A 144,179-nucleotide genomic window follows, 5' to 3' on the forward strand; every position below is an offset into this window, starting at 1 on the left:
CGCTGGGAAGGCGAGCCAGTATCCAATTCCTTCCTCCCCATTCCCTCTCTCCTTACGGCTACGAGGAAAGGGGAGGGATCCTACAGAGATTTCTCTGTAAGATCCACGTTAGGGGCTGCGCTACCGGGTGGGGGGACCTTCGGGTCCTACCTGACGTAAGCCCCGGTCGTTGAGGAGGGATCCTGCCCCTTTCTCGATTTCTACGGAATCGAGAGGACCACCAGCCGATATCGTTTGACGAATTCGGTGGGGGTTTCGCAGAGTGCTTAGCAATTCTACGGAATGTCTAGCGCACTCAGAGTGTTCGAGTTTTTATACGATCTCCAAACACTTAGGCGAGACCACGGTCCAAAGTGAGCGAATCCCCGATAATTGTTACACGATAATCGGGAACCTCGCTTTATGCTCGAATTCCTGTAATTTCTAGCATTTGGAAGAGCTGCTGCTGAAAGAAGAGTATCTCACAGTAGGCGATAACCTGGAATAGAGAAGAACGACGGAACGGGATTCCAGTTTGGCTTGAACTATCGTCTTCGGTATTCTGTTCACCATTGAAGCTTTCCTTTCCTTTGGGAAAGACTTCTCCTTCACTCTCTTGACTAGAGAACGAAGGCGGTCGATCTCCAATCCTTATTCTCATTCCTCGAGAGGAAAGAATTTAGGATGGAGGTCGTGGTACAGAACCTACAAATATACTACTATATTACCCTCGCGACATGATCTTTTAACAGTTGAATTGTCCGGGGTAGCGCATACCGTAGGTAACTCTACGGTTGTGACTGAGACGAATTGTATCTTAACTGAACTGCAACTCGGGGTTGCCTGCAACCTCCCAGCAGTTATCAGTTTCGATTTTAGAGATACTTGGTATTGTCATGACAACACCAAATCAGCTTTTGTATTTACCGAAATCCGTTTCGTTTAAATATAATTGCTCGAGCGTATTCTTTATGCTCGATGGTTTCTAGCCGAACGCATTCCTTCGTGGAATAATGGATTACCTGGCAACTCAGGATGACGAGTCACTGAGAGCTACTGCGTATTGAACTGCCTGATAGCAGCTCAGTATCAGCTAGGTCTCGGAGATGCACGGTCGGTTACGTCTCTCTCTCCCCTGGTTTGATTGACTACCGAACCGTATCTCTGCCCAACAATCATGGACTTAGGTCTCTGATTAACGGGGATTCTCGCAATAATGAAGACCATATACTGCTGTGACGCTCGATTTCATCGCCTTCGACATTGCGAGAATTTTCAACAGAGATATCTCTTGGACTCTTTCATCTTTTCTGTTTACCGCACGGTAACAGAAGTCTGTACTAGTCTCCCGCTGCATCGCACCCCGCGATAATGCGAATGATTTTTGCAGACATCTGAGTTTGTCTTCAAAATATCTCGTATTCGTAGGTGTGCAATTATTCATTGCTCGCCCCGAATTAACAGATGTGTCAGAAGACATCGCCTACTCTCCGACCTGACAGCTCTACTTCCAAATGTTCAGCCCACGAGAAGCAGTTCTTCAGGCAGTATTTCCCTGTCTCTTCATTACTGAAAAGCGCTCCGCTTTTATTGCAACTACGATCCTCACCGGACAGCAATGAATAGCGGTTAGCGTTCTCAGTCTTTGTAGCACAGGTTCAGAATCTTGAGAATCCTTCTCTCGGTTCAGCTGTGAAGACGTAGGTTGCTTTTTCTGTACACCTTCGTCTTCAACGACACATAGTGTTGTTTCTCCTTAGCTGAGAATCAACTATACTATGAGATATCTTGCCATCAGGGACCTCGGTCTCTAGAAGGCAATTGACTTTCGCCTGTTGGGCACATGCCTTAAGAGAATCATCACCTCGCCTTCTGGCATCGGTGACGAACAAATTATTGTTTAGTCTCTTGGCATAACCCTTTTAAGGCGAAGGTCACGTGACTTACTCGGGCGCTTGGACAACTTGCCTCCTACCGAACGCAGTCAGTCGGCAGCTGTCAGAGCGCCCAAGTCAGTTACGAACTTCGCTGTGGACTTAGTTCGGTTGTTCCATAACAGTCTTTTCTTCGTCCTAACGGCTTGTCACAGTACCCATACCATTGACACCCACCATTGAGTGTCGGTGTCCTATCCACTACGAGAAGAAACTTCACTGCATGGGGATAGGAGAATGTGGACACCTTCGCTGCAGACGGATAGACGTATGGGTACAAGGACATCACCGAAGTCGAGAAGAGGGATAGGTCATACGACCATTCCCTTCTTTTCCTCTGAGGTAATTGCATGACTTTTCCTGCGAAGTCAAGCATCCAGGGGTATGGGTGGGGATTCGTGACGCTCGATTTCGTACCGACTTCGTAGCGAAGACTCAGAACCCTTCTTGTTCCTTGACGATCGGTTAGAGTCCTTCACAATCCCCTCCCTAATGGACTTCACTGCCTTCGATGCGAAGGAGATGCTGCTTTGTCCTGTGAAAGCGCGACCGCGCTTTCTGAACAAACTCGACATCCCAGGCTGAGTGTTGAAGACTCTTCGTCAGCACCAAGATGACCTAGAAGTACACTCCCTCGAGTTACACAAGAACTTCTCCGTGGCGCAGGTACTGAAGGCAGGGGTCTGGTACAACCACCACTGGCACCTCCTTCTACCTTTTGGATATTGCCCACAGGTCCTTGTTATCGTTTTCCTTGACCCGTTGGTGGCTGCTCAACACGTGTAGCTAACCCAGACCCTAGCAGCTGAACAGCATCGAGTCCTGGTGTGACTGTAAGAATAGATAAGTGAATGAGAGTGACTGGCTTCTCTTCCTATCTTTTTCTCCCCCTATACCTGTGGTAGAGGGATACGGTCATCACCTTGCTGGATAGGACGATGCCGGTGAGCTACTCGACAGAGCCCCATCCTATCCCTTTCACTAGGGATGGGAGCGAATATCCACCACTTCCTCCTACAAGGAGGGGGAAGTGGATGCCAACAAGAGACAAACCATAACTTTATGTTGCCTCTTGCAAATAGGAACTTGTTCTTGTTTGCTGGTACGAAGAGATACGCTTGCCTCTCTCTTAGTACTTGGTCCAGAGGTCTGACCATTGATCCTGCGGTGCACACCCCGATCAATCGGACAGAGGCTTGGATCCCTCCCTCGCTCTTATGACCAGGGAGGCATTCCAAGGTTGGGCGAACACCAGTCTGTTACACAAAAGACTCAGATTCCTCCCACCAAGAAGTGAGTCTTCCTATTGTAAATAAAAGGACCAAAGGTTTGTATGCCGTGTCGGAACAAATGACAATTTGTCCAAAATTGCATTTTTCCTAACTATACAAACCTGAGGTCCTTTTACACATAGTCCCACCTCATGCCACCCCTCACTCTGCAGTTTTTTGTTGCTTGGCCAAAAGCAAAAGTGATTTGTTTTACCTCCCAGTCGCGCGCGCGCGCCTGTCGGACAAGCAGTTAACTACCGAACCCTTGTTCGAAAGCTTACGACCTATCCAGCTGCCTAGTATAGTTCCTATTGTAAAAGGACCTCAGGTTTGTATAGTTAGGAAAAATGCAATTTTGGACAAATTGTCATTTTTAGTCTCATTTTGCTTAATTGAAGGATTTTTTTGTTTTTTCAAATGAAAGATGAGTGTTGGAAAAGGTGAAGTTAGACAGTTAGATGAGAAGATTCCAGCAGCTCTTGAGGTCTGACTCAGGCATCAATTGTATTGTTTTGTGGCTTAATTTCCATCCTTTCCTTTTAGCTATAAATTGCTGGTAAAAAAATGAAAACTCAAAAGCAGAAAGCAGTGCAACTGAGAGGATGTTGTAAAAGGAACTTGAGTGCCGTCTACAGTGCACCACACAAGGCATACAATAAGGAATATCTCCTTTCAGTGCCTTATAGACAATAAGATTATTGTATGAATAAAAAATTTTTTTAACTAATGCGAATGATTTTTGCAGACATCTGAGTTTGTCTTGAAAATATCTCGTATTCGTAGGTGTGCAATTATTCATTGCTCGCCCCGAATTAACAGATGTGTCAGAAGACATCGCCTACTCTCCGACCTGACAGCTCTACTTCCAAATGTTCAGCCCATGAGAAGCAGTTCTTCAGGCAGTATTTCCCTGTCTCTTCATTACTGAAAAGCGCTCCGCTTTTATTGCAACTACGATCCTCACCGGACAGCAATGAATAGCGGTTAGCGTTCTCAGTCTTTGTAGCACAGGTTCAGAATCTTGAGAATCCTTCTCTCGGTTCAGCTGTGAAGACGTAGGTTGCTTTTTCTGTACACCTTCGTCTTCAACGACACATAGTGTTGTTTCTCCTTAGCTGAGAATCAACTATACTATGAGATATCTTGCCATCAGGGACCTCGGTCTCTAGAAGGCAATTGACTTTCGCCTTGTTGGGCACATGCCTTAAGAGAATTCATCACCTCGCCTTCTGGCATCGGTGACGAACAAATTATTTGTTTAGTTTCTTGGCATAACCCTTTTAAAGGCGAAGGTCACGTGACTTACTCGGGCGCGTTGGACAAAACTTGCCTCCATACCGAAGAACGCAGTCAGTCGGCAGCTGCAAGGAGCGCCCAAGTCAGTTACGAACTTCGCTGTGGACTTAGTTCGGTTGTTCCATAACAGTCTTTTCTTCGTCCTAACGGCTTGTCACAGTACCCATACCATTGACACCCACCATTGAGTGTCGGTGTCCTATCCACTACCGAGAAGAACTTCACTGCATGGGGATAGGAGAATGTGAGACACTTCGCTGCAGACGGATAGACCAGTATGGGTACAGGACATCACCGAAGTCGAGAAGAGGGATAGGTCATACGACCATTCCCTTCTTTTCCTCTGAGGTAAGTTGCATGACTTTTCCTGCGAAGTCAAGCATCAGGGGATGGGGATTCGTGACGCTCGATTTCGTACCGACTTCGTAGCGAAGACTCAGAACCCTTCGGTTCCTGACGATCGGTTAGAGTCCTTCACAATCCCCTCCCTAATGGACTTCACTGCCTTCGATGCGAAGGAGATGCTGCTTTGTCCTGTGAAAGCGCGACCGCGCTTTCTGAACAAACTCGACATCCCAGGCTGAGTGTTGAAGACTCTTCGTCAGCACCAAGATGACCTAGAAGTACACTCCCTCGAGTTACACAAGAACTTCTCCGTGGCGCAGGTACTGAAGGCAGGTGGGGTCTGGTACAACCAGACCACTGGCGGCCACCTCCTTCTACCTTTTGGATATTGCCCACAGGTCCTTGGATCGTTTTCCTTGGGACCCGTGGTGGCTGCTCAACACGTGTAGCTAACCCAGACCCTAGCAGGCTGAACAGCATCGAGTCCTGGTGTGACTGTAAGAATAGATAAGTGAATGAGAGAGTGACTGGCTTCTCTTCCTATCTTTTTCTCCCCCCTCTACCTGTGGGTAGAGGGATACGGTCATCACCTTTGCTGGATAGGACGAGATGCGCCCGGTGAGCCTACTCGACAGAGCCCCATCCTATCCCTTTCACTAGGGATGGGAGCAAATATCCACCACTTCCTCCTACAAGGAGGGGTGGGGAAGTGGATGCCAACAAGAGACAAACCATAACTTTATGTTTGGCCTCTTGCAAATAGGAACTTGTTCTTGTTTGCTGGTACGAAGAGATACGCTTGCCTCTCTCTTAGTACTTGGTCCAGAGGTCTGACCATTGATCCTGCGGTGCACACCCCGATCAATCGGACAGAGGCTTGGATCCCTCCCTCGCTCTTATGACCAGGGAGGCATTCCAAGGTTGGGCGAACACCAGTCTGTTCACAAAAGACTCAGATTCCTCCCACCAAGAAGTGAGTCTTCCTATTGTAAAAGGACCGAAGGTTTTGTATGCCGTGTCGGAACAAATGACAATTTGTCCAAAATTGCATTTTTCCTAACTATACAAACCTGAGGTCCTTTTACACATAGTCCCAACCTCATGCCACCCCTCACTCTGCAGTTTTTGCTTGGGCCAAAAGCAAAAGTGATTTGTTTACCTCCCAGTCGCGCGCAGCGCGCCTGTCGGACAAGCAGTTAACTACCGAACCCCTTGTTCGAAAGCTTACGACCTATCCAGCTGCCGCTAGTACCTTCCTATTGTAAAAGGACCTCAGGTTTGTATAGTTAGGAAAAATGCAATTTTGGACAAATTGTCATTTTCCTGGTGCCGAAGTAGTCGTCTGGTTGGCGCCCAGTCCTGGATGTGAGCAGGCTCAATCTTTTTGTAGAAAAGATCAAGTTCAAAATGGAGACGCCTCAGTCGGTGCTGGAGCCTTGAGACCTGGCGACTGGATGGTGTCTCTGGACCTGCAGGACGGCGTACCTTCCACGTCCCCGTCCACCCTCTTTCAAGGAAGTACCTGAGATTCGTCTTAGACAACAGGGTTTGGCAATTCAGAGCCCTTTGTTTCGGTCTCAGCACGGCCCGATGGTTTTCACAATGATAATGAGGAATGTAGCGAAGTGGCTCCATTCGTCAGGGATCAGGATATCCCTCTACCTCGACGATTGGCTGATCAGAGCGTCGTCGAGGCGGAAATGTCTGAAGGACCTTCAATTAACGTTAGCCCTAGCAAAGTCTCTGGGTCTTTTGGTCAACTCCGAAAAGTCGCATCTGACCCCGACACAGTCCATCGTGTATCTGGGGATTCAGATGGATTCAGTGGCTTTTCGGGCGTTTCCATCCAGGAACGTCAGCGACTGGGTTAGAGAAAGTCGCAGCCTTCCTAGAGAGAGAAGCTTGTTCGGTGAGGGAGTGGATGAGTCTGCTGGGCACCATTTCCTCGCTAGAAAAGTTTGTCTCGCTGGGAAGACTGCACCTCAGGCCTCTTCAATTTTTCCTTGCGGAAGAATGGAAGTCGAAGGAGGACCTGAATGCGATCCTAAGGATCTCAAACAAAGTAAAAGGCCACTTAAGATTTTGGCTCGACCCTCAGAAGTTACGAGAGGGCTTCTCCTTAAATCTTCTGAGCCCCGACCTAGTGTTGTTCTCAGACGCTTCCATTTCCGGTTGGGGAGCAACACTGTGGGGGGAGGAAGTGTCAGGCTCCTGGAGAGGGGAATAGGTAGCCTGGCACATCAATGTAAAGGAACTGGCAGCGATATTCCTGTCGCTGCAGTTCTTCGAAGACAAACTGTCAAGCAAGGTCGTTCAAGTGAACTCAGACAGCACCACAGCCCTTGCATATCTAAAGAATCAGGGAGGAACTCACTCCAGATCCCTTTTTCTCCTTGCGAAAGAAGTTCTGCTATGGGCAGACGCAAGGCGCATCAAGATCCTGACGAGATTCGTGGCAGGGGTTCAGAATGTCAGGGCGGACCTTCTCAGTCGATGAAATCAGATTCTGCCAACAGAATGGACCTTGCCCACCGGAAGTCTGTCAACAATTATGGACATTGTGGGGACGTCCTCTAGTCGACCTGTTTGCTACATCGAGGACGAAGAGGCTTCCTCTGTATTGCTCCCTGGTTCTGGATCCAGGGGCAATTGCAGTGGACGCGTTGCTCTGGAACTGGACAGACCTGGATCTTTACGCCTTTCCCCCATTCAAGATCATGGGGGAGGTAATGAGGAAGTTCGCAGCTTCAGAAGGGACAAGGTTGACTCTGATTGCCCCAATGTGGCCAGCAAGAGAGTGGTTCACAGAGGTCATGACATTCCTTGTGGACTTCCCAAGAACGTTGCCCTGGAGGAGGAAGATCTACTCAGACAGCCTCACTTCAAAAGGTTTCACCAAAACCCTCTCCGCTCTGGCTCTGACTGCGTTCAAACTATCGAAAAGTTGGCCAGAGCGAGAGGCTTTTCAAAGGCAGCTGCGAGAGCAATCGCTAATGCTCGAAGAGCCTCTTCAAGAGCTGTCTACCAGTCTAAGTGGTCCTCCTTCAGGGCATGGTGCAAAAAGGAAGGAATTTCCTCTTCCACGACCTCTGTGAATCAGATAGCAGATTTCTTACTCTATCTAAGAAATGTGACAGAAATTGGCAGTTCCTACAATCAAAGGTTATAGGAGTATGTTGTCTGCCGTTTTTCGCCACAGAGGACTGGACCTCTCCAGACAATAAGGATCTTACACGATCTTCTTGAAGGGTCGTTCGAAACCACCAAGATTCCACAAGCAAGACTGCCCTCATGGAATCTCGATGTGGTTTTGAAACATCTTATGCTAAGTGTCCCTTTGAGCCTCTCCATGAAGCTTCTCTAAGGGACTTGACGAGAAAAACGCTTTTCCTAGCTTCTCTGTCGACGGCGAAGAGAGTTAGTGAAATCCAAGCGTTCAGTAGCCTAGTGGGCTTCAAGGGGGACAACGCTGTCTGCTCGTTGAGCCCGTCTTTCTTGGCTAAGAACGAGAACCCGTCTAATCCTTGGCCGAAGAGCTTTGAAATCAAAGGAATGTCGAGTCTCGTGGGTCAAGAACCAGAGAGAGCCCTGTGCCCTGTCAGGGCTCTCAAGTTCTATGTGAATAGAACTAAAGAGATAAGAGGTCCCTCAGGTAATCTCTGGTGCTCGGTGAAGAGACCAGATTTGCCGTTGTCGAAGAATGCTGTTGCTTTCTTCTTGAGGGACGTCATTAAAGAGGCTCATTCATCTTGCCAGAAGACTGATTTGAGCCTCTTTAAAGTGAAAGCTCACGAAGTCAGAGCCGTAGCTACTTCTCTTGCCTTCCAAAGGAATATGTCTATCAAAGATATACTTGATAGCACCTTTTGGAGGAGCAATTCCGTATTCGCCTCACATTACCTCCGGGATGTGAGAACGATTTACGAGAACTGTAGTTCTTTGGGGCCTTACATTTCGGCAGACACAGTTTTGGGGGCTGAAGGTAGCTCTCTCCCTATCCCTTAGCTTAGTTAGGTTAGTTTTTATTGTGTTTTTGGTTGATGGTGAGATCTTCTGTGGAAATCTCCCATTCCTTAGTGTTAATGTCAGGGGTGTTTTGGTTAGTTGGTCAGGTGGTGGTCGGTTGCTGTGTTACTGCCATATGTTTGGCAACTCTGATGAAAGCATAAGCAGGCTTAAGTGACAGTAATCACAGAGTCTACTTTGCTATCAGGTAAGGAACCAAGAAGTAAATCTTTTACTTAATTTAAGTTTCCTAAAAATCCTATTCTGTCTCTACCCACCATCCGAAGGTGGGATTCAGCTATATATATATCTGACAGGTAAGTTTCATGAACAAAATGTTATTGTTATAATACAATTAAGTTTGTTCATACTTACCTGGCAGATATATATAATTAGAGTGCCCACCCTCCTCCCCTCAGGAGACAAGGGTCATGAATAAATATGAACAGAAAATGGGAATGGTTCCTGATATCCGCCTCCCAGCGGCGGGAATGGGTACTACCACCTGGCCGCCCACTACGTGTGCCGCGAGTTTTGAAATTCTGTCGGACGTCAGAAATACAGCTATATATATATCTGCCAGGTAAGTATGAACAAACTTAATTGTATTATAACAATAACATTTTTAAATAACAAAGTAAAAATGAACTAAATAATGAGTAAAGTAAAAAAATTAAGGGAATAAAACTTTGCAGTTTCGTCGTCTGCTGCTCGTAACTGTGTTTGTGGAGTGAGCTCTTAGGAACCAGGAACAGCAACATGGTTCAAGTGCAATGTGGAGTGAATTAAGACCAAAATGTGTATAAGAACAATCAAGTAAGCACTGTGGAGTTTCAGTTGTGATGGCAGTAAGGATAAAACCACCGATTACAAGGTAAAAACGAATTCAGTTCAAACCATGACCCCGGGAATAAAAAGTTTCATACTTTCATTAATATAGGTAACAAAATGTTGTTTTATTGTGCCGATTACAAGTGCAATCTTGAGTAAGATCAATAAACTTTACATATATACGCTAACATTGTTCTAATGAGTGCTGGGAAGGCTGGGAAAGATGGTGTCCATCCATGACTAGACCCGTCCAGCCACACAATCGCCGCCATATTGGATTTCAAAACTGCCTTGAAAACATATTTTACGAAGAGCGTTACATGCTTATTTTAGTTCGTATGGGGCTTTCATATATCACATTATGCTGACAAAACTTCAATCTTGAATGGTTGTAATTGTATTCTTGTTTCACCAATTAAATATCGAGTGAATAAGACCCGTCCAGCATGATGATGGTGGATCGTCCGTGATTGTTTACCTTAGGTAGTATAGGCTGACACCTGCCATTCATCCTAGCATACCTACTATTTATTTCCCCATCCCATGCCACTACATAAGGTCGAGACTAATTTACCTAGCTAGGTACTAGACAGGATCATTTACTTTATTGTAGGCTAAGATGGGCAGAGTCTGCAAGGCCATGACAATTCTGGGAATTTTAAGCATTCACTGCCTACCTACTACGTAAAGGCTCACCCAGTGAAGGTAGGGGAAACAACTGACTGGCAGTCAAGAAAAACAACTGGTAAACTATTGATGAGCATAAGATCAATTAAGAGCCAACTAGCCAGGAAAGGCAAACAACTGGTAGACTTTTGACAAGCGTAAGCAATAACAAGCCACTTTTGAGTTAATTCTTTTGTTTGAATCTAAATGACAAAGAAAAAGCAGTACATATATATATATATATATATATATATATATATATATATATATAATATATATATATATGGGAATAAAATAACATTATTAATTTTAAATTGCAAATAAAGAGTACGCAATTTATTATAGAGTGTCCAATTCAAACAGTTTCACAGTTGCTTTTAAGCATTGGAAAATATCCGTTGCCATGATGTCCGGTAGGCATATTGTCCATAGGTGTAATGTCCAGTAGGCATACTGTCCGTAGGCAAAATGTCCGGTAGGCAAACTGTCCTTAGGCAAACTGTCCGGTTACGGTTCTCACAGACTATATAGTAAACATTGGATATACTGTGGCTTTAGTGCACAAAGAATACCACTGTAAAGATGTAATTTTGAAATTGGATTTAATTTGAAATCTTAAAACTTATAGTCTGCATTTCTTGATTGGTTGTTACTTAAATGTAAGTGAGGGGCTTATGTGTTTGCCATTGCATTTACACAGTATACTATATGACTCAGTGGATTAAATAATTGTAGTGTCCATTTGTTAGCTATTGGTTATAGATTAATTGGGTAATTGTAGTGCAGTCCTTGAATCAAGGTTTGTTTTTGATGATTTTCTTAATTTTCACTCAGTTCCAGGGCCCTCAACAATGTCAAAGGTACAAACACTTCGGCGTTTGTTGCACGAATTACGTTATGCACTCCCAGGCCATGAGAAAGTACAGCATTCACCAGCCTTTGCATACATAATGGAGTATTACAGGCGAAATGCTGTTACTGATCAGCAGTATTGTCGTGAACAGGAAGAATTGGCCCATCTAGCACAGACTTGTGCCACCTACCTAGAGTCCAGTAGAAGGTATGTAAACAAAAGATTTCTTATATCTTTACATTGTGTTTTATAGTAGTTAGAAAGATGATTGTTTTTATCTGAAAATGCATTCATAGTTGTAAGAAAATGTGACGTTCGTAACTTTTTATTCAGCACTGTGCTTGTCATTATAGAGCTGTTTGTTCCTACAAGATATACAAACTATTGGTCCTTTACATTAGGAATTGCCTTCAGTGAAGCTGGAAACGGCTGCTAGACTTTTATAGTAAAGTAGTTTGGTAATTGAACTACTGCTCGGCAGGGGAATCTCCACCCTCCCGATGGAGGGGAAATTCCCGTCCTCCCAAGGGAGGGGAAATCCCCACCTTCTTGAGCATATGTATTCACTTTTCCTTCAGCCACTATCGAGTGGTGATGCTTGTTTACACTGCTCTCAGCTTGACTGTTGCTAGCTCTTTTAATTGCTTTCACGTTGAGATCTTTCCTTACTTTTGTGATTAGTGTATTGTTGTTTTTGGTTTGCTGTTGATTTCGGTATATTTCAACCATGCTAACCCATGTTTTTACTGTGCCGGCTTCTAGCCTACCCCTCCCTAGCATGTTTACCTGGGTCTGGGTAGCAAGAAGTGTAATAATTAGAGATACAGTGTTGATATCGATCCTCATATCCTCTCAGGAGGATAGGTTGTAGAGGATAGAGTTACAATTCTGCATTAACTTGTGATTAGTGTTGTTCTTGAAACCCTGTGCAATGGTTGATATTCCGGGGAGAGAACGTTCTTAGGGGAGTGGTGCCAAGTGGTTACGCCCCCGACAACTCTCTCAGTGCTAGGCCTTTTGTCCTCGTTTGTGACCCCCAGCGAGTTCCCCCACTTTGCTCCCTCTTCTCTGAGGGAGGCCTCTTTGTCGTCCTTTTGCTTGATTCGTCAGTCAGAGAGGATGGAGTGGAGGCTGTGGTTCATGGAGACATCAGCACGGGGCCCTCAGGTCGCTCCAAGGGAGTCTGTCCCTTGGGGCGACAAGGAGCCTCCTCTTTTAACCTGTCTGTTCCTTCTTCACATATGATAGAAGAGCATCCGGTCAGTCTTGTAGCAGCTTGGCGCTCTCTAGACCAAGCGGGTTGCTGTTGCTGCAAGTCTTGCTTTCACACCAGGCTGCCCATGTGACGACTTGGGTATGTAAGACCCCACTGCCGCTTCTGTCACTATTCCTGTGTTTGCCAGCTTCTTGCATTGCTGTTGTGACCACCTTCTGATGCCACTCCATTGGTGGTGACAGGGGTTGCTGTGCTTCTCCTGATGCATCGAGTCGTAGCAGCTTCTTTTGTATTCGCAACACCTCCGGAGGTCATCACTGTGTCGGCTGTTCCTGAGGGCGTCCTTACTTTTGCCGAAGTACCTGCAGTGATGGGGCAACCTGCCCTGCTTCGCACCCTCACGACTGGATGAAGGACTTTGCTGCCATCCCGATGAAGGCAACGAAGGGGAAGTTGTGGAGGAGATAATGCAGAGTGCCATTATCATCATCTTCTTCCTTGTTATTGTCATCTTCTGCTGCCTCCTACCCTCCTTCATCCATGACCTCAGTCTGGGAAGAAGTTTGCCTCTCCGTCTTCCTACAAAATCTCGTCATGAAATTTCTAGGCTCTCCTTCACCTGAAGGTGCAAGTAATGGTCCACAGGCCCGCATTAGGCCCTCGAAATCAAGGGCCAAGGGAGTTGGTACCTTGGTAACTGCTCTCTCCACTGGTTCAAAGAAGCATGCTTCCAAAACTAGTGCTGCATCAGGTCCTTGGTCTGATGCCATGAACGTACGAGCCTCTACGAGACTTGCACATCCCTATCTGCGAACGGAGGTGCCTCTCTCCGTACCAGCCAGTGAGGGCACCGGGTGAGAGAAAGAGAAGAGACACTTGGGTGCCTCAACTCTCCCTGCCGGTACCTCTACTGGTACTCGGCCAGAGGCCGAAACAAGTGCTTTGTTGTTTAACCGAGCACCTGAAAAGGCGAAGAGGAGGTCCCCTGCATCTCTTGTCGGTGGGCTGTTCCTTTGATTCCTTCCAGTCCTCCAGAGTTCGGCTTTAGGCAGGGCCACAGTATGGCTAAGCTGAGCCAAGGCCTCTGCCTGCCAGATCTGGTTTTCCCCTAGACCCGTATTGCAATCATCACCACGTTAAGACAGACCCACTGCTTGTATTTGCCTTACTGTCAGATTCATCCAAGCTTGTTTTTTCCTATGATATGCCTTGTCCATCATAGGAAGAAAGCCCAGAAGTCTGATGATTGGTCTCGCAGTTCCTATATTCTGATCAATTCATTAGAGGCCTGATTCAAACCCTCACTCATATGACCGGGCACGAATCAAGGTGAGCTTTCCCGAATTATATCAGAATCCTCCCACCAATTATAAGTATTTCTAATGTAAAGGACTGCTGGTTTGTATTTTGTGTAGGAACAAATCACAATTTTTAAAAGTAAATTGTATTTTTCATAACTAGTATACAAACCTGAGGTCCTTTACACATTAGGCCCACCTCATGCCACCCCTCATTCTGTTATTCTTGGACCAAAAGGGAAGTAAATACATAGGCTCGGGAGGCTGAGATACCCCCTCCAGAATGGTAGTTCAACTACCAAACTTGCTATAGAAGTCTTGTTACGGACCAATTCTTAAATACTTAAAAGTTTATTGCCGCCAGATTCAGGCACATAACATATTTAATTTATTGTCCTTTTATCACATTATATTTATATAGCTTGAGCTTTAATAATAATGATCTTCAGCAGAAACATTAGAGTGGAATAATAAAACATACAAAAACATTTTAAATAATTATTAACAAAAGAAAACCCCATAAACATATAAACTTAGTAATGGAAAACGTTACAAAACAATCTAAGTTAAAGTTACAATAGTTAACTAGGCAATGAAATTCTGAAAGTTACAGTTTCTTAAACGGAGGTGAGGCAAGTATTATATAATTAATAATACTGATCCAAATGATCAGGGGGACACTCCACGGGAACATCTGCAAGAGGGACAAATCACATGGTTGCTACCCACAATCAACAACAGGGCTAACTTCCTCGTTGAGACGAATCCTCATCAACTACATCGTCCGGGAATATATACCGTGCAAGTTCATTGAAGCATTCAGCTTCCACAATGCGCGCTTTCACCATAAATTCGCTACCCTCGTAGCCAACGATGCACGATTCCCAGGACGACCACTGAAGTATAGCCAAAATCACACTTGCAACGCACAACTATTAGAACGTCCACCCTCTTCTACTGCAGAGTTCCGTGTCCCGCCTGAAGTATACCTCACGCCTCCAACGTCACCTGCTGTAACAGTAATATTGACATATAATTAGGGAACTATGGTACTTGTAGAATAGGTAATAACCCAAAGCATTAGTTTTAGAAAGAACTATTTCCTACAAACTATCACGGGATCGTAACACCCCCACCCTTAACAAAAAATCACATTGATTTTATGTAAAGTGAATGCTAGCAAGCAAAATAACCTTAGTAGTACTATAACTTGCAGATTTCTTTCCAAACCTTATCTCCGCAAAGAAAAACAAAGTTGTACACAATAATTCCTTTACAATAGTCAAGTATACAATCTACAGACTAAACAAAACATAGGGAACCTTACAAAATTTCCAATAGAAAAGAAAGCAAATTAATTACATATACAAAGCAAATAAGTGGAATAACAACATTACACTCTAGACAGGGCATCTGGTATATCGTTATCTTTCCCAGGAATGTGAATAACTTCCAAATTATAATCCTGCAAAAACATTGCCCAGCGGGTAAGTCTACGATTTTTATTATTGAACTGCTGGATGTATTTCAGAGGATTGTGATCTGTATATACTATAACTTTACCACTCTGAGCACTAATATATGCCTCGAAATGCAGAAGAGCTAATATAAGAGCAAGAGCCTCTTTTTCTATCACTGAATACTTAACCTGATGCTTGTTTAACTTTTTAGAAAAATATGAAATCTGATGATTTACTCCATCCTCACACACCTGCAGCAGAATAGCACCTACCCCTTGATCCGAGGCATCTACCGCAAGGCTAAAAGGAAGTTCAAAGTTTAGTGCCCTGAGAACGGGACAAGAAGTCAATACACATTTAACTATTTCAAATGACTCTTTACATTTGTCACCCCACACAAATTTGGAATGCTTTCTCAACAAGTTGGTTAAAGGTGCAACAACATCTGAATTTCTGGGCTCAGCCGTGTCGCTCCCGTGAAATGTGTCTGCTTTAGCACTATTTCAAGGGTAAGCCGTAAAGGCGACTCGCCGCCAGCCCGCTACTTAAAAGTGACGCCTAACAAAACCCTAAATAAAGGCAAAACGAAAGGCAAATTCACTCCCTAAATATTGAAAAAGGGCGGAACCAGTACTTAACTTGGGTGAAGAGGTAGATTGACGATCCATAACCAAGAATAAAAATAAAAGAACAGATAGCTATATTTAAGCGTGCGAACACGATATGGCTATTGAAAAGTATGACGTCACAGACGCCTTCAACGGGGTAGCTAGGTGTGACCTATGGGTCGGCCCCCCCTATTTAGGGTCTTTTGATGAGGAAAAGGCTAATTGGAGGGGTTGCTGTGGTAGTGTTTAACACTCGCCCCAGTTTTATACCGACACCTTTTATATAGGTGAGCGAGTCAGAGGTTTCTGACATGTCCAATTTAGCAGTTCTCTGGTATTATAGCAATATTTTACTAGAAATAGTGCTAAAACAGACACATTTCACTGGGCGACACGGCTTCCTTGCCCAGAAATAGATTTTTCCTACGTCAAAATCCCTTAATTAGCAACGAAACGGCTGTAGTAACCAGCCATTCCCAAAAATCTTTGCAATTCCTTCTTTGATGAAGGTACAGGGAATTCTTTGATCTTTGCAACATTAACCTCTTTAGGAAGTACTTCACCTTTCCCAACTACATGACCCAAAAATGTTACAGTAGCTTCACAAAAGACAGATTTACTGAGATTAATCACCAAACCAGCATTGGACAGAGCAGTTAACAATTCCTCCAAAATCAACAGATGGGTTTCAAAGTCATTAGAATAAACTATTATATCATCAATATAAACAATACAATTTTTTATTCCCCGAGTCACCATGGCCATTAATCGTTGAAAAGTGGCAGCGGCGTTCCGCATGCCAAAGGGCATCACTTCGAATTGATACAAACCATCAGCTGTCACAAATGCCGATACCTCTTTTGCTCGATTAGTCAAAGGGACCTGGTAATATCCTTTTAGGAGATCAGTTTTCGTAATGAACTTTGAATTTCCTACCTTATCAATGCAATCGTCAACACGCTGAATAGGAAAAGAATCTGCCTTTGTTGCTTTGTTGACCTTGCGATAATCAATGCATAATCGACTTTGTCCATTCTCCTTTGCAACAACTACAATTGGTGAGCTCCACAAACTGCTGCTGGGTGTAATTAAATTATTAGTTAGCAAATAGTTTATTTCCTTTTCAACAAATTCTTTCTTAACAGGATTTAAGCGATAAGGGGGCTTGCTTAATTGGCGTTTCACTCTCTAATTCGACATCATGCTGTAATAAAGTGGTCCTACCTGGTGTATCTCTGACAGTCTCGGGAAACTTCATTAACACTTTCAGTAATCCATTAATTTGGTTAGTACTCAGGATAGGACTTCTACACACATTAGGTAACAAAACAGAATTATTACCCGGCCAAGCAAATTCTTTCTCTGAAGTTACACATTTCGAATTATATAACCTCTTCTGAAACAGACAAAACCACTGCTTTCTCTCGCTCAAAGTACTTTTTTAACATGTTAATATGACATTGCAAATTACGATCAGGAGGCTTAATAATGTATTGCAAATTACGATCAGGAGGCTTAATAATGTAATTCAAGTCATTCACTTTGCTTAGAGCTTCAAAGGGTCCCAAAAACTTATTCTGTAACGAACCTCTTACACCCTGTGACAAAACCAGTACTTTATCTCCAGGAACAAAGACTCTTTCCTTAGATTTTAAATCATACAAAGACTTCATCTTACTTTGACTCTTCAGTAAATTACTCTTTGCTATTTCCCACATTTCGTAAAGCTTGTCCTTACCATCATTAATGAAATCAGCAATATTCACTTCGCTCAGCCCATTACCTTCCCAAACTTCTCTTAACAAGTCTAATGGACCTCTTACTTTACGAGCAAACACCAAGTTGAATGGAGCAAAACTTGTTGACTCATTTGGCATAGAGCGTACTGCAAACAACAAATAAGGAAGATATTCTTCCCACAAACCAACCTTTTCATTGCACATCTTCCAAATCATTGCCTTCAAAGTTTGGTGGAACCTTTCCACAACTCACTGTGACTCTGGATGGTATGGAGTAGAAGGTTTATGCTCAATTCCAAAATTCTTAAACTGCTGCAGCAGTAGTTTTGATAAAAAATTAGTTCCATGATCAGACTGGATGGTTTTAGGAAGACCAAACATAGAAAAATAAGTGATCAAATGTTTGGCAATGACCCTAGCTTTCTGGGACTTTAGAGGGATAGCCTCAGGATATCTAGTTAACCTGTCTATGATAGTTAGTAGTACATACTCAGACCCTACTTTCGAACAAGGTAAGGGACCCACTACATCAATGATTACATGCTCGAATGGTTCTCCTAAAGAAGGAATGGGAGAAAGGGGAGCCTTAGGAATTACCATATTAGGTTTACCAGAAATTTGGCATTGGTGACACATCTTACAATATTTCTTGACATCTCTTTTCAGACCTTTCCAATAGAAATTTTTCCTAACCCTATCAAAGGTTTTAGTAATACCTAAGTGACCAGCAAACAAATCATCATGAGCTTTTCTTAATATACCATTTCTGAATTTAGAAGGTACAACAATTAACCTATGCTTCAACAAATTTCCCTCTCGTTTCCGAATAGGAACAATTACTTTATAAAGAACTTCATTATCCACTTCATAATCCACTCCTTTACCCTCTTCCAACTTAATTTTAATATTTTTAATCTCCATGTCCTCATTTTGAACCTTTACTAAGTCATCTCTATTCCAATTCATTACTTCTTCAGAGCAAATAGATTTATTGTTACTTACGTGAACCAATGAATCTGCATTAAACAAACTTTCCAAATCAGGATGCTCAACTTCAAAATCGGTACTTTTACCTGATCTAGTTGTCACAAGCACCGTTTCTGGTTTAGGTACTAACTCCTGTGGATTGACAAAAACTGTCGGATTACAACTTACTTTACCTTGAGCAAGATCATTTGCCAAAACAACATCAACCTCAGGTATGGGGAGAGTATCAACAACTGCAAACTTAGACTCGCTGGCAACAATGTCTGAAAAAAAATACAGTTCAACTACCGGGCAAGATATCCACTCGTTTCCAACACCATTAATAAGCTTATGCTCATTCAACCACTTACTGCCCACTGGAATGGCTTTCCTTAGAATTAAAGATTGAGAAGACCCTGTATCTCTAAGTACATTGACATTATGACACTCTTGCCAATTTTCAAGTGTGCTGATTTTACCTTGAGATTTAAACCACTTAAAGGCATCATCCACTACCTGTTTATCATTAACGAGCATGGCAGAATCCTTTTTAGGACACTTAGCAACTATATGCCCATTTTTCCACACAACGAAAGCAAGTTACCCTGCCCTGGTACTTAGATTTAAAATGCTTTTGGGGAGAAGCAGGACCACTCTTAAATTGATTACGTACCATCATTAGCAGTTACGTCAACCCCTGTAGGCAATTTACCAGTTTCACAAGCATTATATTTACCTTTAGCAGCAGGCTTAGAATAAATACTGTGTGTTAACACATACTCATCAGCTAACCGAGCAGCACTCGCTAAATTGTCAATTTTCTTTTCATCTAAGAAAATGCAAAGGTCTTTAGGTAAATTATGCTTAAAATTTCCCAATAAGATTAACTGACACAATTTAGCATACTCACTCTTGACATCGCTGGATCTCAACCAATTTTCAAAATGCTTCTCCATTTCACGAATAAACTCAACAAAAGTTTGATTGGAGGATTTTCGACTGTCACGAAACTTTACTCTGTAGGCTTCAGGAACCATCTCATAAATCCTTAAAATGGCTTCTTTCACTTTAGCATAATCTTGACTATCTTCCAATGACAGAGAAGCTCAAGCCTTTAGAGCCTTCCCGGAAAAAGCAGTCTGAGCCATGAATGCCCACCTATCCTCACTCCACTTGAAATTTGCCGCTACCTTCTCAAAAGCTATGAAAAATTTTATGACGTCACTCTCGTCAAACTTTGGTACGTACTTCAACATACGGGAATCTTCATTACCAGAAATAGGAGATCGGGAACCCGTCAGCCTGGCCAATTCCAGCTCATGATCACGTTTTTGCTGTTCATTTTCTAACTGCTTCATAATAAGTTCATGTTCACGCCGCTTCTGTTCATCTTCAAACTCGAGTTTTTTCAAATCCAGTTTCAGTCGAAGTTTCACTACCTCACAGTCTTCGTCGATTTCTTCCTCTAAAAGCTTGAAGTCAACGTCCACTCCATCCGGAACAAAATGCGCTATGATACTTTTCCTTATGTCATCATTAGTATGTACTACTAACCGTAAACTCCAACTGTAAATAATCCGACACAACCAGCAGTTCCGACTTTTTAATAGTAAACAATTTACTACACCAATCGTCTCTACTAAGAAAACGAGCGGCATCGTCATTAGTTTCAATTTCCATGTTTTTACCATTAATTACACCATCCAACCCAATGACACTGCTGAAGATCCCGCTGGGGATGCCAAAAATATGTTACGGACCAATTCTTAAATACTTAAAAGTTTATTGCCGCCAGATTCAGGCGCATAACATACTTAATTTATTGTCCTTTTATCACATTATATTTATATAGCTTGAGCTTTAATAATAATGATCTTCAGTAGAAACATTAGAGTGGAATAATAAAACATACGAAAACATTTTAAATAATTATTAACAAAAGAAAACCCCATAAACATATAAACTTAGTAATGGAAAACGTTACAAAACAATCCAAGTGAAAGTTACAATAGTTAACTAGGCAATGAAATTCTGAAAGTTACAGTTTCTTAAACGGAGGTGAGGCAAGTTATTATAATTAATAATACTGATCCAAATGATCAGGGGGACACCCCACGGGAACATCTGCAAGAGGGACAAATCACATGGTTGCTACCAACAATCAACAACAGGGCTAACTTCCTCGTTGAGACGAATCCTCATCAACTACATCGTCCGCGGATATATACCGTGCAAGTTCATTGAAGCATTCAGCTTCCACAAAGCGCGCTTTCACCATAAATTCGCTACCCTCGTAGCCAACGATGCACGATTCCCAGGACGACCACCGAAATATAGCCAAAATCACACTTGCAACGCACATCTATTAGAACGTCCACCCTCTTCTACTGCAGAGTTCCATGTCCCGCCTGAAGTATTCCTCACGCCTCCAACGTCACCTGCTGTAACAGTAATATTGACATATAATTAGGGAACTATGGTATTTGTAGAATAGGTAATAACCCAAAGCATTAGTTTTAGAAAGAACTATTTCTTACAAACTATCACGGGATCGTAACAAGTCTAGTGGCCATTTCCAGCTTTGCTAGGTTTGTATAATTAAGAAAAATACACTTCACTTTAAAAAAAACTGTGATTTAGAGGAGTGTAAATTGTAGGTATGACTATAACCATTAATGGTTTTGTAAAGCTGAAAGAACATTTATGGAAGATTTTTTGCTCCACATTTAAGTACCTGACTTGTGATATTTATCATGGATTTATGCTGTAGCTCTTGATAAAACTCCTTTAATTTTTTCCCTAATTTTTCTATTATTTTTATTCATCGGGACTGATAGTTTCCTGATATATGGCAATAACATAAATCTCAACTTTGTTTTGGGAAAAGGAGGAGGGTGAAGTATTGAACATGTCCAACTAATGAGTTTTTCAAGTTCCATACATGGCCCTGATTTTGATGACCTTTCATTCATAAGATAGTGAGAGACAAGTGTACAGTAATCCCTCGTTTATCTGGATTAATACTTTGAATTTTAGCCTAGCCTAACCCCTTTTATTTACACAAATGAATAATCTACCCACCTGTACGCTTTCTCCAACTCTAGTATACTCCAGAAATCACCTTAGAACAACAGCACAACAAGACTTACGACCCAAAAACTCCTACCAGACAGAGAGCTCTCCCCTACCAACCACACACCACCAGCACGTGCTTTCTACTCCCCCGTGTTATTGTTTATATTTCCCCAGACGCCGCCGCCATCTTGTCTATGACGTCACAACACAACTTCAATACATCAACAGACACCTTCTAGAATCAACCAGATGCTGTCCATATATAGGACACCCACCATATTTCAACAATGCATAAAATACCAATAACAATTATACAATATATAATCACACTTATCTCTTTCTCCCTCCCCTCCGACTGTTTCCTAACCTAGTCCCCTCTTAATTTCCTTTATCCTCCAACTCTTTACCCTCTACATAATTTCTAATACATTCCCCTGAAACTCCTGCTTTAGTTAATACATCAGCCGCTAGCTCCTTTCCTTTTATCCATCTCTCCTTTATTTCTCCGTATTCAGTGGTTTCCCTTATTGCTGCAATATCTATTTTTAATCTCTTACTACTTACACCAGTGCTAGATTTGATGGCGGTCATTATTTGTTTTACTATCAGTGTTAACCAAGGCTTCTAAATTTCTCCCTCCTACTACCTCTTCCCACAAATGCTTGAAATATATCAATCCTTCTACAGCTTCCCCAACACTCAGGGCTTCGGCCTCAATGATGGATTTTACCACTCTCCTGGATTTCGTAGACTTCCACCATATGGGACTTCTCCTCTTCCCATCTGTCAAGGAAATAATATAACCCAGTTGAGTTTGGCCATCTTCTATGATTCCAAATGAAGCGTCTGCATAGGCTTCTCAATAAATCCTTTCTTCTTCCATCTCATGTGTTGTAACTTCGCCCATCATGCTCTTAGTTTTTCTCATAATTTTAATAAGCTTCTCCATATCCTGAGTTGTTCCTTCTTTAAATGCTTTACTTAATTCTCTAACATCATATGACATTTCTGGCATCGTGTGTAGTGATACCCAATTCAGCTGTCCTACCACTGATCTATACTCATTAACTCCTTTTGTTCTAGCACTCTATTACCCGTATATCTTCTAGCCTCTGGATCTCTTATGGAATTTATATACTCTTCTTCCTAGCTTAAACCCATTTTTATATGGGGTCGCCGTTGCGAATGAGTCGTCTCCATCGATGTCTGTCTTGTGCCTCGTTCTCATTTATACCTTTCAATTCCATATCTTCCCCTACACAATCACGCCATCTCTTTCTTGGTCTTCCCTTCTTCCTTCTACCCCGCACTTCCATTTCCATCGTATGTCTTCCAACATGACGTTCCTCCCTTTGTAACACTGATTAATGGAAAATCTATTCTCCTTCTGCTCTATTACTACTCCTTTATACTTGAACCTTTTACTCTCTTGTTCTCCTACTTGCAATTTCCCTTTCAATTTCCCAATCGTTTCCTTTAAGAATCCTTCAGTTCCTCCGTAGCAAAAATCATCTACGTGTACACAAAATGCCATTCAATTTATTGTCCTTTTTCCAAAAGAATATATTAGGTTCTAGTTTACTTTTCTCACCTTGAAGCTCCTTTACTACTTTCACCACTTTACAATACCATGCTTTTGCTGCATCCTTGAGCCCATAGACGGTTTTCTTCAACTTCCATAATCCCCTCCAACCGTCTTCCCTTGGTGGCTCCAAATACACTTCTCTTTGTATCTCGTCACCTTGTAAATATGCAGTTTTGACATCCAATGTATAACAATTCCAATTTTTCACCTTTATTATGGTTAGACAGAATTTTAAAATTTCAGCATTGCATGTGGGAGCGTCCTTTTCCCACTGCCATCTCTTCTTCAAACCCTCTAGCTACCAATCTTGCTTTACATATACTTTCAGTTACTATCCATCTTGTAGATATAGCTTTTTGTCCAACATCATTTACCTCCTCATATACCTGGTTATCTCTCCAACTTTGAAGATCTGTTTCTTTAGCTTCCATTATGCTTCTATTTTCAAATCCCAGCAACACCTCCTCTTCATCTTCAATGTTTTCTACCTGACTATAATCCCTCAAGTTAACCCACCCTTTGTCACCTGACTGTGAGTCTTGTACATTGTACGAATCAGCCCATGCTTGGCTTGATCTTTTTCCTGCAAAACCTAATATTGTCCATTCTTCTACTTGTCCTGTATCATTGTTTATAGCTCTAACTCTATTTCCCTTTTTGAATTTTGGTATCTCTTCCATTAACTCACCTTCTATTAACCCACTTTCTCCGGTATCTTCCACTTTCCTCTATCACCTCTCTTTCTATAGTCTCTTCTGTGTCTGCATTCCTTCTCCCACCTACTATTATCTCCTCTCCTTCTTGCCAATCTACTTTCCCTTCATTTGGGCCATCTGATCTACCTTTCACACCATGGGATTTATCTATTCTAGCAGATATCTCTTTTGTATCTGGTGATCGTTGTTGAATCCTTGTCACGTGTATCCTAGCTACTTCTCTTAAAGAATCCCCATGTTTGACTATTATTGTTTTCCCCAATACTCCCACTACCTGAGCAGGTCCTCTCCATTCATTTTCATTTTCCCTCTTATAGAATACCTCATCTACCACTGCTTCTTCAAATTTATGTTCTCTGATGTTTTTGTTTAACGCTATTCTTATTTTATTACAAGACTCATTTTTTATAAATGCTTCTCTGGCCTTGTGCATTGCATTCAGTGTGTCCCTTACCATACCCTCTTCCATCCATTTTTCTCTGCTTGCAGGACTTGAACTTTCTTCTCCCATTAGGTTAGGCAGTGAAGGGTTTTTTCCAATGGAGAGAAACCTCCATTATTCATTAAGCAGTTCCTAGCACTCACTACCCATTTCAATGCTATGGACCAATCTACTTCCTCTTCCTCCATCATCTTTCTTACACTTTCCTTGATCATGCCTACGGTCTTTTCACATAATCCATTGCTCCACGGAGATTCTGATGCTGTGGCTAATACTTTAATATTCCATCTTTCTGCCATCCTCCTTACTTTTTCATTTTGAAATTCTCCCCCATTATCTGACAATATTTTGGAGGGCGCTCCAAATATAGCAAACTAGCACTCAAAAAGTGTCTTTATTATAGTCTCTGGTTTCTTATCTTTTATCCAACAGGCCTGACAATACCTCGTTGCCATATCCACTATTACCAAGAACTTTTTCTCTTCTGTCTCTCCCACATCCATCGCTACAACTTCATTAAACGTTTTACTCCAAGAGAAGCCTACTACTGGTTTGGCAGGGTTTCTTTTGTATCTTTTACAAACCTCACAATTTTCAATCAGTTCCGTTAGTAACTTTCTTATTTCCTCTTTTTCTTTTTCGATTAACCCATTACTCCATTGTGCTTCCTCTGTTAGCTTCCATATTTTATCTCCACTTCCATGACCAAACTGTAAATGTAATTTCTTCATTGTGTTCTTAATTTCCCTCAGATTCTTTCCCTTCCAACCCTCCAGTAATAATTCTTCTACCTTCCTCCTCCTTACAGGTACTCGTAAATGACCCTGTTCATCTTCTTTTAACTCTACTTTCATTCCTCCTAAAAAATACTTCTAGTATGACACAATTTTCTTTCAAATTTAGGGTCATACCCATTTTACTCATGGTTTGCTTACCTATCAGCCAGGGTATATCACCCTGCAGAATTTCTGTCTTCAAATAAAACTTTCCGTTTTTTAGTATCACAGGTATTTCTATTATTCTTTTGGACTAATAAGATGTCTCACCAAAATTAAACACTTTATTAGACTCTGTCCTAGTGTCTCATTCTCCTCAACTCTTCTTGACTCAAATCCATGACAATACGTGCTAGTCACAATTCCCCGCAAACTGTTGATTTACACCCTGTGTCCAAAATTGCATCAGCCACCTCCCATGATGCTTCCACTATTTTATTAACTTCTCCTACATAAACCTCTTCTTCTATCCCAGTTTCTGTTTTCTGCTTATTTTCTTCTAGTCTTGTTTCAGTTTTCTTCTTATTATGAAAATTCTGAGGACAATCCCTAGCCCAATGCCATTCTGAACTGCATATTGCACATACTGTTACCTTCCCTTCTTTGTTTATAGGATTTCTACCACCCCTACCTCGGTTCCATCTTCCCCAATATCTCTGGTTTTCCCTCCCTCTCCCAGAACTGGCATTGCCTTCTGACGACTCCCCCCATTCCCGTTCCTCTTTAGTCCTTAATCCCACAAATAGTCTTTTCATTGTTTGCGACACTGTTCCATACTCTAACTTTTCATGCCCACAAGCCAATAATACCATTTGTGTTTTATTTTCCGTGAGATTTGCTTACTCTATTACATGATAACCCTTGACTTCCCCTTCAAGCGCGCCTTTCCCCATTGCTCTTTCACACTCAGATGCTGCCTTCTCGTATCTAATTAAATAGTCCGCCATCTTTTCACTAGATTCTCTTCTTATTAGAAGGTATCTTTTTATTCTGCCGTAATTCTCCATTACTGAGTCTTTTAGATAGGCTTTATCTAGTTTCTCTAGGATTAACTTTGGACCCTCTGTACCAGTAAGTTTATCTCTATCTAATGCGTCCAATAGCTCTCGGGCTTTCCCTTTTAAGCTCTTTCTCATTTCTATCGCCGGGTATTTTGTATCTTCTCCATACAACAATAGCCAATCTTCGGCTTGACCTTTCCATTCTTTGTATTCTTCTTGTATCCCGCTAAACCTAGGACATTCCCTTCTCCGTCTAGTAGTCTCCCGTTGTTCACTGTCGGATCCAGGCATCTTTGATCAGCCCCGCTCTGCTACCAGTTTGAATTTTAGCCTAGCCTAACCCCTTTTATTTACACAAATGAATAATCTACCCACCTGTACGATTTCTCCAACTCCAGTATACTCCAGAAATCACCTAGAACAACAGCACAACAAGACTTACGACTCAAAAACTCCTACCAGACAGAGAGCTCTCCCCTACCAACCACACACCACCAGCACATGCTTTCTACTCCCCCGTGTTACTGTTTACATCCCCCGACGCCGCCGCCATTTTGTCTATGACGTCATAACACAACTTAAATACATCAACAGACACCTAGAATCAACCATATGCTGTCCATATATAGGACACCCACCATATTTCAACAATGCATAAAATACCAATAACAATTATACAATATATAATCAAATACCTCCAAAGCCCTGGAATTTTCTGGATATGATGACTATCACTACAGATTTAAAACAAAAACTTCATACCCTTACTGTATGGTAGTAAAGTAAAATAGAGGTTACACATTTTTTTTGCTTATTTTTTCTCTCTCTGTCTCTCTTTTACCTTTGTGCAATGCTGAAACTATATACTGTACATAGTTTACAAGTTGTCGTCCTCCTCCAAAACCACTGTATCATCAAGAGCTTGTTTCTCATTGAGGTCATGAACTGGTGAACTGGTTGGAGGATGTATTTGCATTTAACAAAGCAGAAACACATTGCTTTGAAAGCTTTTCACTGAGTAAATTCTTTTACTTCATGGCGAAGGTGTTATTGGGCTATATCATAGACCAGTTTTGTCAGCATTGTAGATTTGACTTAAAACAAGTCCTTCCTTTTGCATCAGTCTTTTAACGTCTACCTGAATTTGTCTATTCCTCCTCAGAAGTATCCAAAGCTTTGCCATGAATCTTGTTGGAAAGGCCATGTCAAATTTTGAAATGAAGCACCCAACCCTCAGATACCTTAAAGTGTATGACCCTATGCAGTACGTACTGCAAACTTTGGAGCAGCTGCCTCCAATTCAGCAGCATGGATATACACCCTGGCTGACCTCTGCTAGTGGAACCAGATCAAGGTCAACTGTTCAATGTCCTTATGGTTGGGCTTTGACATGACCATGCTGGCCTTGCTCCTGGATGTCTTCTTCCAAAGTCCGTCATGTACTTCTTTACCTTGTCCTGAGCTGCCCTGATGTCCTCCTAAGTAGACATGGCAATAACATATTCAGCCATGATATACTAGGATATCAGCCAGCCACTTCAGTTCTCTCAAGTATTTCCTTTGTTCATATGCAGAACAAACCTTTGGTCTTAACAATAGGATAATCTTCTAGCACCAGCTGGAAACCAGTTAAAAAGCAATAAAAGATTGTAAAGCAAGGAGTCTGTGGCATCTGGCAACTCATGCATATATGAGGTGGAACCTCGTGACATTGTGGGGCCTTTTCAGGTTACACAAATGGAGCAGGATACTAATGGGAACAGATTTGAAGGATTATTGAATTAAACTAAGATTTTCCTTAACTTAATTTATTCCTTGAAGTTACAGTTCACAACTTAATCTTATCTTATCCTCTAACTAAGCCTAACTTAATATTACCTGATCACCTACAAAACTAAATTTAATTCCTTAATCCTAATATTGCAACAATACTGCATGGACTTTTGATTTTCCTCGTGTCAGCAGCTCCTTCGGCAGAGAGCCTCTGGTTGTTCTTTTCCAATTCCTGAATCATTATTTCCAGCTGCTCGTAGGTATGTAGCCTGGAATCGTTGACCTCCCTCGGCAGCGGTGAGGAACCACAACCAACTGGCAAAACTGTCTCTCTCAGCTACCACCATGGAGCACAGGTGAAGGGAAGCCTCAGCTTTTACTCATTCCCATCTTACTTCAAAATATGTGAAACGGAATGGTACTCGTCATTAATACACCAATCCCTCACCCACAAGTACAACAATGATAAAAAACAAATTCTAAAACTAGAGTTTAAAAATTGCCTAACCAAATCAACCTAACAACAAAATAATATAAAAAAAACCAAACCAATTTCTTCTATACTACCACTCTCCCCCTGACTAAAACAAAGGGAAATCTCATTTCCTTTTTTATTTTATTTTTTATCTAAACTCCTTTTCTAACTACCCCACTGTACTCTGGAATTGGACCTTGGCTTCAGGTCCATGGTCTCATACACAACCTCTTGTTCATTGACCTCTAGTCCAACCACATTGGATTTACCTAGCCTTGGTTCCGAATTACTTACACCAAGCTCATTTAAACTCTGGAGACTTACGTCGGTTTCAACTTCGCCAACACCTGACATGGTTACTACCATCACTTCCTCAAGCTATCCAAAATTTCCTCATTTATACTTTCCAGTACTCCTAACTCCTTCTCACTCACACTCACTTCCACATTCACTCTTTCAATACTCAGTCAAAGGGAACTCGCACACACTATACATACCGTCTTCTTCACAACTTGGTGTTGCTTCCAATTCACCCAGCTCTTGCCTATCCTTATACACATTTCTGGTACTCGCCAAGTTCACTCCTTCCACATGCCACTCAAAAATCCTTCAAAATCAGTTACATCCTCATTCCCACTACTACCAAACAACATCGCAAGGGTATTTCCACTTCTCACACCTACTGGCTTCTCAAACCCCTCAAAATTAAACAACCCATCTTGTGTACTCTGCATACAACTGTAAACATACCCTTACTCTTTCCACTCCTCTTTTAAGGCGTTCCCTTATGTTCTACTAACACTAATTGTTTATCTCCCCAATTAATGTCTTCTATTTCTTCATTTTCCTTTTCCTCCCTTAGTAACTTCCTAATGGAATGCTCTAATATGTACAGTAGTACCTCGAGATACGAAATTAATCCGTTCCGAGGCGCCTTTCGTATCATGAGGTTTTCGTATCTTGGACCACATTTTACATGTAAAATGGCTAATCCGTTCCAAGCCCTCCAAAAACACCCCAGTAAATTTCATAATAAAGCTAAATTGACCTATAAACAATGAAATACTATTACAATTTGGACCATTCAATACCTAAATTAATAAAAAATGCAAAATATAACCTGTAAATAAAGTGTATATTAGTGTACATGGTAACAAGAAATATACTGTACGTAAAATGTGGAAGCTTACCATTCGAGTGAGGCTACGTACATATTATGTAACTATCCAAGGAAGATTGCTTCTGCCTACTTTTCACAATGTTCCTGTGTGAGCCTTTTCGGGGGGTGTCTTCTACAAATGATTGCACTTTATGAAAAGCGGCTTTAATTTCTGCCGGTTTTTTTTTCTTTTGTACATATGTACGTATGTACACTTTAAAAAATATATACGTACGTACTACATACGTAACTATCCAAGGAAGATTGCTTCTGCCTACTTTTCACAATGTTCCTCTGTGAGCCTTTTCAGGGGGTGTCTTCTACAAATGATTGCACTTTATGAAAAGCGCCTTTAATTTCTGCCATTTTTTTCTCTCGTTTTTATTTTTAACTTTTTTTTTTTTTTTTTTTTTTTTTTTTTTTTTTTTTTTTTTTTTTTTTTTTTTGTTTTTTTTTTTTTTTTTTTTTTTTTACAGAATTTCAACTTTCTGTTTGTTATCACTTGGTTCTTTTTTTATACCTCATGACTCTGTTGGCCCTGGTGTCCATCAAAACCCTCATGAACCAAATGCTCTCTCTGCAACTGATTTGGGTACTGAATGTTCGGCTGCTGACGTTCAACATAAACTGAAGTGCCTTGATTATACGTATACATACTGGTATGCATGTTGTAAATGATTGGTCTACACCCTCTGTTCAGCAGGGAGTGGAGATTCTACCAACCTTGCAAAGTTTCCAGTTATCCCATGAGAGAGACCTTGATCACTTATCCCATGTGAGAGATCTTGGTCACTTTTCTTTTTTTTAAATATTACGTACACATTGACGATCCCGAAAACGAATACCGCGTGCGTACTATAACAATGCTGGTACCGAGTGGCCGAGCCACGCCACCACGTGTACATAGCAGATGCATGATGGGAGGGACGCTGGCCAATAGGAGAGAAGGATTTCATGGCTGCGACCAGCATCAGGAACCAATGGGAGAGTAGGAGGATGGTGGCGAGTCTACTAGTACTAAGATGGCGGCGCGCGGCGCGATTTTCAAAATTGTTATCCAGGCGAATCTCAGACTTTCAGAAACCTTTCGTATCTTGAAAAATTTTCATATGTAGAGCCGTTAAATTTTACGTATTGGCTTTCGTATCTCGAGTTTTTGTACATGCAACTTCCCCGGCAGATATATACTTAGCTTATGTCTCTGACGTACGACAGAAATTCGAATTTCGCGGCACACGCTGCAGGTAGGTCAGGTGATCTACCCCCCTGCCGCTGGGTGGCAGGAATAGGAACCGTTCCCGTTCTAGAACCAGATTTTCTCTGTCGCGGTAGTGTCAACATATGTTGTTGCTACCTCCTGACTTGATTTTTGTTTTTCATCGCCATCGATCTTCTGGGCTGTCTTTTGCAGGGAAGTACTGGGTCTTTGGTTCGGCATACGCTTTTATTAACTTTTTAATGAATTTGGCTTCGAAAATTTCGAAGAATATATGACGTGTAACTACCGAAATTTTCGGTAGACACTCACATAGTTTGCAAGAAAGGGAAATATTAATATTTATTCATTAATACGTGTAATAAGTGTTAGAATTGATTGAGGAAATATACTGACTTCCTACTTTAGGGAGTCAGTAAAGCATGTAACTAGATACGTTTCTTTTAAAAGTTTTTTGGAAACTCGTACTAACGAGCAATTAGAGTATTAACAGTACTAGTAGTGTTGCATCCTCATCACCTTCTTACTTCGCAGAAACTTCAAATTCATAATTGCAATTTGAAGACAAGGATTGTGGCTCAAAATGCGAGCTATTGAAAGGTAAGAAGTGATTACTAGTGTTCCCCATTGCAGTGGAGGGTGCGTCTGATCGGCTCTGTCTCGCTCCCAGGCCTAGACCTCTTTCAAGCTCCCAAGCCCAGGGGAGAAGGAATGTCGAAAGCCGTAAAGGAGGTTTCAGAGAATCCCCACCGGTCAGGCGTCCCCTCGGCAGGTTCTGTAGAGCGTCCCAGACTGCCAAGGATAGCCATTGAAAAGGCATCCTTAAAAAAGTGCGTCTCTTCATCTTACATCCGAAAAGACGAAGAATGTATATGTTTTGATGATCTCCGCGTTCCAGCAAGCTAGCGTGAGCCACGTTCCAACAGCCAGCAGCGAGCCGCGTTCCAGAAAACAGACTAGCGCGAGCCGCGTTCCTACAACCAAACGCGAGCCGCGTTCTAGCAACTGAGCGCGAGCCGCGTTCTAGAAAATTTTTCTTGGCGCAAGGCGCCTTCAAAGAGACGAAGCGCCAGCCTGGCGCAAATTGCGCCAGAAAAACAGACGGCTAGAGCAAGGAGCCTTATAGTACAGTGGCAATCAGAACGATCTTCCATTGAACGTTTCGGGCAAGAGGCTCTTTCTAAAAGGGGTCTAGTAGGCGCTCGGAACTATCAGGGCGCACGGGACCTTCCACGCAAGCGAACGTTCCAGGAGCGGGTCTCCTTTCTAGCGTGCGGAACATTCCAGGCGCGCGGAACTATCCAGGCGCTAGGCGCAAGGAGCCAGGCGCCAGAATATTCCAAATCTTCTTATAAGAGAGAGGTCAGTCGCGAGGCTCCTCTTTGAGTTTTTAACTTGAGCAACTTTCCCCTGGCAAAGGTGCAAGATGTCGCACAGGCGGCCGTCGCGTTTGTCAGAAGGATTCTGATACCAAGAGAAGCCATTTTTTCATTATTCAGAAGACTCCTGTGTTTGGCAGTTCCTCTCAATGCGGACTCTCTCCTTCATTCATGCTCTTCCCTCGTTATGAAGAGGCAAGAGCTTTGGGAGTTTTTCTTATAAGAATCTCATCGACGTTTGGGTATGATGGCGGATAGGAAATATCTACTTCCTTCCGTAAACCCTACAGATGAACAGGAATTCTGTCTCTTCCGCGATTTATGAGGAAATCACGAAGATTTAAAGAGTTCCTGGATTAACTTCCTTCCTTAAGGAGATATATATACTCTTTCTATCATTCTATTAACGAAAAGAACGAAGACAGTAAAAATTTTTCCTTTCTCTATCTGCCTCGGCAGGGAAAGAAGGTAGTAGAGTATCTGCTGTATGAGAATACGATACGGCAAATCACACATACCGTAGTTACTTCTTTGCAGAGCAACTCAATTAACAGTATCCTTCCAGGAATTTCCTAGGAAGGACTACGCTGAAAGGGATTGTTAAGACAACACCTACTTAGCTTCTAGATTTATCGAAGTCTTGTTTCGCTTAAATATGCATGAATAAGAACTTCCTGAAGTTCGATTATAATTTTATAAGATTCCTTTATTTAATGGAGTAGCTGGCAACTCTGGAAGAGTAAGGCCAGACGGCTAACGGAGACTGCTATGCTATCGCGCCTTAGAGTAGAGACCAACGCAGTAACATGTAGGTGTCGGTCATGAGTGGTTGGTTACATGTCTCTCTCCTGCGGGATGGAATAACTAACCGTGTCTCTCCCCTACAATCGCGGTTTTAGCCTCGGATTGAGGGGATAGTTAAGCAAACATAAATAAAATATTGTCTGCCTTTTGCTAAGAAGCTTTCAATAAGAAAGATATTACAACATTTCAATGCTGTTTACCGTAGGTAACATTATTAAAGGATTCTAACGCAGCGGAACTCTATATTATATGATGCTCTCATGCTTACGAAAGCATGGCTTATTAGAGTACATACTTAGTGAGAAGATGAATGTAGTAGAAGAGAATTCACTTTAAGACTACGGTATGGTCAAGTCTTATGCACATACCGAGGTTAACTACAGAATTCCTAGTATCCTTACAAAGGTTTCCTAGATTAATGCTGTTTACCACAATGTGACAGTAATATAAAGGATTCTAATACGGCAGAGCACGTATAATATAATTCTCTCATCCTTTCGAGAAACGCACACAACCTTTTTAGAATCGGATATTGCTCAAGAGAAGATGGGTGAGTCGGATGGGAAACATTCTCTTAGTGGCAGAAGTTGTTTCCCTGAATGGACTATACTACGTATATAAAAGTTTTTTCCTACTAAGAACGGAATTAACACGTGAAGGATGTCGGGTACCATAAGGGCACAGATGTTCTGGCACATAACCTTAAAAGAACTAGAAGGAAGCGCCAGCCTGGCGCAAAGCGTCAGAAGCGCCAGCCTGGCGCAAAGCGTCAGAAGCGCCAGCCTGGCGCAATGCGCCAGAAGCACCATCCAAGATATTTTCTCGTTTTAGCGAGTTATTAACCTAAGAGTCCAGTAGTGGTTGGTTTGGTGTTTGCTTCTCACCTCGGTGGTCGCGGGTTCGATTCTCGGCCATTCCATTGAGGAGTGAGAGATGTGGATTTCTGGTGATAGAAGTTCACTCTCGACGGGGTTCGGAAGTCACGTAAAAACACCATACAAACAAACAAACAAACCAGTAGCCTCTCGGAGGCTCGGTAACGGCAAGATTCGTTCCTGATTTCGTTACCCATTTAATCGGAAAGGGGTCGCTTACAAGGAATGATGAAATGATTTATTTTAATCACTTAGGCCAATTCCACGACTCTCTCATATCGCAAAGAGCATCGAGAATCTCTTTTTTCGCCCCTGTTCGCTTTAACAAAAGAGAACCTATTTGGGAACAGACACGGAACGTAACGATCCTTAAAGGTTCGATGCAAGATTTTGCATGTCCGTGAGAACCTTCTCGATCGAAGATAATAACTGTTAACGTATGTCTAACATTTATTGAAAAGAGTTTTGAGAACCTGCGGAAAGTCTTCTTCATAGATCTCTTCGCAAGGTAGAAGACGAACAGGCTTCCTATAGACTGCTTCCTTTTCCTCGAACCAAGAGAGGTAGCAATATACGACATCTTTAATTTAAAGAAGGGGAATAAACTTTAGTCTTTTTTCCTCTTTTTTCCCCTAGTTATAAATTCTTAACAGATATTAAGATAAATGGGCGTCAAAGGAAGAGAGGATGAATGCCTCATTTTGGCCTTAGAGAGGTTGGATTCACAGAAGTCACGTTCTTCTCACAGCATGTTTCGTAAGGCTTTTCCAAAAGTATCTGGCTATTCTATCAGAATCTATTATAAATAGACCTGAAAAACCTCTCCACTCTGAGTCTTTCCGCGTGCAGACTGACCAGAAGTGGACATGAATGAGAGGATTTTTCAAGGTAAATGACAATAGTCATGGCTAAGACATAGAATTGCTGCAGATCGTGCTAGATGGAATGAGGAAACTGTCCTCTTCCGATACCTCTGTGAACCACATAGCGAGGTTCTTTCTTCACTTTCAGAGGGAAGAATCACCTAGGTATATATCTGCTATCAAAGAACGCAGTAAAAGGCTATACTCTGTCTCTACAAGGGGAATTAGAGATAACAGAAGATTAAGATCTTCGGGATCTTATACGATACTGCAATACGACAAAGAGTAGGATATCATGTACTTCGAATGGGATCTTTTTATGGCCACAGATTCCGTGTTCCGACAAAATGGAACTGCTCCTCATCAAACTTCTTTGAGAAAGTTTATGAAGGAATTCTTTGTTTCTCTTAGCCCTAAACGACCAAGAAGACAAGTGAATTTTTTGTGCATTGGAATCTCGCATCAGATTCAATGGAGACTCGGCAATGGGTTCTTGCCAGCATAGTATGTCTGGCAAAAGAACTAAAACCCTCTATTCCTGACGCAACGCTTTCAGATAGAAGTTTCGTTGCCCAGGCAGGGTACTTACTTTTTCATCTACAGAAGAAGAGATGGTTTAAACGTTTGCCTACAGAGTCTTCGGGGTGCGATGAGGGCTCGAAATGCTTCCCAGAAGGTATTCAGAAGGATACAATAAGAGCTAGAAATCAGGGTGCCGCCCAATTTCAGCTCGGAGTCTCCTTCGACTTCCAGACTCCTTCCCTTCCTTTGGGCAAGGATAGGGAAGATTCTGCAACGAGGAACCTCATCAACAGTAAGAAGGGATCTCGTTAGCAAAGGAATATTCACGAAGGATCCTCCTCGGAGGAAGACTCTTCTCTCTTGTATTGTTAGATATCCTGTCGTCTACTGGATGTAGCTGACTACAATCACCTCCCCTTGCCAGGGGCCAAAGATCAAATGGGAAGAATTTCTTCCACCCTTCTCCAGTCTCCTGATAGACTATGTGGTTGTTCAGGACCTCGGACAATGTAGCGCCAGCCAGGCGCCAAATGCCAATACAGGCGAAAAACGCCAGAGGCGGACAGTTCCAAGGAACTCTGTCATGGTCGGATACTGAGAAGGAGCGGGCCTCCAACCTGGCGCAAATGCGCCAGAGGCGAACAAATCGGACAGATATAAGAGTGTCTGATGTGGACATCACCAGACAGCCTAGAGACTCTTCCAAGCTCGAAGCTCCAGCAAGTGTGGAGGAGCCAAGCCAGGCGCGAGGCGCCAGCCAGGCTCTAGGAGCCAGCCAGGCTCTAGAAGCCAGCCAGGCGCCATCCAGGTGCCAGGCTCCTTCAAGGCTAGGCTCCAGTCAGGATTGAGGATCCATCCAGGCGCAAGGCTCCTTCCAGTAAAGAGAAACCTAAAGCTCTGTCATGTAAGAGGGCTAGTCCCCATTGATATGATACAGGTAAGGCTCTGCCATGTAAGTGGGTCAGCCCCCATTGGCACGATCCGAGAAGGCTCTGTCGTGTAAGCGGGCTAGCCCCCATTGACATGATCCAGAAGGGTTTGTCAGTCATAGGTCCCTACCTCGCTGAAACTCTTGAGGCATGCAGACTCATAGACAGTAATCATGAAGTCTTCTGCCAAGCTCCAGGCGCAAGGCGCCAGCCAGACGCAAGGCTCCAGCCAGGCGCGAGGCGCTAGCCAGGAGGGAGGAGCCAATCAGGCGCCAGCCAGGCGCGAGGCGCCATCCAGGCGCGAGGCTCCAGCCAGGCTCTAGGCGCCATTCAGGCGCAAGGCTCCAGCCAGGCGCGAGGCGCTAGACAGGCGCTAGGCGCCTGCCAGGCACGAAGCGCTAGCCAGGCTCCAGGCTTCACCCAGAAGAGATCTATATCAAAGAATGCCTGGCCTTCTTTGAGACAATGTGATCTCCTAAGCACTTGACAAGTGCATTGATGATTCCTTCAAACAGCTGAGAATTAAAAGCGCATGAAGTGCGAGCTTTTCTGAATTCTTGTTCTTTCCTTAACAATATGTCATAAGGACATATTAGCTGTCACATACGGGAGATGCAACTCTGTGTTGACTTCCCATATCCGAAGGATGTCAAGATAACCTACGAGAGATCCTTCTCTCTTGGTTGATACGTGTCTGCGGATACATTGCTGGGATAGGGAGCCGATACTGATCCTTAACTAGTGAGTTAAATTTTATTTAACGTCGTGTTTTTTCTTTGGGTTGTTTGAAAGGAGTTTGGGGATAACTCTTTTCAACTTAAGCACTAACCCTCGTGTTAGGATCAGGTGATCGGGATCGGTGTTGTGCTCCTTAATTATGCCACTAGGCATAGGCATATTGTCATGTAAGAGGCTCTGTCGAGTAAATGGATAAGACCCCATCGACAGACCCACAAGAACTCCTAGCCATAGGTCACATCCTCGCTGAGGCTCTTGAGGCGAAGCAGATTCCTAGGCATTAGCCATGGAATCTTCCGCCTGAACAAGTAGGAACCAAGGTTTTATTTTTTTTTTATTACCTACAACGTATGTTGTTTACCTGTCTATTCAGTAAATAGTTGTCTCTTACCCACCACCAAGGGTGTCAATCAGCTAAGTATATATCTGCCGGGGAAGTTGCATGTACAAAAATGATATTGTTAGAATACAATAAAGTTTTGTACATACTTACCCGGCAGATATATACGTTGAATGGCCCACCCAGCCTCCCCTCAGGAGACAGGTGGAAGAGAAAATCTGGTTCTAGAACGGGAACGGTTCCTATTCCTGCCACCCAGCGGCAGGGGGGTAGATCACCTGACCTACCTGCAGCGTGTGCCGCGAAATTCGAATTTCTGTCGGACGTCAGAGACATAAGCTAAGTATATATCTGCCGGGTAAGTATGTACAAAACTTTATTGTATTCTAACAATATCATTTTTCGTAAGTTGAGCCTTTCGTATGTCGAGGTACCACTGTATTTTGGTGGTTCTCTTCATCTTCTCAACTGATTTATGATGTGCTCGTATTATCCTTACATTTCCTTCTTCATGCCTGTCTTCTAGCACATAACTCAATCCATTGGACCAAACTGTTTTCACTACATATAGACCTTCATACTTTTCATGCATCTTACTCACTTCCTTCAATACCTTATCACCTACTCTGAAACTCTCAAACCTTTCATTCGCTGGTCTCCACACATCCTGCTCATGCTCATTCAAATCCAACCGTGCTCTCACATACTTCTTATAGTTCATCACATACTCACTTGGAGGAACTATACCTGTGCTTTTATGTACTGACCCATTATACATCGCTACCACTCGTCTTAACAACAAATTCCATTCATTCTCTCTATCGGTCGACATTCGTAACATCTCACTCAGAGCCCTTATGGTTCGTTCTGCCAGTCTGTTTATGCTTGCATATATGGAGTTGTTACTTCATGCTTGATATCCCAGTCTCTCAACATTTTCTTGAAAGGTCTACCAACAAACTCTGGTCCATTATCACTCAACATTCTTACCAGCTTCCTCACACATGCAGGCAACAAGACCATACTGATTACTCTTGCAGCATTCTCACCTAGTGAACACCACGTTAGCAATCACTGGCAAGGTGTGAGTCACCCAAGCGACACTCCTTTCTTCTGCTCTGTGCTCGAGTCGTTACAGTTAATGGACTCAACGTCATTGAGTTTAGATGCATGTGAATCTGTAGATTTGCATGCCCTTGGGGAATCTAGTAAATGAGCGCCCGTCTAAGATAGCAGCAAAAGTGTGAACCGAATATTGTGCTTCTATGGCTCTCGACACACTAGACCCCGGGGACAGCATGACGGTTCCTGTTCCTGAAGGAACAGGTGAGTCAATGGAAGATCCAACTACCTCCTCAGTTCAAGGAGGCAGACCATTAAGAAGTCCCGTGACAAGACTTGGGGCTGGGGAGGGGTGTGACCACCTTCTTCTTCGGCAGGGAGCCTTAGAAGTCAAAGGGGAGGAGGTTGAAGAAAAATTTGATGATTACGAAGAGGAAGATGACGACACTTGATGAGTTCTCTTCCACCTGGACTTCTCCAATTTCTGCAAGGCTTCTTCTACAGGATGAGGCACATTTACCAGCAGAAGTAGAGTTAATAATCACGGCAGCTGCGAAGGCGTTGTCCAGTGACAAAACTCCAGGATAACAGCAGCAAATTAATATGATTTCAGCAGGGGAACAATACACACACTCGTGGACCAATGTCACAGCATGCTAGTGAATTACAGGTACTACAATTCCGAGGTTAGGATAACCAACGCAAAGAGATGTCCAACTATCTACTGCTGGAATCAACTATCACCACTGTTAGCCTGTAAAAGAAAGAAAATATGATTAAAAAAGGATACTCCTCTTCCATCCAAGGGCACTGCCCTCCGAAATGAGAGGAGATCCCTCAAACACCAACACCACACAGCCCCCCTCTCTCTTCATCCAATAAGCTAGTGAAAGGATGAAGGAGAACGGGAAATACTGGAAGAAAATCGAAGGACAAATCCTCTGAAATTCACCTCAGTAAGTTCCAAAGTGGAAGCGTAAATTTCCAAAGAATAAACCGTCTCGCCCTGAAGTTAAAGGGCAAAAATAGGAAATAAGGAAGTAGGCGCACCCTTGCTGCTGATCCTTACCACATAAAGGAGAAAGGCAGCTAGCAAGGCTATCATGAAAAATTGGTTTGTATATTGATTTTTAAAGTCAATTAATTATTAACATCAAACACTATAGTATATATATATTATTCAAAATAATGAAAGAAAGATCCCACTGGAAAATCATGATGAATGGCTAGTCAGCAAAAGCTCACAAACATAAGTCTTCATTGGAAGACAGCCAAAAGCAGAGTGGAGTGTTTACATCCAGGCAGGTGGGTCTTTTCGCCTACCAGATGGTAGTTACTGCCGAACTAACTTGTTCAAGAATTTAACGGCAGTGTTCCTGCTTCGCTGTAAAGTATTTTTTAATGCAAAGGACCAAGGGTTTGTATATCGTGTAGGAACAATACTCATTCATCAACTCCTCGGAATAATTGTCAAACAGCTTGAAAGTCCTCTTCCCGTATGGCAATGTTTGACTTTTCACTTATGTCAGCAAGACTTAACGATTCCCTTTACCTCCTCTTCTTGATTACCTAAACCCTCTGAAGTAATTTACAAACTGTGGGTATAAGGCCTCCCATACAATTGTAAATGTTTTAACCCTTCCAGAAGTCACGCAAGGTCACACTGTGTCATTTACCCTCTTTAACCCCTGCCTATATGTACGACATTTAGTATTTATAAAATTTGCTATTATGCCCTGATCCATTCGCTGAATGAGTGTGGTTGGTGACCAGGGGAATTGTGCAAAATTAAGAGAATCTTAAATGGAATGTTATTCTCAGTGCAGTACAGCTTGACTTCGGGAATAAAGTGATTGAAAAACCATTCCTCAAATACAGCAAGAGTCACCCAGGTTTTCTTATTGGCCATCCAGATTACAGGTAGAAAACATTTTGTGGTATTTTTCAATGCCCTTGGATTTGCTGCTCGATATGCGAGAAGAGGTTTTGGCTTCATACCTCCTGAACAATTGCCACCCAGCAGTAACGTTAACCTATCTTTCACTGCCTTAAATCCTGGAATCGTCTTCTCTTCATGGCTTATGTACATTATGACTTTAAAGGCCTGTTTTGTCTAGATTGAAAATTTGTTGGGGGAGGAGTATAACCTCCCTTATGTATGATTTCCTTGAGCGTCTCTGGGAAATGTTTTGGCTGCTGCTTTGTTGGCACTCGCTGCTTCACCGCTTAATGACATGTGATGGAAGTTGGCGTGTTTTTGAGGCGATGAAACCATCCATGACTTATAGCAAATATTTCATCTTTAGCACTTTTGCCAGCTTTAGCCTTCAAGTCATTGAAAAGACCTGAATCAGCATGAGGCTAAGCAGTACAGACCTTTGTCTCTGGTGTTCCATCCAGAAACCCAGAAGTTTTTGCATTTTTTCTACCACCCTCCCCTTCTCTTACTTGTACATAATTGTTGGCTGCATTGGCACAGCACTTTTCACGTACTCCATAATTTTGCCTTTGTTCTTCAAAATTGTGTCAATGGTCGAGCTATTCATCTTTTAATGGTGCGTTATGTCAACCATTTTTTCATTGCTTTCTAATTTCTTTATTATAGCAACTTCAGTTTCCACTGAGATGGCTTGCTGCTTTTTAACACTACCACTTTTATCAGTGGCCTTGTGCAAGCCATTAGCATGATATATTGATGGTTGCAGTCTGGAGCGCTCCAAACAAAAATTTTTTTCAGGAGCACAGATGTTCATATCTTTGAAAGTTCATGGATAGAAGAGTGTCAGTATATCTTATATGCAGTAGGCTATGTTTATTGTGGCTGCAGATATTCCAGATGATGTTGATTGCTAATTATCTATCTAGATTAAACCAGCCTTGTGCTGGCACAGGCTCTTGATCCCAAGCAGCCTGTAAATTATTGATGGACAGATGTGGAGAATGTAGATAAACAAGGGACTGCTTTATTGTTTGCCCATCTTATGATGACTGTCAAATACTAGCATAGTAAAAATGATTGTATCCTTATTAGCCATGTTTGAATGATTGGATATTGTGGAGTAGCATATGAAGATGCATAATTGCCTACAGCAAGAAATATTGTCATAAATTCCCTACAAAGGCAATTGCTTAACTTTTTTTTAACTCTTGAACCTTATAAACTCAGCAGTAGGAAACAAACATTCAGCATTACTGCATTTCCACAGCCTATTTGGAACCTGATTGATCAGGATTTTTATTCTTGAAATAAAAAAGATATCTTTAGATTTTAAATACGTATAGACCTGCCATATGAATACCTTACTGAATATTGTAAGGATTCTAAACCCCAACAAACTCATCTTTTACATTGCTCAAGTCAGTTTAACTGCAACAGAAGCAACTATAAGACATGAAAATATGCGCTGTCATTAATTAATTTGATACTTGAAGGGCAGACAAAAACTAGACACAAATCACCATCAGCTTGAGATGGTGAGACTGCCCTTTTCAATTGTAGCATGACCCATGTGACATTTCTCCCATTTAGTTGTTTGGGATAGGGGCAGGGAAGTGGGGTCTCACTGCAACTTAGTATTATAGTTTATATCTGTGTAACATGAAATTCATGTTGCCTTAGAAAGAACAAACCATTGTCTTGCTTTACCCAGATATTTACTTTGATGAAACTGAATTTCACTTAGCCTGTCCTTTAAGCTAGCATAAATGCAAAGTTAAGATGTCTATTAATTAAGGTGTGCTGAGTAATGGATACCCACCCAGAAAGACCATAGTGTGTATGTGTCAAATTAAAATTAGTGAAATTAGAGGAAAATGGCTATGGGATAGGCCATCCTTTGACTAAAACAAGGCTAAATGAGAGTTAATAATGGCTCTGAACTTGTAAAGAGGATGGGAGCCAGGGAGTGCTTATCCTTAAACCTCCTAACTACTGGTGCTAAATACAGTTAGCATAGCTGTAATGGATAGTAGTTTTACTAAAAACTCTTGCATGATAGTTTGCCACAGTGAACAGGTGTTTTGATATAGAATAGGCAGATGGTAATGAGTTTAATGAAAGTCAAAGTGGAATATGTACAAGGAACAAAGGAACAAAGAAATAAAAATCCCACAGAATTATAGCATACTGTATACAGTAGTAGTGCTTAGTTGTTTATGTTGCCGAGGTTGCTTATGGAGAAAAACTAGCTTCTAGTGTTTCGGATGAAAGATATATCAAAGTAAAAAAATTTATATCTTTAATTATCAAGAGGTTCCTGTGAAGCAGAATCCTCAGTAAATTGGCTAATACTGTATTTTGTTGAGGTGCATCAGCATGACCATGCATAGTTGATGAGTGACTCATAATGACTTAATTATTACCCAACATTAATTGCATCTCAGTTCTGAACAACTTATAATTTAATTAGTAATTTGTATACTATTGAGTACTGTATCAAAATAACTTAAGCTAAAATTTGGTCTATATTTTGCTGTCCCTAATTGTAGTGAAGTAAATGAAGACATGAATTTCATAAACATTTGTCTAAATACAGCACTATGACTTTAATTTACCAGATTACTGCATAGTGTTGATTACATAGATGTGCATTAGTTTTCCATATAAACAAGTCATATAAAAATATTCCTCTAGATAATTTATAAAATTTAATGTGTTACATTTCCATTTGTTCATGAAACTTACCTGTCAGATATATATATAGCTGTATTCTCTCTGAAGTCCGACAGAATTTCTAAAAACTTACGACACACGTAGTGGGAGTAGGGTGGTTAGTACCCATTCCCGCCGCTGGGAGGCGGGTAACAGGAACCATTCCCATTTTCTATCAGATTTTCTCTGTCGCCGGTGTTGTAAACAACTATTTACAGCACCTCCGCCTCAGGATTTTGGAAAACTGCTAGTGCTTTGAGTATCCCCTTGACTTTTTGGTTTTTTGACATTGGATCAATAGCTAGGCACACGTTGACTGTGGATTGTTTTTGATTTTGGCTTGGTTTTTTTCCTTTAATAAGATGTCTGGGTCTAGTTCGGCTAGCGCCAGGGTGTGTATGAAGGATGAATGTAAGGTGAGGCTGCCAAAAGCTTTGGTTGACCCTCACACAGTATGCAAGAGTTGTAGGGGACAAGTGTGTACGTATGATTTTCGCTGTACTGAATGCGAAATTTGTTCATGAATCTTACCTGCCAGATATATATATAGCTGTATTCTCCGAAGTCCGACAGAATTTCAAAACTCCCGGCACACGCAGTGGTCGGCCAGGTGGTAGTACCCATTCCCGCCGCTGGGAGGCGGGCGTAAGGAACCATTCCCATTTTCTGTCAGATATTTTCTGTCGCCGGTGCAGACAACAAGTGTTTTCTGCACCTCCGTCATTGGATTTTGGAACTCTTTTGGTCACTTGAGTATCCCGATTGATTTTTGGTTATTTGATTAGGATCGGTGGTTAGGCATACGCTAATTGTGGATTGTTTTTATTTTGGCTTGGTTTTTCCTTAAACTTACGATGTCTGGATTTAGTTCGACTAGGCCAGAGTATGTTGTGTGGAAGAATGCAAGGTTAGGCTACCGAAAACTTCGGTAGACCCTCATACAGTGTGCGCGAATTGTAGGAAACATGTTTGTATGTTTGATGACCGCTGCAACGAGTGTGAAAATATGTCTGATTCTGCGTGGAAGGCTTATGAATCATAGGTACGTAAACTAGAACGTGATAGTGTAAGGAGGTCTTCCTCCAGGCGTGTAACACAAGTTACCCGTCCAGTAGAATTTATCCCTCCAAAGACCTGTGATGCCTTCGGGCCCTACAATAGTGTCTTTGGAGGGTAATACCCTATCTGTGATTCTTAAATCTTTGCGTAGCCTGGAATCATGTTTGCATTGGAAAGTTTTAGTAGTGTAGTGAAGTATAGTGAGAATGCCATGAGTGTTCATTCTATTGCGTACGCGTATGATTTCTCATTGACAAAACACTACCGCGTGATGGCTCTCCCTACCTCGGTGAGGCAGAATGTAGTAGGGAGGTAGCTGTCCAAGTGTCTAAAATACTCTACGTTTGTTCATAAAACTTACCAGTCAGATATATGTATATATATATCTGCCGGGTAAAGGTGAACAAGCAATGTGTTGTATCATAGTAACATTGATTTTTACCCTTACGTCATATTACTATCAAGCGGTTGTATGGTTCAAGTTATATACTCATACCATAGTTACTCCTACGGAGGACAACCGAGAGTACGATTATTCTTATTACATTTAATCGGTTCTCCCTGCAACTATTCAGGGGTTGCCGGTTTCCCTATTTTTAAACATTTAAGGTATTGTTATGACAATACCAAGTTAGCCTTTTATATTTAGCAAATTCAGTTTCGCTTAAATATACCAGTTTGATGGATTTTGGTTTCTGCTCTATAATGATAGTAAACCTATTCATTCGTAGAATGGTGTAGGTGGCAACTCAGGCAGAGCAGTGCGAGAACGACGAACGTTCTCTGAGTCTGCTGTCACTAATGCGTAATGCCAGTGCTCAGTTCCATCTGATTGTCTGCCATGCGCTATAGGTTACGTCTCTCTCTCTCCTGCGGGATTGACGGACTAACCGTATTTCTACCCTACAATCACGGCCTTAGCCTCGGGTTGAGGGGAATTCTAGCATACATGGCTGAACATCTTCACTTTGCGAGCATGAATAAAAAAAAAATAAATAAATAAATAAATAAATAAATAAATAAATAAATATATATATGTGTATGTAGTATGTGTATATATATATGTATGTGTATATGTATATATATATATATATATATATGTATAGATATATATGTGTAAATGTATGTGTGTGTATGTATATATATATATATATATATGTATTAGACCTTTTTCGGTTCTGTTTACCGCATGGTAACAGAATTCTGTCCGAGTCTACAGCAGCATAGCACACATGATTTCCCTCGAAACAAGAATGATGTGCAAGAGATGCAGTCAATTAGCTCGCCGAGACGTCCCTTGCTCGATTATGAAGGGGACTCCTTCCGCTGCCAAATACGACAGCGCCGAGCGTGACGCTCGGCAGGATGCTCGGCTGGACGCTTGGATGGACGCACAACGTAATGCTTCTTCAGACATTCGCCGAGAATCAGAGAATAGTAATGGATCTCAGGAAGGAGACTTTTAGGAAGAAACAAATGAACAATCTTCTACAGTGTCTTCAAATTACTCCTGTTTAAGTGAAACGCAGCCTTATTAGGGAAGGAAACATGCTCGGTGAGGAAATGAATGAATTGCAGGGGACCTTTTCCTTGCTGGAGAAGTTTGTTTTCCCTGAATAGACTGAAATTCACACCTCTCCAGTTTTTCCTGCAGAAAAACTGGAATAGCATAGATGATCTAGAAATGATTCTGAACATCTCTCATAGTCGAGATTCGTCTATAGGTGATGTCATGGCTCATAATCTTATAGAATTTGAATCTTGAAAGATTACTTTTGTCTTCAGAGACGTCCTCCCCGCGCAGGAGTTGGAACTCTCGGAGGGTCTCGCTCCCTCTGAGGAGAACGAAGACGCTATATGTCGCACAGGCGGCCGTCGTCTTTGGTTCCTCGGAGGGGGACGCTTCTCGTCCGTTAGCTCCTTCTGCTTTGCAGTCGTCTCCTGGGCAATTGGAAAACTTTCCGCAGTAAAAGAGAGCTAAGATGTATGATGTATGGTCTCAGGGAGGGGGACGCTTCACGTCCTCTCTCTTTTCTACTGTGTTGCGATCTTCACCGGAGAGGACGTCTTCCGATGAGTATGCTTTTGAGCGCTTCGGTCGCTCCAAAGATATATCCTTGGCGGTCCATGGGAGAAGGAGGAGGGCTTCCCCTCGCCCATCGTCTTCTCAAAGGATCAGCCTTTTGCCTGAGAAGGAATGTTCTCCATCGAAAAGGATGATTGTGTCTTTGCAACAACAACTTGTTTCGTTGATTGCAGTGAGAAAGGCAAAGCCACATCACAAGAGGAAGGATGATAGGCTGCCAATCAAGAGTCCAGGCAGTCCCTTCTCCTTCTCCTCATTCCGCTCTTTCGCCAGTTGCCTTGCTCTCTAGTTTTCATGCAGCTCTCCAGAGGTTGTCTAGAGAGCACGGTTACCATCTTCCCGAACGTGTGTCAGTTGAGAAGAAGAAGAGGTCTTGGTTCGATGGCTTCGAGCCTCTTTTGAAGAATAGTTTCAGCCTGCGGCCCCTCAGTCTCCTCCTTCGCAATTGTTATCTTCGAAGGACGACTGGCTCATTCATGCCTCCACTCAAACGCGGTGTCTGAAGGATTTTCAAACAACTTAATCGTTGGTGAAGTCCCTGGAACTACTGGTGAATTTCGAAGTCACATCTGATCCCAACCCAATCCATCGTGTAACTGGGGATTCAGTTGGATTCAGTGGCTTTTCGAGCTTTTTCGTCCCAGGGACGTCAGCAGCAAGGCTTAGACAAAGTGTTAGCCTTCCTAAGGAAAGATTCGTGCTCGGTGAGGGAATGGATGAGTCTAACTGGGGACCATTTCCTCGCTGGAGAAGTTTGTTTCCTTGGGGAGACTGCACCTCAGACAGTTACAATTTTTTCTTAAGTACAATTAGAAAGAAAACAAGAATCTACACATGATCTTGGAAATTTCAGGAGAGGTAAAACATCACTTGAAATGTTGGCTAGATCCAGTGTAGCTGTCGGAGGGCGTGTCTCTCAAGCTTCAGAGCCATGACCTAGTGTTGTTCTCCGACGCGTCCACCACGGGATGGGGAGCATCATTAGGGGGAAAGAAGTGGCAGGCACCTGGAGAGGGGAACAGGTTTCCTGGCACATAAACCTAAAGGAAATGGCAGCCATCTTTTTAGCTCTCCAGTTTTTCCAAGAAAAAGTCTCTCATCGAATAGTCCAAGTCAACTCAGACAACACCACAGCTCTGGCGTACTTTGAAGAAGTAGGGAAGGGAGGAACACAGTCTCAGTCCCTTTTTGCTCTGGCAAAGGAGATCTTGCTGTGGGCAAGGGCACTGGACGTCATGATCCTTACGAAGTTTGTAGCATGAGTAGAGAATGTCTGGGCAGATCTCCTCAGCAGACGAGGTCAACTTCTGCCAACCGAGTAGACTCTGCATCAGGAGGTATGCCAAGAGCTGTGGGGGTTATGGGGACGTCCGCTCGTGGATATCTTTGCGACGTCCAGAACGAAGAGGCTTCCACTGTACTGCTCCCCAGTACTCAACCCAGCTGCAGTGACGATAGACACACTTCTCTGGGACTGGACGGGGATGGACCTGTACGCCTTTCCCCGTTCAAGATCTTAGGGGAAGTCATGAGAAAGTTTGCGGTGTCGGAAGGGACAAGAATGACTTTGTTCGCCCCGTTCTGGCCTGCGAGAGAGTGGTTCACAGAGGTCATGGCCTTTGCAGTAGACTTCCCGAGGACGCTTCCAGTAAGGACAGATCTACTCAGACAGCCCCACTTCGAGAGGTACCACAGAAGCCTCTTCGCTCTGAGTCTGACTGCATTCAGACTATCCAAAAGTTGGCCAGAGCGAGAGGCTTTTATACGTCAATGGCGAAAGCTATCGCCAGTGCAAGAAGAGCGTTTTCCAACGCAGTGTACAATCAAAGTGGATAGTCTTCAGGAGTTGGTGCAAGAAGAAAGGCATTTCCTCCACCAAGACCTCTGTGAGCCAGATTGCTGACTTCCTTTTCTGAGAAGGGATCTAAAACTTGCAGTCTCTACAATCAAGGGTTATAAGAGTGTGCTTTTAGTTGTCTTTAGGCACAGAGGCCTGGACTTGGCGGACAACAGAGACCTTCACGATCTCTTGAGATCTTTCGAAACAATGAAGGTTCAACAACCCAAGTTGCCGTCTTGGAACTTGGATGTAGTTCTGAAGTTCCTCATGTCCAGTCCATTCGAACCTATGCATGAAGTGCGAGCTTTTATGAATTCTTCTTGGTTCCATAACAATATGTCATAAAGGACATATGAGCTGTCACTTACGGGAGATGCAATTCTGTGTTGACCTCCCGTTACACGAAGGATGTCAATTCAACCTACAAGAGATCCTTTTCTCTTGGTTATTCGTGTCTGCGGATACGTTGCTGGGATAGGGAGCCGACACTGATCCTTAACTAGTGAGTTAATTTTTAGTTTAACTCTTCAAATTAAGCGCTAACCCTCGTGTTAGGATCAGGTGATCGGGATCGGTGTTGTGCTCCTTAATTATGCTAATAGGCATAGGTATATGGTCATATGAGTGGATTAGCACCCATTGACAAATGCCAGTTAGGCTTTGCCGAGTAAGTGGATAAGACCCCATCGGCAAACCCACAAGAACTCTTACCCATAGGTCACATCCTCGCTGAGGCTCTTGAGACGAAGCAGACTCCTAAGCAATAGCTAGGAAGTCAACCCTCCGTCTGAAAAGATAGGAACCAAGGTTTATTAGAGGTCCTTCTGATAACTTGTGGTGTTTGGTCAGGAAGCCAAGGTTACCAGTGTCAAAGAATGCTTTGGCTTTTTTCTTGAGGGGCACCATCAAGGAAGTGCATTCATCCTGTCAAGACAGTGATATGAAAGTGTTGAAGGTGAATGCGCATGAACTGAGGGCTATTTCTACGTCGGTAGCCTTCCAAAAGAACATGGCACTCAATGACATCTTGAATGCCACATTTTGGCGTAGTAATTCAGTGTTTGCTTCTCACTACCTTCGGGAGGTGAGGATTACATACGAGAATTGCTACTCTTTGGGCCCATATGTCGCAGCAGACACTATATTGGGGTCAGAGAGTAGCACTCTTCCTATCTTTTAGAAAATAATGTTAGTTTGGACTTTTTAATTTTATTTCTTTTTATTTTTTATTTTTATTATGTTTATGTAGGTGTTTAGTTTTTTGTGGTCTTGGGTAGGCCGCCTTAGGCGGACTTCCCTCCATTAGCCTTGGTTATACGAAGTTTAACCAGATAGGCTAGGTCAGGTGGTAATGTTTTTGCTTCGCCCTCATAGTAGGGTAAAATGTTTTTGTCACAGTGTGGTCACGCCCCCATTGACAAATCATCTGGAGCGCACCAGCTACATAGGTCACGTCCTTGCTGGCACCTCCAGTGAAGCATTAACAGCATTCGGTGTCTAAACAACACCTATATGATCTGTCACATTGTGGTCACGCTCCCCGTGACAGTTCATTAGAGCGCACCAGCTACACAGGTCACGTCCTTGCTGGCACCTCTAGGAATGCAGTACCGAAATTGGAGGTCTATAATATAGGATCTAGTTGCATTGTGGTCACGCCCCCGTTGACAGATCCTCTAGAACTCAACAGCTTCACAGGTCACTACCTAGCTGGAGTCTCTAGTAAAGCAGAAGCAGACTTGGGTGACGGTACTCACGAAGTCAGCTATGCTAACAGTTAAGGAACCAAAATATCAATCATATATATGAAATTGTTTCCCAAAATCGAATCTGTCTCCCCCTTCCTCCAAAAGTGGGATTCAGCTATATATATATCTGGCAGGTAAGATTCATGAACAAAATGATATTGTTATGATACAATAAAGTTTGTTCATACTTACCTGGCAGATATATATATAGCTGTATTCTCCGAAGTCCGACAGAATTTCAAAACTCCCGGCACACGCAGTGGTCGGCCAGGTGGTAGTACCCATTCCCGCCGCTGGGAGGCAGGCGTAAGGAACCATTCCCATTTTCTGTCAGATTTTTCTAGTGCCACTGTCTCCTGAGGGGAGGTGGGTGGGCACTTTGATTATATATATCTGCCAGGTAAGTATGAACAAACTTTATTGTATCATAACAATATCATGTTTAACTGATTTGCAATGGAAGACGTATGAATCCTACGTTAAGAAATTAGAGCGTGACAGGATCAGGAGGTCTTCCTCCAGGAGTAAGTCTGGTAGCAGACAGGGTATTAATGTATCCCCTTCTAACCCTCCTGTAGAGTTTGTAACTCCTAACCCCGTAGTGTTGCCTTCGGGCCCTCAAGTGGTGTCTGCGGAGGGTAATGCCCTTTCTCTTATTCTGGATTCGTTGAAGACGCTAGAATCCAAAGTGCTTGCCTTAGAAAATAGGCAAAGTGAGGTGAAGTGCAGTGATAGTGCCCCTAGCGCCTCTAGGCTGGGACCTCTGCCGGACTCCCAGGACTCAGGGAGAGGGCATGTTGAAGGCCGAAGGAGGGTTACGGGGATCCCCCACCGATCTGACGTCCCTTCAGCAGTTCCTGTAGACGCTTCCCAGGCTGCTAAGGAGCGTGTGCGTGCACACCTCCTTAAGGATTGTTTTTCGTCTTCCGACGCGTCCTCCCCGCGTAAGGGGTGGGAATCTCATTCAGATTCGCGGCCTCTGAAGAGGACCTTCCAAGATCAAGACGCTTCACGTCATGCTCTGTCTGACTTGCGGTCTTCTCCGGAAAGCGTAGCTTTTCCACCTCAGAAGAAGACTAGGACGTCATCCGATGATGACGCCTTCGAGTGCCCCAGTCGCTCTAGATCCAGGGCTTTTCCTGTAAGAAGGAAGAAGGCGTCCCCTCGCCCCTCGCCTTCTCACAGGCGCAGCTCTTCTCCTCGTAAGGAGACTTCGCAGACAGAAATCATCCTCGCTATGCAACGACAACTAGATGCATTGCTTAAGCAGAAGGAGGCGGTTCCTCGACGTAGGAAGGACGACAGACTGCCGATCAAGAGGACCAGACAGTCTCCCTTGCCTTCTCCTTGTTCTTCCCCGTCTCCTTGTTTATCGCCCTCTAGACTTCGTTCTTCTTCCCAGTGCTCGTCTAGAGGTAATGTAGATGTCATCTGACTCATGCTCCCTTGGAGAGAGAGAGGTCCCATCGCGCTCCCCTCTCTTCTCGGCTAGAGGACGATCAGCATTCCGATCTCGACGCTTTTGCTGATGACGAAGTTGCACCTGTTGTACGGACTTCAGTACATGCTGCTCCGCATAGTAAGAAACGGGCGTCTTGTTTTTCTGCTCCTCTTCGACCTGCTCGTTTCGACGCTTTTGCTGATGACGAAGTTGCACCTGTTGTACGGACTTCAGTACATGCTGCTCCGCATAGTAAGAAACGGGCGTCTTGTTTTTCTGCTCCTCTTCGACCTGCTCGTTTCGACGCCCAACGAGACGCTCGTCAGGTTGCAGGACCTGACGCTTTGCGGGATGCTCGGAGGGATGCTTCGCTGGACGTTTGGAGGGACGCTTCGCTGGACGCTCGGATGGACGCTTCGCTGGACGCTCGTAGGGACACTCGTAAGAACGCTTTGGACGCGAACGTGGAAGTTTGTAGACACTCGGACGCTTTTCTTGAGACTAATTTTGACGCTTCATGGCATTGTGCAACATCACGTTCTCCACAAACTTTAGTTACTGATCCTGCTACTGTGAAGGATTCGGTTTCTGGTGCGCTCCCCTCTTTTTCTCGACATCGTTCGGCTATGAGACTCAGGTCTAAAGGACTTTTGCCTCTTCCTTCGGCGGTACATTCTGGTAAGGAAGAAGGAAAGTTAAGCTGTTCTTCTGAGGACGTTGACGGAGAGCAACCTTCGACGTCTGCTTCATTGAACTACCAAGTCTTGGCTCGGCTTCTCCGTGATTCGTTCGGTGATACCTTCCTTCCTTCTGCTCCTCCTTCTCCTCCCTCGCAATTTTCATCATCGAAAGCAAGCAAGACGCCTGGATTTATTAAAATGAAGACATCGCTATCGACCAGGAGAGCTTTCCGTAAGGTCAACACCTGGATGGAGTCAAGGAAAGCACAAGGGAAGACCACCTTCACCCTGCCTCCGTCTAGACTTAGCGGCTAGGCAGGGATGTGGTACGAAACTGGTGAAGAATTGGGACTGAAGGTACCTACATCGGCGCAAGGGGATTTCGCCAGCATTGTGGATGCTCCTAGGAGATCTCTCCTTGCTTCAGCTAAAGTTTCATGGACGACTTCAGAACTGGACCATCATTTGAAGGGCCTTTTCCGGTCCTTGGAAGTCTTCAACTTCTTAGACTGGTGTTTGGGCGTGCTTGACAACCAGTCTCGTAAACCAGATTCCATTAGCCTCGGGGAGCTGTCCAGTGTATTGTCATGCATGGACAAGGCCGTCAGAGATAGCTTGGAGGAGTTAGCCTCACATTTTTGCGCAGGCATGTTGAAGAAGAGAGCTCTTTATTGCAACTTTGCAGTTAAATCTGTCTCTCCCTCACAGAAGGCAGAGCTTTTGTTTGCGCCTTTTTCGAGCCATCTCTTCCCCCAGGCTATGGTGAAGGATCTGGCGGTAAGCCTTCAAGAAAAAGCCACGCAAGATCTTTTGGCTCAGTCGTGGCGACGTCCTGCTGGCCCTTCCATGTCGTCAGGAAGCCAGTCTCTTAAAAGGCAGAAGCCCTTTTGTGGAGGAACATCAGCTAGATCTTCCCCCCGAGGAAGAAGTCTTCCTAGAGGAAGAGCCCCTGCTAAGTCTAGGGGTAAGAAATGAAAGATCCATCCTTCAGTCGCCAGTAGGAGCCAGGCTGCAGTTGTTCGTAGAAGCCTGGAGAGAGAGAGAGGCGGACACCTGGTCTCTCAACATCATAGAGAAAGGGTACAAAATCCCTTTCGTAAAGCCGCCCCCACTGAGTTCAACTCCCAGGGACTTGTCCCCGTCGTATCGTCAGGAGAAACGGAAGATACTTTTCGATCTGCTCAAGCAGATGCTCGAGAAGCGAGCAGTGGAACAGGTCTTAGACCTGGCATCGCCAGGATTTTACAACAGATTGTTCCTAGTTCCAAAACAGTCGGGAGGGTGGTGCCGGTCTTGGATGTAAGTCGTCTGAACCTCTTTATAGAGAAGCAGAGGTTCAAGATGGAGACACCTCAGTCAGTTCTGGGGGCCTTAAGACCTGGAGATTGGATGGTATCACTCAACCTTCTGGACGCTTATTTTCACGTTCCGATACATCCCCAATCAATGAAGTACCTTCGCTTCGTCCCGAAAGGGAAGGTATTTCAGTTCAGGGCTCTTTGTTTCGGACTGAGTACGGCCCCATTTGTGTTCACCATCTTGATGAAGAATGTGGCGAGGTGGCTCCATCTTTGCAACATCAGGATCTCGCTCTATCTGGACGACTGGCTCATATGAGCCTCTTCGCAAACCCGGTGCCTTGAGGACCTGCAAACGACTCTGTCCTTAGCTGCGTCCCTAGGACTTCTGGTAAACTTCGAAAAGTCACATCTGACCCCAACACAGTCCATCGTGTATCTGGGGATTCAGATGGATTCAGTGGCTTTTCGGGCTTTTCCGTCCCAGGAACATCAGCAACAAGGCCTAGAGAAAGTGTCAGCCTTTCTAGGGAAGGATTCATGCTCGGTGAGGGAATGGATGAGTCTGCTGGGGACCATTTCCTCGCTGGAGAAGTTTGTTTCCCTGGGGAGGCTACACCTCCGACCTCTTCAGTTCTTCCTGTCGGACAGCTGGACAGACAAGGACAACCTCAACATGATTTTAACCATCTCAGAAGAGGTAAAGAGCCATCTAAGATGGTGGCTCGATCCGTTGAAGCTGTCAGAGGGCATGTCCCTCAAGCTTCGGAACCCTGACCTAGTGTTGTTCTCCGACGCATCATCCACAGGGTGGAGAGCAACACTAGGAGGGGAGGAAGTGTCAGGTAGCCTGGCATATCAACTTCAAAGAGCTGGCAGCGATTCAGTCGGCGCTCCGGTTCTTTCAAGACAAAGTCTCCTGTCGCGTAGTCCAAGTCAACTCGGACAACACCACAGCCCTGGCATACTAGAAGAAGCAAGGAGGAACGCACTCTCGCTCCCTGTTCGCTCTAGCGGAAGAGATTCTTCTTTGGGCGAAGGCGAGAGAAGTCACGATCCTAACAAGGTTCATCGCCGGGGTCGAGAACGTACGTGCGGATCTCCTCAGTCGACAAGGACAACTGCTGCCGACAGAGTGGTCCCTCCATCAGGAGGTATGCCAGGAGCTGTGGGGTCTTTGGGGATGTCCTTTGGTGGACATTTTCGCGACATCAAGAACTGCGAGACTTCCTCTTTATTGCTCCCCGGTTCTCGATCCGGGAGCAGTAGCAGTAGACGCCCTTCTATGGGATTGGACGGGCCTGAACCTCTACGCATTTCCCCCGTTCAAGATTCTGGGGGAAGTGCTAAGAAAATTTGCAGCTTCAGAAGGGACGAGGTTGACGTTAATCGCCCCCTTTTGGCCCGCAGCGGACTGGTTCACAGAGGTGATGTCCTTCCTGGTAGATTTTCCGAGATCTCTTCCGTCGAGGAAAGATCTACTCAAACAGCCCCACTTCGAGAGGTACCACAAAAACCTCTCCGCTCTGAGTCTGACTGCGTTCAGACTATCCAGAAGCTGGCCAGAGCGAGAGGTTTTTTGAAACCTGTGGCTAAAGCTATCACCACCACGAGGAGGCCTTCATCAATCGCTGTGTACCAATCGAAGTGGACAGCTTTTAGGAGCGGGTGTAAGAAGGGAGTTTCCTCTACCACGACCTCTGTGAGCCAGATCGCCGACTTTCTCCTTTATCTCAGACGAGATTTGAAGTTAGCAGTGTCGACTATTAAGGGCTACAGAAGCGTTTTATCTGTAGTCTTTCGCCATAGAGGTCTAGACCTAGTGAATAACAAAGATCTCCACGATCTATTGAGATCTTTTGAGACCACCAAGGTGCCTCTTCCTAAGTTGCCTTCTTGGAACTTAGACGTGGTCCTTAAGTTTTTAATGTCGAGTCGCTTTGAACCCCTTCACACTGCGTCTTTGCGAGACTTGACGAGGAAGACTGTATTCCTAACTGCTCTGGCGACGGCGAAGAGAGTTAGCGAAATACAAGCAATAAGTAAGCATGTCGGCTTCAAAGGGCATAATGCTGTCTGCTCTTTGGGGATGACATTTCTGGTTAAGAATGAAAACCCCTCCGACCCTTGGCCTAGGTCTTTCGAGATCAAGGGGATGGTGGAGATCATTGGTCAAGAGCCAGAAAGAGTCCTGTGTCGTGTCAGGGCTCTAAGAGAATACCTTCGGAGAACAAGGAATTGTAGAGGTTCTGCGGAGAACTTATGGTGTTCAGTCAAGAGACCAGATATGCCCATGTCCAAGAATGCGCTGGCATTCATCTTAAGGGACACCATAAAGGAGGCGCACTCATCTTGCAAGGACAGTGACTTTGGACTGTTAAGAGTAAACGCTCACGAGGTGAGGGCTATTTCGACCTCGATAGCCTTCCAGTAAAATATGGCCCTCAAAGACATTTTGAGTGCCACTTTTTGGAGGAGTAACTCGGTGTTCACCTCACACTACCTACAGGAGGTGAGAACGACGTACGAAAACTGTTACTCTCTTGGGCCATACGTCGCCGCAGACACTATTTTGGGGGCAGGAGGTAGCACTCATCCTTTCCCATAGAAAAGGGTAGGTGAGTTTTTTAATCTTTGCAATGTTTATGGTTGTAGGGTCGGCCGCCGAATGCGGACTTCCCTTCCATTAGCCTTTTTTATGTGGGAGTATTTTGTTAGGCTAACTTAGGTGGTGGTTTTGCCTCGTTGCCCTCAGAAGTATGGTCATGGTCTAGTCACATTGTGGTCACGTCCCCGTTGACAGATCATCTAGAGCGCACCAACTACACAGGTCACTACCTTGTTGGTAACTCTAGTGAAGCAGAAGCAGGCTTGGGTGACAGTAATCACGAAGTCAGCTATGCTAACAGGTAAGGAACCAAGATGTCAATCATCTACATGTATATGTTTCCTAAAATCCTTTTCTGTCTCTCCCACCGCCAAAGGTGGGATTCAGCTATATATATATCTGACAGGTAAGTTTCATGAACAAAATGATATTGTTAAGATACAATAAAGTTTGTAAATACTTACCTGGTAGATATATATATTTAAAGTACCCACCCACCTCCCCTCAGGAGACAGTGGAGATAGAAAATCTGATAGAAAATGGGAATGGTTCCTGATACCCGCCTCCCAGCGGCGGGAATGGGTACTAACCACCCTACTCCCACTACGTGTGTCGTAAGTTTTTAGAAATTTTGTCGGACTTCAGAAAGTACAGCTATATATATATCTGCCAGGTAAGTATGAACAAACTTTATTGTATCTTAACAATATCATATTTGGATTAAGTAACTTTGATGTTTTCTTCTTAGGTACAAAGAAATTCATGCCGAATATCACAGTAGAGGTGAAAGAACTGTGAGACAAACAGCCGACCTTGTTGGATTCAAATTACCTCATGACCCACAATGAGGACAAATTCCTTCATGGGATACAGGTTACCTGATGACCCAGGATGACGACAGAAATTCCATAAATTATGATCAATCATACTGATAGTATTTTGTGCCAGCTAGAGGCTGGATTCTAGTGTACTTGGACTACATTATATACAGGTCAGAATTTCTTCTGACATAATTTCATGAAATGGGTTTAAATGTGATTTGTTTATGTGCTCTGTTTATTATTAAAAGAAATGACCAAGGTTAAAGTAAGTACCCAAAATTTTGAGCAACAATTTATGTTCTAATAATTTTTGTAGTGCAGCAAGCTGAATAAGTTTTAAAATACCATATAGATCCTAACCTTGCAGATACTGTAATCACTATGTGGAAGAATACTAGTAATTGAATGTGTAATGTCCAACATGGAAAAGAAACAACTGTAACCACTATATTTATAATTTTTGCCTATGACAAATTCAAAGAAATCCAAGAAATGTGCATGTTATTGCTAATACATATAATACTGTATCTTTGTACATAGCTCTGTATATGCCATTAAAATTATGCAATAATTCTTTAGGGCATTTTCCATCACATTCCAGAAACCAGTTGATTTATTCAAAGAATCCTAAATAGCTCCATTTTAATTGCTTATTTGACTCGCTTCATTCTTGGTGGACCAAGCTAAAGTCTTCTTTCTCTGGATATAGTCCTTTTCGTCCCCTTTAGTTGAGAATGGGATTGTGTATCAATTTCCAGGGACAGTCTATTTTACAGGCTCTTAATAATCATAAAATACTGAAATTATACATAACCTAGACTCTTTGAGTGGAGAAGATCTAGATGAAGTTTTTCCATATTTTTTTTAAAAAGTGTTAAGGTTCCTTGATACTAAACCCAAAAGGAGGATAGTGCCGTCAGTACATAATACCAAAAATCTTTATTAATTAAAATCAAATCCTTGTTACTAAACTCAGCCTGTATCCACTAAATGCAGATTTTTATTACTTAAATCTTTCAAGACCTACTTATCCAGGTAAACATAGATTATGTAAAAAATGATTGGTCAAAAGTGGTATAGTAATTGCTGATCATTCTTTCCATGCTCTCTAAAGTTGCTGCATAATTGTTTTTAATACTCCATATAAATACAGTATTTTGAATCTAGATTTTGCATCATGACAGCCAGTATGCATATAGGAAACAAGGAAGTACAGTACAGTAGTACCTCGAGATACGAAATTAATCCGTTCCGAGGCGCCATTGTATCATGAGGTTTTCGTATCTTGGACCACATTTTACATGTAAAATGGCTATTCCGTTCCAAGCCCTCCAAAAACACCCCAGTAAATTTCATAATAAAGCTAAATTGACCTATAAACAATGAAATACTACAACAATTTGGACAACAAGAAATATACTGTACGTAAAATGTGGAAGCTTACCTTTCGAGTGAGGTCATCTCCGAAAGTGGCGGCAGAGGAGGAGGAGGACAAACGGCAGATAACGTACGTACGTAAGTACACTTAACTTTACGAAAACACATAAAAAATTTAAGGAAAACTAAAACTAAAATTTACGAAACATTAACAAAACTGTAACACTTAACTTTACAAAAAACTAAAAATTAAAATTTTTTTTTTTCTTTATTTGATTTTTAACTTCTTTTTTTTTTTTACTTTTACGTAGGCTTTTTTTTTTTTTTTTTTTTTTTTTACAGAATTTCAACATCACCACTTTCAACTTTCTGTTTATCACTTGGTTCTTCCTTTTTGCTTTCAACTTTCTTTTTTTCATCACTTGGTTCTTCCTTTTTGCTTTCAACTTTCTGTTTTTTATCACTTGGTTCTTCCTTTTTGCTTACTCCTGCTAATGCTGAAGGCCTCTTTAAAAAATAACGATCCAAGGAAGATTGCTTCTGCCTACTTTTCACAATGTTCCTGAAACGACTCAGGCAAACGTCATCGAACTGCGCAAGCATACGACCTGTGTGAGCCTTTTCGGTGTGTCTTTTATCGATAAACGATTGCACTTTATGAAAAGCGGCTAGAACATCCTTAATTTCTGCCGTTGTCATAGGGTCCTCCTCCTCTTCCTCGCCGCTGCTAGAGAACTCCTCTTGAACGACGTTATGTTGCATGGCCTCCAACTCCTTCAGGTCATCCGTCGTAAGCTGCTCTTGGTGCTCCTCAAGAAGGTCGTTGATGTCGTCCTCATCGACGACCAGCCCCATGGACTTGCCGAGTGCAACGATCTCGTCAAGATCTGGTTGGGAAACAGTTTCGGGATCGCCAACTGTTTCGGACTCTGCAGCACCAGCTTCGCCCACGTCTAATCCCTCGAAGTCTCGGGCGGATACGGCATCAGGCCAGAGTTTCCTCCACAAGGAATTCAAGGTTCGCCTCGAAACCTCCTGCCAAGCTTGGTCGATGAGTCGGATACAAATGACGATGTCGAAATGCTCCTTCCAAAATTGACGCAAGGTGAGGTTTGTGGTATTGGTGATGTCGAAACATCTCTTGAAAAGATGTTTCGTGTACAGCTTAAAGTTTGCTATCACTTGCTGGTCCATGGGCTGGAGGAGAGGGGTGGTGTTGGGCGGAAGAAAAAGAATCTTAACAAAGGAATACTCTGCTAGGATATCTTCTTCGAGTCCAGGTGGGTGGGGGTACAGGTACATTGTCCAACACCAGCAGACATTTCAGGGGGAGGCGCTTCTCTTCCAAAAATTTCTTCACTGTCGGGCCGAAACACAGATTTACTCACTCGGTGAACAAAAGCCTCGTTACCCAGGCTTTTGCATTAGCCCTCCACATCACTGGAAGCTTCTCCTTAAGCACTTTGTGGGCCTTGAAGGCTCGAGGAGTCTCGGAATGATACACCAGTAGGTGTTTCACCTTGCAATCCCCACTGGCGTTGGAACAAAGTGCGAGCGTAAGCCTGTCTTTCATAGGCTTATGCCCGGGTAGCTTCTCTTCCTCCGTGATGTACGTCCGACGAGGCATTTTTTCCAAAAGAGGCCAGTCTCATCACAGTTGAAAACCTGCTGAGAACTTTAGCCTTCCTTGGTCATCATCTCGTCGAAAGTTTTCTTAAATGCTTTGGCCGCTTTCGTGTCCTAGCTGGCAGCCTCCCCATGACGCACCACCGAATGGATGCCTGTCCGTTTACGGAATTTCTCGAACCAGCCATGCGAAGCCTTGAACTCTGGGGTTGGCGTTGAAGTCCCTTCCCCTCTGTCGTCTTCTGCCTGCGCAATCAAATCGCCGAAAATAGCGCTGGCCTTGTGGGCGATTGCCGTCTCCATTACCATATCGCCAGCGATGTGTTTGTCTTTTATCCAGACAAGGAGGAGCCGTTCCATCTTTAAGGATGGTGCCTATTGTCGACGGATTACGGCCGTATTCCTTTGCGATCACACTCAATCGCATACCAGCTTCGTACTTCTTGATGATCTCCATCTTTGTCTCCAAAGAGAGCATGCGCTTCTTTCCGTGAAGTTACGCAATAAAGTTTTCGCACAACACGATAATACGTACTGCAACGAAATCACTAACGAATTTACGTTACTAAACGAAATCGTTGGACCGAACGAATGCCGCGTGCGTACGGTAAAGATGCTGGTACGAAGTGGCCGAGGTAGGCACGCCACCACGTACGTATAAGATGCATGATGGGAGGGATGCTGTCCAATAGGAGAGAAGGATCTCATGGCGGTGACTAGCATCAGGAACCAATGGGAGAGAAGGAGGATGGTGGCAAGTCTACTAGTACTAAGATGGCGGCGCGAATTTCAAAATTGTTATCCAGGCGAATCTCGGACTTTCAGAAACCTTTTGTATCTTGAAAACTTTACGTATGTAGAGCCGTTAAATTTTCGCATTGGCTTTTGTATCTCGAGTTTTTCATAAGTTGAGCCTTTCGTATCTCGAGGTACCACTATTTAAGATACCTTTTTACATGTAACTATTGATATCCAAGACAAACTATTGATATCTAAGACAAACTTCGCACTATATTGATTGAGAGCTATTTAGAATGATAGTGCTGTCTTTGACCTTTTTTTTTAGGCTCTTGTAAATAAACTACAGAAAAGGCATTTTTAGCTCATTGGTCTGGTATAGTTTTTGTAAATGACCAATTCTTTATTCTATTCACAGATTGTTGTTCTTGTTGATAGGGCCTTTAGTAACACTAAATTTATGTAGCTGGTATGCAGCAAGGTAGTGTTCTAGTGCCTCTGTTGCTTTCTTTCTTGTTGACATGATTGTTACTCTGGAGAATATGAGTATGCAGACTTAACTCTTCTTTCCAAAATATAAAATGAATCTGTTGATAGTATTAACAAAGATGGTATTGGAAAGAAATGTGGTTGAAGATATAAGCTGCTAGTTTGGCAAATCAAAGATCTTATTGATTTGTTAGTATCATAGCATTCAGAATATTTGAAGGTACTTATGACTTTTGATGCCAAGCTTCCTGTTTCAGATCATCTAAGAAAAAATCATTTAATGTTGCCAAAAACTTAGAATTTTTGTAAGGTTATATATTTCTACAGAGATGGTGGCACTGTAGTTGCTACATGCTACCAGTAATTTGTTCTGTCATTACGTTTTGGAATGCTGTCCTGTTTGTATGTCAGCAGCCTCTTGGGATCATTATCTTTTAGGATTGCTTTAAGGTGTGGTTTCTATTTCACCAATAATGGTAATTGCATTTTAGACTTGCTTGGAAATATCTTCTTTAGCTTGTCTCCAGAAAACTACTAAGGGATCCAGAGCCGACGAAGCGCGGTTTTTGGGCAATACCTTTTTATCAAAGCATTAAATAAAGGTGAAATTGGCAAGTGTACAGCGAACCCTTTGTATTCGCGGACTCCGGATTCGCGAACTCACATATTCGCTGATTTTTCTCAGAAATGTATACCCCCATTATTCGCGGGATATTCACTTATTCGCGGGATATTCACTTATTCGCGGTATTCATCTTTGAGATATACACAAAGTCCTGTTTTTTTTATTAATTTCATTATAAAATGCCCTTTTTGTGATAAAACTATAAAAAAAAAAAGATAAACATTTTTTGTCGGTTTTTCTTGAGTTTTACCTAATAAAATAGACAGTTTTAAGCATTTTTTATAGGGGTTTCAACAATTTGTGAGGGTGTTTGGTATGCATCCCCCACAAATATTACGGGGGGAACACTGTATATTTTATAGCCCTACCTAATGATCACAAGTATTATTTAGTACCTGAGTGTTTGATAGTTTTGATATTCATAGAGTAAAATGAAGTCACTGATGTCGGAACTGAGAAAATCACCGGAAAGGATTAAAAACCATTTGTGATGTATAAACACATGATATCATGAGGCTTCGTCCACGCACCAGTAGGCAGTAAGTCACTAACACAATCTAGGTTTCAACAAATTTGATAGGCCAGCAGGATATAGAATTGTCCCTATGATGACAAGACTGCATTTGTGCTAGGCTTGCCACTTTGAATACAAGCGAGGAGACCCATGGCAAGATTTACTGTAGCGTGAATTGCTAATTACTATTTTGTTCATGAAACTTACCTGTCAGATATATATGTAGCTGTATACTCCGAAATCCGATAGAATTTCAAAACTCCCGGCAAACGCAGTGGTCGGTCAGGAGGTTAGTACCCATTCCCGCCACTGGGAGGCGGATATCAGGAACCATTCCCATTTTCTATTTAGATTTTCTCTGTCGCCGGTACTGTCAACACCTGTTTTCAGTACCTCCGTCTTAGGATTTTGAAACTTCATTGCTACTTGAGTATCTTGATTGATTTTGGTTATTAATTCAGATTTTGTGGCTTGGCACACGCTATCGAGGTTTGATTTTGATTTTGGCTTTGATGTTCTTTGGATTAAGATGTCTGGATCTAGTTCTACTAGTTTCAGGGTGTGTCGTGTGCAAGATTGTAAGGTGAGGCTACCGAAAGCTTCGGTAGACCCTCACTCGGTATGCACGAGGTGTAGGGGGCATGTTTGTTTGTTGAATGATAGATGTAAGGAGTGTGAGAATTTGACTGATCTTGAATGGAAGACGTATGATTCTTATATTCACAAATTAGGGCGTGATAGAATCAGGAGGTCTTCCTCCAGGAGTGCTTCACTTAACAAGAGTCAGGGTAGTATTTTGTCTCCTTCTAACCCTCCTGTAGACTTTGATATACCTAACCCTGCGGTGTTGCCTTCGGGCACGGAGGTTGTGTCTGCTGAAGGGAATGCCCTTTCAACTATTATGGAGTCGATACGTGCCCTGGAGTCGAAAGTTCTGGCTCTACAATCCAGTGTTGTGAAGTGTGGTGATCGTGTTAGTGCCCCTAGTGTTGTGGAGGGGGCGTCAGATCAGCCCTATAATGCCTCTAAGCCGGGACCTCTGTCGGACTCCCAGAACTCAGGGAATGGGCAAGTCGAAAGCTGAAGGAGGGTTACGGGGACTCCCCACCGATCTGGCGTCCCTTCGGCAGGACCTGAAGACGCTTCCCAGGCTGCCAAAGATCGTGCACATGCACGGATCCTAAAGGATTGCTTTTCGTCCTCCGAGGCGTCCTCCCTGTACAGGGCTTGGAGCGCTTGGAGGGCCTCTCTCGAGGAGAGTGGCAAAGACGCAAGATGTCGCACAGGTGGCCGTCGTCTTAGCCGGTTTTAGAGAAGAGGACGCTTCACGTCCTCTTTCTCGACCTACGTTTCAGTCGTTTCCTGAATGCTTTGAAGACATTCCGCCACAGAAGAGGACCAGGACTTCATCGGAAGAGGACGCTTTTGAGCGCTCCGATTGCTATAAGATGGTTCCTGTGAGAAGGAAGAAGGCGTCCCCTCGCCCCTCGTCTTCTCACAGGATCAGCCCGTCTCCTGAATGTGATGCTTCACCATCTAAGGACATTCTTCTTAATATGCACCAACAGTTGGCCTCGTTTTTTGCTAAGAGAGAGGCAGAACCTCGTCATCGCAGGAAGGATTTGAGGCTGCCTGTCAAGAGAACCAGGCAGTCTCCTTTGCCTTCTCTTCGTGCGTCTCCCTCCTACAAAGACGCAAGATGTTGCACAGGCAGCTGTCGTCTTTGGCAGGAGGCAAGAGACGCTAGCGGGGAGAAGGTCCGTAAGGCTCGTATTGACGACGATCGCCGTACGCCTTCTTATGATGAACGCTTTCTTCATGAGCGGCGTGCGGCTCGCCAAGATGCCTCTCTCGCAGCTCGTGTTGACGAGGACGTTTTTCTCGACGCTCGTCGCTCTGCTCTTCAGGACGCTCCTCAGGATGCGCGCGAGGACGCTCTTCAGGATGCTCTTCAGGACGCTCAACGCTCTATGGATCAAGACGTTCATCAAGAAGTTCGCAAGGACGCTTTGCAGGACGCACCTTTACCGCGGCCTCGTAGAGCTTCAGAGTCTGCTATTATTACTTCGCGTTCTGTTAAGGACCCTTCTGCTGCTTCAGTTGATGAGGGAGAGTCTTCGGGTGATTCGAAGCCTGCGGAGGAGGAAGAACCTGTTGCATCGTCATCTTCCGACTACAAGGTGTTGACCCGCCTTTTGCAAGACTTGTTTGCCGACAAGTTTCAGCCCTCGGCCCCTCACTCTCCTCCTTCGCAGCTGGCTTCGTCGAAAACGAGGAAAGCGCCAGGCTTCGTCAAGATGGCAACTTCGCTCTCTACGAAGAGGGCATTCAAGAGGATGCATGATTGGATGGAGTCCAGAAAGGTGCAAGGCAAGACTTCCTTCGCCCTTCCTCCAGCGAGGTTGAATGGAAAAGCGGGCATCTGGTATGAGACGGGAGAGGAAGCGGGTTTGAGAGTTCCTTCCTCCTCCCAGGGTGATTTTGCCAGCCTGGTTGATGCTCCGAGGAGGTCACTCCTTTCTTCAGCTAAAGTTTCCTGGACACTGTCGGAGCTAGATCACCATATGAAAGGCTTGTTCAAGACGTTGGAGGTTTTTAACTTCCTAGATTGGTGTTTGGGAGCCCTCGACTTACAATCTCGGAGCCCTGACTCTCTGTCTTTCGAGGAACTATCCAGGGTCCTATCCTACATGGATAAGGCAGTCAGGGATGGATCTGATGAGTTGGCTTCTCACTTTGGTACGGGTATTTTGAAGAAACCTGCATTTTACTGCAATTTTGCGGCAAAATCGGTATCTCCTGCACAGAAGGCAGAGTTGTTGTTCGCCCCTCTCTCTAACCATATCTTCCCACAATCAATGGTGAAGGACATTGCGATTAGCCTTCAGGAAAGGGGAACTCAGGACCTATTGGCTCAGTCTTCTAGACGTCCTGCTGCCCCCTCTTCAACTACGCTAGTGCAGTCTTCTAAGAAGATGAAACCCTTTCGTGGCAGAGCTTCCTCGAGGGCGTCTTCTCGAGGAAGAGGCTTCGCTAGAGGAAAGACCCCTGCTAAACCCAAGGGGAAGAAGTGACATGTCGGCCCTTCAGGCACCGGTCGGAGCGAGACTTTTATTATTTGCGGAGGCATGGAAAGTAAGAGGAGCAAACAACTGGTCCCTCGAGATCATTGAGAAAGGTTACAAGATCCCTTTTCTCGCAACACCTCCGTTAAGCTTGAAACCCTTAGATCTGTCACCTTCCCACCAGCCTTCGAAGCAACAGATCCTGCTCGATTTGCTTGAGCAAATGATAGAGAAGAGAGCCATCGAACAAGTTTTAACATTAGACTCCCCAGGCTTCTACAACAGGTTGTTCCTGGTTCCGAAGCAGTCGGGGGGATGGAGACCTGCCCTGGACGTCAGCAGACTGAACCTTTTTATAAAAAAGGACAAGTTCAAGATGGAGACGTCTCAGTCTGTCTTAGGAGCATTAAGACCAGGCGACTGGATGGTATCTTTAGACCTCCAATACGCTACTTCCACGTCCCGATCCATCCTCAGTCAAGGAAGTACCTGAGGTTTGTACTAAAGGGACAGGTCTTCCAATTCAGAGCTCTCTGCTTCGGGCTAAGTACTGCACCGATGGTGTTCACGCTTCTCATGAGGAATGTGGCAAGGTGGCTTCACCTTTCAGGGATAAGAGTTTCGCTCTACCTAGACGATTGGCTCATTCGATCATCGTCGGAGCCAAGGTGTCTGGAGGACCTTCATACAACGTTGAAGCTGACGAAGGCCCTCGGCCTGCTAGTGAACTTCGAAAAGTCCCAGCTGACCCCTACGCAGTCCATCGTGTATCTGGGGATTCAGATGGATCCAGCGGCTTTTCGAGCCTTTCCATCCCTGGAACATCAGCGGAATTGCTTAGGAAAAGTGTCAGACTTCTTGGGGAAAGAAACATGCTCGGTGAAGGAATGGATGAGTCTGCTGGGGACCATTTCTTCGCTGGAGAAGTTTGTTTCTCTGGGGAGACTGCACCTCAGACCGCTCCAGTTTTTCCTAGCGGAGAACTGGAAAAACAAGAAGGACCTAGATGCAATTCTGAGCATCTCTCGATCGGTCAAGGATCATCTGTTGTGGTGGCACGATCCTGTAAAACTAGCAGAAGGATTGTCTCTCAGCCTTCTGAGCCCCAATCTAGTATTGTTCTCAGACGCGTCCGCGGTGGGTTGGGGAGCAACACTGGGAAAGGAAGAAGTGTCAGGCATCTGGAGAGGGGAACAGATGTCCTGGCACATCAACCTCAAAGAATTGGAAGCGATTCGGTTGGCTCTCCAGTTCTTTGAAGGACAAATTATTGGCCGAGTTGTCCAGATCAACTCGGACAATACCACGGCTCTTGCTTATATCTAGAAGCAGGGAGGAACACACTCTCGGTCCCTGTTCGAGATAGCGAGAGAGATCCTGCTTTGGGTGAAAGCATGGAACGTGACGATCCTGACGAGGTTCGTTTCGGGAGTTCAGAACGTCCGTGCGGATCTTCTCAGCCGTCAGCAGCAGATACTGGCGACCGAATGGACTCTTCATCTAGAAGTGTGTCAAGAGTTGTGGAGACTATGGGGGCGTCCCTTAGTAGACCTCTTCACAACATCGAAGATGAAGAGACTTCCTCTTTACTGCTCCCCTGTTCTCGACCTGGGCGCAGTAGCAATAGACGCCATCCTTTGGGATTGGACGGGGATGGACGTCTACGCCTTTCCCCCGTTCAAACTTCTGGGAGAGGTGATCAGGAAGTTTGCGGCGTCGGGAGGAGTGAGAATGATGTTAATTGCCCTGTTTTGACCTGCAAGAGACTGGTTCACAGAGGTCATGTCCTTCCTAGTGGACTTTCCAAGGACCCTGCCAGAGAGAGTAGATCTACTCAGACAGCCCCACTTCGAGAGGTACCACAGAAACCTCTCTGCTCTGAGTCTGACTGCGTTCAGACTATCGAGAAGTTGGCCAGAGCGAGAGGGTTTTCAAGACCTGTGGCGAGAGCTATTGCCAACACAAGAAGAGCTTCCTCACGTGCAGTTTACCAATCAAAGTGGGCTGTCTTCAGGAGATGGTGTAGGAAGAAAGGTATTTCCTCCTCCACGACCTCTGTGAACCAGATTGCTGATTTCCTCCTCCATCTAAGGAATGTTGACAAGCTCGCGGTTCCTACGATAAGAGGTTACAAGAGCATGTTGTCGACGGTCTTTCGACACAGAGGTTTAGATCTGCCTGACAACAAAGACTTTCACGATCTTTTGAGGTCTTTTGAAACCTCGAAAGTGCCGCAACCTAAGATTCCGTCATGGAACTTAGATGTAGTTCTAAAGTTCCTGATGTTGAGTCCTTTCGAACCTTTGCATGCTGCTTCTTTAAAGGACGTGACAAAGAAAGCTATTTTCCTAACCGCTCTGGCTACGGCAAAGAGGGTTAGTGAAATTCAAGCCATAAGTAAACATGTGGGCTTTAGAGGACATAATGCAGTATGTTCTTTAAGCCCTTCATTCTTAGCGAAGAATGAAAATCCGTCCAACCCTTGGCCCAAGAGCTTCGACATCAAAGGGTTAGCAGAGATCATTGGACAAGAACCTGAGAGAGTCCTGTGCCCTGTCAGGGCTCTCAAGTTTTATTTGGAAAGGACTAAACAGTGTCGAGGTCCATCGGACAATTTGTGGTGTTCCGTCAAGAGACCAGACTTGCCGATGTCAAAGAACGCATTAGCGTTCTTTCTGAGGAGCACCATCAAGGAGGCTCATTCATCCTGTCGAGATGGTGATCGTGGACTTTTGAAAGTTAATGCTCACGAGGTGAGAGCGGTTGCGACCACCGTGGCATTTCAAAAGAACATGGCACTCAGTGACATCTTGAGTGCCACCTTTTGGCGAAGCAACTCTGTGTTCGCTTCACATTACCTGCGGGATGTGAAGACGACATATGAGAACTGCTGCTCGCTAGGACCATACATTTCTGTGGATACTATCTTGGGGGTAGAAAGTAATGCTCATCTTATCCTATAGAAAGTAGGTAGGTGAGCTTTTAATTTTGTTGTTTTGGTTTATGGTTGTGGGGTCGGCTGCCTACGGCAGACTTCCCTTTCGTTAGCCTAAAGTTAAGTGGGGTTAACTTTTGTTAGGCTAGGTCAGGTAGTGGGTTTGCTTTTTTGCCCTCATAGTATGGTCAATATGGTCTAGTCACATTGTGGTCACGCCCCCGTTGACAGATCATCTGGAACTCACCAGCTACATAGGTCACTACCTTGCTGGAGACTCGCTGGAGACTAGTAAAGCAGAAGCAGACTTGGGTGACAGTAATCACGAAGTCAGCTATGCTAACAGGTAAGGAACCAAGATGTCAATCATCTGCATGCAATTTGTTTCCTAAATCAGTCTATTCTGTCCCTTCCCACCTCCAATGGTACGATTCAGCTATATATATATCTGACAGGTAAGTTTCATGAACAAAATGATATTGTTATGATACATTAAAGTTTGTTCATACTTACCTGGCAGATATATATAATCAAGTACCCACCCACCTCCCCTCAGGGGACAGTGGCACTAGAAAATCTGAATAGAAAATGGGAATGGTTCCTGATATCCGCCTCCCAGCGGCGGGAATGGGTACTAACCACCTGACCGATCACTACGTTTGCCGGGAGTTTTGAAATTCTGTTGGACTTCGGAGAATACAGCTATATATATATATCTGCCAGGTAAGTATGAACAAACTTTATTGTATCATAACAATATCGTTTCTAAAATGGATAATAGTTACTTGGCAACACTCATCCCTTGTTGCATCAAATAGGAAGCTATAGTGTCGAAACTGAGGTAAAACAAAATGGATTGTCTTTTTGTATTTCCACTCTGAATGGATGTACATATATAGATCTAACAAATAAGCTATAGACTGATTGATTATGTGGAGTAATTACGTGCATTGAATCATTTGTAAAGGAGAAACTGAGAATATCAAGAAAATGGAGGAATTTCAAGCTATCTACTTAGTCCCAACAGATCTGCTCACTTCCCCCCAAATCTCCAATGTAGGCAGAGCTTTGTCTATATCCTTTTGCATCATCAGGTGAATTGCTGTGATGAGCAGATACCTCTAAGATACGTCATTGCTTACGTAGTTACCCCCAGGTGGGAGGAGACCCAACCCAATTGGGTAGACCTTGTCTCTCTTGGCTTTGGTCCCAGCAACTGTAGTGGTAGTTGTGATGAGACCTCCACAAAATAATGATATTGATAAGAATGATGATGTGATCAAGAGGACAATGACAAATCCTGCTTGTCATCATTGACATTGCTGAAGCCTAGGGTGGATATGTACTTATCTCAATTAGTGAAAGCAGTCGACCCCTGCTATTCACGATTCTCATATTCCCCTATTTGTGGATTTTTTTGTTAACTATATACTAACCATTATTTGTGGAAAATTCGCTTAGTCATGGTATTTTTCACGAAATATTCACAAATTACTCTTGTTTTCATATTTGTTATGAAACTATTAAAACACTTGGGTATAAGCATTTTTAGAGTTTTTTTTGTGTTTTAACTATCAAAATAGACATTTCTAAGCATTTTGAGAGGAGCTTTAAGCATTCACAGATTTTTGCTATTCGCAGGGGTGTGGCACCCATCCCCCACAAATACAGGGCGTCTACTGTATGCCATTGCAAGTGGGCAGAGCCACAGTGATGAGACCTTTTCCCCATATATAAGTAAACTAATCTTGTTCATACAAGAACAAACCCTCGGTCTTAACAATAGGATAAATTTTAGCGCCTAGCTGGATCCGGTAAAAAGTAGATGAAAGCAAGGAATCTTGTGGTATCTGGCAACGCATGCATAGATCGGGTGATGAGTGGTCAAACGCCGAACATCTACACCAGTCTTTCTTTACCGCCTTGGGACGAGAGTTAGGTATTTTCCTCTCTTGGCCTTTTTCCTGGTTTTTGCCCTTTTCGTTCCTTTAGTGTGTTTTTGTGTGTTTTTTCCTAATATTATGGCTTTTGCTCCTTCTCGACGTCAGCGTTGGTGCCCTGGAATTCCTGGATTCCTGTGTTCTTGTTTCTTGGCTTTGTCAGCGACAGACCCTCACATCACTTGCAGTAAGTGTTGTTCCAATTTTTGTACGATTACGAATCCTTGTACGGAATGCCGGGCATGGCCTTTGGAGCAGTGGAGGAAGTTTTATGGTAAGAGGGAACGTCGGAGAGTCTCCACTCTTCCTTTTTGGGAGGGCTTTACTCCTATTCCCGATGTTTCATCTTCCGCAGTAGTCAACCCCCATAGTAGCGTTGCCCCTGCTTCTCCTTCCTTTTCTTCCATTGATTCGTCAATGGAAGTATCGGGAGGTCGCCAGAGTATTATTTGTAATGTAGCCCCCTCTTCTTCGGGAGTTTTTTTGGTTCCCGAGAAGGGTGAGGTTTTTTCATCATTCTCTTCTCTTTCAGAGTCGGATGCGTCCAAAATGGCAGTGATTTGGAAGACGCTTGGGCTAGGGGGTACCCCCGTCCTTGGGGGGTTGCTAGCGCATTTTGAGGAGGCTTGCACCCTCCCTCCCCAGTCCAGCCAGGCCATCCCCCCCCTCCAGGCCTTGTCTCCACTGGAGGAAGCAGTCGGCCATCTTGTATTGCTCCGCCGGTGTCTGCGGCCCCGTTGTTGTCGTCATGGGGCCCATCTTTGTGTATTCCTCTGCCAGTGACGTCTCTTTCCCCCTCGCTCAGAGGGGAGGTCGTGACGTTACCACCACTTGTGACGTCACTCTCATCGATGACGTATCTTCCAGTCGCCTCCGAGCCGCCTCTCTTAGCCGTGACGTCATCTCTGCCACCCATTTCGAAACATCTCCCTTCCTTGTCTTCGGAGCCTTCTCTGGCACATCAGTCCGAGCTCATATGCCAGGCGGTGCTTCAGAGGCTGGACTCTGTTTTAGATGTGAAGTTGGCTGCCTTATCGGTTGGGAGGACTGGTAGAAAGCGAGTTGCTTTGTCCTCGCCTTCCGAGAAGAGTGCACATGAGAAAGCACGAGGTAAGACTGATGGATGGTTAGCAGAAAAGAGGGAGCAAGGAAGGCCCTCCTTCAGTTTTCCTCCCTCCAAGTTATTTAAGAGAAGGTATATTTCTTACCCTTTAGGGGAAGCGGCCTCTCTGGGAGTCTCTCTTCTCCCAGGGGGATTTCTCCACATTGATCGACTCTTTGGGTAGGTCTGCCTTTTCTTCAGCAAGGGTCATGTTTAGTGTGCCTGAGTTAGCCCACCTGTTGCAAAAGAATGGATGAGCTTGCTGGTAATGTTATCATCAATAGGATAGTTTGTTCTAGCAAGACTTCATATGAGACCGCTCCAGTTTTTCTCAAGGATAAGCTGGAATGGAAGCAAGTACTACCCAGAATTCATTCGTGTTCTAGGTTACTCCTGAAATAAAGAAGGACCTGCTCTGATGGAGCTGTGAAGAAAGGCTTTTGGAGGGCAAGTGACTCCTTCCTCTGAGGCCCAACTTAGACTTGTTGCAGCACTGCGGCAAGTCCCACATGGTCAGCCTTAATTGAAGTAAAGTATGAAGCTGTCATTTTTAATTTAGCTGGCTTAGTAATGCAAACTTTAGGAACAAATATACTAACAATTCTTGTATGGCTCAGAAACATCAAATCTAGCATGGACTTGACTGGTTATCAGTGCTCTTATATTGCTTATCATCAAAGCTCACACCTGAGTTGATGTGAGACAGTGAGTATTAAATTTGAAATACATATTACTGGTTATGGTAAAAAGGATGCATAATTATACTCTCCAGGTGACATCTACTCCACACCCAAAATAGCCAAGATGCAGACTAACTCTAGCAATTAGCTAGGGCATGGCTTTTACAACTACGTAGTACATATGTACTATATAGTGCAGGAAAAAGGCAAAGGAATAAAGCATGATGGTTGCAAGGGTACTGATCTGTGAAATACAGAAGTTATTTAGGAATGCTGTATAAATATATGCCAGAGAAGGACTCAACTAAATTTAAGCTTTGGAAAAACTAAAAATTGTAGTCGTAAATGAGAATGGTAGATTGGATAACATCAGTGAAAATAGAGTTACTAGAGAAATAAGGGATATAGTACAGATTTAAGTTGACAACATTTTTAAGGGAATGTAATGAAAGCAAAGGTACAGGATCTTAGGGAAAAAGTATTTGCTTCAGGAGTATTTGTATAAACTCTTAAATGCTGCTGTCAGAAGGAAAGCATAACTGACTGGTATGAGATATAAGTGAAAAATGTATGAAAATAAGCTTTATAATGGTTGTATAAAGAATGTAAGAAATAACAGTAACAAGAGTTGACTGAGGAGCACACCATGAATTGAGTGGATTGATAATGGTGACTGATGAAGAGTGGTGTGTAAGGGTATGTGGATTGTTTGGTATTTACAGGCTGATTGGACAACAGCCCAATACCCTTATGGTAATTTTAAATGTCCAGACAACAAAAAAACAAGGTGAATGGGAAAAAAGTGGGCCTTACCAATATAGAGGAAACAATATATGCACCCAGTTTTTAAAATAAAGATTGCCACAAAAAATCAATAAAGCCAAATGAGGAAGAAACTTCAATAGCTTGGGATAGAGGAAAATAATTTTTCACAAAGTTAAGCTGGTGACTGCTGATCTGCACAAAGCAAATGTAGGATTTGATGGGCAGACCTGTTGATCATTACATTGCCACTTCAGGCAGAATAATACCTTTAGCTTATTAGAGCTATGGACTAACAACAATTCAAGACTACCTGTCGAATGAAAGGAAGAGTATATGTACTGTACTTTGTGAAGGGGATTGCAGAACCATTGATTAACACTATTTGTTTAATGAATGAGATATAAACAAGAGCACGAAATTTAGAAGCAACTAAGTTTAGTGTATCTGTTATTTAATTGGCAAATTATTTAGTATATTTTATAAAATTTACAATGAAACTGAAACTTCCGTGAGACTATAAGGATGATTGGTTTGGTAAAAAAGTAAGTCTTGGTAAAGGATTTTAATATAATAATGCTGCTTGACATTTTAGACCTATAGCTTAAATGTAAGTGCAAAATATTGACTGGTAACTTAACAGATCAGACCAAACTATCTTAATGGAGGAGTGATGTAGTGGTTTTATTTGACAACATTCTCAAGGGTCGCTAATAATAGAGAAAGAGAGAGAGAGAGAAAAGGTGAGAGTGGCTGGTTGTTGTCTTGTTAGGTTGTTTGTGTTCGTTGGAGGCAATAGGAAGGGTCTGGGTGTTTTGTGTATTTGTTATATCGTGTTTTATATTGATTTGTTGTTGTTAAGAAAGTGTGGGGAAGGTTTGTGTCTCTGGTTTTCCGTTTTGAGAGAGAGAGAGAGAGTGTGTTGAATGTGTAGTTAATGAGTGGACTGCTTGTTTGTCAGGCGTTTTAGGTTCGTCTGCTGGTTCGGTCACCAGCCTTGAGTGAAGGAGTCTGACTGAGTCAATCAGCTATTGGAACGTGTGACAAGCAGTCAGTCGAGTCAGTATTTGAAGGCAGTTATTGGTGGTCAGTTGTCACTGTATGTTTTTTATTGTTTTGATATTGAGTAATTGAGTTTCTTGTGCTTGTGTCCATCTGATGGTTGTTGAGCTGGTGAGCGTCTGTTGTGTTTGATGTTTTTTGAGTTGTTGAGAAATCTTGGTGTTGATTGGTGTTTGTTTGCATTAGAATTGTGGTGTTTATTGAGCTGTGTGAGGTCTTGGTGTCATAGGTGTTTGTTTGTGTAGTGATTTTTCATGTTGTTTTGAGTTGTTATATGGTTTTGGTGCTTATTTGGTTTTTTGGTATATTGATATTCAGTGGTTGTTTGTGTCTCAACGACTGTATCCAGTGGACAGCACAGCATCTTGCCATGAATTTCTTGGTATATGGCGAGTACATGGATTTTGATAGTCTTGTTTGTTTTCCTCGCTGAATCAACCATCCTTTACTTAGATAGTAATGTAAAGGAGAAAGTGTGGCTGGGGGAGTATTGTTAGCTGTACGATTAAAGTAAATGTGGGGAAATCTTGGTAGTTGACTTGCTTAGCTTTGATTCCACCACATGGCGCCCAAACAGGGACTGGTGGTGTGGCAGCCGTGGGACAGTTGTTACAGTGAGTTATGTATGATTGGTGAAGAAAATGAGTATGGAAGGTTTGACTGAAGTGGAGGGGCTGAAGGTAGAGTTGCGGTTGGCAAGGAAAGCGAAGGAAAGATTGGAAGCGAGTATAAGAGGCTTAGGATTGAGTGTGAGGAGCAAAAGAGGGAGTTAATAGAGTTGAGAGGAGTGATGGGTGTGCAGAAGAAGGAATGAAAAAGGAAGTGAAAGGAGCCAAGCAGTGGATAATTGAGAAGGTGGATGAGAAATTTGAGTTGATGATGATAGCAGTGCAAGAGATGGTTAAGGGACTGATTGGAGAGGGAGCTGTTGGGGGTAGGCTTCCTGGGCCTTGTGATGGGCTATGAGTGATAAAGGAGGTAGAAGAGTGAGTGGATGACAGTACAAGTGACGAAGGTGATTTGGTTGTCATAAATGAGGGAAAGAAGGGGAAGACACAGGATAAGGATAAGAAGGGGCTGAGAAAATGAAAAAGACTAAGTGGAAGAAGGTTGGTAAGGACAACGGACAGGATGAGACAAGGATTGATGACGTTTGAAAAAGGGCTGAGAGTAAGGGACAGGATGAAAGTGATTCCGATAGTGGTAGGTGGGAACAAGTAAGTAAGAAGAAGAAGGGCATGCCTAAGAGCATGGATGTCAGTATGGAAGTGGATTCATTGTATTCAGAAGTTAAGAGGGGTCAGGATGGAAGCAGTGGAAGTGAGAGTGAGCGAGAAATACGAAAGGCTGTGTATATGAGAGAAGTACCCCGATGTGCACAGTATGAGGAACATGGGAGTAGGGAGATTGGGGACTTTTTCAAGGAATACGAGAAATATTGTATGGTGAAGTATGGAGACGATAGGAGAGTTTGGGTTAGGGGGTTAGGAGAATTCTTGACAGGGTATAATATATGTTAAACATGTATGGGATAATGATGACTGTAGGAGATGTGTCATATGAGAATGTTAAGACTAAGATTATGGAGCAGGCTAGAAGGGCAAAGAGCAGTGTTAGATATAGGAGGAAGAATGATTTTGAGGAGGCCAGAATGAATGTTGGTGGGACATTGTCTATGTATGTATGGCGGTTAGAGACATTAGCTAGGAAAATGTTTGGGGACGAGGGAATAAATGAGTGTAAGGAGTTATGTAGTGAGGAAGTTGTTAGCAACTGTGCCTGAGAGTGTATCTGAGTTTATATATCTGAAATGAAGGAGAAAATGAGATGGACGAATGAGAGGTTGACGTGGAATGATATCTTAGAGATAGTTGAGGATTATGAATTTGATAAGTGTATGAAAGAGAGCAGAAGTGTCAGCATCAGGACCGAAGTAAATGAGGGTATACCTGAGTTTAGGAGCTATAGGGAGGCAGTTTTAGAAGGGCTGAGGCAAATGGCAGAGCAAGCAGCTGATAGGAGCATTAGAGCAAGTAATGTATGTATGGTGAAACCTACGAGAGATAGGAGTGTGAGTGTCGGAAGGTTAGGGTCAGTTAGCTGTGAGCGGGTGCAGAAGTGTTATAGATATGGGAAAGCAGAACATAAGAAAAATGAATGTCAGTGGGCGTTAGGAGCTTGTTTCAGGTGTGGGAAGACAGAACATTTAGTTAGTGGGTGTCAGAGGGATAAGGAAATTAAATGTTACAGGTGTGGGCAGACGGGACATGTAGCTAGTGGATGTCAGATTACCCGTGTGAACGTGGTTTGCTACAACTGTGGAAAGAATGGGCATTATACTAGGATATGTAAAGAACAGCGTGCAAAGTGTGCTGAATGTGGAATGGAAGGTCATGTAGCAAGTGTGTGTAGGCGGAAGAGGCCGAGTCAGGCTGGGAATTCGGGAAACTAGGTGTTAAGGGGATTCAGTTGGGTTGGTCCTCTAGTGAACAGGTAGTAACGTTGATGCTTGTGTGGGAAGGGTTGTTGCATGAAGAAGGGTTTGGGGATAGAGCCCATGAATGCATGAGTGTAAAAGTAAGGTACAAAGGGGTGTGTTTAGTTGCTTTGATTGATATTGGCTACAGTGTCAATGTTCTTTTTAAGAATGGATGTGATAAGTTGTGGAGTGAGTGTGAGGTTAGGAAGTGTAAATGGGAGGTATGAGGAATAGGGAATTTAGGTATGCCTGTGGTAGGAATTTTGCGTGAAAGTATAGAAATCGAGGGGGTAGTGATGGATGAAAGAGGCTTGTGTATTAGAGGAAATGAATGATAAGTATATGTTGCTAGGGTATAGGTTCTTGAAGAAGTGTGGGATGGTGCCACCCGAGGGCAATCATGAGTGAGTTACAGATGAAAGGGAATGTACGTGTTTGTTTGCGTTAGAATTGTGGTGTTTGTTGAGCTGTGTGAAGTCTTGGTGTTGTAGGTATTTGTTTTTGTAGTGATTTGTCTTGTTGTTTTGAGTTGTTGTATGGTTTTGGTGCTTGTTTGGTTTTTTGGTGTATTGATGTTCAGCAGTTGTTTGTGTGTCAACGACTGTATCCAGTGGACAGCACAGCATCTTGCTCTGAATTTCTTGGTATATGGTGAGTACATGGATTTTGAGTTATGTTTGTTTTCCTCGCTGAACCAACCGCCCTGTACTCAAATAGTAACGTAAAGAGGAAAGTGTGGTTGGGGGGAATATTGTTAGCTGGTACGATTAAAGTAAAGGTGGGGAAATCTTGGTACTTAACTTGCTTAGCTTTGATTTTGCACATCTTGAGGACTGTGAAGAGGGTACAAGAAAAACTTGTTAACCAAGTGATGCTGCTGTACCATAGCACTAGGTCCATAGTGAAAACAGAGACAGGTGAATCAAAGTGATATGAGATGAGTGCTGGTATTCAACAATGATCAGTTCATAAATCTTTATACAGATCTCATAATGATCTTAACCGAATCAGGAAGAAGATTAAAAGGATGGGAGTGAAATAGAGAGGAGAGGATAGGACGTCCATACTGTTTAAGAAAATTAAAGTTGTGGTGATTGGAAAAGGAGCAGAGGAAAAAGTACAGCTATGGAAGTGCTATGAGGATGTTGCAGGAATGGTGAAGTGGCATAGTACGTTCTCCTTTGTATCAAATGTAATGGATGGTGTCACAAGAGATGCTCAAGATTGTGATATACTGATGCAGTAATGGATTTTTATGCCTTAAATGTATGAGAAAAGCAGTGGAAATAAAAGGGAGGAGGATATAGGTGGCCGTGGGAGCAGCACGTCTCTCCTCTTAAATTGGAAATCTGATATTGAAACACTGGCGATGATGATGATAAGCTGGACAGTCCCTTGAAAAAAATTCTGTACTGAGATAGAGCAGTCAGTACATATCATTTTGTGTACTGTAGGCATTACTAAAAGTTGCTTGTAGTGTCCCTTTGGCCCTAGCTGCATCCATCTTTCAGCCTTTTACCTAACTCAGTTCCTGCTCCCTTTCTTTGGTCTTGCTATCAAACACTTCTAATTGTTACTGTTTAATGCAACTTTGGGCTTTACTCCCAGTTCCATCTTGAGATCTTTACACTTCATTTTGTTCATTTTTTCGATTTCTCTGTCTGGCTCTCAGCCATTCCAACTCCCTTTTTTCACTGTCTTTGAGGCTTAATAGCTGACATTCCCCGTAGGAGGGAGTAGTATCGTCAGTGCACCTCACGGGGTCCACTGTGGGCATTACTTAAGGGTTTTTGCAGCGTCCCTTTGGTCCCTAGCTGCAACCCCTTTCATTCCTTCTACTGTGCATCCATTCATGTCCTTCTATCTTGCTCTCCACCCTCTCCTATCAATTGTTTCAGTGTGCAACTGCGAGGTTTTCGTCCTTTTACCACTTTTCAAACCTTTCTATTCTCAGTTTCCGTTTCACCCCTGAATAACCTCATGGGTCCCAATACTGGTCCTTTGGCCTAAATTCCATATTCCATTCCATTCCATTTCTTAATAACTGACATTGCTCCAGTAGTACATGGCTTAATAGCCTAAATTTCTTGAATTAAATCAAGATCCCTTTAAATAACGTTAACGCATTTGTCAAGAGGTAGATCAAAAGATTTGTATCATAAGAGGCAGAATTTTAAATATACTGAGGCCTATTCCTTATGACAGCGACTTGCTGATTACTGTTCATGAAAGAAAACATGGAGGACTATGGAGTTATTGATTTTGCACAATTAGTAAAGAAATAATTAAAGATGTGGTCCCAAGTTTCAATTGTTTGCTTGGGTAATGCAAAGGGCTGAATTTGTCAGATACTTGGAATCGTTGATGAAAATGTGACAGTAAAATTCTTGAATGATTTGCAGTGCTGGAAAATTTTACATCCCGGAAGTCCATGAGCATTTATGAGAGAAGTATGGAATTTTATAATTAACTTGATTTCCAAGTCAATTATAAGAAAGCTCTAGTGCTCTAGTACTATTTACCTGACAAGAGGGTAACCACATATTTCATGGTAACAGCTCAGTGGTATCACCAATTTCTGTCGTGGTGGTCAAAGTTAAAATCCACTCGGATCTGACATTCTTCCCTTGTGAATATTGTATTTTAGTTTCTGGAGTGCATAGACCTACCTACTGTGTCATCGGTAACCATTTCCTATGGTGGGATAGTGCCGTCAGCGCACCTCAATTGGTGCACTGTAGTCATTAACAAAGGGTGTTTGCCGCGTCCCTTAGTTGTTCATAATTATTTTATGTTTTAACCATTATCGCTGTTAAATTCTTCAATCTTAACTCTATTCCTTCTCAGTGTAACTGCGAGTTTTCTCCCAGTTCCACCTTTAGTTCTTTGCATTTCATTTGGATCACTTTTAGCTCTAATCAGTAACTACTTCCTTGATTACTCAAGTCCCATGTCGACCGAGGTGACTTGGGAGTTGAGAAAGCTTTCGGAGTATTTAACTCGGGGCATTTTATGCCTGTCCTTACCTCTGCTGCCCATAAGTGACCTCAAGTAAGCCTTTATTCCTGATGCTGCTTGTTCCTAAGCAGTGGCGTCATTTCAGATTGTTCGGGGGGGCGGGGCCGGTTTGGGGGGCAACTGTTTAGAACTTATTGTATGGGTTGGGTGGCGAGCAAAGCGAGCCCTATCAGGTGGGGATAGGGGGTGGGGACCGCCCTGTAAGCCCCGGCGAGAAATTAACGGATATATGTGCACATTTTGAAGTCATAGAAGAACTTTATTGTGTTCATTTGAGTGAATTTTACGGTTGTCATTATTATTATTATCAAAGGCTAGGGGGCAAACCAAAATTTGTGGAGAGTGGGGTCATCAGCGTCTTGTTGGGGTCTTTGCCCCCAATATGACGCCCCCTGTAATCCTACGTGGTGAAATGAAAGTCTGCAAAATGAAAGGAATCAAGAGGACAAAATTTTGGTTGGCTAAATGCTAATGGTAATGCTGAGCAAAATATGCAAAGAGCATCATCGACTTTTTTTTGTCTTTGATTTTCCCATAAATATATATGTAATAAATAAAAGTGCTGGCACATTATTGTAAAGTACTGTATTACGAGTATATTGTCAACTGTTAGTCCATCTTGCATAGTTATTTGGGTTTTAATGCTTCGCTTAATTATACTTAAATTTTCCATAGCCACAAAAGATGACGAATGGTAGGTACTAGAGTATGTTTTCCATCCTACCGATGCACTTCATGTTACAAAATGCTTCTTTCACCCTACTTCTGAAATATATGTCAATATATTTTGGACGCGGCATGCGCCCAACTGATGAACCATTTTCTTTTCAGATGCAACAATCTCGTCAATTGGAATACTTCACTTTCATAATTGCTCGAAATATTTTTGTACGAGATTACCGAGCAGTAAAATGATATCGGATAAAAGCTATGTAAGGAAACATACAGAGGGTGCGTAGCATGTGCAGCATATTGTTAATGTTGTCAGTAACTTTTCAGCTGGAAAATATCATAACAAAGAAACTACGCACGGTTAAAGAAAAAAAATCTGTTCTTTTGATCATCCATGTTCTTTATGGGTTGCCTAAGAGGCCCATGTTGGTAGAAAGACTACTTATTCTACAACGAGCCTTATTATTGTGAACTTTGTAGCAATTGGTGACCATTAGAGTACTTTGCACAAGTGACTAAAAAGAAATGCAGACATATTAATCATTTGGTAAAGTAACGATGCTCATGGAAAGAGAGAATCGATAGACGAAGTGCCGATTCATAGTGAAAATACATGGTCAAGTGGTTCTCGTAAGATGGTGACAAGCCATATGTCTTTTACACGATTCGGAAATAAGGACATCGATTTAAAGGGCCAGATGAGTAAGAGGTTATTTCTTGAGGATATGGGACCGTTGAGATTTTTGCTTCTACGCTTCTCCTCCCCTTCCCCCGAGCTGAGTTGGGGTGCCCGAAGGGAGGCGGACGAGAGAGGTTGAAGGTGGGAGATGGCTTCACTTCCATTCAATCTCAGATACGCAGACGCTTTCTCTCGAACAATCCATCTTACGGGATTTTAAAACGTTACTTTTATATATTTTCATGAATTTTAACGAACCAGCTACAGTATAAGTATATGTCTAATTTGTTCTAGTTCCTGTTTTTCGCTGAACAGAGTAAATTTCCTCACTATTTTTACGTGCAACTATATCTAGAGGCCAGTTTGTGCTGATTTACTATAAGGATGTGAATAACTATTCTTGGTATAAAATGAGAGCCCGATCAGTAATTTAATGATTATTAAACTTTTCCTGAATAAAAAAAAAGAATAAGCTGCGTTTAATTTAGACTCGAAACACCATTTTGTCTTATACTTTGCGTGAAATTCTTCTGCACGAGCACCATGCAAATGAGTCACCAGCCAGTTCTAAGTTATTGTTGAATTGCACAGGAAAAATAATAGCATCCAAGAGAAAAGTACTTTAATTTGGCCCCTCAATAAAATGAATAAAGTTTACGATAAAATCGTATTATAAGGCTTCAGTAGAATACAGATGGTACTTAGCATGTGCCGGTTATTGGTAATGTTGTCATAACTTTTCAGCTGGAAAATAACATAACAAAAAGAGATTTTCATATGTTTATATAGTCACACAAGCAGATTGGCTGGTTCAATGAATGCTTTAGTAAATTTAATGGAAAGTTAAAATTATGATTTTAAGTATCTGGATTTGAAATAAGAGATACATAATTCTCTAAAGAAAAATAAAGCATTTTCAACATTTACTGATACTAGTAACAGGTAGCAGAAAAAAATTAGTGTCTATACTGTCATAAAATTTCCTGTTTTGATGTGCAGTTGCTAAAATACTAAGTGACCGGATGCATCCATGCCTCTTGTTTGAATAAGTGAAGAGCATCGTTCTCAGAATTAACTAATTGCCCCTTTAATCCACTGCTAAATCCATTGCAACTTGTTTCATATTTTTATTTTATTTTATTTTTACGTTGCATGGAACCAGTGGTTTTTCAGCAATGGGACCAACGTCTTTACGTGACTTCCGAAACACGTCGAGAGTGATCTTCTATCACCATAAATACACATCTCTCGCTCCTCAATGGAATGCCCGAGAATCGAACTCGCGGCCACCTAGGTGGCACGCCAACACCATACCGACAACGCCACTGAGGCGCATCATCTTTTATTTTCCTTGGTGAAGAGAGAGAGACAAATCTTAAAGATCATCTTGTACTTGCTTGGTGAAGAGAGAGAGAGAGAGACAACTCCTAAAGGTTGTAGGTTAAAGATATATTTTTTAATAACGGTTATGTACTGAAAGTATTATAAAATTGGCTAAACCCAAAAATCAACTTCATCATCGGATTCCAAACATAAAATAATTGTTGTTTCGTCGGATCAGAATTTTCAACAGATGATCACTGAAAATAGAAATGTTGAAGAAATCAGTGAATTCTCCACGCAAAGAGGATGAAAGGAGACAACTGAAAAGAAACAAGGTTTTGCTCTCATTCTCTAAAGGTAAGGATTGAGAGCGCAATCTCTTTTGATGAGGGAACTGTAGCTATTGCAATACAAGTATGGTTAGTCTAGTACCATGGAACTTTAAACAGTTTATAGTTCCATGTCTAGTCCTACGAGCTACAAAGAATGGTTGCCAAATCTTATCAAGACTACAAGCATTCCTGGAGGCAGTGTTCTATTTCGGTAGTTTCGTATCCACGGGACAAGTTTATGTTAATTTCTTTGCCTAATTCACTTATGAGCTTATGACACTCAAATTCCTAAGTTTCCCAAATTATGAAAAAGTCTAATGGTCATGCATGAAAAAATACAGAAGGAATAAAGAGAAAATAGAATAAGCTGTATGAACTTATACTTCCCTGTCACACTGTATCTCTTCTTCAGCGGCGGATTTAAAAGGGGACCACCTGGTCAAGTGCCCTCCCTTCACGGATATGAGTAATAGAAGTTAGAACATTGTTTTGTTTCATAAATCATTATTAGTAAAAAATGTACTTAGTTAATGGTTATTTTAACAACAACAACAACTACTACTGTATGTATATATACTATATATATATATATATATATATTATATATATATATATATATATATGTATATATATATATATATATAATTATATATATTAGAATTAATCTAATACGATATATATCATATGTGTGTACAGTCACCACACAAAGAATTGTCTTAGTTTCTTAATTCATTGTTTGTTATGGAAATATCAGATACGCAGGTGCCATATTATTTACTTAACAACAATATTTCCTTTCAAAGGTGCAATACTTGAATTAAATTACATTAGAATTAAGTGGATTTATCCAACATATCAAAGATAGTAATTTTGCAAAGTAAGGAAAATATATACCGACGAGTCCACGAACTCTAGTTTTATTCTCAACTTCTAGCTTCATGACAGCATAAGCATTTTGAAGTTGGCTTTACTGCCGCTCGACTCTTGACCCAACGTATCGTACTGTACTGGGGTGTCGTCATTTCGTCTCCTACAGCCGATAAATAACACATCAGGGTGTCAATATTCTTTAATAGCAATGTGTAATTAAACTGATTTTGTCCTTAGATCAATAAAATCATTTGCATGACATCTAATGGGGTTAAATTTGGCTTCTGATTTTCACACATGATTAGCCTAGGTCTGTTTTCAGCAGTATATTGTCTCGGATATGTAATGTGAATGAATATTTAAATCGACAATATCTATATTCATCTGCTTTATTTGATTATTCCCGTTATCTTTTTTTATCGGCCATGTTTTTTTCTTATCCTTTTCATAATTGTTTAACATAATTCACTCACTCCTAGCTATTCAAAGTCAAAAAACAATCATAAAAAAATCAAACGAATACAATTTATTTTTTGTTTTTTTTTTTTTTTTTTTTTTTTTTTTTTATCAAATTTCTTGCATATCCTGTTTCATCCGGACGCGTTGGAAAGCTGTGTGAGTCTAAACCGACGAATACATTAAAAAGGCTTACTTTCATAAAAGCTTTCTTGGGTTGATCTTTCCGTGTCTGTTCATTTCTTCTAAATAGAAATTAATCAAAATTAGTTTCACATGTATGGCTAGACCTGCTACCATAAGCATATTATAAGTAGCTGAAAAGATAAGAAATATGAAAGGTGACTTGATCGCTTAAGTCTATTTCAGATATATATATATATATATATATATATATATATATATATATATATATATATATATAACAATGAAAACCTATTGCTGTGATCTAGGGTTATTCTTTGACAGGGTGTAACACAATGTATGCAAATATTTTGGGGAAGGAAAGATAAAGTAATTTTGAGCAGAAAATATTGTATAAACATGCAATTTAAGGCTTCGGTTGTCAGCGAAGGGAATTTTGAAATAACTGTTATCATTAGTGATGCTTTCACGCGATGGAGTTCGTAGCCAGATGCCAGGGGATCGGTGGTGCCATAGGAATAGGATTGATGGAGGGATTAGGCCGATGCCAATAAAGTATCTCCCAGTAAAATGCATTATTTAGGTTTTGCAGAAAAAAATGCTTGCATCATTAAATCTGTTTCCTTCCCTATCCGTGGTGTTTACTGGACCCCGATAAAGAATAAAACAAAAAAGTAAGCTTAACTGAATCTCTCATCTATCAAAGGTAAGTTTGCTTATTCATTAGACACCTATAAAAGATTTTAAGTGTATTTTTAAAAATCTCCCCCTCTCCATCTAAATTATTCATCAGACACCAGTCATAGGCATAGACCTAGTCATGATTCCTGGTTCAACAATATCGTACGAGTTGTTAGAATTCAAAATTCATAAATGGATGTTGCTCAGCAACATTTATACTACTGTACTGTCGCTCTCTTGTGGTGCTTCGAGGAGTTCCACCTCTAGGCCCATGTTCTAAACAATTTAATGCATCTATGTATGATTCTCTTCGGTATTAAGTTTTCTTGATATCTCTCTAACAGGAACTTGCACCGAATGCAGTGCAATAATTGTCTCTCGCTCAGCCTGGGATGTTTATTAGACCGATAAATGACACACTGACATTAGATTCCCGCACACATAACGACCGCGAACGCAATAGAGTAAGGTCACGGTGGTTCACACTTTTAGGTTATATATATATATATATATATATATATATATATATATATATATATATATATATATATATTATATATATTCATCTTTGATAGCATTTTGTGAGTTTCCAATGTTTTCTGTAAAATTTAACAAATGGAATCGTTCAATTACTTTCAACTTAATATTGAAATGATAATGTAAGGACTATGTTTATACGATACTTGTCTCCTATCTATTTCGTAATGAGCGTCAGTGGTTGTGATATGACTTTTTTAACACTTTGTTTCGTTCACATCAATTTTGCCATATGGAAAATAGTTTTACACAAAAACATAACATGATGTTCTAAAGATATCAATGACTGTTTTTAACGTCATTACATTAGATTTCTTCCAACTTCGAAAAGAAAAATAGATTAATAAGGCATGAATCGTGCGTCAGGCAGGTGAACGAAAAATTATATATATATATATATTATATATATATATATATATATATATAGATATATATATATATATATATATATATATATATATGTGTGTGTGTGTGTGTGTGTGTGTGTATGTGTATGTGTGTGTGTTTGTATGAATCCTAAGTGGGCCCTTATGAAAGATTTCTAGATGAGACTCTGGAAGGGCTTTGAAACAAATGTAAGGTGAGCTTGTATTGACAGACTCATGAGATTCGAAGGATATGAAGTCTTTTAGAGAAGTAAGTCGAAAACGTTACAGAATCTTACCTCGTAGCTAAGGACGGGCAACAGTGAGTAATTAAAGAATAAGTTTGCTTGGGGATTTCCCTGATAGATTGACTAAAATATCTACAGATTAACAGACAGAAATACTTCTGGTTTCTTGTAGTTATGAAATATTAGTTTTCGTTATCCACTCGTTGAATAACCTTTTCACTCTGTACTACGAATATGTAATTTCCGTCGATCAAAGGAATTCAGGGGTCTATATCATACCTCTCACCATGCCTGCTGACTAACTCGTAGTGAAATTTCTGGCATCGGCTGCTAAATTTCCACTGGAACTTGACAGTTATGAAGGCGGGAGGTATAAAGTCAAAAGCAGTTCTATTCAAAACAGGCATTTTATTTCCAGTTAAGTTGAAAAATTAATAAGTTGTCTGCCAGGTTATCGAAGACGATCGCAGGAAATGCAAAAGAAAAGAAAAGAGAAATAAATACAACAACTTGCGCATTTAGTCTGTCATATCTTGAATTTCGTTCGTGACCAAGTTACTGGTCCAGTAAAACATTGCGTATTGTGTCGGTCGTCCTAATTAATAGTTTTAGGTATATGTTGAAAGTATTTTAGGAAAAAGTGTGTCGTTTTGTGTGTGTATTTGATTTAATGTAAAACCTAGAATAGTGTGTCATTTTCGTATAAGTGACTAGAAGGACATCAACAGTGATTGGTAAGTGAACAGGCTTAATGACAGTTTAAGTGCTTAGGTATGTTAGTGCTGATCTTAGGTAAGGTGTAGGTAGGCCTACCTTCAGAGTTTCATTAGTGTTTTGGTCATAGGCTCCTAATTTCTCACTCATAGCTAAATCTAGTAGAGCAAACCAGTGAAGAGTACATTGTAATTGGTGTGTGAAAGTGTAGATTTATTGTGGTAGATGACATTGGTAGGTACCTAACTTAATGTAAGTTGCCTAATCGGAACAAGATAGTAGGCTTAGCCTAAGGTAAATTTGTACTTTAGGCTATCTAATCCTTCAACGACTCTCATGGATTAAATTTTAAAATCTAAACAGTAGATGGGAAATAACTGGTAACGGTAAATACCTATATTGTGAGAGATTGTTGTAGGGTAAAAGACTGAATTGCGACCATTTCACTCAAAAAGACCACCTTTTCCCACTCGACATTTTATTGGTGAAACAACAATAATATTACATCTTTAAACATGCCATTCAAAAGATTGAAGTTTCGTCAACAAAATGAGATATATGAAAGCGTCATACGAATCATGTGAGGTCTTCGTAAAATAGGTATGTTTTCAAGGCACTTTTTAAATCCAATACTATGGCGTCTCTTCGAATTTTGTCCCGTTCGTCTCCAGAATGGGGGCCACGTCCTTCCCAGCCTTCCCATCGCTCATTTGAACTAGGGTAAAAAACCGCATGGTACAGGGGTGGACCATGTACGATCAATGTGTACAACCCCAAGAAAAGTACATTATAACGTGTCCTGACACCGGAGTAGAGGTCTTTAGCTCCGTTTCTCACCAACAACAAGTCGCGTCTGATGCCCATCTCTGATGTCAGGACGCGTTATAATGTACTTTTTTTGGGGTTGTACACATTGATCGTACATGGTCCACCCCTGTACCATGCGGTTTTTTACCCTATACTATATTTACGTATATTTGTAACGTTTATTGATATTACTAATGATTGTGGTTGTAATCAGCACAATAAAACAACATTTTGTTAACTAAATTAGTTGTCAGTAATGCAATAATGATAAAATTGCTCTAATATTTATGTATGTATACTACAAATAAATACGCTAATTTCACTTCTTTCCACTGTTTTGCGTAAGTTTTATACCCAGTTTGGAGGGTAACACATACCAATTGGCAACAGTGATATATGTGAAATAAAATGCACAATGAAATTTTAAATTATAATTGGAGCAAGATATCATTAGTATTGAAAATTCATAAATTTGCATTCTATGTATTCAAAATCTTCACTTAATCCTACATTAATTTCTTATGGTGTGAAAACAGACAAGTGGCCTAGGAAGCGGAGGCGATTGTGTCACTTTATGGTGGTAATCCAGTAGTCAAACTTATTCACTTATCCAAAATGTAAATAGTAAAGATGTGTGAGCATTACGATTATAACTACTACATGAATAGCTGATGACAATCTGCATGAATAACCGGTAAACTTCTCAGATATGTATTGTGTACATATTTAAGTCACTATTTTGTGCAAGAAAGTTGAGTATGACAATTCATTTACAATTGTCATAATACAGAGACTGAAATAAAGGTCCTAATTCCAAAATTAATTAGTACTTAAAACACCATTATACGTATTATACAAAACTTACGTATATATACATTACACTGTATGTACCGTATATTTCGGCGTATAAGTCGACCGGAAGATAAGTCGACCCCCCTATTCTGAGTAAATTTTTATGGTTTTAACTAATATCGGGTATTTAATTTGTCGACCCGATTAAAACTGTGGAGGCCAACCAAATGCTCAATATAGCAGCAGGGTAAAACGTATCATATAAGATAACCTGAATGTTATTACGGTACATATGTTGCTCTACTTACCATATGAAATACAGGTAATATACTCGGTATATTAACAAATCTGTGTAATATATAAAAGATGAATACCTGCAAATATGATTAGAAATGACGAAACGAAAGATACGTTACTCGAGTGTAATGTAAACAAACAAAGCGCTAACTAACGCTGCATAACAGCCTACGCATATATATATGTATGCACAAACTGCCACTCAAGTTAATGTTTGATGAATTGTTTCAAGTGACGATGACTCAAGTAATTTTGAAGGATTTTAAAAAAATATTTACCATCCAATAAATTTTATTTTATTTTTATGTGATAAATAAAGATGTCATACCATAAATGTTTTTTAACAATACCCTGGTAAATAGAAAACTGTCAGAGTGAACGCATCCTTCTCAACTACGGTACTACAAATGACTATGCAATGTTTACACTTATTCTGCGATTGGGGTTTCTTCAAGTTACTTTGATTTTTTAAATTTTATTTAATTTAATGGATGTTCTAATGTATTATAATTGTCGTATTACAGTGTGAAATGTTTTTAATGCTGGTATTTACATACATAGTTACCTCAACAAGGCTGTCATTGTTATTAGCCAACTGTAAAGCTTGGATTCTTGTACCAATATGTCAAAATATTAAAGATTCACTTTTTGTTACCATTAGATAAGTCGACCCCCTAATTTTGGCATGATTTTTTGGGGCTAAAGGGTCGACTTATACGCCAAAATATACGGTAATATGTATTACACTGTATGTAATATGTATTACACTGTATGTAATATGTATGTATACTTATACTAATAAAAAAAATATAGGAAAATGCAAAAAATACATCGTAGCTAATGTTCATGTGAGGACATAGATTGACAGGTATCTGGGTACTGATGCTTTATTGCTCAGTGCGGGGTACGCAATGACTTGTGCGGATGGACATGTAACACCTGGGATCAGGTCGACAGAGGTCCGAACGCAGAATTGGATTATGGCTTGACAATTTGTGTTTTTTACAGACATGTAAATGACAATATGGACAAATGTAGTCTGTGTATACACATGATTATTATATGGGCTGAAAGGCCAGAGAATCCTACATCGACTGATATACATAGAGATCTTAGTAAGTTAACAGAAGCATTGAATGACAATGAAAACATTCTGGAAAGACACTGTCTTTACAAGTACTCCCCCCCAAGACAATTATTATGAATAATGATTGGAAAATTATGTTAAGTGAGGAACTCTTTTAGCATGGTATCTTTGCGGGGGCAGGAGACGACCCAGGTGCTTGCAATCAGTGGTTTTGGGGTGGTATCGGCTGCTGAGTCATCCGGCGTTTTGGCTGACAGGATGCCTCCTGATGTGGTGCCTGGGGGTTCGACTGTCGTCCGTGGGCGTCCACCACTGTGTTTGGGTCTGCTGGGGCCTTCGGGTGAGACCTTGATTTGTGGGGGCACTCTGGGACTCCTGCCAGTTTTTTCCCTTTTGTCGTCGTCATCCATCAGGAAGGTGGGTTTCAACCTATCGATCATGATCCAGTCTTTGCGGCTATGTATCATGACGAGGTAGGCCTTGTTTGTCCGGCTGATGATGCGGTGTGGCCCCTGGTACAGTCTCATCGGAGGTGGGGGGGTTGTTTCTCACAAAGACTTGTTTGCAGGTATCTAAGCCTTTGGTCTTGAAGTGTTTGGTCCTGTCAGAGAAGGTTTTCAGGCAGGGCTTGAACTTCACTGTGATTTCCCGCAGTTTTGGGATGGATGTACTATCAGATTCAGCCGCATCTGTGGGGAAGAATTTGCGTGGTACAGCTAATGCCTGTTTGCTTTTGGTGTGGTGCGCAGACCCAGCAGGCCCGAGGATAGTTGCGACTTCCAGTTTTCGTCCGTGCAGCGTGCCATCGGGGCGCCCTTTAATGAGCGGTGGGTCCTCTCCACCATGCTGTTGGCCGTGGGGTTGTATGTGGTTGTACTGCGGAGCTTCCTTCCCATCAGGCGAGCCAAGGAGGCCCACAGTTCAGACAGGAAGGCAGGGCCACAGTCTGTGGTTATGTCGTTTGGTATAATGAAACAACTGATCCAGCTTTAGAGTAAGGCCTCCGCACACGCACCAGTAGTAGCTTCTGTCATCAGAGTCGCCTTGGGCCATCTTTTGGATCAGTCGATAATAGTCAGGAGGTATCTGGCGTCCCCTGACTGAGGTAAAGGGCCCACGACGTCGATGTGGATGTGTCCGAATCGACATCTGAGTTGTGGAAAATCCTCCATGCCTGATTCCGTGTGTCGGCTGATTTTGCTTGTTTGGCATGCCACACACCTCTTGGCCCACTCCTGTATGTCCTTCCTGATCCCGTGCCTCACGAATTATTTTGTTGTCAACTGTGTCGCTGTTTGTCCTGATGGATGAGACAGTCTATGTTTTACGTCACGTCAAACACCTGTCTCCTTTGTGAAGCTGGTATAAATGGGCGTGGGCGGCCCATGCTGGTGTCGTAGAGGAGCATTGAGCCTGATGGGCCTAAAGGGACGTCTTCCCACTTCAGTGCGGTAAATGTCATGCTGTAGGCTGGCAGGGTGTTGGCCACAGGGTTCCTCTTGCCAGGGATGTAGTTGATGGTGCAGCCAAGCTCGGCAATGGCTGCCTGGTGGCGTTGTTGTCTCGCTGACCATGCGTCTCCCGCCGTTGTGAACTTGTGAACCAGCAGCTGGTGGTCCGTCATGATGGTGAAGGAGGTACTCTCGAGGTGCCTGAAGTGCCGCTCGGCTTGGTAGACAGCCAGCAGTTCCCTATCGAATGCACTGTAGCGGGTCTCCATTGGCTTGAGCTTCGGCTGAAAAACGCGAGCGTTCGAGGAGAACCGTTCACGATCTGTTCCAACATGGCTCTGCAGGTGATGTTGCTGGCATCGATGGTGAGTCACAGGGAAGCATCGGGATCCTGGTATACTAATTTGGTGGCTTCAGTGAGGGCTGCCTTCGTTAGCTTGAAAGCCCGTTGTTGAGCGGCTTCCCACTTCAATTTCTTTGGCTTCCCCTTCAGGACTTCAGTGGTAGTAATTCATAGTAATTCACCATGCCAATGAATTCTTGCAGGAACTTGACTGTCACTGGTGTTGGGAACTCCTTCACTGTGCCCACCTTTGAGCCATGGGGCGAACACCAGTCAGGGAGATCTCGTGACTGAGGATATCCACTCTCTCCATTCCAAAATTGCATTTGTTGAAACGGGCGACCAATGCATTCTCCTGGAGGCGTTTCAGGACCGCCTGTACATGATCCAGGTATTCTTCTGGAGATTTGGAGAAAACCAGGATGTCGTCCACGTAGCAGATGCAGAAAGGCTGATCCCCCAGGATGCTGTCTATTAGGCATTGGAAGGTAGCCCCAGTATTTCTGAGGCTGAAATTGGAGTAAGAGAACGTGTATATCCTAAACGGTGTGATGATGGCCGTCTTAGGAATGTCGTCAGGATGTACAGGAACTTGGAAATAGGACTTGAGTAAGTCCATCTTTGTAAAGATTTTGGCCCCGTGAATGGCCCCGGTGAGGTCCTGCATGTTTGGCAGAGGGTAGTGGTCTGGCGTCGTCATGAGGTTCAGGTGGCACGTTTGGCTTCCTGGCACCTCTTGGGTAGCAGACATCAGAACTTGGCATGTGTTGGAGGTTTGAGGCCACGGCTGCTGTGGTGTGTGGCCGCCATCCTAGTTTTTTGGAAAAGGGCAGGATGGTCTGCATTTCCTGGCATTTTTCCCAAACAGCTGATGATAAAAGAACCAGGATGACTTCTGCTGCTTCTGCTGTGGGGTGACTTCCTCCAATACACCGGGTTTACGTCTGTCTCGTCAGGTTCCTCCACCACCACGCTGTTGGCTGAAGGCATTGCAGCATATCTTTAGGCCTTGGTGGCCTTGTAGAGCTTATGGGCCCTGTCCATCAGAGCATCCATTGGGAGTGTATCTGCCTCGGCAATTTGCACTCTCACGTCCTGTGGAAGGCGTCGAGGAAGATCTCCCGTGACAGGCTCATTTTGTGTCTCCCAGGGGTTGGTTGATAAGGTCCCTCACTGGAATGGGAAGGGAGTGTCTCAGTGACTTTATTCCTCGGGTCTCCGTAGGATATTTGACCAGCCTGTGTATCCAGGTAACGTTGTCATGATGATGTCAGCCTTGGTTCCCTCGTCTGTGATCCTTAGTACCCTGAAGTGGATGTCTGCCTGTAGGAACCATGATGCCATATTCTGTTGTTAGAAGATTGGCAGTTTTACTGTTTGGCCAATTGATACTCTTGTCGACGTGAGACTGTTGCGGAGGATTTGAGTGTCTTGTGGAGGATTTGAGTAGCTGTCTCACACACCAAAATGCAAGAAGCACTGTATTCAGTCCGTGTGGTTCCGTTAATAACACACCTGAAAAGGTACGCAGTAATGAGTGTATTAGTGGTGTCAGTGTCAACCAAGGAAAGAGGCTTTCAGAGGCTTAGACTTTGTGTCACCGTGTGATTCCGTTAAAGGTTCTCTGAAGGTAAGTGGCCATAGTGAGTCTGTTAATGGCAAGGCCAAAACCGCTTCGTTTACCATCCAATCTGTGTTGGTGGCTCGGACGACCTGTGAAAGCTAGGAACGGCTATTCTTCAGGTGCCAAGATCAATGTCGCTGTCCCTCGGGACAATGCATCTGAAGGAGATAGGAGGTCCTCTGTGTAGTCTTCTTAGTGATGCTCGATCACGGAGAATATCGATGCGCAGCAAGACATAGCAAGTTCTCGCCAGCTTTTACTGCATTTAACTCCGGTCAATTTTCGCTCACGTTTGCGTGAACGAAATGGCTTCAGAAAATGAATGCTTCATACTTCATTTAACAGAGTAAGAACATCGCAAGTTCAGGGAAGAGGGGGCAAAAACAGTCAATCCTCCTCTATTTTTTCCATCCACTTCCTGGTTATACCAGAGTGAACAAGGAAATAAGAGGAATTCTATGGAGTCTGCTTCCCAAGAGTTCAAACCCGAGAGACTATGTTTTTGGTTCGATCTTAGGATCTTACTGAACATATGTCAATTTGTTCAGAGTGGATAGCACCGAGAGATTTGAACACCTCTCCAGTGCTACTGCTTTGGGAACAACCAGTTTGGCTTGAACTAGTCGTCTTCGGTATCCTGTTATCACTGTAAAAATCTACCTTCGGGAAAACTTCACCTTTGCTCTCTCCATTAGAGAATGAAGGAGGACTGCTTCCAGTCCTTATTCTTGTCCCTTGAATGAAGAAGAATTAGGCAGGAGTGCGATTTACAGGAACCTACAAATATATTAGTGTATTTCTCTCACAACGTGCTTCTGTTATCAGTTGCATTGTCCGAGTAGTAGGCGCATATCTGTAAGTTAATTCTTCTGCTATGTGACCGAGACGAATAGTACCTTCTCTTAATTAACCTGAAACTCAGGACAGCCTTTCGGGTCTCCCAAGAGTTAATGGTTTTGATTTTGAGATAACTAGTGGTATTGTTTCCCAACACCACAGCATTTGCATTATCACTGAACAAGAGGGGTTTTCTCCCCTCCCATTTCGGTTGAAATGCAGATGCTCGAGTGTATCTTTTTTGCACTTGATGGTTCTAGCTGAACGCATTCCTTCCTGGAATGCACTACCAGCAAATCAGTATGACAAGTCTAGCGAGTGGTATAGGGCTCTGTTTCAGTACTGCTTGCTCTCCGAGATTCGTTTTGGTTTGGTATTGTTTCGCCTCTGTCGAGGTTAACTACCAATTCAAAGCTCTCTGCCCGGCAATCGCAGACTTGGGTCTTTGGATGGTTCAGAATTCTCGCATAATGCCCATCTCTCCTGCACCACATTTACCATTGCAAGAATTTTCAGACAGATATATATCTCATTAGACTTATCATTTTCCTGTTTACCCCATGGTATAACAGAAGGCTATAGCCTAGTCTTCTGTTCCATTGCACTAACCCCATTGGCTGCTGAGATGATGCAAAATGAATTTAATATACACTTCCTAATTCATAAGGTGTTCAATTATTCTTTGTTCATCCTGAATTGTAAATGAATAACGGAAGACTTCGCCTGTCCCCCGCCTGACTAGCTCTGCTTCCAAAGTAAATAAAAACTTCCTTCCTGATCCAACCTACAAGAAGCGGTTCTTCAGGCAATACATTCCCTGTGTTTTCATACTGAAAGACTCTCCGCTTTCATTGCAAACTCCGAAATTCTCGCCGAGCAATGAAATAGCAGATTAACTTTTTCATTCCTCTGTAAAACTACAGGGATGAAAGCCGTCTTCACTGGTTAGTGTCATCGACGGAACTTTTTCTACGATCAAAATCCTTGAGAGTTTACTTCTCTCATTCAACTGCGAAGACGTAGGTCCACATTCGCTTTTATAATCATTCACTAATAATATAGTATTGTTTCTCCATGGATGAGATTCAACTACTGATGAGAAACTTCTGTTTTGTGGTCTTTAGAAGGCAATTGACTATCGTCTGATGTGCACATGGCTAGCGAAATTCATCATCTTGTGTCTTAACATCGTTGGTGAACAAGATAGATGATTTGAATGGTTATTCTAAGCATAACCCTTCAAAAGGCGGGTGTCATGTTGTGACTACGTCTCAGATGCGTGACAACGCAGTCAGTCAGCATTTGTTGACGAGTCCAAGTCCTTCATGATCTATGCTTTGGACTTTGTATTGGCTGATCTAGATCAGTCATTACTTTGTCCTACTGGTGTGTTTGTGTACCCATGAAGGATCGACACCCATCATTGAATGTCGATGCCTTTATCCACTGCAGACTGTCAATGCAGAAGTGCCCAATGACATGTCTCTCCAAGTCCTATGAGATTGTGAGAGGCTTCTCTGCAGTTGGATAGTCCAGTGGATGGGTACATTTCATCACTCCGAAGAATATGTCGGACAAGAAGATAGATGAGGTCTCATTGCGACCCCTCGAGTAGGTTCCTTCACGTGGTGAGGGGGTAAGGGATTCTGCCTTCAAGTTTGCGAAGGCCGGATCCTGACGGAACGCCTACAAAACTTTTGGCATTAACTTGCGTGGACATTTCCACTTTCGAAAAAATTTTCTGCTTGGGTGAGTCTGGGAGGGGTTCGTGGTTTGGAGGGGATTTGCATTCGAAGCTAATTGTGGAAGTTGTGGTGGTGAGTCGCCACCCAATACGGTTTGGACCCAAGAGATGGTGATGGGATTTTCCCATTGCTATCTTAAGGGCGGAACCATCTCCAGGGATCAGCCCCATCGGAATCCAAAGGGCCCAGGGGGGGCTGGTTTTTGGGATGGGACTCCTGGCTTTTGTCCGGAAGCCCACCAATATGTTTGGAGTGGGGAGTCTGTCCCCATTAGTGGGGGTAGAACTCCCAGCAGGCAGATTGGCTTATACCTGGGCCACTGCAAGCATATTGGTGCTATCCCGAAAGGGTAGGGTATGGGGCAGACCGTGGGGAAGCAACTTCTACGTGTGCCATTGGTGGAGAATGTTGGACCCTGTCTAGTCCGCGATACCTTGTTGGTCTTCCCAAGCAGTTGTTGTGTGTGTGTGTGTGTGTATATATTTCCCCCCCCCTTTTTTTTTTCCTTCAAACTATCATGGATAATATGTCTAGTACATTGTCCCCCTGAATCCCCAGACTCTTTGGCACCGTTGACAACCTTAGGCTTGGATAAGGACCTCCCTTTGCCATCCCCAACCTCCTCCAATGAAAACATCAAAGATTCTTTGATTGTTACTACAAGCCCTTATGTAGTTTTCAGAACAGAGGAAAGAATAGCAGATTTAATAATAGATATAAGAATGCTAATCCTGATATTGGAATTTTACTTGGATCTCAAGAACCTGAGACTTATAATAAATACCTTTCTCTTGATCTCGACAAAAGCATAAAAGAACTGAATATATTTGATGTCCATAGAGATATTGTAAAATGCATTGGCAGAGAACCAAAGATAGCCTCTCAAGGTGAAGGAAGCTTGCTTGTGGAAGTTTCATCACCAGATGAAGTAGAAAATTACTGTCTATAGTGCTGTAGAAAAAAGCACAACAGAGCAAAATGCACTCCTCACAAAACAATGAATCAGTCTAAAAGGAGTAGTGTATAGTACTGAACTCCTACATTATTCTGAGGACACTCTCCAAAAAGAATTTGCTGATCAAAAGGTGGTTGATGTGAGACGAATCAAGAAAAAAGTATTGGGAATATTACATCCAACACCTACTCTAATACTCACCTTTGATTGTTTGAGACTCCCTAAATTTCTGAAAGCTGCATGGCTTCACCTGCCAGTTAGAGTATATTCCCGCTCCCAGAAGATGTTTCCATTGCCAAATGTTTGGCCATTTGATAACAACATGTAGGAGGAAAAAGAAAGGAATGAACCAGCCATATGCTTTAACTGTGGCAGAAAAGAGCATGGGAATTGTGAACTTACTCCATGCTGCCCTAATTGTGGGGGAGACCATACTGCAGCACATAAATCATGTATCAAGTATCTCATTGAAAAAGAAACACTTTGTATCAAGACTCAAGAGCGCATACCTTTTAAAGAAGCAAGACAAAAGACTTTGCAGAAATTCAACACCCCAGAAGTCATTTGTAGATGCAGTAAAAGGAAATGAGGAAAGACAAAGAAATTGAATCTCAAAAAGTGTAATGAGATAAAGAAGAAAAAATGGATGCTGGGAAAATTGTCAACAAGAGGACTTTAAGTGAAGAGTCTGTAACAATGCCTGAATCAAAGTCAGCACCTTGAGAAAGGAGATACATCCGTAGTAAAAAGTTGATTCAAAACAAAAAACTGAGTAAACCTTCACCATCCTGTGGTTCAGCTGACCCTCATAGAACATCGGAATTAATGGAAAATAATGAGTCATATCCCACTATCTTATCTACAACACAGCAGCAACAAATGTAGAACCTAAGGCAAACAAAATGTTAAACTCAATTCAGCTTGGTTTAGATAATAAAATTAGACTAGCTGAAAATGATAAACCAGATACTGCAAGGATCGAAGATGTTTCAAATACCATCATAAGTGATCACTTGGTACATTCAAATGACCCTCTAAGTACTCCTTCGACATCTGGAACTGTACCAAAAGTCCGTCACAAAACTCAAGGGGATACCATCTTCGAAGAAAAAACATAACAAAACGATCTTGGACAGGGGATCATCCTCTAGAAAAATAGGTACTTTCTCTGCTATACTACAATGGAAACTGCCAGGGACTTCGCGCCAAATATGAAGAGCTACTATGTTTGATTAATACTTATAATCCAGTATGCTTAGCACTACAAGAGACTATGCTAAGCAACAACAAAATGCTTACTCCTAAAGAGTTTTTTGCATTCCACTCCCAATTCCCTATACAGGGAAATTCGGGTGGAAGTGCTCTTCTTGTAAGACGAGATATTGCTCACTCAAAAATACAGTTGCAAACTCAATTACAAGCTGTAGCTGTCAAAATCACTTAAAAAAGACTTACACAATTTTGTTCATTGTATCTCCCTCCTAATAACCCAATACTTGAACGACAGTTAACACACTTGTATGAACAGCTACCCCCGACCATTTTCTGATATTGGGAGACTTTAATGGTCGACATGAACTTTGGGGTGACATTTTAACAAATCAAAGAGGAAACCTTATCTTATCATCAATAGAAAATTCAGATATGACCCTTTTGAATACTGAAAAACCCACCCATTTTCACATTCAGACTGGTGCATTTTCATGTATTGACTATCTATCACCAGTTCTGATACATTCATTGACTTCAACTGGAGGTATTGGAAGATCTATACGGCAGTGATCATTTTCCAATTGTCATCAGAACTGAGAAATATGAGCCAGTATACAGAATGCCTAGTGGTGTACAATAAAGCAAATTGGCCCCTCCCCTTTTCGAGGAACTCAGTTATACTGAACTAGATGCAAAAGATATGCCAACAATAGGAGAAGCAGTGTTCTATTTAACAATGATTTTTATGTTTGCAGCAGAAAAGGCAATCCCAAAAAACCAGTGGAAAATTGCATCGGAAGCCTGTTCCATGGTGGAATGTTCAATGCAAAATAAGACACAAAGCCATGAGAGCAGCTTTTACTAGGTACAGAAGACATCGCTGTGAATGCTACTTGATCTCCTTTAAAAAGGCTCGAGCCAAATTCAGATGGCAAATAAAGCATGCGAGACGAGAATCATAGGCACTTTTTATATCAACAATTACCTGGAAAACACCTATGACCAAGATCTGGACAGTTATTAAGAAAATAGCAGGAAAGTACAATCCTAGTCCCCTTCCAGTTTTAAAAGTCAACGGTGACTTTATAACAGACTCAAAGGCTGTAAGCAATGTTTTTTTGCAGAACATTTTTGCAATGATATCAAGTAGGGATGAAAATTCCTCCATTCTACAGGGAGAGAGAGTTAGCAGAGTCTGAAACACTTGATTTTACCTCTTTTAAATCTGAATCATATAATATGCCTTTTACCATGGATTTTTATTTGCTCTTGGTAACAGTAAAAACACTGCACCTGGACCTGATGAAAATTTTATATGAAATGATCAAGAATACTTCAAAGGAAACTAAATTTTTTTATTAAGTATTATTAATAGAATTTTTAAGGAGAGTGGTTAACCCTAGTGTTGGGAAATAGCAACAGTTTTACCCTTTGTCAAGCCAGGGAAAGATTCATCTGTCCCTACAAGCTATAGACCAATAGCTTTAACTCCTGTTTTTGTAAACTTATGGAAAAAATGGTAAATTTTAGGTTGGTATGGTTTTTTTAGAATCAAAGAAGATTATATCATCATCTCAGTGTGGCTTTCGCCGTATGCATTCTTGCACAGATGTATTGATATGTTTGGAGAATGCAATTTGTCAGCATTTGCTTCCAAGCAGCATTATGTGGCGGTTTTCTTTGACCTAGAAAAGGCTTATGATACTACCTGGAGGCATGGAATTATGAAAGTCTTGCATGAAATTGGTCTGCGTGGAGAACTACCACTTTTTATTAAAGTCTTTTTAAAAAACCGTTATTTTAAAGTCAGAGTAGGTAGTACTCTGTCTAATTTGAAAGAACAAGAGGAAGGAGTACCACAGGGAAGTGTGTTAAGTGTCACTCTGTTTGCCTTAGCCATAAATGGTGGGGGATAGCGTCAAAAAATTCCAAAAGATGTAATGTCAACAATGTTCGTTGATGATTTATCTATTTCGTGTGCTGCATCTAAAATGTCTGTTGCAGAGCGAAAACTCCAGTTGGTAATAAATAAAGTTAACAGTTGGGCAGCTGAGCATGGTTTTAAATTTTCCTCTGCCAAAACAGTTGTTATGCATTTTTGCCGTATCAGAGGGGTTTCATCCAGACCCAGATCTGTTTTTTAAGTATGGACCAGAGACTCGCATGCGTACAGGAAACAAAGTTTTTTAGGCCTCATCTTTGACAGCAGGTTGACATGGGAAGCTCATCTCAGGAGCCTCAAAGTCAAATGCATGAAGGCCTTAGATGTTTTAAAAGTCTTAGGTCATACAAATTGGGGGGCTGATAGAAAGCATTTGTTACATGTTTATAAAGCAATAGTTGCTTCAAAATTGGCATATGGGTCAGAAATCTACTCATCAGCTACGACAAGGAGATTGGATACTTTGAATGCAGTTCATCATGGGGGAATTAGAATTGCAACAGGAGCCTTTAGATCCTCTCCAATATCTAGTTTATTAGTGGATGCAGGTGAACTGCCCTTAGATTTGATAAGAAAATTTACCCTGTTGAAATATTGGTACCGCATACAGAGAACTCCTGAGTCCTTAGCTTACAATACTGTTTTTAAAGGCAATTTTTGTATTTATGAAAAATATGCTTCATATCCAAAGCCTTTGGATACAGGGTAAAATGTGCATTAGAGGAGCTCAATGTAATAAAAGGAAAAGTAATTCCAGCAAAATTTTCAAGATTCCCTCCATGGAAGTTGCCCTCTGTGAAATATTGTAAATGGTTTTCTGGTTGCAAGGCAGACTGTTCAGGTGATATTCTTAAGCAGAAATTCCTTTGCCATGCTGAAAAACATGATAACTCAAGGCAATTCTTTACCGATGGCTCCAAATCCAGTGCAGGCGTTGGGTTTGGAGTGGTATACCCTGACAGTAGTGTTAGTGGTGCATTACCATGTTGTGCTTCTATTTTTACTGCTGAACTTTTTAGCATTTTAACAGCCCTAAAGAAAATTGTAACTTTAGAAGGAGTAATATTTTACCATTTTTAGTGATTCCAAGAGTGCCTTGGAAGCTTTGGCATCTTTAATCCAGTACACCCTGTGGTACTGGAAATAACAGAGTGGTTGTTTTTATTAAAACAAAAACAGAAGGTAGTTAACCTCTGCTGGGTTCCTTCACATGTTGGTATTGTTGGAAATGAACGAGCTGATGAATTGGCTAAGTTAGGTACATCAAAAAATCCAAAAAGTATAGCAATTCCCTGTTCAGACTACATTCCTGAAATTAAAAAGACTGTAGAATCAGTTTGGCAATTCTATTGGACAATAGAGAGTAATAATAAAATGAGAGAACTCACTGATGTAATCAACCCCTGGCTTTATATGTTAGAAGACCGTCGGAAAGAGACTGCATTATGTAGGTTACGGATCGGCCACACACGGATTACTCATGGGTTTTTAATGAACAATGACCCTGAACCATTTTGTGAGGATTGTCTTGTTCCCCTCACAGTAAAACATTTAATAGTAGAATGCCCCAGCTTAATATCAGCAAGGAACCGTCATTTTAACGTAGTTGGAAGAATGGATCTTAAACTAGATGCCATTATAGGCAGAGATTTTAATGAGGATAAGCTTTTTAGTTACCTTCGAGAAGCAGGTCTTCTTGAAAAAATTAGGTTAGTTTGGTCAAGATGTTTGAGTTTGTGTATGTGTTAGTATGTGTCAGTGTATATCATTTGCTTTTAAGTCTTTTTAGATCAGGAAATTTTTATGTACATAAAATTTACCTCCAATTGATATATCTATTACCATATATAATGTTTTAGTACTTTTAATATCTATTTATTTTGACAGAACTCTGTAGAATTTGGAAGTTTGCGGGGTGCCTATGTTGCTTATATTTTTTGTTTACAATTAATTTGAAATAGGTGTGTAGGTGAGATAGATATTTTGTGTGTTTTTGGGTTCTCTGTAGTTCTCTGACAGATTTTATATAAACATATTTATAGCATTTTAATTGACTTTTTCCTTTGCAATTCCTTTTAATGATACGGCGTCAATAACCTCGTCGTTGCGACGCCAGTAAGAATTAATAAATCAATCAATCAATCTCATTGCGACTATATTTATATCTTTTTCCTTCTGGTCTGCACACAGGTCCTTGGAACCTCTTTTCCTTCGACTGGTGGTGGATGCTTGCAGGTTGTGTTTACTTACCCTGTTCCTTCAAGATGACAATTTGCATCTTGCCTATGGTGTGTAGTTCTAGAGGTAAGAAGGATGCGAGAGTGAATGGCTTCTCCACCTTCCCCTCCTCGTCCTTCTACTCCTCTTCCTTCGAGTTGAGAATAGGACTCAAACTTACACTGGCTGGTTGGGCGATTGATGCAGTAAGCTAAAATATCAAGCTTCCTTTCTATTTTTCTTATCAGAATCATAGAAGCAGTCCCACTACTTCCTCTAGCAAGGGGAGGAAGGAGACTGACAATAATGGAAACCCTTCCCAGAACTTTGCATTGATGCCTCCAACTCTAAAATAGTCTTCCCAGCCCTTTTTCGGATGATTTACGATTCCTTACTCATTTCGAAAAGGCCCAGAAGTCTGACTCTTGATCATGAAGCTCCTATACTCCGATCAAGTTGTCAGAGGCAGGCCACTCCTCCTCGCTCTTACGACCAGAAGGAATAACCCAGGTATGCAGAATTCCAGTCAGTTCTATAGGCTCACTTGCATTCCTCCCACCAATCAGTGAGTCTTCCTTATGTAAAGGACCGAGGGTTTGTATATGGTGTAGGAACAAATCACAATTTTTGAAAGTAAATTGTATTACTCTACAAAGCTGAGGTCCTTTTCATTTATGCCCACCTCATGCCACCCCTCAATCTGAACCTGAACCTGGGCCGAAAGGCAAAGTGGAATGTTCACATCCAGGTAGGCAGGCTTACCCACCTACCAGACAGTAGTTACTGCTTAACCACCCTGTTCAAGAATTTAACAGCCGTAATTCCAGCCTACGCTGAAAGTAATTCCTTATGTAAAGGGCCTCAGGTTTGTATAGTTAGGGAAAAATACAATTTATTTTCAAAAATTGTGATGTTTGTGAACTCTTGCTGACTGGCCGTTGATCACGATTTCCCGGTGGGCTCCTTTTATTTTTTGTAATATGTTTTGAATATATGTACTGTGTTTGATATTAAAAATTATATATTCCAACCCAATTTTGTAATGGCCTTGCTAGCCGCCTTTCTCATATGCGCATACGTATAGGGGTCAGTGTCAAGGGTGTGTTTACATTCTTGTCACTTACTTTCGCCCTTTATTAGTAAGGGCGCGACAGTAAATTTATTTATTAATGAATTTGCCATTGTTCCGACACGGCATACAAACCTTCGGTCCTTTTACAATAGGAAGGTACTAGCGGCAGCTGGATAGGTCGTAAGCTTTCGAACAAGGGGTTCGGTAGTTAACTGCTTGTCCGACAGGCGCGCGCGCGCGACTGGGAGGTAAACAAATCACTTTTGCTTTCGGCCTCACAGCGAGTGGACGTGTGTTCTACGCTCTCTGCCCGCTTCTCGTCGTTTGCTTTCCCTTGGTTGTATGGTTGTGTTTGTGTTTGAGTGAACATTGTAAGTACAATCATTTCCTTTTTCATCATCTTGATTATTAATCTGATCAATTATGGAGTCTCCACGCCCCGCTACCCTCCGGAGATTGTGCCCGGGTACCGAAGGGCGTAAATGCGGTAAGTTCCGCTCCTTCCCAGAAATTGATCCCCATATTTTGTGCGCTCGGTGTCGGGGCCGCGAATGTACCCGAGCCGAGCCCTGTGAAGTATGTATGTCTTGGTCGGAGGCGCAGTGGGGCTTGTACGAAGGTAGGAAGAAGCGAAGGCCTGCAAAGGAGTCGTCGGAGAGCTCTCCCGCGACTCCTTTGGTTACGGACACTTCGTCTTCTTTCCTGCCGCCCGCTCAGCTCCCACGTTTGGCGCCTTCCCCTTCGGGGGGGTTTCTAGGTCCTTCTCCCCCACCCGATCTGTCGAGTGTGGAGGAGGCGCGAGATACCCCGACGTTGAGTTGTATTCTGGGTCCTCTATCCGTTCGTCTACATCGCACGGACGGGTAGAGGATCCTGCTAATCACCCGACCTTTGCTTCCTCAGGTGCTGTTGCCGCAAAGGACGACCTCGGACAGGTGTGGGCATCGTTGGGTCTGCAGGGCGTGCCGAGTGTCCAGGGGCTGCTCTACCATCTCGCTGGCTCTGTGGCGGTCACACATGCTACGGTGACGACCACTACCACGACCCTGTCAACTCCTGGCTATGCTTTCACCCTCCTCACCCTGGTGTACACGCCCGCACGGCGGTCTCTGCACACCAACTACATCGGTGCAGGGGCCAATCGCCGTACCACGGGGGAGTGTGATGCCGCCGCCTGGGTTTGCCGTGCTGCCTCGACCGGACTTCGTGTGCCCGAAGAGCTCGCCCCTGGACCTCCCACCAGTACCTAGGATGTCTGTGCCGCTGGTCCGTCCACCTGGTCTGCCTGTACAGCCTGCCGTACCTGCCGTACCTGCCCAGCCGCTGTTTACGGACGTGATGTTGCCGACCTCTGCTGCCGTTCCTGTATCTGTTCCTGCCGTCTCCACTGCTGTTCCTGTGATGCCTGCACCTGCTGACGTTGTTCCTGTTTGTGGCGCCGCTGCTCCTGATGCCGATCTGTTCGGACAGGTGCGTCCGGGCCCTGTTGCTTCGGCAACAGCAGCCCCGGCTCCGCCCTGGATGACAGATCTGACATCGGTCCTGAGGAAGCTGACGAAGAAGAAGAGGAAGAGGAGGAAGGTGTCGTCGTCGTCTTCATCGTCGTCGTCGTCGTCTGCCGCCTCTCCCCTTTCATCTTCTAAGGCTTCACAGCCTAAGAAGAAGAAGGTCGCCTCCTCCCCCCCTAAGAAGTCTCCTTCGGGAGCTTCTAAGGGCCCGTCTCGCTCCGGTGAGACGGGGGGTTCTTCCGCTGGTCACCCTGCTCCTTCGGGAGCAGGACCCGTCTCTTCTTCCGCAAGGAAGAAGACTACGGGGACCAGAGGGGTGCCGGCTAACACCGGCACTTCCTCGCCTGCTGTTAGTGGTTCGACCACGGCAGCAGGATCCGTCTCGGCCTCTCGTTCGCGAGAGGTACCGAGTGTACGGTCGCCTACCAGCGACCGTGCAGCTAGGAACCAGACCTCTGAGCCAGCTCAGCGTCAGGTTCACGGCACGGAGCGGAAGACTGGTGACAGCCGCTCACGCGACTCTCACCAGACCAGCTCTCGCTCTCGCGGCGACCAGCTGGCTACCCGGGCTGACGTGACGGTCCACGACCGGCCACGGGCTGAGGCTGGGAAGAGGTCCCCCCGTTCGCCGGCACCAGCCACGGCTGGTACCAGCGACGTGACGCGCCGTGAGGATACGCACCGGTCTCACCGTGACAGTGGAGCTCGCCGGTCGCCTGACTGTCACTCTCACAGAGAGCGATCGGGTACGGCCACCAGCACCAGCTCTTCTGACACGCGAGACCGGGGCCGCTGTGCTCAGTCCAGCCGTTCTCCACAGCGAGACGGCTCGACCAGGCCTGCAGCTCGATCGCCACCGCGGGTTGACGATCGCCTGCAGTCCTCCAAGCCCACTGGTTCTGCCAGCGAGCGAGGAGGGAGCGTCAGGTCTGCCTCTCCCATACCTTCAACCTCCTCGGGTTACACCGGGAGGAGCGAGGTATTGAGGAGTGATCGTGAGGGGTGCGCCCCTCAGGATCCCACCACGACGTCCTACGTACCAGGCACGGTTCTCGGACCGGCCAGGTCGTATGCACAAGTGGCTGGAGGAGACCGAGAGGGGTCTGTCGCTGTTCCCCCCCTCGAGGGGGGAGGATCTCGGGAGCTGCTCCTGTTCGAGGGACTGGATGGTCCTACTCCGCAGGATGCAGGAAGAGGGAACCCAGACCGACGGTGGGTTTGCCGCGGTCGGAGCTTGCCGACTCAGTGCTGGACCAGGTAGAATCTCTTGTCTCCGGGCAAGACGGTTCTCTCAAGTCTGGCAGGTCGAGCAAGCTGCTTCCACCTCCTCTACTGCGACAGCGGCATTTTTACGTGCCGTCTGAGGACCCGATGCCGCCCAAACAGGTGAACCCGGAGTTAGCCAGGCTAACGCCGGGTGTGTCTCTGCAGCAGCTCCTGTCAGAGAACCTATGGTTCTCGCAGCAAGAGGCACTCGGCCTGGAATCCACTGCCATGGCAGCTTTCCAGGCCGTCTCCTGGATAGATCTGTGGTCCCTCACAGTATCTAAGGTCGCAGCCAACTCCGGGGGAATTTCTCCCGAAGATGACTCGGCCTTTAGGAGACTTTGCCAGTCTGGGGGAAGAGCCATCTCCTTCCTTGCCCACCAGACGGTAAACCTGTGGGCCAACCTGGTTCTCCGACGTAGGGACGCTGTCCTTACTCGAGTTTCCAGGGCGGCTGGGCGTGAAGCGGCATTGGGACTTCGCAATGGACCGTTACGGAGTTCCACGTCTCTCTTCCCAGGAGAGATGGTGGACGCTGCGGTGGACAGACGGCGCACTGACGACAGTGACCGTCTGGTACACCAGGCAGTTTCGAAGGCTTCTGGGCAGCCTCGTACTGCGGCCAAGCCAAAGAGCTCGGCTAGCGCTTCCACGGTGGCTAAGACGGTAGTCGCGTCGAAGCCCCGTGGAAAGACTCTGTCTTCTTCGACTTCTGCAAAGGGGAGCCGTAACCAGCCCTCCTCCCAGCCCTCCTTCTCCCGAGGAGGCTCTGGGAAGAAGTCGAAGAAAGGGTGGAAACGCTAGGGACGGCGTTCCCCCTCACCTGCTGCCGGAAGTGGGGGGGTGCCTGGCCAGCCATTGGGCAACTTGGCAGCGCTACGGCGCCGAGACCTGGATTGTAGATGTCCTTCGGGAGGGATATCTATTACCCTTCGAATCTCGGCCACCCCTCACCTCCAACCCGGTCCAACAGCAGTCGTACGTTCCAGGATCATCGAAGGACGTAGCATTGAGACAGGAGATCAAGACCATGCTGAGCAAGAGAGATGGAGAAATCGTCACGGATCAGTCACCGGGCTTTTACAGTCGACTCTTCCTGGTGGAAAAGTCTACGGGAGGCTGGTGCCCGGTGATAGATCTCTCTCCCCTGAATCGGTTTGTTCCCCAGACCCGGTTCACGATGGAGACGGCACGTTCCGTGCTCGACTCCATCAGGGAGAACGATTTCATGCTTTCAGTGGACTTGAAGGATGCGTATTTCCAAATACCCATTCATCAGTCCTCCAGAAAGTACCTCCGCTTCATCCTCGACGGGACGGTGTACCAATTCAGGGCACTTTGCTTCGGTCTCTCAACCGCCCCACAGGTGTTCACGCGAGTGTTCACTCTGGTGTCTGCTTGGGCCCATTCGCACGGGATACGTCTGATGAGGTATCTCGACGATTGGCTAGTCCTGGCGAGCTCCCGCTCGCAGTTGCTACAGGACAGGGATCGACTACTCGAGTTCTGTCGCGATCTGGGGATCGTTGTGAACTTCGAGAAGTCCGATCTCGAGCCCAAGCAGAGGATGAAGTACCTGGTATGCTGATCGACACGGTAGCAGGGCGAGTCTTCCCCGCAGACTCGCGGATCAGCAGATTCAGGGAGGCAGCCAACCAGTTCCTGTCTCGGCAGGAACAGGTAGCTCAGCGATGGCAAGTCGTGATCGGACACCTGTTGTCACTCGAGAAGTTAGTCCCTCACGGGCGTCTTCACCTGCGGTCTCTCCAGTGGAGACTAAAGGAAAGTTGGTCACAGGCGACGGATCCCCCAAGCTTTCCAGTGTCACTGACATCGGAGGTGAGGCAGGACCTAGCCTGGTGGCTGGATGACAGGAACCTCTTAAGAGGAGTGCCTCTGCGCACTCCCCCCCCGGACATGCAGCTGTTCTCAGACGCATCGACCGAGGGATGGGGCGCACACCTGGAGGAGTTGCTGACTTCGGGAGTGTGGGACGAGAACGACAAGCACCTTCACATCAATGTACTGGAACTCAAGGCAGCGTTTCTCGCTCTCCAAGAGTTTCAGGACCGCTTGATGGGAGACTCAGTGGTGTTGATGTGTGACAACACCACGGTAGTGGCCTACGTCAACAAACAGGGGGGCCTAGTGTCTCTCCCGTTGTACCAGTTGACTCGGCAGGTGCACGAGTGGGCCGAGGCGCACACAATAGAGCTGTCGGCACGCTACATTCCAGGGAAGAGGAATGTAGTAGCAGACACGCTCAGCCATCGGGATCAGGTGATAGGGACCGAGTGGTCTCTACACCAGGACGTGGCGGAAAGGCTCTTCGACCTGTGGGGGCGACCAGTCGTGGATCTGTTCGCCACCCGGCACAACAGAAAACTTCAGGTTTTCTTCTCAGCCGTGCCGGACCCATGGGCAGCTGCAGAGGACGCTCTTCAACACCCGTGGGACAACCTCTTCGCCTATGCCTTTCCCCCGTTCAGCCTGATTCGCAAGGTGATCAGTCGAGCACTGGTCACCCCGAATCTCAGGATGATCCTGGTGGCTCCCAAATGGCCACAGGCCATTTGGTATCCGGACCTGCTGGCTCTTCTCGCAGGAGAACCGAGAGAGATTCCCCCTTGGCACAACCTTCTCGCCCAGCCACACGTCGAGCGGTACCACCAAGCAGTCCAGTCCCTACGACTTCATGGCTGGCTGTTATCCACCATCTCTTGCGAACGAGAGGCTTTTCTCGTAGCGCAGCAACAGAGATGGCTGGAAACGTCCGTCAGTCCTCTGCAGCTGTGTACCAGGGGAAGTGGGCCGTCTTCTGTGGTTGGTGTCGTAGACGGGGTCTATCTCCTCTCAGAGCGACTCTTCAGCAGGTAGCGGATTTCCTCGTGTTTCTTCGCCGAGAGAAGCTCCTCTCAGTCCCCACAGTCAAAGGATACAGAGCCGCCCTGGCACTTGTCCTAAAGCTGAGGGGATTGGACATCTCGAACTCGTTCGAGATCTCCTTGCTTATGAGGAGCTTCGAAAGGTCTTGCCCACCCAGGGAACTCAGGCCCCCTGCGTGGGATGTGACTCTCGTCCTTAGGAGTTTGACTCGAAGACCCTTCGAGCCACTCCGAGAGTCGTCAGACAGGGATCTGACCCTCAAGACCCTCTTCTTGCTGGCCCTGGCATTGGCGAAGAGAGTAGGGGAACTTCATGGTCTTTCCTATGATGTACGACACTCCAGGGGATGGGGATCTGTGACGCTCGATTTCGTCCCGAACTTCGTTGCGAAGACTCAGAAACCGTCGGTCCCTGACGACAGGTTCGAGTCTTTCATGATTCCCTCCCTAATGGACTTCACCGATAATGATGCGGATGAGATGCTGCTTTGTCCTGTGAGGGCGCTACGGCGCTATCTGAAGAAAACTCGACACCTCAGGCCTGAGTGTCGACGCCTCTTCGTTAGCACCGGGGTAACCAAGAAAGAAGTATCCAAGAACACTCTTTCATTCTGGCTGCGTGAGGTCATCAGGAGGGCGTATGAGGCTGATGGTAGTGACGACATCCGTACGTCCCGTCCGAGAGCTCACGAAGTCAGAAGTATTGGCCCCTCGTTGGCGTTTCGTAAGAACTTCTCCGTGGTGCAGGTCCTGAAGGCAGGTGTCTGGTCTAACCAGACTACCTTCACCTCCTTCTACCTTCGGGATATTGCCCACAGGTCCTTGGATACCTTTTCCTTGGGACCCGTGGTGGCTGCTCAACAAGTTGTGTAGCTAACCCAGACCCTCGCAGGCTGAAACAGCATCGAGTCCTGGTGTGACTGTGCGGATGGATGTGTGAATGAGTGAGTGACTGGCTTCCTCTTCCCATCTTTTCCTCCTCCTCTACCTGTGGGCAGAGGGCCACGGTCGTCACTACGCTGGATGAGGACGAGATGCAGGTGAGCTATATGACAGAGCCCCATCCTATCCCTTTCACTAGGGATAGGAGCAGAATATCCACCACTTCCTCCTACAAGGGGGGGGAAGTGGATGCCTACAAGAGACAAACCCATGACTTTATATTTGCTCCTGTACAGAAACAAGTTCTTACATTGCTGGTACGAAGAGATACGCTTGCCTCTCTCTTAGTACTCGGTCCAGAGGTCTGACCATTGATCCTGCGGTGCACACCCCGATCAATCGGACAGAGGCTTGGATCCCTCCCTCGCTCTTACGACCAGGGAGGCTTCCAAGGTTGGGCGAACACCAGTCTGTTCACAAAAGACTCAGATTCCTCCCACCAAGAAGTGAGTCTTCCTATTGTAAAAGGACCGAAGGTTTATATGCCGTGTCGGAACAAATGACAATTTGTCCAAAATTGCATTTTTCCTAACTATACAAACCTGAGGTCCTTTTACACATAGTCCCACCTCATGCCACCCCTCACTCTGCAATTTTTGCTTGGGCCAAAAGCAAAAGTGATTTGTTTACCTCCCAGTCGCGCACGCGCGCCTGTCGGACAAGCAGTTAACTACCGAACCCCTTGTTCGAAAGCTTACGACCTATCCAGCTGCCGCTAGTACCTTCCTATTGTAAAAGGACCTCAGGTTTGTATAGTTAGGAAAAATGCAATTTTGGACAAATTGTCATTTTACACAAGTTTTAGGAGAATTTAAGAGGGGAGGGGGATTTTTGAGGTTCTCCATTTGCTTTTTCTCTCCTGGTATTCCTCCTTCTCCTTCATCCTCGACTTGTTGGACGAGGAAAGGGGGGGGGGGGGGGGCGTGGTGTTTGTGTGTATGGTCTTGATGTTTTGGGATCTCCTCTTGTCTCGGGGGCAGTGCCCTTTGGTACAAGAGAGGATTATTCTTTTTTAATCATCTTTTCTTTTTTCTGCAGGCCAACAGTGAGTGATAGTAGATCACAGTAGTAGATGGTTGGATATCTCTGCATGTTGGATATCCTAACCCTTGGGATTGTACTTGTGACTTGATAGCATGCCATGCCATTGGCCCTCGAGTTTGTGTATAGTTCCCCTGCTGAAAATCATATTAAATTGCTGCTGTCATCCTGGACTCGTCGCTGGACAACGTCTACATAGCTGCCCTGTGGTTGCTAACTTTACTTCTGTTTATGACTGTGCTTCATCCTGTAGAAGTAGTACTGCAGAAGAATGTCTATTCCATCTCTGTTCCCTTCCTTTTCTGAAGCTTGAGGAGGCCCCAGAATCCGGACTGGCCTCCTATGGCCAAGAAGAGGAAGGATGCTTCTCCTCCCCTGGAAATCCTCCTGTAGGATTTCTAAGTAGCTGCCTCCTTCCGAGGAGGCAATGGGATCTCTCTTCAGCTCTTCCCAACCTTTGGGTTTGGGAACTGATTCGCTTGCTCCCAGGCTTGAGTTTTGGAAATAGCGGGAGTGTAGGCTACGGCTTGCATTCTCGTGCCTCTAGACAGGTGCTGTGTTGGGTACTTGTTCTCAAGTTTCCCTAAGTGCGTGGCCCTGTGACAGAGAGAGATGAGAGAAGGGATTGAGTCATGCTGGTGACTTGTCCCTTTCTGCCATTGAGTTGAGCACTCCCCAGTGTCAGTGCTTGATAGTTTTCTACCTGGTGTCTCGACCTGGAGAAGTAGGGAAGCATAGGAGGCATGGGTTTTCTCATTGGCTCTTCCTGACCTTTGGGTTTGGGTGTAGATTCGCTTTTCTGTGGGCTTGTGTTTCAGGAGCCACGGGATTGCAGGCTTCGGCTCACATTCCTGTCACTTGTCTAGATGTTTGCCTCTAGACTAAGTGCTGTGTTGTGTTCTCGTTCACGAATTTCTCCGAGTTGGTGGCCCGTACATCTACTGCCAGTGACGGAGACCTCTTACCATCTCGACAGTGGGTTATACTGGGGTGGAAGAGGGAATAAGAGGAACTCAAGAATAAGAGGAACTCAACAGAGTCTGTACTACCCAGAGTTTGGATGCAAGAGCCTAGGTTCTTGGTTTGGTCTTAGGATCTCATGCACTCAATCTGTTTAGGATGGATATAGCCGCATTCTCAAGATTTGCAGACTTGCTTGTTCAATTTTTCATTGAGAAATATTCACTTATTTTTGTATTTTCATATAAATTTCATTACTAAATGCATTTAGATGAAAAACTATTAAAACATTCATGTGTAAGCATTTTCAGAGGGATTTTTTGTGTTTGAACTAACAAAATAGGCATTTCTAAGAGTTTTTAGAGGGGTTTTGAGTAGTCACGGATTTGAGCTATTGGTGGGCGGGTCTGGTACGCATCCCGTGAATACGGGTTTACTGCCTCACTAAAAAGTTTTGAACTCCACATCCCCAGTGGGAACAAATAGTTTGGCATAAACCAGTCGTCTTCGTTGTCCTGTTTTCACTGTAGAAGCCTCCCTTTGGGACAGCTTCACCTCTGTTATCTTCATTAGCTTCATTAGAGAATGAAGGACGTCAGCTTCCAGTCCTTATTCTTTTCTTTTACAAAGTGAAGAAGAATTAGCCTGGAGATCAATCAACAGGAGTTTACGAATATACATGCGTCTGTTATCAGTTGCACCATCCAAGTAATAGGCACATACCTGTAGGTTTGTTCGTCTGGTGTGTGACCGAGATGAATAGTATGTTCTCTTAATTAACCTGAAACTCAGGACAGCCTTTTGGGCCTCCTGAGAGTTTTCGGTTTTGATTTTGAGACGATAAGTGGTATTGTTTGCCAACAACACCTCAGGTTTGGTATAATCACCAAAAAAAGAGGGTTTCTTTCCCTCTTGTTTCTGTTAACATGCAGGTGCTCAAGTGTATTTGTAGTGCATTTGATAGCCCTATAAGCTGAATGCATTCCAAGATGGACTGTACTACCAAGCAACTCGGCCTACTGAGTCGTTTTAGGGGCAGAGTACTGCCATCTCACAGAGATATTGTTTGTCTTTTAGTAGAGTGGGGTAGCAGGAAAAAAAAGTGCAAATGGTGATACAAGCAACAGATTTAGCATGAGAACTGTTAGTATCCCCATTAATCAAAATCAACCTCTGTCCACCTATTTAGGTGGACAGAGGTTTCCAAGATGGCTGACACTTTTCCAAAATCGCAGCAAATTTGTTCTATATCTCAAATATTTTCATTCCATAAGCCTACAAAAGTTGCATGCTGTCCATATAATGATTGTGAATTTATATTTTGGCATACTTACTGTCATTAAGAGGAAAACTGAACCCATCTCCAAAATGGTCACCATATTTCCAAAATAGCCACCAAAGATATAAATGTATGTATCTTGATAGACACCGATATGTTTCGTGTATCAATCAGTTTTAGCAAGTGCAGACTTGTAGTACTTGCACCTGCCATGGCATTCCTTCTTGCAGCCACACTTATTCAATTCTTGTCTACTACTGGCTAATTTGTCCAATACAGAAACCAGGCACCATCAAATTGTTGCCATCCCTAGTGTCTTGGACTGGGCAAAACCGAATGGCATACTACCAAATGTGTCTTGCTTGAAAGGCAGCTTACTTACAATGCTCTCTAAGAGCAATCCTTAGAGGGGGAATGCAATCTTAAGCTCTCTGTGTCATTGGAAAGATATCAATCATAGCCTCATTTACATCTTTATATGAACTGCTTCCATTGTACATTAGCACCATGAACTCATCAATGATTTGCAGGTCTTCATCTTCTACTGCTGGTGGCATTGAACTTAGTTTGGTGAAGGGGTGTGTAGCACGCTGAAACACAATCCATGTTTGCCATGCAGACTTCTTCCCCTTTCCAGGAAAGGCAGACACTGTGTCACACCCACTGAATGCATAGAAAAGGGGAAGTTGCTGAGACATTTGGCCCCATGGCTGTTGCAATTTTATGGATAGGTATCCACTCATGTTTTTTCCTCTTCTGAATTTAATCCATAGTTTGTCCAAACCAGTTTTATCCATGTTAGATGCTGCTATGATGACGTCTGTCTGAACTACATATATGATTGCACTTGAGATATCTTCATGCTTTGCAGCATATGTAGCATGCAAAAGGACACTAGTATCTGCCTCTTCGTGAGTGCAGCCTTGTACATCAGTAGTTTTCCTGTTCAGCTTTGCTACAAAGTATAGCATCCCCTTTGATGACAATGATGCATGTTGTATCATCTGCTTGAGATGAAATGATTGTGTCTGCCATGTGTCAGCCAAATATGCAAATATTTCAGATTTGTTCTGGTCATTCCTGAGGAAACTGGCCCAATTGCCAGAAGCTTTTGCAGTGCTATTGCTTTGTGGCAAACTCCTGTGCCTCATTTTTTCTCTCTCTTGTTTGTGTTGTCATACTGTCTGTCCTATTCACATCAAATACAAGTGTGCTTGTCTGTACTTCTCTATGTGCATCTGTACCTTGGATAGGACTTCATCTTTTGCATAAGACTCAAATGTAGACCCCTTGGTTGATCTCAGAGTATTTACAAGAGCTGCACAATCCATTATGATAACATCAGCGATAGGGTCTTTGTCATGGATGTCTGATCCCTGCTGTTCTAGTAGAGGCAGCAGCTGTGACTTGGTGCCCTGATGCATCAGCCTATTCCATGCCAGTGATGGTGGGCAAAAAAATTTTTTTTTCATGTTGAAAGGATTAATTTAAGTCATACTGTCTATTCTGGCATGATATAAAGAGGCATGAGAATATAGATTACAATCTTCCTTTATGGTTTGGAAGGACTGTTTGCCCTTGGACTCTGTAGCAGACATCTTGTAACTGAACAATAAAATTGTATTCTTGTGTACTGGCCCATAAAATTTGCTGGGTGTCTTAGTCTCGCATTAAAGTTTGTGAATTGCGTCTGTCCAAGGCTCTTCATAGATGTCAAGGATTCACTAACTTAGGTGCCCATAAATTCATGACTGTCTAGCACAATCAGATCCACTGAATCTTTTGCAAGATTTTCAATCATTTCTAGAAAACTTTTCTGCACAGTTTCAGTTTCATCATGATGCTTAACCTCAGATTTTGGATCAGCATCACTTTTAGTCTCAAATTCATCAATCAGGTGGATTACTTCAGGACCAGCCACTGTCCATCACCTGAGAGCATCTGCATCTTCAAATAGGCCGATGGCTCCCCTATCTCCTTTAACACGAGCATTATTTTGCATGTGCGCTTGGTATACCTCCATTGAGGAAAAAGGCCTAGTGGTTTTATGGACAGTGAAATTTTCTTTTGTAAATTCAACAAATGTGTGGTTTTGGAGAGCCTCTGTGGCTAAATCACAAGCTAAAAAACAAAGGCAGCAAGACCTCCCTACATTTACGTCACACTTTCCTCATTACACTACGGAATACATGCAGGACAATTGACTTACCTAAACAAAGAACAGAAAAAAAACAAGCACGTGTACTCACCCAACTGCAGATACTCAGGGCTATGCTGTGCTGCCCGCTGGTCGAGGCCGCTGAGACACTAACAACAACAAAGACAATAACCAAGAACCACAACCCCACAACCAAGGACCACAACTCAACAACAACACAACAACAAAGGGCCACAACCCAACAACACAACAATAACACAACACCCAAGGACCTCAACTCAACAACGCAGCAAACCAACAAGGAACACAACCACAACTCAACAACACAGCAACAAACAAGGAATACAACCACAACAAAAGACCACTGCACAAACAATCACTAACACAAAAAGGCAACACACACATCCACTAACAACACCAACGAATCACAACAACCCTCAACAACCTACAACCACACCAAGAAACCACAACAGCCTCTAACAACAACAACCCTCCACTACAACAACTCACATACAACCCAACAAGAACTCACAAGCACAACAAATCCAACAGCACAGGCACAACAACTCTAAAGCAAACAATATCAACTTAACAACTAAACAACAAATCAATAAAACACAAAACTTACCTTAACTTTCAATGCCTTCAGTAGACTGCTGCCAACACTACTGACTATCACAGGCTCTAACCCAAGATACCTTAACTTTCAATGCCTTCAGTAGACTGCTGCTGACACTACTGACTATCACAGGCTCTAACCCAAGAGTGACGCAAAACTCTGATCCTGACAACTAACTCCAGCTGCACCAGCAGACAACCCAGAACTCACCAACAGCCAATTCAAACGCTAACCATCCATCCACCAATTTATCCTTCCTATCTCTCTCTCTCTCTCTCTCTCTCTCTCTCTCTCTCAAGGATGTTGTCAAATGGAACTCCCATAACTCCTCCATAACATGCTTATTTCATAGGGGGCCTGTTGCTTCTGAGAAGCGTGATGTGCTGCCCAAGATATGGACACACCATTTTCACTCCTGTCTGACAGTCTTGACTTTCTCAAGCCATTCATACTCAGAGAAAAATGCTTAGAAATCACAACTTGTTCGTGTCCTGCACCTTCACTGGATGAAGGGAGGGAATTCTCATGTTTAAAGTGAGCAGGGGGTACAGTCTTGTAATGTTCAGGAAGAAAAGGTACTATTATTTTAATTTGTTCCACTAGATGATTTGGGCCAAGTTTCTGTCCTCACCCTTTTTCTCAGTACTCGGATGCTGAAACAAAGGTATGCCTGTCCCATGGAAGAATGTTTGTGATGTTGTGGCACTTAGATTATGGTCCAGATTGTCAGCAGCACAAGTTGTAAAGAGCCCTTTTCTTAGTGTAGTGGGACAACCGACTTCCTCCACAGCCCATGCAACAACTGCTTCTCCCAACCCTTTAGTCAATTCCAGAACCCCATCATAGCTGATGCTGATTCCATGTTGATGAAATATCTCAATTGATGCTTCCTGGTTTTCGCTAGGACCAGGAAACCAAGGTATATTGGAAACGGAGGTTCTCTGAACTTGTCACAAATTAAGCAGATTCCTTCCTTCTCAGCTTTAGATTAGTCTGCATCTTCTTCACCTGCCTTCTGGCTACTATGTGTGAATTTTGCTGATGGGGCATCGTCTTCTCTTTAGTCTTACATGATGACTTCCTTAGCTTGTCTTTGTAGTTTTGAACTTCAGCAAACATGATTCATGATATGTAGCTTAGTTATTTTTAAAGTTTGCAGAATTTCATCACCTTCATCAAGCCTTTCGGGATGACATGGTATGGGCATTGCATTTATATCTTTACAAAATTCAGGAATGTTTGTAGCAAGGGTAACATAGCCAGCACCAGGTGCAGCCACTTTCACGTGTGTCTGACTGTCACAAGCAACAAAGCTTCCAGTTAGTTGTACTATCTCACTTCAGGAAAGATGTCAACTTCCAAGATTGTGCTGCCATTGCTTTTGATCTATAGGCCAAGGGTTTATCCTTTTACCATGTATGCAACATATATGCACTTTCAGATATTGGATACAACTAGGCTCAGATATGTCATAATCTACCCCTAGCCCGATCATTCATCCAATTTTTTAAAAAATGAGGATGAGCATAAATTAAGTGGGGCTTAATTGATTTCCAACCTACAAAAAATAAACCGATCAATATGAAGTTACCCTGAGTCCATGTATTACTTGATCTTTTACATCCTATATGAACTTAAGTACCAATTTTGACCTCTTTGTCGGACATATTTTATATAGTGACAGCCATCGGATATTTCTAGGCAGCAAAGTTATGTTTCTAAGTATGGAAAGGCTTGCTTTCAATATTTTAACATAAACTGGGAGTGACTGAGGAATTCGAACGTGATTAACCAGTTAAATGTTAATATTCAGATCTCTAACGGAAGCCATTTTAAAACCTGCCGGCCATCTTGGGAAATGGCAAAATTTTGTTTGGCCGAAAGTTGATGATGAGACAGAGGTTAGAAAGAATCGTTGTGTTAGATTTCACGCTAGTGTCACCATTTGCCCTTTAACCCTATTATTTTGAAGTTCCTCTAACAGAGTAAATTGAAGTTATGATCGATTGATAAATTTCTGTTCATTATGCGAGAAAATTCGGTATTTGGAATTTAGCATCATTTAGAATATTTAATAACTTGCTTCTCGCAATTATCAATTAAAATTTTATGACTGTTGCTTGCAATACTGTAGAGCTCTCGTTTTGAGGCTAGTATGTATTTTAGTACTAAACCATGTGAAAAATAATGGTTGTAAGTGTCAAATAGACGAGATGATGATGTTATAAAGTAGCAGTATGAACGGCTACTGTTCAATTAAATTAATTAAATCTTGGGCACTTGGGTATATTTAGTCCGATGCCATCGATATCCATAAAGGACATAAATCATTTGTTGTAATTGACAGTCACTATCCATTTACCCATGAAGAAGTGATGGAAAACGTTTGATAAATGTAAGTTGCACAGATGAACTCTTACTCTTCGTTTTAGATTAGTGGGTAGATTAGTGGTTAGCCCTGAACGTAAGAATTTTTTCCGTTAGTCATGGTTGGAAAGCTTTGCTGTATTTCGTGTCTGATTCGATTTTCAAAGGATTATGGTGGATATCGTATCCTAAAAAAAAAAAAAAAAAAAAATTGAGACTAGTAGTTAATCTTATTTCAGTAGACATGGTGAATGTAACTAATGTATATATATATATATATATATATATATATATCTATATATAGATATATATATATATATAATATATATATATATATATATAGATATATATTAATATCTATATATTGTTTTGGGCAGTTTAATTTACATCTTTGATAAGTTAATGATTATTTGAGAGTTCTTGGAGGCAAAATTACATGTATATTGTTAGTTCGCGGGGTTTGTCTGGTTGCATCATAAAATTATTTTATGGATAGAATTTTTCTGCATTTTAGGCTGTAATTTTATAGCTTTATGTTAAATCTCTCTCTCTCTCTCTCTCTCTCTCTCTCTCTCTCTCTCTCTCTCTCTCTCTCTCTCTCTCTCTCTCTCATGTTATATCTCATGTATTATATATATATATATATATATATATATATATATATATATATATATATATATATATATATATATATATATATATTCCTTTTCTACCGTCACCAGGGTCCTGATTTTGAAGGATCTGCCCTCAACTCATTTTTAGAAATTATTGGACAATCTCCTTAGTCATTACAGGGCTTGAACAATTTCCTATCATCAAAGTAATAGTGCCCTAAATTGCCTCAAGTGAGTTGGGGTCGTCCAGCGATGGCCAACATGAAAAAGCTTCTCTCCACGAGAGAGAGAGAGAGAGAGAGAGAGAGAGAGAGAGAGAGAGAGAGAGCGTTATGACTACATATCCATCAAAGCTGCAGGGTGCCTCGTTATCTTCGATGTTATTGTACTCCATAATGCTGTACAGGGTTTTGCGTTTTCTGTTTACATCCATAATAAATATGCATAATTCTTTCGATTGTATGTTTGCTGCGAATATTTAGATGTTTGCATTTTTACTACAATCGATTGTTTATATTTTTCTTACTGTCGACTTCAGCACACAATTGTGGGACTGATTTCTTACGTGAACAAAATTTCATCTCACAATTTCTTTTCCTTGAGTTTACGTAATCATGAAATGAAATGAGTAGGTAAGCAGTTGAAGCTAAAGGCCGTGCGCAGGAGCGTGATGCTTCTAGTGCGGCTCACTGGTTAATGTTTTTTTTCTTTTTTAAGTGTTAATAACTTGCTTCTTTATAAGCAGAAAAAATTGTATTTATATTTACGATTTTTTCTTGTGATTTATAGAGCGTAGTTTTTCACGGAACTCACACTGTTTGTTTGCATTTTGTAGTCAAGTATAATTCTTTTACGTATTTCCGTTGCCATTGCCCCATAGCTGGTCGCACAGGATTTAATTAGCAAGATTATGGTTGTCCGAACGTTATCCAGGTCCTATTTTTTTTTATTGTACAGCCATGTATAGAAATGGTGCAGCTCAAGTGTAGCAGGGGTGAACATAATGCCAAAAGAAAAATCCTGGTGCCATGTAGTGTATTAAAAGTATGCTGTCTGAGCACTTGGTTAAACTCTACTGAATAGTTTATGTGAAGCTGTTGTTAGGGTGCTTTCAAGTGCATTTCAGTCTGGAGACTGAAGTTCTGCAGGAAATGATTACTCTTTTATGTATTGATTTACAAATGAGTTGTGCCTATATATTTAAAATCTATGCTTGAAATTTACCAGTGATGTTATTTATGCAAGTATTCAGACATGCAATAATTTATTATGATTTCATGTGAATCCACTGTAAATTTAAAGGTACACTGGTCCCTGTCTTTTTAGGGTAAAGTTTTTGAGGTGAACGTACAGCTATCCTATTACCCCATTTGCCTTATTATATAGGCTAATGAATACTTGATTTTTATGTTCACATTCATCAACATTTATTTTCTCATTGCATTTTTGTTCATATTTTGGAGTTACTATCAATTGATCTGCTAAATCTATTAACCAAAATGGAAGTGCTGATTTCCTCAACCATTCAATTTAATATTCACTGGAATGCCAACAATTTATAGGCGAGTTTGTTTCTCGGGCATTCCACTGAGGGGTGAGAGATGTGTATTTCTGGTGATAGAAGTTCACTCTCGACGTGGTTCGGAAGTCACGTAAAGCCGTTAGTGCCGTTGCTGAATAACCACTGGTTCCATGCAACGTAAAAACACCATACAAACAAACGAACAAAACATTTTATAGGCCTCATGGGTGTTAGGAATATAGGAGATGTTTTTTAGTTTTCTGTAAAAAAAAAAAACTATTTTGATGGCTTTGTCTGTACGTCAGGACTTTTCTTGTCCGCCCTCAGATCTTGGAACTACTGATGTTAGAGGCTGGGAATTGGTATGTTGATCATTCACCCTCCTATTATCAAACATACCAAATTGCAGCCCTCTAGCCTCAATATTTATTTTTCTAAGTTAGCTATGATCATGCGTCTGACAACGCAACAACACAGGACACCACGGCCGACTGAGAGTTTTATGGGCTGTGGCTGAGAGTTTTGTACGCTGTACAGAAAACTCGATTGCTCCGAAGCATTTCTAGGAGCAGTAACTTCAGCGCCGTTGTTCATGCGGCTTTGAGTGACTTTTCTTGAAGTCTCCTTTGCCAGGTCTGTGGGTGTTTGTTTTAGGCAACTTGTCATCCTGAATGATTTGTGACTCGAAAACACGCTTGGGATTTTGTTTGTGCTAACATTACTCTGCGTATAAAAACAAAGGAATATTGAAACTAAGTCCAGTTTTGAAATAGATTTTTAGTGACCACATAGCTATGTTATGCTGGGTAGTTTATGTACTTCATCATGTACCCATAGATTGTTGGTCAGCAGCTCCCCGTATAAGAAAACAAAATGTTTTCCTTGCTCGAAACAAATGACCTTCAGTTTCCTCATTCAATTTATCCGTCGAGTTACAATAATTGGAGACCAAAAGAATCTGAAATGCGTACAATTTGGCAGGTATCAGTAAAATTGAATATTTTAACCAAGACATTGAACTCTTGTTGAGTTGAAAATTGGTTATCATGGTTTTCCTGTAAGTATATTGCACCACACTTTATAACGGCTGGTCAGACAATCATTTTGTTAAGATTACTTGATTCCTTAGCATGTATAGCACATTTGTCTGATGTGAATGCCGGTTTTAAGAACATAAAAAAAACTATGTTTTGTAGAGCTCCGGTGATTGAATTTTCAAGGTTTTCAAAGTTGGTTATTTTCAGTATTAGCTTGGTATTTGAAACTTGATTAATTCAAATTTGCTGTCTATGAAGGATTGTTATATACTCAAGTGTCGTTATTAGCTTTCTGTAAAAGAACCATTTTGTCGGCTTTGTCCGTCCGCCCTCTGATCTTGAAAACTAGTGAGGCTAGAGACTGCAAATTTGATACGTTGATCATTCACCTCCAATCATCGAACACACCAAATTGCAGCCCTCTAGCCTCTGTACTTTTTTTTAAAGGTCAAAGTTAGCCATAATCGTACTTCTGGCTGCGCTATAGCTACCAACAACATGGGCCACCACCAGACTGTGGTTGAGTTTCATGGGCCGCGGCAAAAAGGCCCCATCGACTATACGATCGCCGGATCACGTTTTCTGAACCGGAAGTAAACCTCACTTCTGCGGTGTTCTCCTCCGATCACAAGTGAGAGGAGTCCCTCGGCCTCCACGATCATCTCGCAACCTGTCGTTGCCAAGTTCGTGTCTTCTGTTTTATAAAGTTCAGGTGACCAGAAACCTTCACGTCTATGGCGTGATCTCTGGATTTACCTCAATTTCAACTAGGCGCTGAAAGGGAAGCATGGCAACTACGTCGGCAATGGGTTTATGGGTGGACTTCACTGAACGTCGTAGGAAGGCGAAATAAGGCTTATGATAAATTAGTTGGAAAATTTACGGAAGATGCTGTATGATATATGGAAAATTTAGGAGATTTGTATATATATATATATTATATATATATATATATATATATATATATAATATATATATATATATTGTATATTATATAATATACTGCTAAGTGAATATCTGGACAACATTCTCATAGTAGTGCTTGATTAGGTACACTGGATAGAAGCTGTTGTACGAGGCTTTACATACCTTTGCTGTATATACCCTGAGATTATAAGTAGAGCGTTTACCTTCATTACCTTTACCTCAGTGATATGGGTGTCTGTTGCCCTTTAAACAGGTATCTGAAATCCTGTGGACTCTTTCAGTGTAACACTGAAATGCCAGGTGGCACTGACATTCTTTCACTTCTAGTCCATGGCTTCGGTGGAGATTGAGGTCGTCTGATTGTTTGTTTCCTTTATTATTATCTTCTTAAGTTTAATCACTCATTTGGTTGTTTTCTGCCATCAAAATAAGATGAAATTTTAAAACGAAATGCAGGGAAAGTTACTAAGTTTCATTAGGTTTTAGAAATGGAAACGACTGTTTTTCAGTGTCCTCTTTTCTATAAATTCCATTCGGGATATTCATTTAATCTGTATTTATAATTATTTTTTTGAACACAAATAGAAATTTTTTTTAATGAAAACTAGCCGTAGCACCTGAGCCTATTGAAGTGTACGCAGAGTAATCAGGTTTATTTTCTGTCATGTATCATCGGTGACAAAAAGCTTAGAATAATATAGGGAACAGGTTCATTGGACCCATGAAAAATAATAATAATAAAAAAACACGGCAGTTGTCTATATTGGAGCTGCAACTAGACGCCGGTAATTTCTGTACAATCTGAAGGTCACTTTCATCAGATGTGCATTTGCTGTAATTTCAATGAGCTCTTAATTGCTCGCCTTCCCAGCATTATTTTGAACTATTTTGGGTGTTAGGGATACGCCTATGGCTGTGGGGCAACAGATGAAAAGAACCGACCTCCCTTACTAGGATTTGAACTCGCATACTAGAGGTTAGTGTGCAGCTAAGCCACAGGAAACCGTTCTTCTACCGAGAAGAAAATAAAAGTTATTTCGGTTCTTACATTCATATATAAGTATATCGAATTCAGGGAGAGAAGAAAGTCTGAGGACAGCAAGTAATTAAGAGGTTATTGAGGTTATTGGACATTACAAATTTAAATAAAGACATACATATTGTGCAATGCCCTTCTAAGGTAGCTTCCACCATAGACTTTATTTCAGTCAATATCCTTTATATCTGGAAAGTTAGGGACTATTTGTTGAAATAATTCAATTTTACTGTGTGGTTGGTGTTTATGTATGGGGCCAGTCTGAGAGAACGTTCTTATATCGATATTATTGTATTATACATGCTATTGGATAGGCTATATATGTATGGATTTATTGTGTCTTTGGTGAAAACTGATTGAAGTTACACTCTCTCTCTCTCTCTCTCTCTCTCTCTCTCAAGATTTCCATTTTCTCTCTCTCTCTCTCTCTCTCTCTCTCTCTCTCTCTCTCTCTCTCTCTCTCTCTCTCTCTCTCTCTCTCTCTCTCTCTCCGTTGCTTCTCTTCATATTTTGATTAGCTGCAAATTTTGGCTTGCAAGTGTATATATGTATATATATATATATATATATATATATATATATATATATATATGTGTGTGTGTGTGTGTGTGTGTGTGTATGTATGTTTTTTTTGTGAGTTGTGATAAATACTATAGAAGGAGATGAGTGGGATTTATTGACGAAACAAATTAGAGGAGGAGAGAGTCCTCCCAGCTGCATTTGTAACAGACGCAACTTAGCATATGGTGGTCAGCAATCATACACAATTACATTCTCACCCCTTTATTCCTGTCTCCCCCCTCCCCCATATCCCATTTACCTCTGCGATGATGATGGCGGCGGGGGTTGGACGGGAACAATAGTAAAACCTTTTTCTGTGAATTCTCACGTGCCTTACCGCCTTCACACTAGCTATTCATATTGCTTTTAGTCCGCCCTCAAGTTTGAAATGGAAGTATGAATGCCTCGCCAGCTTCATAACCGCCATTTATTCTTTCTTCCGCCAGACTCTTTTGTCTCGAGTCTCGTATTTCAACTACCGTGACTCCTCTACTCTCTCCCCTCTCCCTCTTCTTTCCTCTCCCTCCCCCACCCTGGGCATTCTCTCTTCCTCCCCACTCTTCCATTTGTAAATCTTCTGTTTGTGTTTTGGTGCGCTTGTCGGCTTGTGGACTGTGTGGTCATTATCCTGTAGTGGGTGTGCAAGTGGTTAGTGTATCGTTGTTTGTAGTGTTGAGTTTCGTTGGGACATCCCAATGGATCATTTCTTTCGGAGCTGAAAAGGAAAAAAAATATTGGTCAGATAATTTGTCCCTGCAAATCAGATTTTGGGTAAAATGTACAGTTTTTGAATGAAGAAGAGGTGCCGTGTTAGCATGCAGGAGAGAGAGAGAGAGAGAGAGAGAGAGAGAGAGAGAGAGAGAGAGTAATTTCAGTTTCTTTGAAGTAATCGTTACAATGAATCAAAAATGAATACGCAGGAGTGAAGTAAATGTGGGGTGCTGTTTGATCTGTAGGCAAGTTTTATAAGTACATCGTATATATGCTTGGACTCTGAGAGAGAGAGAGAGGTCGTTTTAATTTTTGAAAGTATGAGAACGAAGTCTCTTATAAATGTCTCAAACTGCAGTTGAATAAAGCATCGATTTTTTTAATTTGTATTGGAAATGAGTTGATTCATAATGGAGATAATTAAATTTGATTAAACTGAGACCGATAAGATGCCTCCGGTGGGGGTAAGTGCTGTCAGAGCACCTCACGTGGTGTATTGTATGCATCTTTAAAGAAATTGCAGCGTCCCTTGGGGCCCTAGCTGCATCCACTTTTGAGCCTTTTACTCATCTCGATTCCTTCTTCCTCTCTTTAAACTTGCTGTCCAACCACTCCAACTCCTCTTTTCACTATCTTAATCGCTGATTGGTCGAAATGGCCCAGTGCTTGACTTTGCCTAAATTTCACGAATCGAATTGATTGGATGGCCTCCAAGGACAAACCTGAAAGCTGAGGTAATGCTAGGTTTGGTAGTAAGGAGTGATACTTCATAAAGAAATATTAGTTCATGCCTTTAGTTATATGAAGCAGAGCAGTTGATGAATTTTGGATGAGGCTTCTAGGTGTTTTCACGATGTATGGAGATCGCTGATATCCATTGTGCAAGGTATTAATTGAGGAATATTTATGATTTGATCCAAATATGAGGGACTTGAAGTTTTTCTACCCCACAGGAGATTCACTTACATAGTAATGTTTTCATATCAGTATAATGTTTCTAGGCCAGTCCGTGTGTTGATATTGGTCTGTGTGTAATAGGGTAGGAGTTGAGCATATTTTCAGATTTCTCTGTAGTTGTCCAATAATTATTCTTCTATTTCTCAGTTGGTCCAAGACTTTAGTATCAGGGTATTCTAAAAGTGGTACCGGAGATGTATTAATCATCTGAGATGTCCATTGCTATGGTGCAGTAAATTCAGCCTTGGGTAGAGCTAGGTTGAAACATCAGTTAGAATTAATAAGTACACTACCAATGATATGCTTGTTCTCTTCTAAAGATGCACATGCGCACAGACATGTCATTCCTGTGCTTTCACTTCCACAAATTTCCACTATTATCCAGCCTCCCATCTCAAAGTTCTCATCCAGGTAAGTTTGGTTTTTACAGCTCTTTTGGTGCCAGAGTTCACCGGACGCTAACACGTACAGTTCTCCATGTCGTTGTGCAAAGGACCTGTCAAGCCATTTCAGTATCTCCATCGTTATTTCATCTACCAATGGAATTTCGTGGATTATCCTCGGAGTATCATTTTCCCGCGCTAAGCATGTTATATGACTTTTATTGTTCCTTTTTAACACCTTAGCCTCAAAGTCTCATGTTCGTATTTTTATTGTCATGCCACGATTCATGTTCGTGCAGCTATAACATCGTACTTTACTTATATATAATAATACTCTAGTATGCTATTTTAGCGTATTTGCTCTCCAAACCATGTTCATCAAGTCTTATTTGTCTTATTTAGTCAATCCCCGAATTCCCACTCAAGAGAATGTCATAAATCCTAACCTCATTTAGTGTAAATTCATCTCTTCGTGCATACGCTGTCTTCATGACTCGTTTTTCCTTGATTTATCGTATGTCAATCTCTGCATATAGCGTTCTACTGAATAAGATAGCAACATCTGCTTATTCTAAGTGTGACAAAGTTCAAACGGTAACCAAATCTAACTTTTCTCTGCCCTTTATAGTCACTTTTCCATGAGCTGGACAAACAGCAAAGATGACAAAAACTCCTTGGCTGTATTTAAGATTTACTGGAAATTCAGTTGACAAGATTCGATCAACAGTAACTTTGCAGCTACTCCTTTTTTAAATTTTTCATTTAGCTTTACTTATTTAACGGTAAGATCACGTATGCCAGTGTTCATTGAAAAGATCTAAATTCTCTAGTTCATTTATATAGTTTATCGATTCAGTTCGATGAAAATGTAATCAAAGGGTTTAAATTTGTCTGATAGACAAATTGATACAGAATGTTAGAAATGCATTTGAAAAGTTGTATGATGTCCTTTTTCGACATTGTTGTTACTAGTGTTCAATGTTTGCGGTATACAATACCGTGTAGAATATTGCACTAGTGCTTGGTGTGCCTTGTCTTGGTCTCCCTTGAGGACAAGGTTGAATCAAAGGTATATCATGTAATATATGACCCCGCCCATATTTTCTCTTACTCATGGAGTAAGCCTACAAACTACTTTGTTATTGTTGGGTAGGATGAGTCTATGAAAAAGGCTAAGAAGGTGTGAAAAAGTTGTATGCATTGAATTAAAGTTGTAGGAATTTTACGATAGGATATTTATGATTTTTTTATTAGGATGAAAATGTAGAAAATGAATAATGTGCATGTTAAACAGTACAGGAAAATTGTTTCTAATAAAATATAGCTTATTGTGATTTTCGTCGATGAAACAAGGCTATTTGACCGTAGAATTTAGCACGTAATTTACGTTAAAAGGTAGGAATATAATGTTTACAACTTATTCGTGAGGAGGAAATCTTGCGCACGTCTCGAGTAAGCTGGAGGTCGGATCACGCCTTGTTCCTAAGTGTTCTTATTTCTCTCCGACACATGGTAACTGTTTGTCTCTCCTACAATTACTGTTTTGATCCTGCTGACGTGACCCCGCAGTCAATAGAGAAATGACCGTCTAAGACATCTTGGTTTAGTGGCTATTCCTGTCTCACTGCTGCTGGGTTTGGAGTTCAGTCTCGTGCTTCCACTTTCCCTGCCCGTCTTGTCATCCACCTTTAAAAGACGATCCATGCAGCCTTCAGAGCTAAGCCCCACAATTTGTTTAGTCATGTGAGCTGTGCAAGAACGTTGGGTTGCAGGGGTCTGTAAGTCAGTAGGGTTTATGAGATATTAGGATTGTGAATGTAATCCCTCCGATCATTCCTCGCCTGAGGAATGACGTAATTTGGGACTTGAACCGAAAGCAGTATGTTCAAGTTCTTTTCCAGGGAAACGACACAAAACAAGTTAAAGCAGTTATTAAGAAGGCGGACGGGTAGCTAAATTGGTAATGTCATCCGGAAATCCTTCCAAAAATGTATTCGTCAAAGGGACTAAAGAAACGATCCGTCAGAATATTATATATCAGTGGTAAGAAAGGTTGGCCAATTTAACAGCATTTCAGAAACTGAAAACTCTAAAACCTTTGGCAAGAAAGTGGATTCGTACGAACTTCGAAGGAAGAGCTGTCATAAACTTGGCTATACGTATTTTACGCGCAGTTTTGCAATGCAGAGTGGCGAAGTGAGGAGGGAGGGTGATGCTTCGTAATATCTGCTGAACAAATAAATACCGTTGATTTTCGTGAACGGACGCGTCTTGGCGTTTTAACGCTTGACATCGTATTTTTATTTGAAAAATTTTGATCTTGTATTCTGAATTTCTAGGTTTGAAATAGATAGCAGTTGATTACCCAGGCGGTTGGCTTTCATGACAAATCCAATCCAGCCTCGAAATAATTATTTTAATTTTTTTCTGATCAATGCCAGAACTGAAATGTTATTATGTAGATGTTCTGTGTTTATAAATAAAACAATTCACAAGTCTGCAGCCTCATGGAGAAGTAAAATTTCAGTATTCCTAACAGAAAGAAAATTGCTTAGTTACCCACATTTTCATGCTCTAATCTAGATAACATCTGAGGACAGAAAGTGATTCGGAAGTAAATATTTCTGGGGGACTATGCTTACTGTTTTCAGATCAACTCTTTTAAAAACTCACTTCGTCTGTTTTAGGACCATATTGGGTTAAATTAGTTGATGAACGACCCCCTCTGCTCCAGCGCTGAGTGGCCGCCTTGTTCCAATGCCCAGACATCGATCGTATACGTCACCCATTCATTCGATGGGGTACCGTCAGGTAATTTCCTATCAGTCATTCATCATCCCTTTATTCTTATACATTCTTCGCTTGCAGTTGCTGTCCATTTTTCTGCATCTTGTTAACTCTAGCATCTCTTGTCAGTTTTGTCCAGGCTTTTGGTGGACGCATCTTAGAAATTTAATAGATTTAAATTATAGACATAATCTTCCTCTAGATGATGACATTCATCTTAGTCTGCTATTGAAGTGCGTGATAAGAGAAACGAATTTATTTCAAGAATATTTGTTTTAAAATATTAAAAATTCCTGTAGATGAAAACTGCGTGAGTTTGAACACTTCATTTACTGAGTAATACAGGTGTACTGTCTTTCTTTTAAGATTCGTCTTCGATGATGAGAGAGAGCTGCTGCTGCCGCTGCCGCCAGGTAAGTCAGTTTGCATAATAGTATTCGGTTAAAGTCATCGAACAATTTTTATTAACACTTCGTAATCATGTGTACGTAAGTGTGTGGTTTGTAATTGTAAAGGAAGCTCTTTATAGAAACGTTTGATTTAGGTAATGTTTTCCAGTATTATTTTATGACCCATTACAGTGTAGACAGTGTATCTTTGTACTTGCAGTCAAGACTGGCAATATTGTGGATTATGGAAGAAGAGCTTTGTTAAATTTCGACTTGATCACAGAAAATCTCTCCATTCAGATCAAACATTCTCACCTTATTCACGTAGCCGTTATAATATCATTTTCGTAATGGAAGCCTTCGGGTCATTATTTGTATTTTCTGTCCTTTGCTGACATGGAAGTTGTTATTGCAGTGGATGATCTCCATTCTGTCGAGAATAGTTTGGTCTTTGCAGTTAATGACACCTGTATGGTGACGTGTTTAGAATGATTTAAATTATAATTGTTATCCAGTTAGAGATGGCTGATAAGCCGTTATAAATGACCTTTTTGGTATTCATTTTAATAGCAGTGTGAATGAATTTAAAATTGCTTCTTTATGCGATACATTTTGTATGCGAGTCAAAGAATGAATACGTCAATAAATTGTATGGTGCACTTCACGAAGTTGGTTAGGCCTGTTCAAAAGTGGTTATTGGTGAGGGCGAGTGTACTGAAAACAAACTGACGTCACTCATAACACTGCCAACTTCATATATTTTGTGACCTAGCGAGTTTGGTTATGAAATATGATAAACGGCTTTCTTTCTGTTTAGCATTTTAAAGTAGAAAAAAAAAAATTTGAATTTCACCACTTAAGGAAATTGATTGTCATCATAAGGAAGGTTGAAATGAAATTTTGACAATTAGAAATCTTTTATTAATATCCCTCCCCCCACAAAAAATATGAAGTTTTTCCGCAGGTATAATGTTTTAAGTCATTTTACACATGAGAAGAAAGTATTGGTTAAGAATCTATGCTAGCGAAATTCCTTTGGCATTGTCCGTTATAACCTGCTTCGTAATTCAATATTGTCCTAATATACTGTTTTGGCAGAGGTAAACTCATTAAAGGAATAAAGTATATCATTGATGTTTAATCTATCTATATCTATCTATCTATCCATCTATCTATCTATCTAGCTAGCGATATATATATATATATATATATATATATATATATATATTATATATATATAAAATATAATTTTTTCCATCTCAAGGCAAGTAAAAGAATCTAAAATAATAATTACCATTATTAGAAATATTGAGTTTTTAAGCAGTTACCTTAATAAGGTATCAGGGCAATAGCCGCTGTATCTGGCATTTTTAGGTACTATCATATTTTAGTGTTAATTAATTTTTCTTGATTGTTAAGAAAATAGAAATGAAGCGATTCGGTCTGAGATAATTCGTCTGTTTGTTGTTTTAGGACTTCACGTGTGTGACTGGTTTCCCTTTGTCATTTTTTTTAAAATTTATTTAAATATTCATCTAGCTTTGCATGTTGTCTGTTATGACTTATATGAAATGTGAGCAAGCTGTATAGATAGTCCAAGGTATAGTTTTGTCAGTATTCAAGGGTTGCCTTCAGGAAACTAGTCTTAGGTTTGGATAGTTAGCATTCTTGAAAGTGCTTGTACTCGAGGGCAGTGAAACATTTATCTCCCGCCGTTTCAGGTTGAGGTAGATTTATACAGTTTGCAGAGTTAGTCTCTGTTTCATGTTAGCTTAAGATTTCAATGACCAGTCATTGTAGCAAGATATTTATTTGAAAAATGAATGGAACTTAGACCAGTACCATTTATCTTTGTAGGTGCTATGGATACATTATGAATGCTCTGCAAACTCATTTCTTGATAATGTGATATTTGTTTGATCATACTCATTAAAAGGTTCAACCTAGATTTTTATTTATAAGATTTTAAAATGTCATAATTTTCACATCTAGTTCTTGAAACCTTGATAATAACCTTATCAAATACTTAGATCCTTTAGATTAATTGGAAAATTAGCCATACATACCGGAAGATGAAGGATTAGTACTATGTAAATTAAAGACTCAGGAATCTATACCATCTCGTCTTACTGAAGCATAATAGGAGTAATATAAAGATACACAGTGAAGTTGTGTGGCTATTTTCTAACACACACACAATTCGTTTTCTAATATTTAGTGGTATCTGGGAAAATCAAACGAACAACGTCTGTCACATACGTCTTGTAACTACTAAATCAAGGAGGAATACTGTTGTAGGACGCTTTAACATCAGAGGACTTATCTACCGTACGTTGAACCCCTTACATTCAGTACCATTTATCTCGGTCTTGTTTGTACTGTCGTGCTTCCTTTATTTTAACCAAGACCCTTCGATTCCAACAACTCTGCTGCACCTCGATGCTGTTTTTTTTTCTTCTTATAATTATTTAAGATCCAAACACCATTTCTAAAATGGAAAGTTGGCTTAACAGTTACTTTATACATATGAGCTTTTCTTTCTATCTTATAGACACTCCTCTTCGCTTTCAAATGTTTGTGAGATCTGGCTAACATAAGCATTTGACATATTATTATTATTATTATTATTATTATTATTATTATTATTATTATTATTATTATTATTATTCTCCTATGTTACTGTTATATGTTACAGTTACTTTTTATTTACCTGTACGAGTCACCTAATTTAGTTCTTCCATCATATACGTTGAGATTTTTTATCCAGTTTCTTGGCTTCCAGTCGCCATCATTACTTTGCTCTTGCTTGCATTCACTTTTAACGTTCTTTAGAAAAAACTTCCAAACTTTTACCACTATCTAAGTGTATCAGCCCCATATATTCTGTTCAACCCCCCACCATGCTCTCTCTCTCTCTCTCTCTCTCTCTCTCTCTCTCTCTCTCTCTCTCTCTCTCTCTGTTATTTTGTCAACTTCAGTAAAAACATCAAACAGAAATAAGGATAACAAACCCTTGTCTTCTCTTGCCCTTCTTATATTACTATCACTTATGTGTACTTATTATATTATACTTCGAAAATTCTTCATAAAAACTTTACCATAAAATAATAATTCTCTACCCTATTCATTCTCTTCACATTCCGTATTGCATTTCCATCAGTTACTTCTTAAGCTTACCCTAGGGTTTGTACTCTAGTAATTTGTTAGTAGTTTAGATCAGTGGTTTGCTTAGATATAGGGGTACTAAATTTTCAAAGGAAAAGTATATAGAAGTAGTGTGTATGGTAAATAATTTTTCTTCTCTAATGGTTATGGTCATCCAGAAGTTTTCAAGATCTGTAGGAAAAGTCAAAGGTCAAAGGCCTGATGTGTGTCTTGTCGGAAGATTCGATGGGGGAGAGGATATTTAAGGATAAATATTCTGAGAGGAAAGCATTAACTATATTATAAATCAACGCTACAAGTTGCATACGTAGATCATAAGTATTAAAAGTCTTGAAAGGACTTTGGGTGTCGAAAGGAATACTGATATTTGGTGTAGAGGGCAATTCCAAGATTAGTTCAGAATTGTTGCATTAGGACTGTATTTGGTTCTACAATTTTGGGTGGAAGGGTTAGGTTAATGTTCGAGATTGTGTATGAAGGGAAGGTTCAGGTCATATGGGAAAGAATGGGTATAGTTGTAAGTTTTAGAGATATTTTAAGTGAGTTGGATATAGAAAGGTTGTGTTTTGTAACTAATGAATCAAGTTGACGTAAAGTCAGCGAAAGTAAGATTATATGGAATACTTAGCGTTGTTGGAAGAACAAATTACGAATGTGATATTTGAGTCATGGAAAAAATGATTCAAAATTCATCGGTATACGCAAAGCTTTGAAGTAAAAATAATGTCAAGATGATAAAAAGAAATAAACAATAAATATAAAAGTATTGTCAGAAGTTAGCAAAGAAACCAAAGTATGGGAAAGTGGTTTGAAAGTGGAAACGCAAAGATGAGAAGATACAGAAATTGAACTTGTGAAGGTATCTGATGTCACTTGTGGAAAAAAGAATTTGATTCTCAGAGAATAAGTCAGTGGTGTAGCAGCTATTACAGACGTTAAAACACAATTCAAATAGTTAGAAAATGAAGGGTACTGACGGTGATTTTGATGTAACATGAAGGAATTCTATCTAATACGATAACTTATGCGCTAATCCTTCATTGCAGTTCATATGAACGGTGTTACAACGGATAGGTCAGTAATATGTAAGTATTTAGTCGTGGAGCATGGCTTTAAAGGGAAAAGATGTGATTAGGGTTTAAGTGAATCTTGTAAATTCTGTGATGGATACAGTAACTCGCTCTATCGGTAGGAGGAAATTGTACTCTATAAATGTGGTTAACTGATATAGTTGGAAGTTAAACCATTTGGAGTATATGCGTGCAGACACAGAACTGTGTTGGGTTAAACTACGTTATCATATATTGGTTTTCCTCACATTATAATTTTGATCTGAGGTATTACGGAAACCTGGGAAAGCATGCAGTTGCTGGAGAGAGATGGTTAGAGGCGAAAATCAGGCATGAGCTGCAAGTAGAATGGTACCAGTTTTACCAGGCTTCCATTTTTCTCTCTTTATTTCTTGAGTATTGCTCCTTTGAAGAGAGGGATATATATTCCTTTGGTGCTAAGCCACATTGTCATTTACCAGATACAGGATTATGACCCATCAAAATTTTAGGAATTAGGAGGAGAGCTGCTTCGAGAGTATGAATATGAAATCAAGGTCAGTGTTTTGTGAAAATAAAGTAGTAAGTCGTAAAAATTAAAGTAAATTAAAAGTTCAGTATGGAAATATGGACGAAATGTTCGTATGGACAGGGAGTGGCTGACTTGGGAGAAGTTGCTATAAGAGTAGTTAACGTAGAAGGGCCATAACATTAGAGAAACCCATGAAAGTGAGTAGAGAGATATAAAAAGACTTATATTCTTTAGCTTATATAGTTTTCATGCATCGTGTCACACAGAGGCTCTGGAAGTTGTTGTTTAGTGGTTACAATTATGGTTATGTGCCGGAAACAGGCTGCATATTTAATCTCTTGCGAACAATAAAATGCACCACGCAATTCTTGGTATTTGAAGTATTCAGACTAAATGTGCAGGGAACTGAAGGGGATACTTATAGGTTTTGAAAGGTGAGACATACGTTGAAAATACATTGGTGGTTCCGGAATTTACCCAGCACTTTTAATATGGAAAATAGTTAACAGATATATTCATATAAATTCATTCAGCAATCTCTTTCTCTCTCTCATTATAATATATATATATATATATATATATATATATTATATATATATATATATATATATATATGTATGTGTGTGTTTGTAATAAATAAATAAATATATATATATATATATATATATATATATATACTATATATATATATATATAATATATGTGTGTGGTGTGTGTGTATACATACATATACTGCTGTAATTCTAAGCTGTACATATTAAGAAAGAAATGCACGAAGAATGTTGCTAATGATATAAAAAAAGGGACCGCCACTGAAGAGGGATGTTGAAGCTGGTCTGGGAAGTTATCGTTGTGGAGTGGTATTTTCTTCTTCGTCTTCAGTTTTGGAAGTCTTGTAAGGAGGAAGTTTTTTCCCGTGGCGTGTTCTCCTTTTGTTTTTGTTTCTTCGGCAGCAGCAGGAGCGGCATCAACCGTAGTGTGTTTGCCCCACAAGCCCTTATCAGTTCTCCGTCCAGTGCTAGACACCAACTGGACTGACGAAATGATAAGGAAACGTGAAAAAGGCTGTTCTTTGGGAACTGATGCCGCTGCTTTTGTTCTTATTCTTTCCTTTCTTCATCTTTTTCTGTGTCAGCTCGTCGGCTCGTAGTCTTTTTGTGTACCTCCCTCTCGTTTGTTTCTGTGCTTCCATATTATTCATGCTTCCTTTCGAAAAGGCTTGTCGTCGTTGTTGCAGATACTGAACAAAATCATTGGATTTTGTCCCTAGGGTAAAGTGCCCCACCTGGAATGTTAATTAAAAAAGAGAAAAAAAGAGAAAAAAGGTTAAAACACTCAATTTTGATCACGTTCTTGATATCACATGATAATGGAATATGGAATGTCTGCTAGGATTACTTATTGACTTAATTTGCTCAGGATTTTTTTCTAGACTAGATTTATATAGTATGCTTCGTGACTACATACAATAATGATCTGACACCAAAACACAAACAGTATGTACTTTGTGTATGTATTAGTGCAAAGGAAGAGGAAGAAAAGGGCGATGTTTTCCATGTCTTCAGCTCCTCTTTTCGGTGGAATGGATTATTACTTAACTTCCTCCCTGCCGAGATGAAGTTGGCAGTTGCGCCATGCAGCAGCAGCAGCCTCCTCCTCCTCCTCCTCCTCCTCCTCCTCCTCCTCCTCCTCCTCCTCCTCCTCCTCCCAGCCTTGCCGGAAGGTGGGTTGTTGCTGAGGGGTGGGTGGAAGGGGGAAGGGGAAAGATCCTGCCGCTACTCATTTGCGATCTAGTTTGCTGTAAAGATAAAAGAGGTTTTAGAAAGGATTAAGTCTAGCCAAGATATACACCGCGGCATTGCAGAAACCGGAATACCAAATTACACCGTATATGTGGAAAATATGGCACAAGGAAAACTTGACCCGTTTTCCTTATTGGCGGGTTGCGATTTCTGTACTAACGCTGTAACGTTTTCAAGAGATGAATTTGGAAATTATGAAATAAGGCAAGATTATTGATTTCAGAACTTACGTAAGGGGAAAATATTTAATATCCTTTCTGCGATTGTTCTTATAAGGGGAATTGGGTGTTTATAGAAGTAGAGAAGAAATGCCGGAGGAAGGTAGGATATTCAGTCAGGAATGTGAAAACTTAATCTAATAGGTGCCTTACAGTGTTCGTGGAAATCCTCTAAGGCCAAATGATACCCTCCTGATACGCCAAGTAAGCTATGATTATAACTAGTCGTAAACAGTTTTCAGCACTCACTTTCAGAGTCAGTGGATTCTGCACGTGAACTATGCCCCCCCCCCCCCCCCCTCCCTCTCTCTGTTCAATTGCTTTTTGTTAATCCCTTGGACGCCTCATTTCTGTATTATGAACGGCGCAATATTTTGCTCCAGATCCCTGGCTAACAATTTCATTGCCAATAGCGGATTTGCTTCCGTTTACCCGACGAAGGAAGTTATCTGCCACCTTTATATAATAAGAAATGGTATTAACTTGTGCCCACACAGTCTTCTGTTGCTCCATTGTTTCTGTTCTTGAATGTAAATGAGAGAGAGAGAGAGAGAGAGAGAGAGAGAGAGAGAGAGAGAGAGAGAGAGAGAGAGAGAGAGAGAGAGAGAGTTTAGGATAATGCACTGAAAGTCACCTTATGAGGAGCATAAGTAAAATCTAGTCATACCCATGTCGTCGTATTTTTAATTCATGTCTCATATATTTCTTTCATATTAATGTCATTAATAGTGGATGTGCTGGAACAGGCCATACCGTGGAAAAATGTAGGAAATTTTGACTCTAAACTTTGACCCAGGATATAAGCTTCATTTTTGTTGATAATCCTCGGGATTAAGCTTGTTTATCCCGACGCTATGGTATTTTCATAAGCCAGTGTACTTAATTACGACTTTTATTTTGCACTTGCATCACATTTGTTTCATTACGAGCTAGATAGAGATTAGAAATAATTAAAACTGGTTGGGGGATTTGCATGAAGATGGGAAATGTGTTTCTTGCGGAAAATCTCGGCCTTGTTTTGGGAGTTTTTTTGTTTTTTTTATGTATATAGAGAGAAACATCATCATAAGCGTATCATAAGCGGCTGTAAGTTTAGATATATATATATATATATATATATATATATATATATATATATATATATATATATATATAAAATCGTATCCAAAGTAAGAATATTTTTGGATGCTGCAAGTATGAAATTGTTAAAGAATAAGTATATGTGATAAACTGACATGGGTGCACTCAACGCATCTTCTTGTACACTGCAAGCAAGCTAAATATTTAGTTGGACTGTAAGTTTTGTATGTCACTTCAGAAACCATCAGTAAGGCTATGCATTGTAGTTGTAAACCATTATGCTTTCTCATATATTTTAAACATCCTCTCTCTCTCTCTCTCTCTCTCTCTCTCTCTCTCTCTCTCTCATCTCTCTCTCCCTCTCTCCTCTCTCTCTCTCTCTCTCTCTGCGACTGCACTATCGCGTTCAAGGGGGAGGGGGTGATGCAAGAACTGGGAAGTTTTGCTTCGTTTTGAGATAAGGTTGCGGCGGCGTCTTGCAGTGGACCGCTAACTGTTCCCCCTTTTCACGTGTCATACTCTTCTTCTTACATGCATAAAATGGTAGCGTTTGTTTGTGCACCGATGAATATTTCACCGAAATATCACCGTCGCCACTTCGTCGTCTTTGACACGGCGACATCCACCCCTTCCCACGCGCCTGTGATATGTCGCAAAGCTTCTGCCGACCCACCCATCGTGGGCTGCTGAGGACGGACATGCCTCTCATGATCAATTATTTCTCCGTCTATTTGGCCACGAATGTCACATCTATATTTGAGGAGTCGAACTGCTGGTGGCTGTCCTTTGCCCGTCCGTCCGTCCGTCCATCTGGCCGGCCTCCGTCTACTCTTGCCAACCCGGTATCAGGAAAAGAAAAGGAACGGACATCGCCGGACAGGCAAGATCTTTTGACAGAAAAGACTGCCACGGGTTTTCCTTCTGGTAAGTCTGCCAGTGTTCTGTATTTGAGTCATGATGGAAACATGGGCGGAAAAATGGTGTCGGTTATGCATAGGAAATGGAGTTGTGAAATACCGTAGATCTGACGCTTGCAGTTTCAGAGCGCAACTACGACAGGCACCGTGGCCCATAAGCCGCCACACCCAGCTTTCATCAAGAGGAGCAGATTTTACTGTGACGGAATTGTCTCGTTGGGAGAGACTCGATTGATTGATCACACCTTGAATCCTCCTGATAGCCTTGCATATATATATATATATATATATATATATTATATATATAATATTATAATGAGTGTCTGTACACATACACATATACACATTATATATATACATATATACATACACACACGTGTTCACAAACTTACATGCATGCATTTAACCTAAACACACTCGATATGAAAGCTGTGATATATCCGTACATCGGGTTTACATAGAGACCTTGTCATCCTGCTAGTTTAGTGTTTGTGTTCTTAACTCGATATATTTTTAAGACTTATATATTGATGGTATTTTTACCCTTGTTTATGTTAAACACAATGTTGTGCGCCTTCCCATTCTTATGCTTGATGGGCAGGTCCTCAAATCTGTCGATGTTTCAGTGAAACGTAGTATTGAACCGGGAAAGAACGGCTTAAAAGCTCACTGTCGGCAGCTTGAGCCCGAGAGTATTCATTATATATATATATATATATATATATATATATATTATATATATATATATATATATATATATATATATATGTGTGTGTGTGTGTGTGTGTGTGTGTGTGTATTATATATATATATTTGTATTAAATCTTTTAAAACTAAGTTTATAGGTAAATACGTAAAACTCGTTCAACGAACCACCATTGCAGCTATTGTTGCTTTGTGTGTGGTCGCAAAGCAAACAACAGTGGCTGAATCGATGGTTTGAAGTCGTCGTCTGTGCTGTTGACCATTAGTGTAAAGAAACATGCCCGACACAATTACGAGCAGCTTGTTAGTTCATATAGAAATAAATGGTAAAATAAACCCCTGGAAAGATGGTAAGTGAAAGTTACATGATTATCATTTTTTCCTGCCTCCATAAAAGGGACGTGCATTAACCGGGGAATTAATGTTTTCCAGCATTGACATCGAAATCGTCGGTCGAGAGTATCTTCGGTGATACCATGTAACCTTAAAAAATGGATTCCTGGCCATTTTCATAAAACAATATTAACGAAGCCCCCCTCCTGTCTCTGCTGCTGCTGCTGCTGATGCCGTCCGGATAGTTTCGTCATATTTCTGGACTTTTCACTCTGTGCGAGGGATATATCCTTGTAGGGGAGGACTGTATTAATATTTAACTAAAGCCTGATCGATAAACAAAGGGAAAGGCCGAAGATCACTGAATCAATATATATGGCAAGGGAATCGCCCGGAAGGGGGAGATATAGGGTCAAATATTCCGCGATTGAAAAGGGGAACCTTCCATATACCAATAGGAGACGCGCGCGAGAGAGAGAGAGAGAGAGAGAGAGAGAGAGAGAGCGAGAGAGAGAGCGAGAGGAGAGAGAGAGAGAGGGGGGCGGGGGGTGTTTGGCGGTGGGGGATTATAAGGGGCGGGAAGGTGAGAGAGAGGGTGAGGTAAGTAGAATACCGAATTGTAATGTTAGTCAGAAGTACAACTATTGAAAGTGTTAATGTACAATTCTTGCCATTCACTATCAGGTAATAAAAAGTATAATGAAATTTTAACTGAAATGGCTTCTACCAATTTATATGTTCCACCGATGTCATATTGCATATGTTTCGTATTTAAATCCGTCGTATTTACCCTGTGAGTCACAAAGGTGACCACCGTAACTCTTTATGACTTAGCTTTTTGATGTATAAAAATGTCGAAAAATCCTTTGAGTTCCCTCACTCTGCATGATTGCGTCTGGATTTTTAGTTTTCTGTGAAAGGAAACAATTGAGATGGCTGTTTTTCTGTCCGCCCTCAGATCTAAAAAACTATGAAGATAGAGCTTCAAATTTGTATGTTGATCATCCACCCTCCAGTCACCAAACATACCAAACTGCAGACCTCCAGCCGCAGTAACTTCAATTTTTATTTAAGGTTAAAGTCAGCTATGATCGTGTGTCTGTCTCCTCTGTAGGTGCTAACAACACAGGCCTTTACTGGGCCTTGGCTGAGAGTTTCATACAGCATTATATGCTGTACAGAAAACTCGATTGCCATTTTTTACTTATATTTTTTTATCGACACATCATTGTTGCGGTGGCTAGCATTATTGTTTCTCAGTATTACAAAGTTATCAGTTCTTTGTTGCCTTCGTCATGTTTCATATGGGGGAAATACAATTATTTTATATAATTTACAACGGAGCTTTGAAAACTTTGAGTTCGTGACATTGCTACATAGTAGTCGCTTCGTGGTAGGCTACTACAGTGATTATCGCCACGTAGAGATCGTCGTCATCATCATCATGATCATGATCATGATCATCATGATCATCATATCTTTTGAGAAGTGTTGGGATGAACCCTCAGTGGCGTGAGGCTTTAGTAGTCAACTACCTCCTGAGTATTGCTCCCACCATTGCTCACTGTATTTCGAGCATTGTCCAGCCCATGAACTGAGAGGCGCCTCGGATTACATTGTTACTCATTTTTCTAGTTGTGAAAATAGTGTAAAAGATAGTTCCTTTTATAGTAAAAGGCACAAAAAAGTGAACATTTGTAAAGGAAAGAGATCTCCAACGCATGTTTCATCCTCTGTAGTATGGAATGGTTGTTAAGGATTGCAGGACGTTCTGATTCGTAACGATGTAGCGACCTTGAGGATTGTTTCATCGTAGAACTAGTGTCACGTGGAACTCTCTCTCTCTCTCCCTCTCTCTCTCTCTCACTCTCTCTCTCTCCCCGACAAAGAATGTGCCAATCCAACGGTAGGGCAGAGGAGGACGCAGAGGGAGGCAGCTGTGGCAATAGATGTGTCCCTGGGTTTAATACTGCGCGCGGTAGCATAATTCGTGAGAGTTAATTTTCACGTTAGTCATGGTGATGGGGAGATTCCTCCCTCTTCCTCCTTTTCCTCCGATCCAATCTATTTGAGGCTGATGATGATCAGTGACGTGAGGGCTGCGTTCGTTGCTGAGATATTATGCTCTAGCCATCGGGTTCAATTCATGCTCGTCACCTTCAGCGCTCACGCATAGCACACATGATCAACCGAATGAATAAGGGACAGGAAATGTGTGTGTGTGTGTGTGTGTGTGTACAACGCTGATTGTAGCGACACTAAGGTCTCTCTCTCTCTCTCTCTCTCTCTCTCTCTCTGAGCGATGGGCACGTCTCTGGTTGAACGCTTACAATAGGGCATTGGAAGGGGGTAGGACTGGGTATGGTGAAGGGAAAAAGAGAGAGTGAGTCTCGGGCAGCGAGGAAACAAGAGTTAGAGGAGAATGGGTGCGAAGGGAGAGGAGGAGTGTGTCAGAGAGAGAGAGAGAGAGAGAAAGGGGAGGATAATAAATCTCATACACACAAACACACACAGCTGCTGAGACCCTCGTTTTCGCCTGCCTTGTCTGTGTAACTCAGACTTCAATTAACCCCCCTCCCCTCGCTCTTCCTTGCATTTCCATACTAACATACAACAAAAATCCTCAGTGGTCTATCACCTGCCTTACTTGCTGTGGCCTTCTAATGAGTAATGTTTATATTGCCGCAATATGTAAACTAGTGTTTTATTAAGTTTGTGTTATGATCGTGTTGTGCCCATCTTGTAAATAATTAACGGTACATAAGAGACGGCAAGTCACTGCCTAGGGACGCTACGTACCGTCCCGTAACTCAGATCCAGGTACCCTTGTTGCGTAGTTGTTGTTGTTGATAGATTAAACTTATTGGGCTTTTAACATGCGGACAACTAACCCTAAGGAACACGTCATTCAGTTTTTAGAGAAGCCATTTGTGAGAGAGGTTGACGACCCCATGCAAGTCTAATCATAATGTTCATTACCTATAAACTATTGCGGTTACACACGGAAAATGTGGTACGCATTGCGAGGAAAACTTGCTACACGGCATTTTGTTGAAGACTTTGGTAACGTAATGTCAGTGAAGATGGATTATAATTGGAATTTATATATATTTTATACGTTCATACTTTAAATAACAACCATGTGGTCTAATTAGCTTTTTCAGATTTGTGCTGGAATAGAGTTGACTGCTACTTCTGTTGCAGGAGTACTTTGACCGAAGTGCGAGAGGATAACAATTTATGTGGACCACGAACAAAATGAGCCTTCTACCAAGCATCCAAAGTAGTCGAGGACGGAACGCAAAGACGAAAAACGAAAACTTGACGACGAGAAAGCCGTTGTGCTTCTTTCACTGTCAGTGGGATGTAATTGATTTATATAACAGCAAGTGTTATTCGTGGATGAAGAATAAAGCAAATGTATTTGGCCTTGGAAAGAATTTAGATTAAAAAGTACTGCCAAGCAACTTTGCAAATGGAATTTTATGGTCGTTGCACTCATTTCAAATAGATAAATTACAAAAAAACTTAATACTTTTTAATTTTAAAGTTTCGTAAAATACTACAGTTATTAATTTGAAGTAGGTGAGATGTGGAAGCGTCTGGAGGCCGCATGAAACCTGAACGCCGTTTGATTTATTCCTGTTCTTTTCAGGCATCTGTTGTTAATGTTCTTCAAAGCTATAGTGTAGGTATGACTCTTGTCTCTGAAGATGTTAGTGCTTTACAAAGCTACAGAAAATGGTCTTATGTTTATGTCAATGTTATTTGTAGTATGTATCTCGTCGTCTGAAAGTATGCGCTATTTATGTTGCAATGGTCGAGCTGCGGCTTCTCGTGCATTTCTCGTGCATAGTGAAAACAACTTTTCGTTCAGTGGGAATTTGTCAATTAAAGTGTTCGGGATACAAAACCAGGCTTGATCTCTGTGCCGTCATGCCGAAGGCTCCGTTAAGGTGTGAGAGAGCAAGTCCTGGAAACGAAAGCAATGCATCAATTATCTCTTATGACAGACGGCACAAAGAATTGTAACTTTTTTTTTTTTGAAAGTGTTCTGAATTCTTTATGAAGGATCTTCTTATAAATGTAAAGGAATGGAGAAAGTGATTGCGTATACCTTCAATTAACCTAATTGTGTTTAAAGTGGCTGAGAGGGCTTTAGATAATACACACCAAGGCATTTTACATGCGTAAATAATTGATACAAAACACTTAATATTTACATTCCAGTTTCTGCATAGTCATTAACCTTTATTGATAATGGTGGAACGTATGATCATTTTTCGTCAGTCAAGCCGAAACTCATCCACTTGCTTTTTGGTCGCTTTTCTACGTCTACTTTGACGATATGTGGATATTTATTTATTTTATTTCCTCTGTAATAATATTTGCTAGTGTTAATCGGAAAGTGTTTTTTATTATTTTTTTTCTCGGACTCATCCGTGCTTTAATTAAGTAGCTGTTTACTCTAAAACTTCTGATATAGCAAAAATTAAGAGCACTGTTAATGGAACATGATATCTAAACACCTTCTACAAATATAAGGCTTTGGTATCTGTATATCACCTGTAATTTATATTTGCTTTTAACAGTACGCCTGTTGTAATATGTGAAATTTGCAGAGGAAATGTGATTGCTTATTATATTTTGACAGTTCAACGAGTGTCCTTTGTATTTCGACTTCTGCCGTTAATGTTATAGGGCAAAAGTACTAAGGACATTCGTTCCTTCCATTGGGCGTTGTCTCCCTGTCACCTCTAGTTCATTGTGTATTTCTCCGGTTCGCAGTTGTCGTAGTAAGATGATCTAAGGTAATCCCTTTTATTAGTAAGCACATGCCCGTAGTTTTACGAGATTGAGGGAAAATGCTTACTGCGTCACTTTATTCATTAGGTAAAAATTCTATTATTGAAAACTGAGGGAAAATGAAGGTATAACATTAAGACTTCTCACCGGACTAAGGAAATGTGGTATCCTTCACAGTGATATGGATATATATTTACGTTTTGTGTAGAACACTACTCGCATTTATCTATTTATTCTAGTAATGGATGGATATATACCTTTGTCTGTGGAGATTCCCTGACTGAAAACCGTATTTCAATATGGAAATGTGTATCGTCATTTAACAGCTTTACACCTTTTCATTCACGTTATTTGAAGTTAATCTGTTATTGTATTAGAAGGTAAAACCGACAACGAAATGGTCTAGCCTGTCTTTTTGGTCGTCAAGCGCTTGACATTCAAGTCTCAGAGTTTTCACGTAACCATCTCATCACACAGTCTCCAAATATCTCTAAATCTTAAAAGCCATCTTGTTAAACTGACTCCAGGTATCTCATGTTGTCATTTCATCCGAATTTTAGAGGCCATAAAAACCGATAAGAGAGTTGAGATGTTTCATTCATAGTGAGCACGTATTCTGTCGAGGTGTGTTTTTGACGCAGCTGTAAACATGTTGTAAAAGAAGTATTTTATATTTTGAATTTCAATGGATTTTTATGGTTGGTATGTAAACAATATATGAAGGAGGATTAGTTATTATTAAATGATAGTAGTGTTAGAAGTCAGTGTCCAAGAAGATCTAATGTCCCGGCGAGAACCAGTTTCATTCTCCTTGTAAATGTTTCGAGCAATGAGACAGTACCTTTGTCTTGAAACCTTTGAATATTGATGAAAAATTATGTTAAACAATATTCTAAAATTCTTGCATAACAAGAAAAGACGTTATTGAACACTGTCTGTCAAAATAATTATGCAAGTTGATTTGTTTGTTTTATTTGTCGAGTTAAATGAAAGGTATTCAAGTTACATACCTCACTGACCTGACATGAAATTCCCTCCCTCGTCATTCATCTCCCAGGGTGAGGGTGAAGCGCCCCATTCGGATGGATCTTTCGTTTAGTTGGCATTGTGCAGCATGATTAACCATAGCTTTAGGTGTCTGCCGTAGGAAGCGGTTGTTGCAATCATGCCCATCTGAAAGCGAAAATAAAAAAATCTTGTCAGAAAATCGTTGGCTGTTGTGTGGGTTTATCTTATAACTGTAAGACATTTTTGAAAGATGTATCAGAAAAGAACGTAAGACTTCCAAATGCATGTTCTTAATAGAATTCGAGGCTTGTAACCATGAATATTTTTTAATGAATTCTAATCCTTAGAAGCCAAAGTGCTAGCTAGCCAGCC

General features: G+C 42.1%; 2 protein-coding genes and 1 long non-coding RNA gene across 4 annotated transcripts in view; all 3 read left to right on the forward strand.

Moving 5' to 3' along the window:
- Positions 1-11,132: 11,132 nt before the first annotated feature.
- LOC135195653 (protein FMC1 homolog) lies at positions 11,133-57,005 on the forward strand. The gene is made up of 2 exons (XM_064222025.1): positions 11,133-11,387; positions 56,357-57,005. Exons 1-2 carry the CDS (start codon positions 11,179-11,181, stop codon positions 56,454-56,456), a joined length of 309 nt encoding a protein of 102 aa, XP_064078095.1. The 5' UTR covers positions 11,133-11,178; the 3' UTR covers positions 56,457-57,005.
- Positions 57,006-75,154: 18,149 nt separating this feature from the next.
- LOC135195301 (CCHC-type zinc finger nucleic acid binding protein-like) lies at positions 75,155-77,069 on the forward strand. Its single transcript, XM_064221561.1, has 2 exons — positions 75,155-75,746; positions 76,927-77,069. The coding sequence occupies exons 1-2, from the start codon at positions 75,155-75,157 to the stop codon at positions 77,067-77,069; spliced, it is 735 nt and encodes a 244-aa protein (XP_064077631.1).
- Positions 77,070-85,701: 8,632 nt separating this feature from the next.
- LOC135195654 (uncharacterized) overlaps positions 85,702-144,179 on the forward strand; it is a 215,284-nt gene continuing 156,806 nt past the window's right edge. Inside the window, exons 1-4 of one of the 2 annotated variants that reach the window (XR_010310205.1) lie at positions 85,702-85,882; positions 127,704-127,827; positions 128,170-128,216; positions 141,198-143,369. This is a non-coding gene — a long non-coding RNA (uncharacterized LOC135195654). Of the gene's footprint in view, positions 85,883-127,703; positions 127,828-128,169; positions 128,217-141,197; positions 143,370-144,179 lie in introns of those variants that run through there. The other variant, XR_010310206.1, reaches the window with a different exon arrangement.

The sequence above is a fragment of the Macrobrachium nipponense genome, chromosome 16 (genome assembly GCF_015104395.2).
Source record: "Macrobrachium nipponense isolate FS-2020 chromosome 16, ASM1510439v2, whole genome shotgun sequence".
Lineage (NCBI taxonomy): Eukaryota > Metazoa > Arthropoda > Malacostraca > Decapoda > Palaemonidae > Macrobrachium > Macrobrachium nipponense.

Excerpts from the sequence above, each read along its gene's own strand:
- LOC135195653 (XM_064222025.1), top strand. The coding sequence starts at position 11,179 with ATGTCAAAGGTACAAACACTTCGGCGTTTGTTGCACGAATTACGTTAT. Across the intron at positions 11,388-56,356 it reads TACCTAGAGTCCAGTAGAAG|GTACAAAGAAATTCATGCCG; the intron begins GTATGTAAACAA and ends TTTTCTTCTTAG.
- LOC135195301 (XM_064221561.1), top strand. The coding sequence starts at position 75,155 with ATGAAGGAGAAAATGAGATGGACGAATGAGAGGTTGACGTGGAATGAT. Across the intron at positions 75,747-76,926 it reads AATGGAAGGTCATGTAGCAA|GAGCAGAGGAAAAAGTACAG; the intron begins GTGTGTGTAGGC and ends TGATTGGAAAAG.